The sequence below is a fragment of the Ptychodera flava genome, chromosome 22 (genome assembly GCF_041260155.1).
Source record: "Ptychodera flava strain L36383 chromosome 22, AS_Pfla_20210202, whole genome shotgun sequence".
In the NCBI taxonomy this organism is placed as follows: domain Eukaryota; kingdom Metazoa; phylum Hemichordata; class Enteropneusta; family Ptychoderidae; genus Ptychodera; species Ptychodera flava.
The window spans coordinates 31,423,733-31,567,911 of record NC_091949.1 but is presented as its reverse complement, the minus strand read 5'-3'; the positions used below and the strand labels follow the sequence as shown (position 1 = coordinate 31,567,911).

Below are 144,179 nucleotides of genomic sequence, written 5' to 3'. Positions count from 1 at the left end.
TCTCACTGTGGCTTTTCCTGTGATAGAGAACAGTTAGTAAAGGTGACCTTGCCTTGGTAACCACACTGTCATTGTTTTATAGATTTTGACATGTCACAGGGTACATGTAGTAACCATCTATATAATTGTTGTCTCTGTTATTCTCCTTATTCTTTGAATGCTCATTTTGGAAGAACCACACAGTCACAGATATGCCCACATTGTGGTTGACAGCATAGCAATATGTCTGTTAACCTCTGTAGATCATCGATTGCCTGTGTTAATATCATTTGTGTAACCCTTTTCCTGCCAGACATTATCACTTTCCCATCAGCAGAGTCAGTAAAAAGCGGTATTGAGCCAAACACGACGTATTTTCACCCACTTGACTTGGTCTTGTATTGCATCTTTAGTCCAAAAAAATCAAGTTTACAGTATTTATGTTTTCAACAGCTTTCAAATGCACAGTATTATGTTATAATACCATATGGAATATGTTGTGTTTCATTAATTTTAACCATCTTGACCTGGTAGTGAAATATGGACTTGGCAGGAAAAGGGGTAATACTACAGCATGTAAAGGGCCAGTAATGCTAAATTTTAATGATTTTTTCATTATTTTTATTTTGTATGTAAACTGCAAGTTATTCTACTCCAAAAATCATGTTGAAAAAGCCACTATGTAGCTTTTCAACATATCATCTGTATGGGCAAATTGTACCATTATTGTTTGCATTTCAATTCTAGTCTGGGGAAGAATTCACTTGTCAACAAAAACAATGAACTTTACACACGTAGAGGCTGAGTTGAGAAGCTGAAAACTCTGTATATGAACATATCTTCAGTCAAACGAGAAATTATGGATGACATTAAAAACAAAAAGGGTAAAAAAATCATTAAAATTTAGCATTACTTGCCAATTAATTAAGGAGCTTATGTTTCTTCAACAAGAAGGTACCTTATGTAAAGGTTATTGTAATGTGTTAGTAATGTGTATAGAACACAATACTGGCTTCTTGTAGAGTGTGTACAAGTATACTAAAACTTTGGCTCACGTTGAATAAAGTTTTTTCTACATTCCACACTTGAAGGGACAAAGTCGGCCATTTTTTCATGAATTTTGTTTGATACAATATACTACTTATATTGTTTGACATGTTGAAAGATAGTGAATGGGTGACCATGCATATATTCGACCTCGGTTTTAGACACCATACACGAAACCATTGGGAAAATGAATTAATGGTCATGACCATTAATTCATTGATTCTTCCTGTGCATCAGTCAAAATAAGTGAACCCCCTACCCATTACACCAAAAAGATGATGACCCCCTTTAAGACGACAAAAATTTCATGACCCCCATTGCTTGAGTAAAGCTGCACACACAAACACCTCTGGAGGGGGGTGGGGGCAATAGAATCCAAAAATAAAAGATTATCAGATTTTTTCAAATGACCCCTTACAAACTCACAATGTGTTAATTTGCCCTTCTGACTTGCTATAATTTTGAAATGACCCCTCAAAGGGATTGGACCGAAATTACAGGTGAATCCCAATTTCTTTGCGCAAGCATGTGTACAAAATTTTGATATTTGGATTTAATTGATAGTCAGCTGTTGATAATATTGATTCCCTATGCATTGGACTCTATGAGAAAACTATGAATAATTCTTTTATAATGCAAAAGTAACTTAATGTGTGCTTTTATAGGTTTTTGATAATTGATTTAAATGTACTTGATTCAAACGGTATTTGAAATTCAGAATTTGACAACAATTATGATATTGGAATTTCACCTAAAACTGTAATTTCACTTTTCATGGTACTAGTAGTCTACAGGTAACTTAAATATTTTCCGTGACAAAATTTGCTATATCTCTAATATGTAAGTAATAGGAATTGTTCATTGCCCTCAGTGAGCTCGATTTACAATAAGACAAGCCTCAGAGTTGTCAAGTCAAGATGTTCATGTGACAGAAGATTATACTTTTGTTCAGATTTACAGTGAAAATGACTTCGGAGAATGAAATCATGCAGCGAATAATTTTTATCTCCCAGAATATTTTTGAAAAGTGAAACTGCTTCTGACGGGACGGATACTTATGAAAATTAAGTGATCCCCCTATGTGCTGTTTGAAAAATACATGACCCCTGGATTTTGCCAGCCCACCCACGGTCGTAATAACTGAACACTGCCTTTAAGTTCACTCTCCTGCGGAGTGCTTTGGTTATCCATAGTTCCCAAGCAAATGCAAAAATTCATGTTTAACTTGAGATTAACATGTGAAAGATACGTGATAAGAACCGTTTATACTCTTACGAATGTGTAAAGTGAAGTGAAGAGTTATACACATAGCGTCAGAAAATGTTGGGCCTCAGGAAACATAGGTGAGAACTTGGCCGTGTGAGGGCGTCTTGCGGCACTCCAAAGACAGAGAGCAGACATCATATTTCTACAGGAAACACACTGTGCATCACAGATTGAAGCTGACGCATGGACAAAAGAATGGGGTGGTGAGGGAATATGGAACAACTATAAAAACAATAGCAGAGGAACAGCCATACTCTGGAAGAAAGATCGCGAACTTGACATTAAGGTAATTAAAATGGCTCACGAAGGACGAACTATTATTGCTATGTTAAAATATGACAATGTTAATATTTTACTTCTGAACATCTATGCTCCAAACTCTGTCAAAGAACGAAAAAACTATTTCAATTTACTCAGTGAGGAAATTGAAAAAGCCTCACGAGATCATGAATCAGATTCCATAATATGTGGTGGTGATTTCAACTGCGTTGTAGATACATCCAAAGATAAGATATCCTCAGCTAGGTTGTGTAATGATAGTAGTGTACAGGAGATTAGGGGTGGACCATTTGATATCCTGGGGGGGGGGGGGCTTGGAAGATTGGTGGAGAGCCATTATTTTTTTCCCACGTGCTTCACCATGAATTATTTTTTTTCTACAGGGCATATGCTGGCAACTTTTTTTTTCACTTTCCTTCTTCGAGATATATTTTTTTTTTACCAATTTCGGTGCAATGTTTGTTTGCTTGGTTTTTCACACCCAGTAACAAGATGCTGTTCTATCGCACACAGACTATATTCAAGAAACTAAATGAAGTTATGTAAATACATATACATTTTTGATTCACTTTACGAAAACATATTTGTAAAATTATGTACATTTATGGCATTTACTTATCAGTGTTGTCCTTACATTGAAAGTAGCCGGGTAATTTAAGAAAGTAGATGGGTGGACTGCGAGGGAGCGAAGGGACTGAGTGGTGAGTGAGCGTAGCAAACGAGGGGGGGAGAGCGCGGGTGTCCCCCCTCTCGCAAGGCGAAAAATGAAATTTTGGAGTGGAAATGGTTTTCTCTGGTGGCATCTGAGGTGACATTTACTGACTGAAACAGTACTTTTGTTGTGTGTCTTAGACGTGGCTCACATACAACAAAACAAACAAACATGATTTTGTTTTGTTTGTATTATTTATGACACACTTATGGTTTTATTAGCTCCCATAGCCATATGTATATATGGCAATGGAAGCTATTCTTATAGGCTAGGGAAATGTCTGTATGTATGTATGTCTGTATGTCTGTATGTCTGTATGTCTGTATGTCTGTCCGTCAACATCAAAAACTCCAAAACCGCTGCACATTTCATCTTGATATTTGGTGTGTACATGGATGATGGGCTGTAGATGAGATTTTGTTCAAATGAAGTTGTCATTGCCAAAAATATGCAAATTAAGTGAAAAATGTAAAAACAGTCAAAATTGAAAATCTCAATAACCACTGAGCAGATTACATGAAAAATTAGCATGTAAGTACTTTGGGCTGACCTGAAATAATTGTGCTTTTTTTGATTTTTTGATATTGTTGAAAATATACAAATTAGTGCCAAAAAAGGCGTTTTTGGTAAAAAAATCTCCTTCTTCATAACCGCTGGTCAGACAGCTTTGATATTTGGTATACAGGTCCCTAGGGATAACCCAATTTGGATTTGTTCAAATTGTGATGAAATATGCAAATCTGTATTTTTAAGGAATTTTTTTGTCATTTTTGGTCAAAAATTTATTTCATCAAAACCGCTCGTCTGACAGCTTTGATATTTGGTATACAGGTTCCTACAGATAAACTAAATATGATATATAGAATATATGATGAAATCTGCAATTTTGTATTTTTTGTGCAATTTTTGACATTTTTGGTCAAAAAATGTGTTTCTCAAAAACTACTTGTCTGATGCCTTTGATATTTGGTATACAGGTCCCTAGGGATAACCCAATTTGGATTTGTTCAAATTGTGATGAAATATGCAAATCTGTATTTTTAAGGAATTTTTTTGTCATTTTTGGTCAAAAATTTATTTCATCAAAACCGCTCGTCTGACAGCTTTGATATTTGGTATACAGGTTCCTACAGATAAACTAAATATGATATATAGAATATATGATTAAATCTGCAATTTTGTATTTTTGGTGCAATTTTTGCCATTTTTGGTCAAAAAATGTGTTTCTCAAAAACTACTTGTCTGATGCCTTTGATATTTGGTATACAGGTTCCTGGGGGTTCTCCAAGTGTGATATAGTGAAATTTGATGAAATCTTCAATTTTGTATTTTTGGGTCAATTTTTGCCGTTTTTGGTCAAAATATTTGTTTCTCAAAAGTTACTCATGTGATAGCTTTGATATTTGGTATACATTTTTATACATAATTATGATGAAATCATCAATTTTGTATTTTTGCAGCTAATTTTGCCATTTTAGGTCAGGCCATCCTGAAATGAGCCATCAAAGATCTCAACCATCTTCATCAATACATATGTCACAAAAAGTTGCTCTCTACATAACACAGCAGAGCTCTGTCGACTATTAGGTCGCTTGTTTTTTTCAAAACCGCTGGTCAGACAGCTTTAATATTTGGTTAACAGGTCCCTAGGATGACCTTAGTGAGATGATTTCATACAGTCAGGAAATACTTAATTTTGTATCCATGTCTATAGTAGCTTCAGGGACATTGGCCCTATGTTTAAGATAATGTTGTGATTCAGTAAGCATTTGAAATGGTAAACTGTATTTGGTGTTGAAATGCGGTAAAAAATAATGAGAAAACATAGCTGAGGTGATTTCAGCAGGTTTGGTTTCCAACAAATATATTCAAAGTTTTTTTCAATGTTAAAGAGTGATGGAGGGGGGGGTCCTGGCAGATTTTGAAAAAAATCCAAACAAATGTCAATAGAAAAATCAGCCACAGAAGGTTTGTCAAAAAGAAAAGGTGAGATAGTGGGTAAAAAGAATGTACAGTGTATCAGATAAAAAAGATGTTCCCCATCAATCTTCCGGACAACCCCTTTTATCAAATGGTACACCCCTGATGTATTTTGTGTGCCATTAAACATGCAGTATATTTTAGTTTAAGATGTCAATCAAGTTAGGTAAGGATTTGAAAGGAATAGTCAAGTTCACCACAGTTTAACTTTATCTCTTGTGTCATCATCCTTGTGTAATTGGTTAAGTTTGTAACTTGCTCCAGATGTGGATGTACCAGCTGTTCTGGAAGAAAACAATGTTTACTTTTCCCTATAGGGTTTCTGAGTTAATGATTGTATGTTGAAATCTTTCCATGTATCTGGTGCATGGGCAAAATGTAAATATTGGTTGCATGTTATGTATTTCAGTCTGTGTCAAATATTGTAAACGAAAAATCAAGAACAGTTTGCTGTGTGCTTGTAAAAGATAACATGTATGTCAATACATATTAAAACTGCCTTGCAGTTTGATTGTCTTAAAAATTATCACAGAAGTAGAAAACGAAAAGAAACTAATCAAATTGCTGTAACATATTCACCCTCAGTGTCTGTAGGCCTATACTTAACTATTTTATCATTACATTCAGCTTTTTGTTATATCTTTATCACTCTCCATGGGCCAAGGCACACTTGGGGTCAATGTCATCACTCTGTGCCAGTCTGTGAATGTCAGTCTGTCTGTATTTAGGCCCATGTTTCATACAATTGGTGGTTTGTTTTGATAACTTTATTTGGTATATAGGGATAACCTAGCAATACAAATTTTTGACAAAATGTGACATGACTTCGGTGACCTTTGACCTCAAATATACATATTTGTCCATAACTCAGTAACCACAAGTGCTACACCCTTCATGTATGGTATGATGGGACACCTTATGATGCCACATATTGTACCTCATTAATTATGTGCATATCTAATTTTGAGCAAGCCATAGAGCCAGAGGTCTGATTTTTGATATATAGGGATAACTATAGGAGAGAATTTTTTTTGACAAAATGTAATGTGACCTCGGTGACCTTTGACCTCAAATATACATATTTGTCCATAACTCAGTAACCACAAGTGCTACACCCTTCATATCTGGTATGATTGGACACCTTATGATGCCACATATTGTAGCTCATTAATTATGCACATATCTCATTCAGAGCAAGCCAAGAGAGCTGGATGTCTGATTTTTGGTATAAAGGGATAACTATAGGAGAGAATTTTTTTGACTAAATGTCATGTGACCTTGATGACCTAAAATATATGTTTTATGTCAATAAATAAGTAACCACAAGTGCTATGTCCTTTGTATTTAGTAGGATGGGAGACCTTATGACAACACACGCTTTACCTCATTAATTTTGCACACATCTAATTCTGGGCAAGTGAATAGAGCTAGAGGTCTGATTTTTTGGCATATAGGGATTAATTAGCAATATAATTTTTTTTTCAAAATGTCATGTAACCTCAATGACCTTTGACCTTGATTATATATATATATATATGCATATATCTCAGTAACCACAAGTTCTATACCCTCCAATTTGATAGGATATTAGACCTTAAGATGTCACATCTTGTACCTCATTTATTATGCGCATATGTATTTATTGGCTGTCCAATACTGCTAGAGGTCTGATCTTTTTTCCCGATTTAGAACCATAACTTAGACATGCCTCATTTGTTTCAAATTGGGAACAACGACATAGACCTATTTGCCCATAGATCTCACATATACACTCCAGTGATACTTCTTAATGACCACATTTCCCTGCCCCATCAAGACTAATACTCCTATTACAAGTGGGGACTGTCATTGTCAATGACTTGTTTAGTTAATGGTTGTATCACAGTATTCGATATTTCTAATTCTGTATTTTTTCCATTTATTTTCTGAATAAATACATTGAACATATTTCACTGTCTCCAGTACATTACATTTAAGTATTTTCACTTCATGCACTTTATCCCTTTCACACATGTTCAAATATCTGACAGAGAACAAACACTAAATAGTCCAGGATGGGAGCTACAGTGTCATTGACGCTATTTTTTGCAGTGAAGATGTAACATTTAATCTTAAATCACCTGCTGTCTGCTCATTTCATTGCTCATTTCCCATTCTTCATTACCACTTAGTAGTTTCCCCAAAACCATCAAACTAATTCAATTCTAATCAAAACACATTCGCTTTTGTTAAGAAAAACATTGGTAAGATAATTCACTATAACAGTGTTCGCATTTACGAATAAAAACAAGCGTATATAGAAAACTCATAACAATGAAAAAATGTGTAGAGAGTCGATCCAATGCGTAATAATATTACACATTGGATTGAGTCTCTACGCATTTTTCATTGTTATGAGTTTTCTATACGCAAACGATAATAGTAAAATGTTTGCAGGCTGTCTCTCTTCTTGTGGTATTTTGACAAAATCCTTACATTCAGATTTACACATTTCTGGAAAACACTGGTGAGCAATTTCAATTTCAGCATACTTCCTCTAATCAGAAGGTCATGTATACTGTACAATTGTTCATATTCAGTTATTGTTCTTCAAGCTTGAAAAGATTTATGCTTTATAAAACTCCAGAACTACTGCTTGATTTTTATTGATGCTGCAGTGTGCATCGAACAATTGCCAAGATTTTTTTTTCCGAGTCGCAATGGTCCATAATTTTTTTTCCATCAGCCACTTAAAGCCAGATTTTTTTTTTCGAGCAACTCCACCTGGCATCTTTTTTTCCCCCAAATCTTCCAAGCCCCCCCCCAGGATATCAAATGGTCCACCCTTAAAACTATGATGAATCAGTTCAATTTGACTGATGTGTGGAGAAGATTACACCCACATCTTCTCCAATACACGTGGCACAGACTTTGCAAAGACAAAAAAAAACTATCAGACAAAAGTCAGACTGGACCGGTGGCTCTTCACGAGTGACTTGTTTACTGAGGTTAAAAAGTGTGAAATTTTATCTTGTGTTATTTCAGATCATCAACCAGTTGTAGTTGATATGGAATCTTTAGAAGGTGTAAAACGTGGGAAAGGGACATGGAAATTCAATAACAGTCACCTGTCATGTACTCATTTCAAAAACCAAGTAGAAAACCTCTGGAAATTTTGGCAAGGTCAAAAGCCTCTTTTTGATGACATTTCAATTTGGTGGGACAAAGGCAAGGATAAACTTAGAGAATTGGCCATTAAGTATAGTTTACAGAAAAACAGAAGTAATAAGAAACACCGTAATCTGTTGGAAAAAAGACTGCACAATATGATGACATCAGATCAATCCGCAAGTGATATTGAAGAGGTTAAAAACCAGTTAAAATCATACGAATTAAATCAAATACAAGGGCAGCAAATTCGATCAAGGGCCCAATGGGTTGAACAAGGAGAGAAGTCTTCAAAATATTTTCTCAATCTAGAAAAACAGAGAGGTAAAGAAAAACTATTCAAGGAGGTTAGAGACAAGAGTGGCAAAATAGTCACTGATATTGATTCTATATTAGACATACAAGCAGAATTTTATGAAGATCTTTACAAACAAGAAAATGTTGACACCGTACTACAGAGGGAATTAATAGATAAAACCAACATTGTTTTAAGTAATCAAGATAAACAGAGTTGTGAAGGTCAAATTACACAGGAAGAAGCTCTTAACGCTTTAAAGTCAATGGCCAACAATAAGTCACCAGGTTCTGATGGCCTTTCAGTGGAATTCTATAAATGCTTCTGGCATATTTTAGGGTCTGACCTAATTGAAACATTTAACGCTTGCTTTAATTCAGGGGAATTGACGAACAGCCAGAAACTTGGTTTAGTTTCTTTGCTCTATAAAAAGGGAGATAAGGCAGACTTAAACAATTGGAGACCGATAAGTCTCCTCAATGTAGACTATAAGATTCTTGCAAAAGTAATTGCTAATAGGGTGCGGAAGGTAATAGGCAAAATATGTAGCCCAGATCAATGTGGATACATCCCCGGGCGGGAGATAGGTGATAATATTGTCTTTACTAGAGATATTATTGAATACGCTAATTTTACTGATAAACCTCTTATTGTCATAAGTCTTGACCAAACAAAAGCTTTTGACAGGTTAAACAGAGACTTCCTTTTTCAAGTCCTTGACAAATTTAACTTTGGCACTGACTTTATCAAGTGGATAAAAATTCTTTATAATAATACTACATGCAAAATTAAGTGTAATGGCTTTCTTTCTCGCAGCATTCAACTTCAGAAGGGTGTGAGACAAGGGTGCCCCTTATCACCGTTACTGTATATCATGGCAGCAGAAGTGCTAGCCGAAAATATTCGTAAAGATGACAGCATATCAGGATTCATACTACCGGACAAACAAGAGGAAAAAATTAAGAGTTTTGCAGATGATACGACTCTTTACTTGAGAAATTTGAAAAGCATTACTCAGTCATTGAAAATGTTCAACAAATATGAAAAAGCAACAGGTGCAAAGCTGAACAAAAAGAAATCCAAAGGTTTATGGGCTGGGAGTTTCAAAAACCGCACAGATTCAGTGGAAGGGATCGATTTTTCAAACAAGGTTTTAGAGATCTTGGGAGTTGGGTTTGGAAACAGTAACACATCTAGAGAAAACTGGAAAACAGTGATGGAAAAATTTACGAATTGCCTTAAGATCTGGAATACTAGAAATCTGTCGTTTAAAGGCAGAGCAATAGTAGCTAATATGCTGGCTGCATCAAAATTATGGTACCTGGCATCATTTGATCACGTACCTAAGGAAATTATTAATGAAGCAAATAGTAAATTATGGAAATTTATTTGGAGAGGTAAACGAGAAGTTATAAAAAGGGGTATTTTCATTTAAAGATATGATGACTGTGGCAAAAAAGTTGTCGACATTGAAGAAAAAATTAATGCACTCCAATTAAAGTGGCTTATGAAACTATTTGAGAAAAATTCAGATAAGGGGACCCCTAAATGGACCAGCTCATCAAAATATTTCATAGCGAGTTATGACAATAAACTTAATAGTGATTATCACTACCTCCATCTCAATTTCAAAGTCAACAACAAACGAACCCCAATGGTGTATGGGATATGTTAAATACCTGGAAGTCACTTAGACTTACAAGAGTGAATCTGCCAACATCAAAACAGAATCTTCTTAGAGAAGTTCTGTGGTATAATGACAATATTAAGAATGAAGGAAGTGTCCTCTTTTATGACAAATGGTCAAAGAGTGGAATTTTAAGGCTTAGGGACATCTGGAATGATGACAGAAATGACTGGCTTCAACAATGGGAAATAATTGCAAAAATTAGAGGAGGTACAAATAGACAGGTACAAGAGGAAATCAAAACAGAGTATGAAACACTCCTCAATGCTATTCCAGATTCCTGGAAACAAACCATCTCTTCAAACATCCAAAATGAAGAAAACTATGATATTTTAGACTTAGAGAATTATGGTCTGACAAAAAGTGAGGTCAAAACCAAGTCACTTTATTGGAAATTAGTTGATAAGAAATGGCATGCAGTCAGAGGTCAGATTGGTCAAAAATGGGCTGAGAATCTAAGTCTTACTGACAGTTACAAAGCTACTCTATTCAGCCGTCTTAATTCAACAGAAATTGTCAGCAATTCAGTAAATGATTTAAATTGGAAGATTTTCCATCGAGGCCTAGTCACAGGAAGCTTGGCCAAAACTTTCAATTTAAGTGATGGGAAATGCCATATTTGTGGCCAAGAAGAAACACTGGAACACATCTTATTTGAGTGTAAATATGTTAAAGAAATCTGGCAGAAATGTATTTCTTTCTTTGTCAGAAACCACAACTTTGATAATAACATCAATATCAAAAGATTAGCAATTGCAGGAATCGAAAATGATAATAATGCAACATCTGACATTATTTACTGTATTACTTCCTTTGTAAAATATACAGTTTGGAATATTCGAAATTCGGTTACTCTTGATGGGATTAAAGTTTCCCTTCAATCCTATGTCATGCAATTGAAATGTTATCTCTCCTCATGGATGAATACATTGTATTTCATTTATAAGATGATGAACAAAACTGAAGATTTTATCACAAAGTTTTCAAGCCTTGTAAGACTGGAAGGAGAAGAATGCATCCTGAATGCATTCATATGATGATCTTTGTTATCAAACAGCTAATTATTTGTTTTTTTCAGACGAGACGCATTGTAATTTTAATGCATTCACAGTTATGTAGATTTGTTTTATTTGTGACTATGTTGAAATAAATTTATCTTTTTCAAAAAAAAAAAAAAAAAAAAAAAAAAAAAAGGTCCACCGGAGCGCATGAAAAGTTCCCAAAACAGTCTAATTTTTCCTTTTTTTTTCTTGAAATTCAAATAAATAAACTTCCTTTGCAGATTTTGCTTCAAGCACACATATTGACCTTATTTTCAATATACAACCATATAGCAGGTAATTTTTTTGATGAAAAGCCTTCACATGTAGGTAAATTGTAATAAAGGCAAAAAATTGACAGCGTTACATTCTTTCTCGAAGACATTCAGCTGCAAAACAATCGAGCACCTTCCCCAAATTAACCGGAACCTAACAGACTTAAGCATTGTATGCCTAAAAGTCTTTTGCTTCAGTGTACTTGTAAGGTCAACGACTCTGGTTGACCCGATTTCAATCCAAAGTGCAGAAAACTGTTTGTTTTGTTGTTTTTGTTTTGTGCCCTGCCTGAAGTTTGTCCAATATCGGTGGATCCATTATGAAGTTCACTGTCATGCGGAATGCTTTGGCGACCCATGAAGATAGTCCGTAAAGAAAATAGCACCTGAGTTTGAGTTTTCAAAGATGAGCAATGCTTGCCTAAATTGAGCTTCAGATATGGAAGGTTCGTCAGAAATCAGTTTTAGCCTCCAATATGTGTTTGAATGTCAGTGGAAGCTTTGTGGAGATTAGTTATTTCACTGTCATGCGGAGTACTTTGATTATCTAAAGTCCCCCATCTTCACTTGTCAAGGTCTCTTGTCCAGGCAGCAGAATGCTCCCCGAAATCAGAGTAGTTAGTGGGAATATGACATTAAACTGCTCCAATAATCATTTCCATTCAAGGTAATACATTACAAGGTCAATGGGACATTTGTGACTTACAAATTTAACTAGGACCATCTTGAACCACTGGTAGTGGTGGTACCAGGTGTCAAGAATGGGTAAGCGTATCCTGCTAGCATGCTACACCCGTCAGGATTGGTCCCAAAATTGTCTAATTATTGTATGAAATGATACAGGATATGAATCATTGTAATTAGTCAAGCCGGGAATGCTGTCACTAATCATTTGAGTGACCGAGGTGTCATATTTGGCCACAATGTCGTCATATCGACCGTAGAACTTTTTGAAAGTCCTAACGAGTCTTTTTGTTGTCTATCCCTGATGCCAATGAGCTGTGTCTCATTTGAAAATCAGCGTAGGAATCACAAGCCCTACAATATCTGAGAAGTTGAGACACACACACACCATAAGCAGGTTCAGATCGAATATTACTTTACAAGTGGGGATAATTTATGATATCAAACTCGAAGTTATCCCTTTTGTCATACAGCTTAGTGTAGCCCATTAGTACCCACTTGATAGGAACAGATCAAGATATGAAGCAATGTTCCTACCCTCTGTTGTTTCTTCAGGATCAGGATAAATCAGGATCAGGATAAATATGATCAGGATAAATATGATGTAAGTAATTTGATATGTCTGGATTGTCTAGACTAATCAGATCATCAATATATCTGTGCGTGCTGGGTTTCCTCTGGGTTTTAAAAAATTTTAGTAAATTTATGAATTCCAGTTTAAAATTATTAGTAAATGTGATAAAATATTAGTAAATGCTATTTCGGTGGTTTACCAGTCTTTGGGCAGTGTCAATGAGCTTCTCCAAGACAGTGCAAAAACTGGATGTGTTACTACTGGACATTGCAATACATGTAGATTTTGAGGCAATAATTCTCCTTTGTTTCAGTGAACACCTCACTGCAAATGCCTTCTTCAAGTCAAATTTATCAATATTCCTCAGAGATGGTGCCTCTATTGCAATTGTCATAATGGCACTTACTGTGCTAACTTTTAGTCTAGCCCTGGATTTTGTTTTTATTCTGTTGTACCTGGAAAAGCCCCTTTCACAAGCAGCAGTGTTTGTTGGCAATATCAGACCAATTTTGACTAATGTACACAGCTTTGGATATACTTCATCAACTTTCAGATCCAAAAGTATGCCCCATACATCTTGAAATGAACCCCCCCTGTGATTTTCTCACAGAATTTCTTTGGCTATACTCCACTCATATTTTAGTCTTTCAGAATTCACAATTGGGTCACTATGCTCACCCTTTAGCAGGGTTCTCCCCAGAGTTCCAAGAGTACTGGACGACTCATTGATATTCATGAGTATTAATATTCATGAAAAACTGTAACATTTCATATGCTTATATGTTTACTTTCTTAGGGCTTGATGTACAAATAATAACAGCCATTTCCACTGTGCCTTCAAGGTATTTTTTCAGTTTCAACTGAACAATACAGAAAGAAAAGAACCTTTAAGTAGTATAAAGGAATGTTTTGAAGCTTCTGAAAAATAAGTTACCACTTTGTCATCATTTTCCTGTGCTTATATCATCCCTCGCTACTTTGAAGTTTGGATTATCATTGCACTTAGTCTGGTTCCCTGACCATTTCCCCGGTAGTATAGAGGGCGTGGGGAAATATAGGGTCAGGTACCGGCTAATGTAAACATGGACGCTATTGGGTTAAAATAAAACAAGCTGTGATTGGATGAAAGTAACACTTGTAACTTTTTCTCATCTTTCTTGGGTTTCTCACTTTCAGGCTCACTTGACACCAACTTCTTGTTTGTACCACAAAAGCCGTGGAGGTAGAAAGAAAGACTTCTACCTCCATGATTTAGCCACTGTGATTTAGCACAACCTCTTAATACTTTAAGAACGTCGACATGATGCCTGGCATTTTTCACGAAATTCGGACACCATTCTATCCATCGAAATCAATCGTCGTTCACAGTTCCAACAAAGTTTGCTTTCAATTAGCTGTGATATCGCAGCAGTACTTGTGGCGTGTATCGAACGTGCTCGGGTCATTGGGGTCACGTACCCCGACAATGACGTCACACGATAATCGAACAGAAACTGGGTCGCCCCGGGCCGCCCAAGGGCGCCTCGAGGAAGATAATCGAACGCACCCATGGCTACCCGGTACCTGACCCCATATTTCCCCACGCCCTCTACCGGGGAAATGGGTCAGGGAACCAGACTACCATTTCAGTCACACACTCCAAACAGTGGCGGCGCTCTCACTTCCGTTTCACTTCTGCTCCCGCTTTCACCACTGCCACCGGTGACTTTGCATAATAAAGGCGCATGAATATTAGCAATGCCATTCTTTTGTAATATGTCAGGCGAGGTGAATGATGTCAAGACGTCATTGACCTAGATTTACGGGACCAAGTATAGCGGTAGATTTTAAATCCGCGGTAACACGAGTTTTGGACGCGCGCAACCGAAGTATAAACGTAAAAACCAGGACAGAAGTGCTACAAAGTGTTTGGAACTCATAAGGAGACTGGGAAGGAGACATTGTAGCTACGGGAGAGGCGACAGCGAGAGGATACCGCGTACGCATAAAAAGACGCCGCCGTACTCTAGGCCTACATCTGATTTTAATCAGATTGCGGGAAAACTATCATTTTCCTTCTCTCGACACAGATGATGAAGCGAAAAAATGACTCTGTTAAAGGGATGGCATCGTAGTTGTATGTCCGTTGAATATAATTCAACGTGATCAAATAAGCATTTTAAAATCATGTGGTATTTCAGCATGTAAACTTGACATCGATCAGAGAACGTGGAACACTCTTGGTAGATGAAGGTGGGGACAGCAACTTTGAAATAGCAAGAAAATGTGTATAGGCCTACATAAGTATAAATATTTGTCTTTGAGAATCACAATAAATAAAGTGAAAATGTTATGTTTTAGAATGCGGATTTTCAAAGTAAACAATAAAAATTAGTCCACCGCTGTAGTTTTAAATATATAATTAAGGTCCTTAATTTTGTCAATAACAAAATGCCGAGTAAACCTATTTTTCACATAACTTTTGAAACCTTTCGTGGGGTTTATCTTAATATCTAGCATATTGAAATCTGGTCTGTTTTGACTGGTCAATGTGCCAAGTTTCATGAAAATTACAATGGAAGAATAGAGTTTTTTATCATCTGACGTAATCCTATGGCAGCAGACGTAACTGTTGCTCTCTTTTCTGCATTATTTTCATTTGATTGTCATGAAACTTAACAACAAGGATGGATGAAGTCTATACTAAAGAGGAGAAATACGAATATTCGTGATATTTTGCGGCAATCGATATAGCTAGTTGAAATTGGTAAATCGACATATCGGTATTTCGGCAATAAGCTAATTTCCTATTTGATTTTCACACTTGCATTTTCGGTCAATCCCTGCATATAGGCCTACTGATGTGATATCTCGCATGACGATTTGCATACGGGACAATCTTGATCGCCATAGTTTGCTTCCTTTTTGCAAACTGAACACCGTCAATGTAACGTTTTAGAATCTAAAGCATTTGCGGTAAATTTGGCGGCCATTCAATTTTTGGGAAACCTAATAATTTATATTTGAAGTATTCTGGGAAATGTGATTTTTCTATAACATGTTGCATTGAGGAACATTCGAAGTTTCTCATATATCGCTATTGGACGAATGCCCAATATTGTAATAAAGACTGTGTCCCTTGAAAATAATGATAACAGCGGAACTGAAGGCTCCCAAAAACGTGACTGCAGGCAGTTTTATTTGAAATAGATAAAGATTAATGATGTTGTCATCATTATTTTCATATTGGAAACCCTCCTTTGATACTCAACAAATCGTACACATGTCAACCACATCACATTCCGATGACGACAGCCATACGCCTAAAGTAATTTGAAATTTGCTACTTCCTCTTGTGCAAGTCGTAGTATCTCTGCTACCATGTAATTTGCCTCAATCGACATGATGTCGTTCCCTCGAGACTGGCAATTGCAAAATGGTCAATGTAGGCTCAGAGTTAGAGGGAAGGGAAAAAAGGCAAGCGACATATGGTATATTACTCGGGCAAAAAATAAGTAGCCCTTATTTTATGACTAATGAAATATTATCCTGAGATAGTTTACATCACGAATTTCAAAGTCGTCAAATTTCCTTTTCCAAACTAAGTTTTACATGGTCGACACTTGAAAATAGCTTGAAGTAAAACCATCCACAAAGAAACTGCAAATGACGACCGAATTCAAACGAAATAAGATGCCGCCATCAACAAGGCTCTAGTTACATAAGATTGTATGAAACCTAAACACTTTGACATTTGTCATCATCACAGCTGTAACATTTAAATTATACGATGTAGATTATGACAGATATGTTTTAACTTTCATCAATCACCATTGTATCTTGGATACAGTGTTTACATTGGTCGTACGGGTCCCATACGACCTTTAGGCGCAGCTCCGACGACTATATCCCTTTAAATAACATGTCTGGATAAAATGATAAACGTATTCATCCAGTTAAAACGATAATATTGAAATAATCATTTGTCCGTATTGTGAACGGCGAAAAAAGAATGGCGTGCCACAAGTTTTTGAAAGCGTGTCGTTCAGATGCACTTAAAAGAAAGGAAAGTGATATTTAAGAAATAAATCTATGTCCATAAGCTTATGTCTAATATATTGTTTTGCCGCAAAATGTCACGGATTATTTACCAGTAATTTAAATGATTGTCAGAGACATTGTGAGAGTATCATGTGAAAAAACTTTCATTTTTGCTATTTACTAAAGTAATGATAGAATTTAAATAAAATGAAATAAAATTTAAATACAGTCGTTCAAAATGTATTTACACAAAGACACAAAAGTGTTTTTTCCTCATCAGTGAGTGCTGCTAGTTTTGAAAGCTCATATGAGAATCCTTTTTTATGTTATCACCCGTAAAGTTCATTTCAATGCTGGCCATTACCTGGTAGCAGTGTTCAAGATGTGATCATGTTTCATTGTACTTGCTCACTTTCCACAGTGTGTTATCATGCAATATGTTGAAAAATGAAAGTGCTGTTTCAGTGTTTTCTGCTTCGTGCCACCCTTCACTCAGACACATTCACCCACGAAAAGTAGGTCCAACGATTTACGCAAATATATGACAAAAACCAACATAAAGACATCTTTTATACTTTATTCTTTGACTTTGAAATTAAATATCGCCATACAGAGCATGACATTATTGAAATATGCAATCAAGCGAAGTTCGTAAAAATGTGGTAAATCACCACATTTTTGTCACCGGTGGCAGTGGTGAAAGCGGGAGCAGAAGTGAAACGGAAGTGAGAGCGCCGCCACTGTTTGGAGTGTGTATACTTCGCTGATCACTGCGTCTCACGTGACTAGCTAGACGCAGCACGAAGTAAGACGCATGCACGCAGATACCTTTCGCTGATCACTGCGTCTCACGTGACTAGCTAGACGCAGCACGAAGTCACTGAGGCGGGGACCATGACCAGCCAGGCACTATACCAGTATCCTATGTTTTTCAAATTACCTAGGTGGTCTTGTTACTGCACATGCGCAAACTCTGTAGAGTTTAAACCAGCAACTTAAAGAGTTGACTAAATGTCAATGGCTTGAAAGTTGAGTTTCTCGATGTCTAATTCGCTTCGATCGCTTCTTGATAGTCATTGTAGAATGGGAAAATTCAAAAACAGAGAGGCTTGTTGCCACGGACAAGCAACTTTTGGTCTATTGACCTGAAAAATAAGTGAGTGTTCATTGATAATTCACAGACTGTATTCGTTGACACCAAAGTTTGCTCGTGACTTTCATCGCAGGCAATCTTTAGCTTTCCACAATGCCATCCCGACACTCACCGAGTCTGAACTGAACATTAAACAGTTAAAGATTACGTTTTAGTAAAGTCATTTTTGTGCTGATTTTCGCCACCGTACTTTCTTGTTATAGTGTTATAAACGTTCATGATACAAAGCAAAAACCTTCAGTTTGTCTCCTTCTTTCGATCGTACAGAGATTGTGTGACAGGAAAACCTTGTCTAGTCTAGTTCATCGGGCAATGATCTTTAGCTTTGTGAACGTACGCTCAACCAGCAAAAACAGCTTTATACAACACTTCGAAGGGATTTATTACCTTTTTATTTACATGACAATCCGACAAGAGAAAAAGTTGACGGTATCTTTACTTTCAACAGAGAATCCTAATATTATATTAAAAAACGTGGCTGTGCATTGACAGCGGAAGAATCATGTCTCAGATGATATGATTGGATGATAATGTGAATAGTCCACATTCACGACCAGTCAAAATATTTGTTATAAAGACTCATATTTTGAATGACGTCATTCTCATATGTTAGGCGATCTCAATCGCCTGCTTCGAGAACATCGCTGTACGTTATGACGCGATGCCCCATATGTCCTAAGCCTGTATTTTTTTCTCGTAAAAATACGAATGCGGTGTGAAAATATTTCGTAAACAGCAGATTTTTTTCTAAACTTACTAATTTGCAAGCGGCAGCGGAAGCCCAGGCGTGTTGTTAAAACGCCTTGCAAGTTTTTTAGACCCTGCTTTGTAGAGAGATTGTAGGAACTCTGCTTCATATGAATACAGAAATGAGTCAGCAAGAAGGGGTGCACAATTTGTACCCATTGGTATGCCTATAGATTGTTGAAATGTCATACCGCCAAACTTAACAAATATGTTGTCGATTAAGAAATTAAGCGTTTTAATAATTTTTACATCTGTGTATTTATGCTGGGCATCCATGTTGTTACTGAAATAACCTGTCCTATGTTTGATGATAATGTATTGGTACCTTCTACTGCCATTCTTATGCAGGAAAGCTTGTTTAACAAGAGATGACAGCCTTGTTTTAAGTTTATTGTGGGGAATTGTGATGTATAATGTGGAAAAGTCAAATGTTCGGATTGAGCTGAACTTATTTTTCTTGACTTTTAAATCAAGTAACAATTCCTTGGAATTTTTTAGTATCCACATTTGATTCAACCCATTTGTTTCATACGCTTTGTAACAATATCGAATCATGGTTGTTAAAATTATAGTCAATAATTGTGACAGATGTTTGGTAGTGCAATTGCTTGATCCTGCAATAAAACGTTCAAGGTTCTTGTGCAGTTTACGTATCTAATACAACATAGGCAGTTTTTTGTCATTCTCTTTCAAAGGAATGCTAAATTTATTGAGGACAGATGAATGGTTTGAAAAAATGTCTTCATCTTAACGGACTCCGGATCTGTCGGCAAGTGGATGATGAAAGTCTCCAAGCAAAGAAGCAGCTGAATTTGCGTTTACCGCAGGCAGAAATTCTTTATTAACTTGAGATTATCATATGAAAGCTACGTGATAAAAACCGTTTTATACTGCTAGGGATGTGTAAGTGAACTTAGGAGTTAGCGTCAGAGAATGTTGTCCCTCTGACGTAAACAGAGGCGAGTACTCAGCCGTGTGAGGGCGTTTTCGGGTACTCCAACAGCAAAAAAAGGTCCGCCGGAACGCAAAAAATATTGCCGAATTGCACCGTTTTTTTCTCTCGAAATTTTACATTAATAATATGATTTATTTTATATTTAGTTTACATTAAAGCATGTAACTCAACGTTTTGGACATGCAGCCACCTAGCAGGTCAATTTTTGGATGAAAAACTTCGACAGGTTGGTAAGCCTTAATCCAGTATAAATAACTATAGAGTGTTACATTTTTCTAGAAGACATTTAGCAACGAAACAAACGGACATTTTCCGAAAATTAATCGGGACCAAAAACCGCAAAGCTCTTGCATACCTAAGACTCCTTTACTCCAGTGTACTTGTAAGGTCAGTAATCCTTAGTGGGGACAGCCGACGACAAATAATTTAAAATAAAACATTAATCAAACAAAAATAGATTTTGTTCTTGTGAAAATACATAGGTTCACACTCAGGCCTAGGGCCGCCTTTTAGCCTGTTACAAGATTAGTGATCACATGATGATCACGTGTCGTTAATTTTGGTGCTGAAGTAATAGACTACAATTTGTAATCTTTACGCTTGTAGCACCTGAAACAGCCTTGACCAAAATAAATCCACAGAACATAACAATAGTCACCTGATTTGACGTGTGGTCACATGACTCTAAAATGGTATTGCCGGAGTAAGAAGCTGTATAATTGATGATTATGTCATCGTTTATTTGGATGCTAAAACTGTAGAAGAGAGCCTGCTGCGTAGACCTGCTCCAAGTCTGTGGGTAAATACATATCAAAACAATAAACTGAAGTAATAACTTGCGCAGACTGTCGCGTTAGTAATAGGCCGTTACGTAGATCGCGGGATGATCGCGTTGGCCCAACCAGTAACTAGTGCCTAGGAAAGCCAAGCAACCCAAGTCTAAGTGCTGTGCTACTGCTCAGATTTGGGACATGCCAGTCACCAGTTTAATCGTCTTGTTCAAGAGAATTTATAATCAGTGCAGAAGGGAAAATAATTCCTGATTTTTACAAAACTAAGGTGGCGAAAACTTTATTTTCGCCAAAAGCTTCAAAATGAGCCCCCATAAATGGTAGGCCAAAATAATTTTTGTCAATGCTAGTTTGAGAGCCCTCATATCTGTCCCCAACGCACATTCTAGCTGATGTCATCAAACACAATAGGCATGATACTGGGTCTGTCTAGTGGCACAGAAGGATGGCTCCTTTTATTTGTTAGCTTGGGATAATTTTCTACACGCAACACGATTGGAACTAATTTGGGATAATTGGATGGTGAAGTAATGTCTATTTTATCTGCAAAAGTAAGCTCATCTGCTTTCCTTTTTAAGTCACACACTTGTTTTTATGAGTAATTTGTAATATCGCAACATTCAGCTATAGGCACATAACATTTTTGAGAAATTTGAAAAATATGAAAATCCAATTATCCCAAATCAGTTCCGCTCGTGTTACGCTCAATTTGTGGCTGTAAATGGACAAATAGGGTAGGATAGGGGAAGCATTCGTCTGCATAAAATGCATATTTTAACCCCAGTTCTTCCTTGATTGAGATAGAATTCTTGTGGAAATTCTTTTGGAATTTAAAAACAATATCTTGTTCACTGACAGTAACTAGATAGCTTTAAATTCCTAGGTCTGAAATGCGATATTGTCAGCACTAACTTTGGAAATAACTCAAAGAGTATTTTACCTTACCCGCTGAATGTGTTTTGTATTTGTGAACGCATTTCGAAGCTATAAATAAACACATCCAGTCTTTTGAGCTTTTCAACAGTTTCCCTGTAATTGAATATGCATAGTTAGGTACATCATAGAATAACAGTTAAAGACATAAAGCAATATTTACAAGGCGTGGCAAGTGGATGGCACGAGGAAGACCGAACAGCAAATTCACCCACCCTGCAGACAGATGAATGTCGCTCGAAAGTGCAAAGGGCAACCCAAAACAGAGTACATACTCCAAATGTGATATTACTACACACACACACGCACACACCCCCCACACACACACACACGCACACACCCCCCACACACAAGATATTATTCACAAGATTATTACGCATATTCGGATATTAAGTGCCATGGGGAAGAAAGAAGTAGTCAACCAGACAGATAGAAACTCATTCTGCGGTACAAATATTGCACCCGACCCTCAGCCCAATCCCTACACTGTTGGTAAGGTTGCAAATCATCAAATGGTCAAGTCAACTGAGATAGATCATTAAAATTCGTGGACCATTTTCTCCTAAATGCAACACACTCAAGGTAGTATGCGCCTATAGAAAGTGAGAGACTTACACTGAGTAAACTTTTGCTCAAACTTTCGACAATACAACTTTCAACCATTCTCATACCAAATAAGGAATAAAAGAGACACAAATTCCAAATATTTACAGCTGTTTGAAATTCATAATGGCTGCCATCCCGGTGTTACTACTGTCTATGGTTAATGCTAAGAGGAAAGATAAAATTTTCGATGATCGGAAAACTCAGACGTTGACGATGTTTTCTCATTCAAAGAGTGTTACAATGAGCCTCAACAAGTAGTAGATTAGGAAAGAATTATTAAAATTTGAGAGTCCAAATATCTGTCCCCAAGGCGCATTATATTGTATTGCTGCCTTCAACAGCAGTCCGGTACTTGTGAAATCGTGACATGACAGCAAAATCATGCCACAATTGCACACAGGCGCACACGGAAAGCATTGCAACAAGAGACCAGCTGAGACAAAAAAGCACAGTTTACTCATATCAGCCTACTATTGTAAGAATGATATATTTTGAGAATTGAAATTAGCGATCGCCTAGTCGTTCTCCAAATGCACATTGAGAATATAATTCGCCTAAAGCAAGTTCCGGCATTCATATTCCAACTCTACCAGTAGGATGTGGGTTTTGCTTTATACGCTTCAACAAAAGAATACATTTCATTTGTTGCTTTTGCTGGCAACCAACATAATGGAAATTTCCGCAATCGTCATTTCTGACATATGGACCATTAAAATTATAAAATTTGCATAGTCAAATATAAAGGGGATTTTTTTTCTAATTTGGTCACCAAATTAGGAAAAAGTTCCCGGTCAAAACGTTATTTCTTAAAACATTAGTCCTGTGGGTTTTAAAGTTACTTTTATAGATTTCTCGGGATGATGGCTTTTTGTTTATTTCATAATGATGAAATAGTCAAATGCGCCCATATTCATCATCAAACAAATACAACTCCAGTCTTACGTTTATTTTTTTTTATATTTCAAGTGCCATACGTTCCCTAATTTTTGGATATCACCATGTCATTCTCTCTCTCTCTCTCTCTCTCTCTCTCTCTCTCTCTCTCTCTCTCTCTCTCTCTCTCTCTCTCTCTCTCTCTGTAACTGGGTTTGAAAGCACGTCGCGTTACTTCAGGTGTACTACATTGTAGAATACTGTGCGAGAAGCTTATCTACTGCTTCAGTGGAAAGTGTGCAAGTACGGTTTACATTCAGGTTCAACAGCCACTATTAGTTAAATATAGATGTTTTCATCACGTCCTAGAAAGTAGAAGGCAATTGCGATAGTGTGTTCTAATAGCCACACGCAAATTCAGAATCTCGTAAAACGTCAGTTTGAACAAAACGTTAGTGAGCTCCCTTTCGTGTTCTTCAATGTTTAGCTCGGTCAATCGATGGATCTCGTCATATAAGTCCTTAATGAGACCGTTGTCAAACAGGTTATGTGACCGACACGTGCTCCAGATTTATGCCTGAGAACAGAGACCAGCAATTTCTTCAGTCGTTTCATTGTCGCAAACAAAAAACAGGAAAAAAGAAAAGAGGATTTCAAATCCTGTCATAAATTTTGAAACCACATGGCATTCTCTCCTTTCATATGTACCGGACAATATTGACTGTACCTGCATAATTTTTTAATTCCATTCTATCCATCATAAATCTCTAAAACGGGGGATTCATATGTAGATGTCAGAAGCAAAAGCGGAAAAAATGACCATATTGATCTGCCACGTGATTTGTCACCTGACCAGAAAGTAATAAAAATGGTAATGTGACAACCGCACGAACTCGTACTGTGATTTTTACGGGTACGACAGCAGTTTTTGAAAAGTAATACCCCAAATGCAGCCAATTTTTCCTACGATTTCGGTTCAATATAAATTTCTGGCATCGTCCAAGATGCGTAAAACACAATTCAGATGAGTACGCTAAAGTAAGATGAATTTGCTAAAGATATCGTCTATCTCGTATAGTGTCCTCTTTAATTCTTTCTCGAAAAACTCATGATAATAGATTTGTTTGAAATTGGCTTCTTTTCGTCGATAGCGTATTTGCGTATATCGTTTTCTTGTTTGCAGGGTTCTTTAAAGTCAACATGAAAATATGTATGGCGAATAATGATCTTTTCGACACGGGATGAATATGGCAAATGTTTCATTCCGGAAAATATTGCAATTTTTTTGTTTCTCGTACATGCATGGCCCGCAGAAAATTACGCAAACCTATCAATGGAAAGGGAGGGCAGAGAAGTAGTTGTTTTCGGGTTACCTGTTGACCTGAACGATGTTGTACGTCATAACGTCTACTTAAGACATCAGTCTATCGTTACAGTCGTGAAGTTCCTTTGATTTCTAACAACTCGGAACAATAGAATTCTACACTCCAATGCTATGAGATGTCTCTACCGAGTGGGGGGGGGGGGGGGGGGTAATTCTGTCTCCGGCTCGTGTGAGACAGAAACTTCCCAGTGAGTATGGGCCCCTCCATCTCACCCTGTTTGGGTGTGGCATGATTTGTCTCACGTCCCTTCAATGCTTGATAAAATTCGTATTCAATGTAGAAAACAATATAACTTTCTGTTTATTTTTTTATATCAAAAATGCAGTGAGCAAAATGAACACGATTGGAATTAATTTGGGATAATTGGATTAACATATTTTTTCAAATTTCTCGAAAGTGTTAGATGCCATATAGCTGAATGTTGTAATATTACAAATTACTCACAAAAACAAGTGTGTAACGTAAAAAGAAAAGCAGATAAGCTTAAATTTGCAGGTTAAAATGACCCTGGCCAATTTCGCCATCCAACTATCCCAAATTAGTTCCAATCTTGTTCATGTTAACTTCGATTAAAGAGTCCTTCTCAACACTGTATCTCTACTGGCGTTATGCCGTTATTTTGCTTTACATTCAATAATAACCGAATCAGAACTTCATCTCTTTTTCATATGTATTTGTCATCGACGGGGAAATGCGTGACAGCTGTTCACTTTGAAGTGAATCGTCTGCCCGCGCAACAGTTTCCGTTTTACAGAACGGGCCTCCAGTTCATCAAAAAATACGCCCGCCTCTTACGTGTTGACAGCGAATGACCAATGAGCATTCGTCAATCAAAATACATCTTAAGCGTGAGACCATATTGTGTGTGCGAATAGCTGTTATCACGTCCTCGGTATGGTGGGACTTTGAGAGCACAGTGAGGGATCGATTTTGTCTCATCTGTGTATTATAGTTCGAGCGAAGTGTATTTTCGTTTGACGAAAGCTTATTGTCAGTTATCATCCATCCCAAACGCGCAATTCTTGCGTACTATTTTGCGAACAGGAGGTCGCTTACTGTAAAACCGAAACTATTATAGCCAAGGTAGACTTCAAAGTGAGTTGAGAGGCGTGCGATAATTCCTACAAGACGAATACCTGGCATTGTAAAATCAAAGCTTCTACCTCCAACATAGACAAGAAAAATCTACCGGCAGTCGTTCTCATGGTCCTCGATGACGTAAAACAAAAGAAACTATGATAAAACGAAAATAAGTAAATTAATGAATTAATTGCGACAAAGACTGCAATTTAAGAAATTAATATGCAAAAAATATGTTCATCTTAAAGCATGTATGATAAATTACGGGGATCAGACAATCTGCTTTAGGTTGTTGTCTACTCAATAATAACTGCATATGTCGTACGAAATGGTGAATAGAGAAGAACATGAGTACATTAATTCCGATTTTATGTTTCACCTTTCAAACATATACTGTACCATTTTAGATGTTATGAAGCTCAAATTACTGTATTAAAATTTCAGCCCTACAAATTACAGAGCTGATAACTACCGAGCATCGACATTGCCCAAAATATTCCCTTACAATTGACTTAAACATGGAACATGGCCATGGTTGCAACTAAGTTGGGATAATTGGATCGTGAAATAATGTCAGTTTAATCTGCAAATATAAACTCATCTGAGTTCTTTTTACGTTAAGCCCTTGTTCTTATCAGTAATTTGTAATATTGCCACATTCAGCTACAGAGCACCTAACAATTTTGAGAAATTTGAAAAATGTGAAGATCCAATTATCCCAAATTAGTTCCATTCGTGTTATAGAATAAGATAGAATGTGGTTGCTGACCGAGCAATGAAACCTTTTCAGAAGGCGTGAAAAATACTGATTAGACTGTATTCTGCCGTAGGTGCTCATGTACGAAACAAACAATCTCTCTGATTTATCCAAAAATGTGGAATGGTATGAGAAAACTACTGGTAGGTTTGTTCCTTCTATGCCGAAGTTAAAACAAATCAACATCACATTGCCGTATATTTGTCGTATAAGGATCTTCTAACGAGGCAAGACAACTGGTTGGAGAAGACCCTTAAAAAGTATTAATAGGTGTTAAATATTTGCATAGAGGCATACAAATCAACGTTTCATTACACAAATTTTGTGTACACGCCTGAAGAAACCTACTTGTCTCGCTTGGCAGGGGACGCCCCTGCTATAAAATTTTTCCGTAATGACTTCATATGGAATCTTTTTGTGAACGTTTCAAGAGAATTATTATATTATCATGGCATTTTCCTGCATTTCTACATGCCAGTCAATGAAACTGGCAATCGAGGAACCACTCAGGGGTAGTCCTGTAATGAATGAGTGAACACATTTATTTCTGCAAACCCCTCAACCGTAGGTTTAGGACCTCGAAATGGCTTTAATGCATATGTATGTATGGACTAAATACTGTTCAAATTCATGGTTGGTTGTTGAAAATGTTCCATACAGTCAGAAAGTTTTCTAACACAAGTCAGAGACCCATAAAGAGTACCATTAAAACTTTTTGAATACCCTTTTCAGACTTTAAACAATAAAAGAACAGGTCTCTGATTTTTAATGGCAGAGATAAATCCATATCAAGAGTGTAGAAATAGTAACTGTAATATTCACAAAACATTATATAAAAAGATATTAAATGTGTCAATAGAAAACTGCAGGGTACTAAAAATTGTAGAATAGTTTTATGGGTAATTCCATTATGTGATGAGTCACATTTTGTGATAAGTCAAACTATATAAAAAGGCTGACCGAATAAACCGATACTTAACGCTGCTGTGAGACCAGCAGACCGCCGATCAAGATGCTATTCGCATTCTCAATTTTTGGGCTTCTTGCCCTATCTCAGGTATGCCTAGCGGTTCCAGTGTCAACATCATATAGTGGTGCTACTTGCACATTGGGGATTGTCTCGTTCTATCTTGCGGTTACTATTTTTGCCTTGTTGAAAAACTCCTAAATAATGTTTTTGCTGTGTTTATCGACGATGTTGGCAAACATGCTTCAAACGTAAGGCAGAAATCCGACTTATACGTGTTGATGGCTAGACCAGAATAGGATAGTTCCTCGTTTGAATGCAGGCACACACATCAAATAACCAAATTTTCTATTTAATTTAACAGGCTATGTTCGAAGACGGGGGAGTTTGTGAAACTGAATATGTCCCAGAACTCGACGATGACCGTGTTGGTAAGTATACGATGATTGCGGGATATGTACGGAAATGCATCAAGGAGTTGATTAAATTTTAAAAATGTAGTTTTAGGCCCCTGTCATATGATTGAACGCTTTGCATGAACATTTTTGATGTGAAGGATATAGTGATTTGTTTTAAAGATTTAAAGAGGCATTGAAGAAAACGATAAAGACTTACTTGACGGGAAGTAAGGTATGATTTTAAACATTAAATTATCATCATTTCAAAAACGCAAAGCAAATTTTAACTATTCCTCTGACATAGGGGAGATGATTATGAACCAAATATCCCTTTGCATGTATCAAATATACAGTTTAGAGTAATTTATATTATTATTTGGCACAATAATGATTGTAATGCATCTTCTGAATACCGGTAAATCTGATATCGAGGGTCCTCATGCTTTTTTAATACTTGTTCAATTTGGAAATTATACATGCCGTCACAGTCTCTAATTTAGTTCACTCACACCAAGATTGTCCATTGTTCTAAATTGCCTTTAACAAAACAAACGTTTCACGAACATCCTATAATTATGAATACAATTTAGGAAAAAGAAAACCCTATATTATTCTTTGCAAAGTTAATGGTATGACCGCCCGACCTCACGTCTTTCTCAGACTCTATATAGCGTTAGAGCAATACTTTGGTCCAAACGTAACTCGCATCATAAAACTCCAACTTAACTTTCAGTGTCTTTAACGCATTACATTATGCGTTTTCATTGATAGTTTGTTACTATTTTCGTAGAGCATCATTCACTGAAAAGGTTCTTGACATCGGTACTCATTTCGTTCTTCAGTGTGTAGATACGAGCTCGAAATTGACCATGATTACTGTATGACGTACAATGGCGATACAATTGTAAGTGACTGTGAGGACCAAAATGGCAATACCGTCGAATGTGTCGCTTGCTATGTGAGTGACCCAGACTGTGCTGGCACCGATAGAGCAATACCATTCGGTAAGTATCTTATCCTAGTGTTGTTCAATCAATTCGGACAACGAAAGTGTTCGCTACTACTAACAGCGCACATCGAAGACGCCACGCGCACCACACCTTTTGCATGTCTATAACATGATGTATTTTCTCATAGGTGTGTTTGAAATCAAATGTATAATGTATTTTCTATTCAGCTATAAAGGCTTTTAATTTGCTCACGCTAAGTTAAAAAATGTCAAAGGTTGGTATTAAGCTTTGAATGTGCATGAGATCTTAAAGAATGAAACGCATATACGCAACATTCTGAATAGAATGCAACATGCACGTTCTAACTTTGATGGAATATAAGAGTAGGTTTATCTGTTAAACATGTACCAATACAGGAACAAGGACTAAATAATATGCACAGCCTCCCATACTTTGTTGAATCGTGAAGAACTGAGTCCAAATACTCTTTTGAAATCATAAAAACACGTTTTGTTATTAACCTTCAACATAAACGTAATGAGTAAAGTGAACACCGAAAAAGAAACATACCACAGAAAATCAACGATTTAAGTAAAAGTATGGTATTTTTTGTTAGGTGATGGACCAAATACTATTCTTTTTAGGCAAAAAGGAGCATTTCAGTTGGCAATTCCACTTCTTTCCACACTGCAAGGTACCACTAATCTTTTCCTCACAACCAGTCTCACCATTGTACTTCTTCAGAGGATGTTAAGCTAGCCTGTGACGGTGTACAACGTCGAGTTATTTCTGTCAATGGAGGAGTACCAGGGCCACCGATACGGGTAAGTAGTATACAATCATATGTCAGTGTGCGGCAGAAGATGCATAGGAGTAAACAAAAAAGGCATGATTTCTTGACGTGCATTTTTGCTTGAACGCGCTCTAACACATTTCATATTGTTGTGCAGGTGAAGCATGGAAGTATCGTACGTATTAAATTGCATAACAATATGATGTCAGACTCAACATCGATGCATTGGCATGGTGTCTATCAGATGAGAACTCCCTGGATGGATGGCGTACCATACATCACGCAGTGCCCTATCCCACCAGGTGCCACTTTTGAGTACGCTTTCTCTGCTATACCACCAGGTAAATTATTCGTATTAAGGTGTACAAGATGTGATCTTGTGTTAATATGTATTTGAAAGCATTTGTTTTTCAATATTCCTGGTTCCCACTTCTTGTGATCCAAATATTTCTGTTTTGTCGGCAACAAACATATATTGAATTAATGTTTACAGTAAAATATTCAATCGATATTTTAAATACGACTATAGCAATTAACGTTCGAATGCAATAAATTCACCACTCTCATTCAACAACAGCCTGATATCATACAATTTCTTCGCATATGCAGGGACATTTTGGTATCATTCTCATGCTGGTGTCCAGTTTTCAGAAGGAATGGCTGGGCCATTAATTATTTATGAAGAAGATGAACCAAATCAGAAATATTATGACTACAATCTTATTGATCTCCACGATGAGCGACATTTGCCAGAGTATGATCAATTTATCATTATGGTGTCCGACTGGCAACACGAAGAATCTCACCACATGTTCGAGAAACTCTTCAAAGCTGGTGGTTGGTTCATCAATGGTACCAGATTCGATGGTGCTCGTCAATTCGATGGTGTAGAAATCAGTCCTATCCCGTACGAATCTGGTTTGACCAACGGTCGTGGACGCTATGACCTAAACGACCCACAAAAGCGTACTCCTTATTACGGCTACTCTGTTAAGGCAGGTTACAGATATCGTTTCCGTGTTATTGGTGCTACGATGGTTTACTCATACCGAATCTCAATAGATGATCATAAGCTGAAAGTGATAACATCTGATGGTTTTGATCTCAATGCCCAAGACTTTGATTACATCATTGTATCTGCTGGTGAAAGGTACGACTTTGTATTAGAGACCAAATCCGATCCTGAATTCACCGAATATCAGGTGCGTGCTGACACCATGCGGTTTGATGAGGAGAATAAACGTCCACTGAATGATACAAATGCTTCTGTATTACGTTATGCTGATGAAAGTGGCGTCTTTCTCACTGACAATCTACCACCAGATAGATGGCGTCACTGCAACAAGGAGACGAATCCTTGTCACACACTCAACTGTCCGTTTGGACACTACCCTTCTTGGTCCGGTGCTATATGTACCTCAATCGCTGATATGACCCGTTCTGCGAGGGAACTGGCTTTGGATCCGACACCAAAGCACGTCACCAAGGAAGCCCAAGTTTTTATGAACTTTGTTTTTGGAGGTGTAGGCGGTGTTGCTCTGGGCAAAGCTGAACCAGGACAAAAACCATCACCAGCATGCAATGGTAAATCGTTCGTCTACCCAACGGCTCCGCCATATGACCCAACTGCCGTTCTTACCGAATGCGAACCAGAATGCGATGCCGCTGATCACCATACTGTTTGCCTCTGTACCAACCACGTCACCATGACCGAGCATAACTATCAGTTTGTCTTCTCGAGTGTTGGCTCAGGAGGTTCCAAGAATGGGTCCCTTCACCCAATTCACATCCATGGTCACAGTGTATTGGTGACAAGGATGGGCTTTCCAGAACAAGACGACGAAGGCGATTATATTAGGGCCAACCAGGATGTTTGTTGTCCTTGTCCTGACGATGACACTCAATGCTGCTCTCTGGATAGGTGAGATGATATGCAACAATGTGCTAAATTAGTGTTTTCTTCATCCTTTAGACAAAATTGTGCTGATGAATGAGCAAACTAAGAAAGCAACGTTAGCATGATTATTATTATGATTAATGCAAAGTTGTTTCTCCATGTTTTAACCATAAAGTTTCTACCAGTCACAATGTTATGCTACAATCTCCTCAAGATGTAAACTCCAAGATCTACATGCACTATGTGTATGTGTCCCTATCTCACTACCTCTCTGTCCCCTCTGGTATTCAAAACATGTGAAGACATATACGCATAGTCATTGCAATAATATGTAGACAAAACAGAAAAAGAAAACACGAACTTTTATCTTACAAGGGATACCTTTGCTACATCCTATGCATCATCCGAGGAGTGGAATAACGAAAGACAGCATCAATCTGTTATTTTATATTAACCTTCGCTTCCCTGCCACATTGTTAGCTCTCAAATCTATCAGATTAACACTGACATATTGTCAATAAAAACTGCAGTTGGATGTAATCATGTTGAACCACATGCGATTAAACTTGAGCAACACTTCTAAATGATCTTCTTCTATTGGATGAAATCGTTGAGTCAATTTGATCTACCCATCTGGCTAGTCATGATTAAAAATATTGACTTAGCAAAATTACTGCAACCTCACAAGCATGTAGAGTGGAAATCCCCTGGGTTTTTGTCTATACTAGTCATGGTGCTTACCGTACACGTGTGCAGTCAAGGATCTCACGTCAATCACTGGGACGTTGTGATCGATATCACAAAGGGTGATTGTATCTTTTCGCGATGATTGATATGCTTCGTGAACAAAATGACCCAGAATGTATACGAAAGTAATTGTACGCATGTCTTTACTCTATGCCTAAGAAATGATACACACATCATGATTTCAGTTACCATCATCACGTATATTTTCTGTTTTGTACTGCCATTCTTTAATACAATCATGCAATCATCTCATATTGATGATACAGAACACAATTATAGGAGTAAACTCCCTACTGGCAATACAATATCTGTTGTAGATCTACTTGTGTCGATAATATCAGTTCAGAAAATAGTTCAGGTGTAATTGACAACGCCTTTTACATGTCAAGTAAATGCATTCAATACATTTCAATTTACTGCAACACAATCCACAACTTAATCACAATTACTAAGGTAATGTGCAAGTAGTGTCATGCTCGTTCTAAAAATCGTAAATTGACCTGCATTCATCTTTAAAATTCTGCAGTGTAGCGGTGCCATGTAATAAACCACGTTGGAAGAATGACACTTGGAACGAAGATCCAGACTCAATTCCCATGAACCTCTACAATCCACCTCGAAAAGATACAATTCTGCTACCTTCTGGAGGATATGTTGTCGTACGCCTTGAAGCTAATAACCCAGGTATGTTTCTATTTCCATATGTCTTGTATCAAAGTCTGCTCTTTATAATCCTGTCTATAGGGAGGTCGTAAGCTCAAATAGCATGCTTTTAAAGCTTTTTAAGTTACCGAAAGTGACACTTTCAGAAAAGCCACATTTTCGAGTTGAAAAAAAAACATCATAGAAAAGTAAACAAATAAACAGAAATTGAGATTTTTGCATATCGTGCTCTTACTCTAATCAATTCTACAACGGCTCTTTGCAATTTCAATTAAAAAATACTTCACTTTCATACATAAGGTTGGTGGTTTATACATTGCCATATTGAACACCATTTGCTGGGTGGTATGGGCATAGTACTGAACAGCCAGCCAGACGACCAGCCAGGACCACCAAGAGGATACCGAGGATGTGGTGACACGAGCGTGGATGATGATGAATTATGGGAAGCAATAGGCAATGGTAAGGATTCCCACGCCTATTCGTTTGTTGTTTATTACACGATGTTTAATGAAAATTATTCTTCAAAGACTTTGGAGCAATGGGTCTTACGTCAATGGTTAGTTACATAAAAGAGGCGATTCACTTACGGGTAGACACGAGACAACATTATAGCATATTAGTACATTGATGGCGCAAATATAGCGATCTGATTGATTTAGATTTGAACTGATCGTGCTATATTCGTGAAACACGGATGAGCTCTTACCTAGGAAAAATATCGTTTTTTTTTGACGTTTCATAACAGCATATCAATATACTTCTATGATATACTGTAATAGCAATGAACCACCTCAAGACGGTATACCACTCGGTTTTGACCAGTTCATATATGGCTCGATGGGGTTTACTGCTTGAATAAAGCACGTTGGCGATTTCTTTTGGATGGTTATAGCTTACTTACTGACGATCTACCGTCAATGAATGTTTATGTTCTTCTAGAACCCGATCTGGTAAACGTTGCTGAGGGTGAAGTAGCTACCACTAGTGGTGGTGATAACCCTGAATATGGAAATGACGGTGACACACAAACATGTGCCTTATTGGAAAGTGAAGATAAGACATGGTGGAAAGTTGATCTTGGTGACAGCTTCAATGTATACAGAGTTATATTGAGGAGACCACGTAAGCAAACATATTGAGTTCATCTGTACTTCGCCATTCATGACTCTACACCTCAATATAAATTTCTATTAATTTGTAATTGTAGTCTACTCAAAATATCGTACATTTGTATTTCCAAATACGCAAGATCACACTGTGAACATTAGTCGGATATGGTTCCGTTGTTAAGGTCTCCAGATTGTAACGATAAGTATGAAAAGATATTCATTGTGTGTCAACATACAAACCAAGGTCACTTGTTCTTGATTGCAAATTACATTAATCGTTTTATAGGTAAGAACTGTACTTAAATTATGGTTTGTCCTAACATTAGCGGACAGATGGAGGAGCGATTTACGCTGTGGTTCTGATTATCCCTTGTCTGATGGAAGTCCGGCAGAATGTGATCCTGGTGGAATCTATCCATGCTGCTCCCCCTACGCTTGGTGTGGGAATACTGCGGACCACTGTGACTGCGACACATGCATTGACTACTGTAAGTGTAATATTCAGGATTTGATGGATATCTTTAAGAATAGTTTTTTGAATAACCCGCAAAAGATACAAAGTCAAATTGTCAGTATCACTGAAAGTAAACAAATTATTTACACGATCAAAGGAAAAAATACAAAATGAAATTAACAATAGGGTCATCTTGAATCAGCATGTTGTTTAACCACTTCTTTCTTACAGGTAAAACCATTAGGTAAAACCATTATTGGCTTGGACTGACTGGGGTCTAATACTAGTCAACACAAGAACTCTTTGTGACTGATAACATCAGCTTGTCTGGACGTTTGCTGTAAAAACAATCAACAGGAAACAAGTTAGTTGACACTACACGCAAAGCTGGTTTAAAAAAGTTTAATTTTTGCAAGCAAAAACTGCGGAATCAAAGTGAGAATCGCAACAAATTACACACAAGTCAACTATGGTACTCGGACCTGACATCGCACAATTACTTTGAAAAGAGAAATCGCATGAAAAACTAAAGATGTTTCTTGTTTCTTGTTTCCAACCAGATTTGCGTGTAGCGTCAACTAACTTGTTTCCTGTTGATTATTTTGACAGTAAACAACTAGAGAAGTTAATGTTATCAGTTACAAAGCCAACAATGGTTGTAATATGTGTTTTTATAGGGCTACCCCTTCACGATGCAAAGACTCGATAAACTATGTATAAAATAAAAAATATCTCAGTAGTTTAAGCATTTTCATTCTTTCTCGCAGCAAGCACAGCTAGATGGAGGTCAGATTTACGTTGCGGACCAGACTACCCAGCTGACAACGGAGAGCCCGGCCAGTGTGATCCCAACGGAGAATTCCCCTGCTGCTCACCGTGGGGTTGGTGTGGCAATACCGCTGACCACTGTGACTGTGGCGACTGTGCTGACTACAGAGGTAAGGGGATCTGTAGAATGCTTGTCAGCAACCTTTCGTATGTTCGACAGAATACTGAGTTCAGTTTAAAACTAAACATGGACTGTGTGGGGCAGGTGTGAGGAAGATTCACCTCATATGATCGAAAATGTTCCTTTTTAGTGTGGACAGTTTTTTTTGGCACGCAAAATGAACAAAAGAGTATCTTTTACTGAAGGTTAACATGACGACAATGTCGTCTTGCCACAGTCATGAGAGAATTGTGCATTCAGCTGTGAAGACCGATAACAGTTTGAAAACACATGCTAATTACTTCCTCTTAATGAAAAGCAACATTCTAGAGACCTTTCGAGAATTGTCCTTCTCTCTGTTCAGGTGGTGGCCTAGTGAACACAGTCATAAGAGTTGGTTCAGAGGACAATGTCGAGATTCATCATCAATGTGGTGAGGCCCTGACAGCAAGAAAACTCGCAAGGGAGGTGACAACAGTCGACTGTATTACACCTATCGTAGGTCGCTATGTTAGCATCCAGTCCGACCGTGGCAATCCTGTAAAGCTTTGTGAAGTGTCCGTCATGGCACCTGGTGAGCGATATCTTCATTATCTCTGCCTTTCCTCCACATTTGCTTACTACTGTCCGATCACCAATACAACAAGCGCAATCGACAGTTTCTCTTCCCCTCTTTCTGTCGTTTATTAGGGTACAGCAAATGAATGCCTAGCTGTCATCTCTGTGACTTGGACTACATCCATGTGAAGATTCACAAAAACGTTCATTCGCTTAACTTTAATAAGTCAATTATGTTAAGTTTCAGATATTTTAGTTCTGACCTATTGTTTCTCGTTGTGTGTTTATCAAATTGAAACACACACACACACACACACACACACACATATCTATATTTAAATGAATGAATAAATCAATAAATATTTAATTATTTATTAATTTATTTGTTTGTTTAGTTATCATAATACTTTGCTTAGCATCGAGCACTGTAATTTCCCACGCGGACATTTGTACTTCGATATATATATATATATATATATATATATATATATATATATATATATATATATATATATATATATATATATATATATATTTATATATATATATAAGTATATGAATGATATACTTACAGAAAATATAGTGTGAGGAAAAATGTTCAAAAATATAAATATAAATAATTGTAAGAATGGCTGAAAATACACATAGTGATGTAAAGGAGAAACGCTAATATCGTTCCGGTCTTTTGTAAAAACGTAATATACCAGTTTCTCGCGAGAAGAAATACATTAACCACAGCAACGTGCAAGATTTCTTTTCAATAATTATAACATATTGTTTCCTTAAAAATGACGAATTATCGTATATTGCTACAAAATCAATTCCTGCTTTCATAAACATCGATTTGAAATACGATAACAAGGCAACCATTTCGGAACAGCCCCAGCTTTTGATCAATTACGGCAATGATATCAATGTTCAATTACCTCTTAATTGGTTATTGAACCATACCATCCGCTGATTTGTGCATATATCATCGGAATGAGTAAATGCTTAAAACATATATTTGTGTAATACACAGAATTTCCTGTTGAACAGCCGACATTCGATTCCGGTTGTGGTATACCTCATGATTACGATGGCGAGGAAGGAACTATCATTTCGATGAACTTCGACGGGACAACCCTGTATGACAATGATGCGATGTGCGAGTGGCGCATAACTGCACCAGAAGGCAAAGTGAGTATGGAAAGAAATAAATAAAGTATCAAAGGACAAAGTATATAGACATGTTTAAAATAGCAATGACTGAATAATTTGAAATAACCAAATGCGTGGTCGTTAAGCACTAGACCAAACTTTGTAGACATTACTATTTCCAACACGATTGGAACTAATTTGGGATAATTGGATGGTGAAGGAATGCCGATTTAATCTACAAATGTAATCTCATCTGCTTTTCTTTTTACATTACTCTCTTGTTTTCATGAGTAATTTGCAATATTGCAACATTCAGCTAAATTGCACTTAACACTTTTGAGAAATTTGAAAAATATGAAAATCCAATTATCCCAAATTAGTTCCAATCGTGTTTTCCCTAAAATACACCTATAAATGTGTTTCCGACTTTGTATACATTTTCTTAATTGTGTCCATTAAATTTTAGCTTGAGACATAAATGCATTTAGACAACTGTTATCCAACTTGCCACGGTAAAAAAAGTGAACTTCAAAAGGTATGAGCAGTCTCTCTGTTGTCCACCCCTCTTTTTAGCATTCTTTTTATACAGAAAAGTTATGAAGTTATTTCTTGATTTTCTTCAGAGCATTGTCTTAAACTTTATGGCTTTTGACCTGGAGGAGGATTGTGACTTCTTGTTTGTAAATGGCGTTGGAGGCGATAAAATCGCAGAGTATACCGGTTCAACCATTCCCGAATCACTCAACACGAATGCCAATGAGATCCTTGTACATTTTATAACCAATGACGTTGGTCAGGCCACAGGTTTCCAGATCGACTGGGAAGCTACATAAAACATAGTGATGACGGGTAAGTTCTCAGAGTAACATGTAAATTTTAAATATCTGTAGCACATGTCATTAATATTCCCAGTAAAGTCTAATATGATTACATGAAGCTGCTAACAAACAAGATTACATAAAATTAAAAGTACAGATACCTTGCTATATGATTACAGTAGAAAGTGTGCCACATTAAGTATGGCGAGTAGTTACCACGTGAGTTAGATTACCCAAAAGACAAAGGCGTACTTACAGTATGAACTGCTAGCATCAATTCCATGGAATTTGTCGGTCTCATTTTTACAAATGTCCTATTTCAGACTGTGTGTACCCAGGGATGGCAAGGTCTAGGACAACATAGGATTAAAACTTCCTTTCTACACGTCAAGTTTGGACTTTCGATCGTTTGAATCATTCATTCACCGAAACGAACATTGAAATTCTTCACAATAATTCACTAAAAATCATACTATAGCCATTTGCTTTGATCTGCAACTTATCTTTCCTCTGTGTAACATATGAGAAACATATAGAGATATAATCGCTAGATTCTGACTTTTTCCGTTGACTGTAGCTAAATAATGCTGATAAGCAACTTTTACTATTAGTAACAAAACAAAATGATAGCAGAGTACACGTTAGCCGCGGATATTACATCACAGAACAATGAGAAGGTTGAAATAATTTTGGAAATCGAATATAATTATCTTGTATAATTCGAACTACAGCAGCAATCAACTAAATAGAAGTGTGGGGCGAGTATTTCTGTTGTCTGAAAACAATTTGCTTCAGTTTTTATGGGTCAAATGCCACTGGAAATGTGATTGTTTGCAACCGACTCATAAATTTCATTATGTAGATTTCGCTTCTCCTGGCTGCAAAATAGAGAAGGCGAATTTATTATAGATATTGCAGCAGCGTTTTTTTTTGCGTTTCGACAACCATTACCATTTGTTTTGATCTATAAAATAACTCCCATGGATTCAAACAGCATCAATATTTCTTATAAGAATTTGCGAAAAGTAACCAAAACCAACCAACAAAATACATACATTACTGTTGGTTGTCAGCATTTTCATCTCCAGTGTAATTTATCTTTCCTCTGTGTAGTGTAAATGCAATAACTATGAAGTCTATGGAATAAATATTATTGAGTTGCATCAATAAATGTTTATGGCTTTTTTCTTCACATCCTGCAAATCGTATTTGCAACTCATCAACGGGTCATCAAGAGTGTCAAAGGCCTCGTTACTTTCCAAATAGTGCAGATGTCAGCCCACCAAAACCTATGTGACTGGGTTCTTTTTTACTTTGGGACCCAAGTGAAAGCGTGAAGTCAAGACAAACAGTTTTCCAAGTTTATGAGCGTATTTATTTCTCAAGCTCAAATAAGATAAATATGGTACCTATAAGGTAGAACGCGGCACAGATAGTCGGACTCTAAAATTTATACTGTCCTTTTCTGATCTACCACTTGTAGGGACTCATTTTAAAGCCCTTGGAGAAAGAAAATTTTTCGCCGGCTTAGTTTTTCGAAAATCCAACATTTATTTTCCTCCCGTAGAGTAACACAGAAATAGCGGCCATTTTGAATTTCAAATATCGCAAAATGTTGAATTATTGGTTTCGCAAGTTCCAAACTTAGCAAGGTGACCCCTGATTTTATTGTTGATTTGGTAAGAGGATGGTTGAAAGTGAGTTTGAGCAAAATTTTAAGAATTTCACTTTCGAAGCGAATACTACCATAACACAGAATATCACACAGGAGCAGTATCATGACTGCTAAATAGACAACAGGTTGGACTGTTTATATGAAAGTACTCAGAAAATAGGACGTCGACAACACAATACAACACGAATCCGTAAAGGCAGCACAGGGATATAGAACAAGTAATGACTTACATATAGAACAAGTAATGACTTACATAATCGCAGTCATACCAATCCATAATCCAATGACATTAGGTCAGAATTCGTAAGACAATAGTTGTAAACATAGACACAAAACAGCACAGAACAGACAGTAAATAGACGGTACACAAAGAAAGTCATATTCATAAAAGAAGATATATGGACCTCTGGTCAGAAGACCAAGAAGTGATGTCAGGTGTTTCGAAAATAGTAAGCACATCCTACCCCACATGTGGCACCCGCCATATATCAATCTGTAAGTCAGATAGGTAGTGGTCACTAACTAAGGCCCAATGTCACCGATGCCATCAGCAATCATTTGTCGAAGAGAGATATTGTATTTATCTACCAGCTTGCGATACCTGCCAAAAAAGCGTTTAAATGTAGAGACAAGTCTTGCTCTGGTGTAACCTTGATTTAACAGTTTGTAAGAGAGATGGCCATGTCTCTCTACAAAATCGCATGCTCTAGCATATCGAATAAGCTGGGAAATGTATACTCCATAAGCTGGTGAGAGTGGAATATTACTTATGGGGTGTGGAAAAATGATTATGCTAAAGTTGACATCATCTCTCTTGTCATATAGCCGAGTAGAAAGGTGACCATCAGAGTCAAATTCAAGTAAAATGTCCAGATATGAAGCAGAAGAGGTCGTTTCTGTAGTTTCTTTAATCTCCAATTCTGGAAGGTAAATCATAGCGAGATATTTACTGAATTCAGAGTTATTCATTGAAATAAAATCGTCTATGTATCTATATGTTATATTGAAAGTTCTAGCTACAGAGACCTTTTTCTGTTTGATTAGGTTCTGGATAAATTCTGCCTCATATGAGAACAGAAATAAGTCGGGAAGCAAGGGATCACAGTTAGTGCCCATAGGAATTCCTATGCACTGTTGGAAAATGTGTCCTCCAAATTCTACAAATATGTTGTTAATGAGGAAATCAAGCATACTGATAATGTCTTTCTCGGTATAAAACACTTTGGCGTTAGTAACATTTTAAACAAAATATGTAGAATTATACCCCTGATACTGCATATTTGTAACGGCGTGAACAGTTTTTGTAGAAAAACGCTTGGTTGATGATGTTTTTCAAGCGCTCTTTCAATTTATCATGTGGTATTGTGGTATACAATGTGGAAAAATCGAAAGTTTTAATAGATATTATTTTTGAAACAGATCTTGATTTCAAATTTTCCAAGAGTTCCTTCGAATTTTTTAATATCCACATTTGATTTATACCACTCCGAGAAAAGACAACATCACAGTATGATTGAAGTCCCCGTTTAACAGTACAAAGAACAGAAGTCAGTACCTTCGATAACTCTGTTGTTGAACATTTTGAAGATCCTGCGATAAACCTAGCTTTGTAAGGTGTTTTGTGGAGCTTTGGTATCCAGCATAAGCTATGCAACTTATCATGGTCAGCCTTTGTTGTAATATTAAAATTGTCCACGAATGACTTATGGTTTGCCAAAATTTCAGATTTTTTGAACATTGATTGTCTGTAAGTGGAGTTGGTGGACGTCGATCCTAGTTACACCAAGTTCGTCTATAAGACCACAGGGTACAGGGGTGGGGAGGAAGGTGTCTTTTGTGCAACGGTTTACCTTATTTGATTTTATTAATTTTAAAGTGGCACTCCCACTTGGTAACATTTTTAAAGCACATTTTTTTAATGCCAACGGTCGATATTTGACTAGGCGACTGCGCGCGGATCACGAGATATCAATAAAAATATATCCTCAAAAAAGTAAAAGTTTGAATTCCGGTGGCCCACCTACATTCAGCTTCCGAACATCGAACGTTCGGCACTGGGGCCATTGTCAACTAAGCTATGGAGTACGAGTCTAGGCTTACGCTGCTGTATGCCACAGTACCACTCGCGTAGGTGATCGGTCATGCCCCCTGGAGGAAAGCAAAGTCTTACTGACTCTGAGAAAAAACGGAAAATAAAGTTTGGTTCCACCAGAATTCGCATTGGTGACTAGCACAGTTACGTGCGGTTGATACATAGCGGCCGCCTAGTGGTATGCATAGACGCATACCACGCGCGCGGCGTACTGTGTGGCAGGCGACAAAATGTAGTCATCGGAGGCGGCTAACATTTGACACGTAGAAACTTATGTTTATGTGGTATTGGTTGAAAATATAACACAACTGATTTAGGATAATGAAAACGACAAAAACTATGGAGAAGTTTTACAAAACTTACCTGAGGTAATGGCATAATGCTGTATATAAAGTCTTTGCAGTGAAGTAAATTAATTGCGTCGTTCAAACTTATTGTAGACTCCCTAGAATATCGTCAATCAGCACAACAACAAACCTTCGGGGGATTTCGGTTCAAAATCAGAAACGATCGTAAAACTTCGGAATGTGAAAAATACGCTCGGGAAATGACATGTTTTAATGGATATCTCGCGATCCGCGCGCAGTTGCCACGTCAAATATGGACCGTTGGCATTAAAAAAATGTGTTTTAAAAATGTTACCAAGTGGGAGTGCCTCTTTAACTGTGATATTTCAAATAAAGAGTTCAACTCTACACCGTCTGACTGCTTTATTATTACCGACAAGTCCTTATCTCCTCTCCAACTTGTGTATGCACCACTGTAATTGCTCCGAAAACATTGCCAACTTGCTAATCTGCTGTCCGTATTAGCGTGTGGGACGGCTGTGGTGTTGACTAAATCACTTAATCCGCTGATACGGACAGCGGATTAGCAAGTTGGCAATCTTTTCGGAGCAATTACAGTGGTGCATACGCAAGTTGGAGAGGAGATAAGGACTTGTCGGTAATAATAAAGCAGTCAGACGGTGTAGAATTGAACTCTTTATTTGAAATATCACAGTCAAAATTAATAAAATCAAATCAGGTAAACCGGTGCACAAAAACACCTTCCTCCCCACCCCAGGGGACTTTCCCCTGTACCCTGTGATAAGACATTCAAAATAATACTTCTTACAGACAAATACAATGTTATTGGCAGCTTTATCAGCAGGGACGACCACATATTTGTCATGGATATCATTCAAACACTTGACAGCGTCAGGATCTTTAAATACAGAATAGGTTTGTACTGCGGCATTTTATAATACGACGCATTTTGTAACAACTTACGCAAAATGTAATAAGGGTATCAGCATTTTGTAATAAAATGGTCTACGCATTTTGTAATAAGGGTATCAACATTTTGTAATAAAATATTGTTTACGCGATTTGTAATAAAGGTATCAGCGTTTTGTAATAAAACGCGTTTTGTAACATTAGTTAACGCATTTTGTAATAATTATAAACATCCGCTGATATTGCATGTATTTCAAAATGCTTTGTGGTTTCTCAATAACAAAAATGTAATAGCATATAATGATGTCGATATTATATCTCACTACCGAGGCTAGGTTATCATATTAACGCAATATATGGGGTCTGAGTTGATAGTCAAAATGCAATTGAAGACAGAATGAGATTTATTGTATGCGGTTTATAATTGAGAAAACAAACCGAGAAAGTTTTAGTAGGTTTTACATACAGTACTGAACTTTGAAAAGACAATATACTGCAAACCGTTCTGCATTTTTTTTTCTCTTCAATGTTACTGTTGGTGGATGGAAAGAGAAAGGCTTGGAGATGACATGCAGAGCTCAGAATATAATAAAAGACAGCGACATCATCAGCATTGACAGTGTTGTGTTCTAAGACCAAATTTTATTATACTAATGATGTACATGCCACAAAACCCACCTTATCCAGAAATGGTTTCCTTGTGACATTTTGAGAGTTTTGGTCTGATTTTTAGGGCGTTGCTACATTACTTTTACTTTTTTTACCAGAGATAAACAATAAATATTGTTTTTTGGTTACAATAAAATTGTGTATTCTTATGTTTTTGCATGTATATTGGATGAAGTTTGCAAAACTCGAATAATCAAATTCTGAGTTTTGCAAATGATTGTAATGTTAGTGTACACTGTGATTCGAACGAAGCTTTTATTGACTTCATAAAAATGATGTTACAAACATTTTCCTGGAACCATCAGTTGTAGACAACAGAATCTAGTATACATTTAGACATAATTGAGAAATGGGAAGTGATAAATTCTTTAGAATGTCGTCAGAAAGAGATGCAATATGTGAAATCAATGTAAATTTAGAATACTGGTGGCCATTCTGATATTTAATGAGGTCATGTGACCAGTATTCGCATTTTTTTTGGGGGGGGGCAATTGTAATACTACATTTCAAAAATATCTTGTAATTGTGGACAAAGTTTGATAAATTCAATAGTCAGAAGATATAAAATAGGATACCTTGACCTGTCTGACCCCTATTCAAGGGCGCTGTGTGTAATTCTTGACTTATGAGTGAAGACAAGAAAATCTGTGTAAGGTTTATCAAATATGTGTAAAGTTTATCATAATGTATAAAGTTTACATCAAAGTCCATGGTAATGGGACTACAAAATGTGATTTAGCATTGGGATATGATAAAATCGATTATCTTTAACTGGAAAACTGGAAAACATGTAAAGATAATGATAAATTTATATTGTTCGCGGCCATTTTGAATTCCTAATTAGGTCACATGACCAATATTAGCATATTTTGGGACAAGTGTGTCATTGTCATTCAAAATATACATACTTACTGTGGAAATATTTCATAATATTAGGTGCTGGATGTTATGTTACATTATGCTTTGACAGACCTATAATTTGCATATTTTTGGGACAAAGTATTTTATGGTGATTCCAAAATATAATGGTATGGGGACAGTCTTTGTTAATTAAGAAGTCAGACGTCATGCTAGATGGTACTTCCAGTTGTCAACTCCACCCCAGGGCCTTAGGGTGCAAAGGGTTAAAGTGGAAAATAAATGTACGAAAAGTTGCAGTATTCTAAGCAACTTCTATACGTATGATATGTGTTTCTCTAAAGTTGATTGTCGATAAGTTACTGTAATAAAAGGGAGGGCCACGTTAATATGTCAATGCTGACAGCTGATATTTATCAAAATATACTGATAAACACTGACGTGAAGCAGTCAATTAAAATACTGAATGATAATTTATTTTAATCATCCCATAGACAGGACAAAATAAAGCTCTATCGACAGACCAACCACTTTCCTTGTATGTAAAAGGTGACAATTCATATCTACTGAGCCATGGTTTTGTTTTCTCAGATCTATTTCTTTCCTGTTGTGTTCCTCCTTTGAATCTACGCTATCGCCCAATGGTGAAATTTGTCTAGCCAACGAGCTAGGATTAGCTGCCCTGCAATACTATGATTAAGCTACATTTGATTCGCTATCCTACTGGTTATACCTGCCAAATATCTGCCATTATCATTAAATGATAACAGCCATAGAAAGATAGATAGACAGACAGACAGACAGACAGACAGACAGACAGACAGACAGATAGATAGATAGATAGATAGATAAATAGACTCAGGCACTCTTTCCTCCCTTCCTCCCTTCCCCCTCCCTACCCACATAGATGCAGACATACATAGAATCCATGCATAGATACATACATAGATCCATACATAGATACATAGATACATAGATACATACATACATACATACATACATACATACATACATACATACATACATACATACATACATACATACTCAACAGGTCAGATATACTTCCGCTTTAGTAGCTAAACAAGTCAAATCACTAAAACATCAGATTATTCTGACTATTTTAGTTTCGTTTAGTTTATTTAGTTTAGTGTTAGTTTTGTTTACGTTAGATTACTTCAGTATAGTTAAGGTTATTACGAAAATAACGCAGAGAATGTATAAAGACACATACATGTAGTCATTAGCGCGCGTTAGCGCGTCGGGCGATGCGTTGCACTAATGTCTGAGTGCTTACTTTGCGGTATTTTCGTAATAATTATTATCATACATCTCCTTTTTTATCAAGAATATATGCACCCGTCGTTTCCGATGCATTATTCCATACACTTTAGAGGCATATTCTGCATCGCCCTCTTAACTGCGAGCGGGTTAAGGGTAAGCGTCATCTTTGTTTACATCGCGCGCTCATCCAACATTCGATGTACGAGCCGAGCAGCGATGTCGTGCCATATTTGTACAGTGCGGTCTTGGTGAACTTTCGTTATTACCTCATGATATTTTTCACCTTCAAACAGTCGTAATATATTTACTTCTGTTTCTTTTATCAGAAGTTATTTTCAAAGTACAGTATGGAGTTTCAGTATGAAGCCATTCAATGACGCACTGTTTATCATCAAATATGAAAGTAAAGGGGTTATTGCATGCCCGTTACGTGCCCGTTTTTACGGAAGCTCGATTGTATTGTTTGCGAAGGCAGATGTATAATAATTTATTTTATGTTATTATATTTTATTCTATCTGTGTATCTACCTGTTGATTGCTGGTTGTTTGCAATACATCAGAAAGAATGTCGTTATCCTCTATTTAATAAATCAACTGACTGTGTATATCAATGATTCTCTCAAATATATAATAATAAACTAGTCAAAATCTAGTAGTTACCTGCCTCAGATGATCAGTTGGTAAAAATACTGATTGACAGCTATCTAAAATTAAGTCTTTCTAATTTGAAATGGAAGTCAGGGAGCGATCAATTTTTGTACTTACTTAACGAGTAAACACACACTTTGTAATACCATTCCAAAGTCAATAAAATATCTGTTAATGCTTTAAAACTGGGAAAGTTTATTACAAAATGCGTTAACTGTTATTACAAAGTGCGAATTATTACAAAATTCTGATACCCTTGTTACATTTTGCGTAGACAATTTTTATTACAAAATGCTGATACCCTTGTTACAAACGCGTAGACTGGTTTATTACAAAATACTGCAGACGTTATTACAAAATGCGTCAGTTATTACAAAATGCTGATACCCCTTATTACATTTTGCGTAAGTTATTACAAAACACGTCAGTATTACAAAATGCCGCAGCACTAGGTTCTTCTGCAAAAATGTGATGTTAGTCGACCAATTCGGCCACGCACTGTTTTCCTCACAGATTTGACCCATTCTGACAGTGTGTCCAACTCTATATCCAAGTTCATAGAACTTGCACTATATTTGCTAACGGCTTGTTTGTTGATTCCTCACAGTTCTGTATCACAATTTTGCACACAGTGTCTCAGTTTCCGAGTACAGCGGAGTTTAGTGTAGTCAGTAGTGTGGTTTCACTCGTCTTGAAGGCTTATTTTACAGGTTAATGATTGCACACAGGAATGCATACAATCTGCCAATTATTCCACACAATTTATCCACTGAAGATGAACTTGAGGCAACTGATGAAGAAAGTCTGACAAATTTTCGAAACATGGCGTTAAACGATCGTAGTGTCCTGCACAGTCCTCCACTCTAGAGTACAGACTGCACTGACAAGCAGATTGCAGCCGTGTCTCACCGTGCCTAATCGGATCTTTGCACAAAAGAGTGAAACAACATACTAGTATATTAAACGCAAACAACCTATATATGAACGGTGTATGGAGTAGCTTTCCCTTTGCTAACATTGACTCTTACTTATTCCTGCTCCGCAGGTTTACGTCGAAAGCTTACTTACACGAGAATACTTTTAAGGTATCCATCGTTATATACATGCAAGCGTTACACCAGCTGTCCCAACAATCATTCACGGATTACGTAATACACAGCTCGGTCCATAGAAAATACAAACATCAATGTCTGAAGAACATAAAACTCATCATCTACGGCTCATCAACGCTAACGCAAACAACAAGCTTCTAAAATAACAAAAATATACTTATCAGAATACAGAAATAAGAGCCAAATACTGTGGTAAGGGAGCGTTCAGTTATTATGGCCGGGGTGGGCCGGAAAATTCTTCCTTTGCATCAGTCAAAATAAGTGAACCCCCTACCCATTACACCAAAAAATTGATGACACCCCTTTTTCAGATGACAAAAATTTAATGACAACCCCACCCATTGCTTGAGTAAAGCTGCACACATAAACACCTCGGGGGGGGGGGATAGAATAAAAAAAGATTCTCCGATTATTTCAAATGACCCCTCACAAGCTCACAATGTGTGAACATTCAAATTTCTCCTTCTAACTTGCTTTAATTTTGAAATTTCCCCCGAAGAGATTCGGCAGAAATTACAAGTGGATCGCAATTTTTTTTGTGTGCAAGTTTCTGTGCACAAAAAATGTGATATTTGGATTTAATTGATAATCAGTTGTTGATAATGTTGATTCACCATACATGGTAGTCTATTAGAAAGCTATGTAATACTTTTTCAATACAAAACTAGCAATATGTATGCATTTATAGACCTTTGATAATTGACATAAATTAACTTAATTGGAATAGGGTTGTTACAACTGGTATTTGTACAAAAAAAACTGACTTTGGAATTTCACCGAAAATTTTCACCCACTATACATGGTAGTCTATGATAATACTGTGAATAAAATTTTCCGATGAAAAACTTGCTATACTTGTGCATATACAGACGTTGGATAATTAACATAATTGTACGTGATTAGAATATGATGGTTGCAGGTTCATATTATATAAAGAATAAATTCGACTTTGGAATTTCAATGAAAATGTTCATCCGCTATACACGGGAGTCTATGAGGAAACTATGAATAATTTTTCCCTTCACAAAACAAGCTAATTTCTGTGTATTTATACACGTTTGATAATCCATTTTAATGTATTTGAGTAGACTAGGGTAGCTGTATATGGATGTGGGTGCAAGAAATTGGATTTGGGAATTTGACCAAAATGTTGATTCATATACAATGGAGTTTATGAAAAAACTATGAATGATTTGTTTACATTGCTTAACTTAACCTGTGCTTTTATTTCACCTAAAAGTATAATTTCACTTTTCATGGTACTAGTAGTCTACAGGTAACTGCTAAATATTTTCTCTGACAAACCTTAGGAATTGTCCATTAGTGAGCTTGATTTTACAATAAGATAAGCCTCGGAGTTGCTAAGGCAAGATGTTCATGTGACACATAATTATTCTTTTGTTCAGATTTAAAGTCAAATGACTTCAGAGAATTAACCAGCGAATCATTTTTATCTCTAAGAATATTTTTGAACACTGAAACTGCTTTTTGACGGGACGTATACTTATGAAAATTAAGTGACCCCCTGTGTGCTGTTTGAAAAATACATGACCCCTGGCAGTTTTCAAATTTAAGATGACTCCCTGGATTTCGCCGGCCCACCCCCGGCCGTAATAACTGAACGCTCCCTAAGTTAACAGCCAATAAAATGCGACTAGAAAACTAACCAATCAACATGAAGGCGGGAACAGGACCCAACACCACCCTCGATACAAACAAGATAACAAGAACGTAATATTGGTGATATCATGATAAGCAATACAACGATAACCCCACTCTCTCCGAGAACGAAAAGAACACAGGTTTGCACAAGAGAAACATTAAGAGACCTGCACTAGAGATAGAAGATGTCCTTAACAAAGGTGAGTGAAAAATAGCACGACAAGGTTCCAGCCCATGCAATACAATGACAAGTTAAGAAATACACAACATTCCAGCAACAGGAAACGTTGTGAACAACGTACATAACTGGATACAGTATTGGCCAATCAAGACTCACCGTACCAAACGACCTTTTTAAAGGCAAACACATACTCAAAGGGAGAGTTACCGTATCAACACTGTGTTAAGCCTCAACACCAAAAAAGTACACTAAAATTACAAACATAAAATCACTCAATAAGATATAGGAGGTCAACATCATAAGACGACACAGGAACACAGAACATAATGTATATATGTAGGTCATTTCCCCCACACTCATCATGACCTGAGTTCAATTAGTCTAGAACATTCTCAAGGTCACTGCCCTTGATGACCTCACAACCTTGAATTCAATTAGTCATGTTTGGAATGTTCTGGAAAGTTGATTAGTTGTGTAAGAGAGATAATTTTAGAACAGTAATTAGCATGTCAATAAAAGTTCTAGGTTGTTCTTATATGCCTTTATAAAAGGGACGTGCTCAGCTTCCAGTCAGACTTTTGGGATCGTGTCTCTTGTGTGTTACTAAACTCCAGCAGTAGTCATTCTCAAGACTTTTCAAGACCTTCACTGCCAACGCTGGATTTATACTGTGGACTTTGTGCAGCTTCAAGCCTGCAAGCCAAAGGACTGTTCATTCATCCAACTGACTGTTACAACTCTGAGACTGGAGCTTTGCCGTCCCAGCTGAGATAAGTAGTCTGTACACTTTAAAGCTTGTACTCTGTCCCTGACTTAGCAATTAGTTTTGTTTTCGTAATAAATTTTGTTTAACACGTAAACTGCTGAGTTCACCCTTTTTTTCGTTTTCTCTGCACGTAACAAAATTGGGGGCTTGTCCGAGAGACGAACAATTTGAGCCGTTCGACAACATTTTGCCTACCTTTTCAAAACTACGGTATACTGTGAACTCAGCGAAATTCAATCATGGCGGAATTCAAGCCAGACGAATTTATGGATGACCTTGATCAGGACACATTTAATTCCCTCAGAAAAGACAACCTCATAGCACTGGCCAATTTCCTTAAAGTAGATGTCAAAAGATCTATGCGCAAGCGAGAAATACAGTTCAAGATTGCAAAACATTTAGTTAATTCTGGCCATTTTGAGGAGTCTGCCTTAAAAGATTATGAGCCTGAGTCTTCCTTCGAACTCAAAAAATTGGAATTAGAAATACAGGCAGATTTCGAGCTAAAAAAATTGGCATTAGAAAAAGAAAAAGAATTACAAATGAAAGAAAAAGAATTACAAATGGAAAGGAGAGACAGGCATTAGAAAAAGAAAAAATACAAATGCAGTTAGAAATGGAAGAAAGACAGAAAGAGAGGGAATTGGAAATGAAAGAAAAAGAATTGCAAATGGAAGAAAGACAAAGGGAGAAAGAAAGAGAGGAAAAAGAAAAGGAAAGAGAATTAGCAGAACACCGACTGCAGTTAGAAATAAAACGTTTAGAGCTTGGACAGTCAGGAAAATTCTCCCTTCAGACAAGTTTGACATCACTAAGCATTTCAGGTTAGTTCCCCCTTTCCAAGAAAAGGATGTTGATAAATATTTCCTTCATTTTGAGAAAATTGCTCAGAGTTTGAATTGGCCTAAGGAGTCCTGGTCTATGCTTTTGCAGAGTGCTTTGGTGGGTAAAGCCAGAGAAATTTACATTCAGTTGTCAGTAGAGCAGGCTTCAAATTATGATTCTGTAAAGGAATTAATTCTCAAGGCTATGAATTGGTGCCTGAAGCTTATCGTCAGAAATTTAGGGATTGTGAGAAGGTGAAGGATCAAACTTATGTTGAATTTGCTCGAACAAAAGAACAACTGTTTGATCGTTGGTGTTCTTCGGAAAAGGTCAGTCAGAATTATGACAAATTACGACAACTTGTTTTGATTGAGGAATTTAAAAGGTGCATCCGGAGTGACATCAAGACGTTTATCAATGAACAAAAGGCAGATACATTAGAGGTTGCTGCACGTTTGGCCGATGATTATTCATTGACCCACAAATCTTCATTTCTCAGCAAACCATCCCAGTCCTTTTCATACAGAAACAATGCAGGTAAATTTAACTCCTCCTTTTCATCCAAGAATTTCTCAAAGGAGAGTAGGAAATCAAATGACAACAGTTCACAGAGTTCAAGTAACACTCCCACATCATCAGATCCCAAGTCTCAATCTCCTTCTGACAAACAGTTTGGTACACTTTCTTGTAATTATTGTAAGAAAGACGGCCATTTAATGTCAGATTGTTTCAAATTGAAAAGAAAACGTGAAGGTCAAAGTAGTCAAGTGGATCTAAGCCAACCGGCTTTATTTCTTCATCAACTCAATTAGAGTCTAATAATGTGTGCAACACATTTTCTGAGGTTAAACCCTCTTATCCCCAATTAATGAGGTCAAGGTCAATTCTTCTCAAGATAGCATTATGGGTATTTTCGAGCCATTTATTCATAATGGTTTTATATCACTTTCTAGTGATTTCTCTTCCGCTACCCCTGTCAAAATTTTAAGAGATACCGGGGCTTCCCAGTCTCTTTTGTTGGCAGATACCCTGCCGTTTTCTGAAAAGTCATTTTCAGGTTCTAGTGCTCTTATTAAGGGGGTAGATTGTAATGACTACATTCCTGTTCCTCTCCATAATGTCTATTTGTCTTCGGACTTTGTTTCTGGACCTGTGGCTTTAGGTATTAGGCCTTTTTTGCCTTTTGAAGGGATTCACCTTCTTCTTGGAAACGACCTTGCTGGGGACAAGGTCATTACTAATCCACTTGTGACTGATAATCCTAGTTTAGATCAGGATCCAGAGCCAATTAAACAAGAGATACCCGATTTATTTCCTTCATGTGCTATTACTCGAGCCATGTCAAAGAAAACTTCTGAGAATCAAAATACTCTCAAAAATAATGTCACAGATGTTGACTTAAATGACACCTTTCTCAGTCAGGTGTTTGACACGGATCATTCCGTTATCCCTCGTGGATTTGAAACTTCCAGTAAAACTTCTGCTGACCAAAGTCAGACATTTTCTAGATCAAATCTCATTGCAGAACAACACAAAGACTCAGATATTTTGTCTTTGTTTGACAGGGTAGATGATGAAGGTAAAACTTCAGATAGCTCTGTTTCCTATTATACAAAATCTGGTATTCTCATGCGTAAATGGAGACCTCCAGATGTTTTGGTTGATGACGATTGGGCTATAAAACATCAAATTGTGGTTCCAAAGCCCTATCGTGCTGAAATATTGCGCCTGGCCCATGAAACGCCCTGGGCTGGTCATTTGGGAGTAAGGAAAACTTATCATAAAATTCTCAGTCACTTTTATTGGCCTAATCTCAGGCAGGATGTAACACATTTCTGTAAAACTTGTCACACATGTCAGATGGTAGGAAAGCCAAATCAGACCATTCCAAAGGCCCCTTTACAGCCAATTCCTGCATTTCAAGAACCATTTAGTAGGATACTAATAGACTGTGTTGGGCCCCTACCAAAAACAAGATCAGGAAATGAGTACATGCTGACAATAATGTGTACATCAACTCGGTTCCAGAAGCCATACCACTGAGAAATATAAAGACAAAGACTATAGTGAGAGCTTTAGTCAGATTTTTCACTTTATTTGGCCTCCCTAAATGTGTCCAGTCCGATCAAGGCTCCAACTTTATGTCTGGAATTTTTCAACAAGTAATGGATCAGCTAGGCATTAAACAGTACAGGTCATCCGCCTATCATCCAGAAAGTCAGGGTGCTCTTGAGAGATTTCATCAAACTTTGAAAAACATGATTAGGACCTACTGTTTTGACACAGAGAAGCAGTGGGATGAAGGAATTCATTTTCTGCTCTTTGCTGTTAGAGAGTCAATTCAGGAGTCTCTTGGTTTTAGCCCATTTGAGCTTGTATTTGGACATACAGTCCGTGGCCCACTTAAGCTCGTTAAAGAGAAATTCCTATCAGACGATGATGATTGTCTGAATATTTTGCAATATGTGTCAGATTTTCGTACAAAACTCTCTAAAGCATGTGAATTAGCCAGAGAAAATCTTGAGTCATCTCAGCAGTCAATGAAAACCAAATATGATAAAACACCTCAAAACGGAAGTTTGAACCAGGTCAAAAGGTTCTTGTTCTACTTCCAATTCCTGGCAAACCACTCCATGCTCGTTACTTTGGGCCATATCTAATTGATAAGAAATTGAGTGATTTAAATTACATCATAACAACACCTGACAGGCGAAAACAAAAACAGCTATGTCACATAAATATGCTTAAGCCATATTTGGATAGGGATAATCCTACTATAACTCAGCCTGTCAGTGCAGTCAGTTCAAACCATTATGAAGATAGTGATACTGAAACTGACTTGAGTGAAAATACTCTAAACTCAAAGCTGGGCTCGGTCAAGCTTCAGAACTCAGAAATCCTGGAGAAGCTGGAGTCTACAAAGTTGGCACACCTCCAGCCAGAACACCAACAACAGCTGAAAGAACCAATCCATGAACATTTGTTCCAAGATGTTCCAACGAGGACAAACATCATCTACCACAACGAAGATGTCTGCGACAGTAATCCAGTGGAACAACATCCAGACGGACTGAATCCTGCGAAAGCGGAATATCTCCAGGAGGAAGCCAAGTATTTGCCGAACAATGACTTTATCGAACTCAGTAAAAATAACCGGACTTTGCCGTGCATACTTTATGCCAAATTCAGTGCCATTTCAAGTTTTCCAACAACAAATTGCAAGAAGATAGTCATGGGACATCCTGTTTGCTACTTTTCACACAAATTTAACAAATCTCAGAGAAACTACTCTACAATTGAAAAAGAGTGTTTATCTTTGATATTAGCTTTACAGCATTTTGAAGTTTATGTTACTTCTTCAAATCAGCCAATAGTGGTTTATATTGATCACAACCCTCTTGTTTTTCTGCAGAAATTTAAAGGCAAAAATCAGAGATTGCTAAGATGGAGTTTAATGTTACAGGAGTTTAATCTTGACATTAGACATATCAAAGGCAGAGACAATTTAATTGCAGACTGTCTCTCTCGTATTTAGAGTTTATTGTTGTTCACTTTCAAGAAATTTTACTTTAGAGTACAACAAAATTTGAGCACTTAAATCCTTTTCAAGATTACATTTGCAAAAGAAAGATTTTTCTTTGAAAAATTTTCTTTTTTTTGAAGAGGGGGTGTGTTATGTAGGTCATTTCCCCCACACTCATCATGACCTGAGTTCAATTAGTCTAGAACATTCTCAAGGTCACTGCCCTTGATGACCTCACAACCTTGAATTCAATTAGTCATGTTTGGAATGTTCTGGAAAGTTGATTAGTTGTGTAAGAGAGATAATTTTAGAACAGTAATTAGCATGTCAATAAAAGTTCTAGGTTGTTCTTATATGCCTTTATAAAAGGGACGTGCTCAGCTTCCAGTCAGACTTTTGGGATCGTGTCTCTTGTGTGTTACTAAACTCCAGCAGTAGTCATTCTCAAGACTTTTCAAGACCTTCACTGCCAACGCTGGATTTATACTGTGGACTTTGTGCAGCTTCAAGCCTGCAAGCCAAAGGACTGTTCATTCATCCAACTGACTGTTACAACTCTGAGACTGGAGCTTTGCCGTCCCAGCTGAGATAAGTAGTCTGTACACTTTTAAAGCTTGTACTCTGTCCCTGACTTAGCAATTAGTTTTGTTTTCGTAATAAATTTTGTTTAAACGTAAACTGCTGAGTTCACCCTTTTGTTCGTTTTCTCTGCACGTAACAATGTATATATCGCGTCAACAAAAGTGTCGCGGCAATACACGAGAACAAATCAAAACAAACATCGATACTCCTAGCAGCCTCGAATTCATCTCCTCTTCTAAAACACAGAATACAATACATCTCATGCAGAAGGCATGTCATCAAGAACACTACCAGAAAACGGTGAGATACCAATCAAAGCGTTAGATAAAGTAAGCGGAACGACATTCTATACACCAGTGGTTACATCGTTTAAACAGAAACGCACAACATAAAACATATTGACGACCACATATAGCTATCTCTAAACAAGAAAACGCAATACTGTACGAATACGACCTTGAACATAATAGATCAAAATTAGACATCCTAGCTTCCAGAATGAAAAAACAAACTTCCAGTGGAACAACATAGGAATACAGATAATCTACCGAAATACCACACAACTTATCCACGGAAGTTGAACATTAGGCGACTGATGAAGAAAGTCTGGCAAACTTTCGAAACATAGCGTTAAAGAATCATAGTGTCGTATGCAGTCTCTCCACTCTGGAGTACAGACTGCACTGACACGCAGCTTTTCGCCGGTATCTAACATCATGGTTAGTCTGGTCCTCTGCCCCATTTCTACCGATGGCTGCGCTGCTCATGAAAGTAAGGTCCCTATTTTCGTTGACAGCTCAGTCAGTGGTAGAAATAGGCCAGGGGACCAGGCTAAGTCCAGGTGTTATCAATCCCTCACTGTAATTCATTTTCCTCCATGCTTGTGGCTGGTAGCTTTTTATGTGTTAACCCGGGTGCACAGTTCCACATACTGTAGTATTCATCATCTAGGATATTTATCTCAGTCATTGTTCCCATTGTTCTATTGTCTATTGTTCTGGCCGGTACCCCAAATATTCTTGAGTTGCCTCAGAGCTCTCATCAGTAAGGCTGCGTTCACAATTAACGACTACGGGGGAGGCTAGGGAATCGTGATTGAAATCTTATTTTTTTCAGATCCCCCCTCAATACCCGAATAAAATTTGTCAAATGACCCCGCCTCTATATGATCAAAAATTTTGAAGTCCCCCAACTATCACAAGCCCACATATTTGTAAAGAATGTGCGCGCAGAAAAAAATAAACACGTATTGTGCCGTTCCGCTCACAGGTGTTCAAGACTACCTGTTATTAGCACTTTGTAAAGTCATATTCCTAAGGCAAGTTCATAAATTGATTCATTTTTAAACGCATCAGTGAACGTTTTTGATTTATCAATTCAATCCAAGCCAACTTGAGTTAATCCAACTCTGGCCAGATCAATTGCTCCTGCCGAAGAGCACATAAAATGACGATCATGAGAGAGTAGGCAAATTGCGAATTCTGGCTAATTGCCATATTGTAAAAACCTGAGCACAGTGACCTACCATAAATTTGTTTCAAAAGTACAAGACATATATGAATTAGATGCTACTCAAAATTGGCGATACTGGAAAGTTTCAATATTCCATCAAATAAATGTTTTAATCTCGGAAATGTTAGGTGTAATAATGGCAAATTTGGTTAAAAAATAAATAATTCCATTCAGTCACATACTCTTTCATTTAGTCTTTACCGTTCAAAGTTTTACTTTTGTATTATTTTATGACGAGAATTTGAAAATTTAGAAAACAAACATGGTGACCCTATCGTTTTTCTTTAATATTTGATTATTCTCATATGCCAGAATACAAAAATCCACGATAACTTCTCAAGTCTCCTGGTCTTCCATGTGGTGCTCTCTTGCCTGATCTTGGGTACAAGTATGTTTCACTGGCATGTGAGCGTCATTTGACCCAAATTCTTCTTCAACTACCATGTACATCAGATTCAGAGCTATCTCTATCACTGCTCAAGTATGCAGTGACAGTGACAGTGCAGCTCTATTAACTTTGATAATTTTGACAATGTTTTTGTTCAGTTTATACAACTGCATTCTTGTTCCAATCCCCACAGCATGTTGAACTGTCGAGTATTCAGCTTGCTATCACAGCCTGTGTATGTGTACCACGCATTTGTATCACTGACAACTGACTGTCAGTCTGGACTCTAATTAAATTATCAACACATTTTAAACGTTTGTATAACAAGTATTTTGCTTTCCTCCCAATAAAATGTTTCAAACCAGATTGGCACGCATGTCAGTGCAATGTGTAACTGGGCAGTTTCCGTTAGTTTATTTTGACTGCCCAAATGCAGAGCAGAAGTCGTTCTTGTGTCATCTGACTCTGCTAAAAATGTTGTCGACTTTGCCAGCCAGCTACAGTTGAAACTAATTAGAGTAAAAAGTTTTATTGCAGTTCACAGCAGTAACTTCGCTGTCGAATTCCGAAAACGGTTGTAAAAAGACAAAAGTTCACGTAGCAAAAGGTAATCATAGTAGCGACATCGAGAAATCCTTTTGCTACATAAGCTTTTGTGTTTTTACCTTTATTGAATACCTATAGTGGATTCGTCTGTGAACTCTTTGTCAGAAGTATCAACAGTGTGTGGTTTTGTCTGTGTTATATGTGCATACATACATACATACATACATACATACATACATACATACATACATACATACATACATGCATGCATACATACATGCATGCATGCATGCATGCATGCATGCATACATACATACATACATACATACATACATACATACATACATACATACATACATACATACATACATACATACATACATACATACATACAAGGACCATGTGATTGAAACTTAATTTTTTTCCTCTTCATTAAATTGCAACCCGAAAATTCAAGTGATGTTTAGACAGAATTATAACGCCACCCTCATCAGATAACAAAAAATAACAATTTAGTCAGGTTCCACAGTATACCGTTTACAATGTGACTTCAAATGCACAGATGTATCATGTAATCAACGATTATATACAGAATTTGCAGTATATATATAATAGTGGACCAGTGTGTACATACAGCACGTATGAAATTGTGAATAAGATAGATCCTTTGGAACAAAAAACATAAATAAGATTTTATATTAAAATATCAGTGTTGTTAAGGTTAGGTAAGACATAATTCTTTATGGTACACCAAAACTTCCATTCATTTAATTATATATCGAAATATATAATGGAATAAATAAATTAACAAGTTGAATGACTCTTGGATTAAATAAAGTTTGACATGTTGAATTTTGGCAGACTTTTGTTGAAAAATGACAATACTTTTTGTCCCTATATCAAATATCAGTGTACAGCATGTTCTGTGCAAGAAAGAAATCGATTTGATGGTCATAGTCATTTAAATCAGGAAACAATACAACTTTATGGCATAAATACTGTACATATTCAAAATTCATCAAAATTAGGGAGCAGACTTGGCATTTTAGGGGGCAGTATTGATGTACACTTTTCTTCGTATGAAGGACTTCCCCAATACCGTTATGATCGTCACCCAGTGCAGTTGCGTTCGTCTATGTCGCATGCAGCATCCGTACTATCATCGACATCATGATGTTTGTCAGCTTGTGATGTGCTTGGCTGCTCTCCCTCTTCTGTCAATTTTCTACGAACATGTTTCCCCGACTCAGAATTGGTCCCTCGGACAAGATTTGGTCCGGATTTGGTCCGAATTTGGGTTTTAAAACCATGAAAATATGCGGTGATCAAATGATTGCGTTTCATTGCGATCGAAATCGATCGTCACTGCAAGCTTGCCTTCACACAATGCTAAAGCTGGAATTTCCATAATACCGTCACTGATACTATATTTCAAGTTCTGCTTTCAAACTCTACTCTACAAACATGAACATACAATTGCACTAGTATCCACTGAGCCTGAACTGCAACCATGCATATCGTTGGCTGTGATTTTCGATGCGTAGACTCCATGTCATACAAGTCACAAAAGCTGAATGACAGGCGATATTTTGTCTTTTCAGAGGGAGTATTATGACTAGAAACAAAAGCAAATTCACAGGTCACCCCATTATGCATTATGGACGTCTTTGCTTGCAGTGTTTTATGCATGATTCCGCGCTGTCAATAACTTCTTCAGGGCAGACAAAAGCTCACTATGTGTAATTTACATAATGGAACAGTCGAGAGAAAACACCTATATTACATTTATGGAGATTATTGCATTTATGGAGGTTACATGCCCCATAGATGAGATACTATCACTGGCAGTGATACTTATAATGACTAACGTTAAGTTTTTAACGTTGATGGTAATAAAATACCATGGGGGTTGCAGTATTGAATAGATCTCCGCATTTTCAGTTTGGGCCACCAATGCCTAAATTTCAATTTCTAGCCCTGAAAGGTTACAGTGATGTGCGAGTAATGCATATTCAACATAATATCAACTTCTTTAAAGAGTGTAGAAGTAGACTAATCGTTGGGTCCACATTGAATAGAGTTTTAGCTAGATTCCACAGTCATTTCATATATTTGACATAAAGTTTTCAAACGTAGAACTGCTTGTGGAAATAATAGTTTAATACTAATTAATCACAAACAAATCGAAGTAAAGACGGATAGGCCACAGGATTAATTGGCGGCAAGGGCAAAAGGTGTCCATTTCTTGCATGACGGGAACCTCGCTTATTTAACATGGCTTAAAAAGTTACAAAACTTGAAAGTCAACTGTGGAAATAACAACTGAGTGTGACTTAAGTGAACTGAGGGACGGTGGGAGAGTTGCCAAGAACTCCCAGCTAAGCAACGTGAAAAACACTAATGAGGATAAATAATTACAACGCATGCGCGTGGAACGGTATGGTATAGTAAGGTATGGATATTTATTGTAGTGACATTTGCACTCGCAGCTAAACTGTGCAAATGTGACAAAATACAATGTACATTACTGTATAATATAATACGTGTAACCAGCCCACACGGGCTTCAACAATGTGAGCTATCTGTCTACAACAATTTGTAAATAAGAGTTGTAACTTTTCACGTCTGGTAAGTTACTGAAATTATCAATGTCCCTGTCTTTTTGTCATATAATATTTTACGATGATGGCCGTATGCCTTGTGATATAACAAAAACTGTGCTTCCGTTTCTGGGGTGCGCAAATAACAAAATTCACAAATTCTATCTTCAACATCTAGGTCTCGCCTAGCCGTTCTTCAAATAAGCATTGAAATATGTGCCTAAAGCCGCTTCTTGGCATTCGTACTTGAGCTCTAGCATAAGGATGTATGTTGCGCTTTATATGATACAACTAAAAAGCATATGATATTTCTAGTGTTTCGTTTGCCAGGAACCCATATAATGGAAATTTCCCCCATCGCAGGTTTTGACATATGAACTATTAAAAATTAGGAACTTTGCTTACGTAAATCTAGGCGGGATTTATTAAAAATTTGGCAAAAACATTTCTTGTTGAAACACTAGTCCCATGGTTTTCAAATCTAGTTTATAATTTCTAGGGATGTCTGCTTTCTGTTTTACAGTGATGAAATTTCATCATGAAACATTTTGTCATCAAACGATAAATAAAACACCAGTCTCACGCATTTTTTATATATTCCAAGGACCATACACTTCCTCATTTTTGATAGCACCCTAATCTTTTTGTCTACCTGCCTGTCTGTCGGTCTGTCTTTATCTGTCCCTCTGTCTGCCTGTCTGTCTCTGTCTGTCTGTCTGTCTGTCTGTCTGTCTCACTGGGTTTGAAAGCATGTCGCGTTAAATTTGATTTTGTCTGCTGTTGGTTGCGCCGTTTCCCTTTTTAAAACGAAAGTGGTGTATAAAACTTTGGGAATACTACATATTAACACGATTGGAACTAATTTGGGATAATTGGTTGGTCAAGTAATGTCGATTTATTCTATAAGTGTAATCTCATCTGCTTTTCTTTTAATATTACACACTTGTTTTTATGAGTAATTTGCGATATTGCAACATTCAGCTGTACGGCACCTAACACTTTTGAGAAATTTGAAAAATATGAAAATCCAATTATCCAAAATTAGTTCCAATCGTGTTTATTGTAGAATACTCCGCAAGAAGTTTAAGCGCTGCGTCAGCGGAAACGCGTGCATCTACGATTTGAAATTAGTAACAACAGCCTCTACGGATTAAATATTTGATGTTTTCATCACCTCCTCATAATTACGAGGCAATCTCAAAAGTGTCATTTAATAGCCATGTTCAGGCATATTCAGAATCTCGTAAACGTCAGTGGCAGATCTAGACTGAGCTATCTCCAGTGTTCTTCAATGTTTTGCTCGGATGGCTCTCGGTCGATCGATCGATCTCGTGATAACATTCCTAAATGAGACCGTTGTGAACCATAAAACGTGTTCCAGGTAGATGCCTGAGAATAGAGACCAGCGTTTTTCTTCAGTCGTTTCATTGTCCCACACAAAAAACCAGGAAAAAAAGAAAGAGTGATTTCGAAACAACACGGCATTTTCTTTTCTCACGTGTACCAGAAAATATTAACTGTACCTGTATAATTTTTAATTCCATTCTGTCTATCATAAATCTCTAAAATGGGGGATTCATATGTAGATATTAGAAGCAAAATTGGAAAAGTGACCATATTGATCTGCCACGTGATTTGTCACCTGACCAGAAAGTAATACAAATTGTAATGTGGCAACTGAATATCCTCGTCCTGTGATTTTTACGGGTACGACAACAGTTTCTGAAAGGTAGGACCGCCAAATGCGCCTAAATGTTCCTACGATTTTGGTTTGACAGAAATTTCTACCATCGTAAAGATGCGTAAAACACAAGTCAGATGAGTACGCCAAAGTAAGCTGAATTTACTAAAGATACTGTCCATCTTGTATAGCGTCCTGTTTAATTCTTCCTGGAAAAACTCACGATAAAATTGTTAAGCTTCCTTTTGTCGATAGTCTATCTGTGTATTTCCTTTTCTTCTTTGCATAGTTCTTATAAAGTCAACATGAAAAATAAGTATGGCGAATAATAATCTTTATGGTACGGGATGAATATGGCAAATGTTTACAGAACGGAAAACAAGGGCAGAAGTAGTTGTTTCCGGGTTACCTGTTGACGTGAACGATGCTTGTTGAAATAGAAAATGCTGTACGTCAAAGCGTCTACTAAAGATACCAAGTCTACCGTTTCTTTCCTAAAGTTCCTTTGATAGGGGCCTAAGCCCTATACGGGCTGGGCCCCTATTGTATTTACTCTTGATCTTTTCTACTCCTTCTTCTCCTCCTCCTCCTCTTTCTTTTTCATCACCATCACCATCACCATCATCATCATCATCATCATCATCATCATATTCTTCTTCTTCTTCTTCTTTTTCTTCTTTTTTCAGATTTAATTGGTTTCCTTCCCCATGTTGCAAGTGATATAGCTACCTGTTTGCCTTTTCACCGTTTCTCTCCGTCTCGCTCAAGCATCAGTGTCATAGCCATTTCGCAGTTTTTGCTGATTTTTATAGTCCAGCTTTGCCTAGTATTTTCAGTATTTGAACATCATTTGCCATTTCGCATTTGTCTGATTTCATTTTCGCTTTTCGTCTCAAAATTTAAATTGTTTTGATATGTACTTGTCTGTACAGGAGACTAATTTTAGTAATAAACGTTCATTTGAAAAATCAAAATCTTCTTCTCCTTCCTCCGTCAATGTTTTGTCGTCCAAAAACTCAAAAACCGTCGAAGGGTTTATTGGCCCAACTGGTTAGTGGTGAAACTGACCCTTTATATTTTGATTGGTCACGTGACCTGGCTGCCATCTTGTGTTCAAATTTTATATTCCACCATAGTTGCATGAAACTTGCCAAATCGAAAATCTGGTGAGAAATGTTTTGGCCATACTAGACATCATATACCAAATTTCAAGGTCATTTATTCTGTCGTTTTGGAGAAGAAGATTTTCAAGTTATTAAATTGGCATTTTTGCATATCTAGAAAATCACTATATCTCAGGAACTAAAGGAGCTATATGTCCCACACTTGTTGGATAGTGGTGAGTATGGTACCAAATGTTTTCTAAAACGTTTGGGTGACCTTAAATAACCTTTGACCAACTTTAATATACTTTTGCTCCAATTCGAGCCCATTGCACCAAACGACTTGCAATTGGGCACATGGGTGAACTCAAAGACCATATCGTTTGTTACTTTACCATGCCATCTATTTACATGACCTTGCGGTAAGAGTAGACATCAAATCAGGTCCAATAATCATTATCATTCAAGGTAACTATGAAATTTACAAGGTCCAAGGAATATATTGAAAATGACAAAGGCAATGGGGTCATCTTGAACCACGAAATAGTGGTGGTACCAGGTGTCAAGAATGGGTAAGCGTATCCTGCCAGCTAGCTGCACCCGTCAAGATAGACCCAAAGCGACAAATCTATTGTTATTTGGTGAATTCACCAAATTACTTTTGTGAGTCAAAGTTTGATATGCTGTCACTCGTCATCAGAGAAACACACGGGTCATATTTTGATACAACATCTCCTTATCTACCGTAGAACTTCTTAAATTATTTCACTAATCTACTTACTGAGAATCCTTGCCGCACTAACTTTTGAGCTAATAGGCTGTGTCTAACTCGAAAGTCTTCATATGAATTGCATGCTCTACTGTATCTCAGGAGTTGTGAGATATACACACCAACAAATTTGAATTTCCCAAAAAATTTGAAGGCAGTAGCACTTGTGGTTACCAATTTATAGGAATATTTGTGAAATCAAGGTCAAAATCATCTTGATTACGTTACGTTTTTTCACAAAACTTCGCTGCTATATAAGTCCTATAGGTCTCCTCGAGAATTAGATATATGCATAATTAAAGAAGTACAGGCTGTGGTACCCTTTGGTGATCATTCCACCAAATATGAAGTCAGTATCACTTGTGGTGAGTGATCGTTAGGCATATTTGTAAAACCAAGGTCAAAGGTCATCATGGTCACATGACATTACATCAAAAACTTGCTCCTATACTTATTCCTGTCACTGTCAACCGAAAACCAGATCTCTACCTCTTTTTGTCACCTAGAATTAGACATGTGCATAATAAATAAAGCACATCATGCTATGAAGGTCAAAAGTTAATGGTGATCCTGTAATGCAGGTGACAGTTTTGGACCAATACTGGCTATTGTTCAATAGACACCTGCAGTTTTGGACTCTCATACAGGTCAAAAAAAGATGTGCCCATAGCTTAACTAAAGAGGTTCAGCAGTATACTAGACCTTCTTTACTTATTACTGATATTTAAACGATATATTGGGCTCCCTTCATGCGAAGCGTGTCCACAAGCACTGTCCAGCCTCATACGAAAATAGTATTGTGAAGGGTTTGTTTGCGTGACGTTATGCAATTATATCAAACCCTTCAATACCTTTAGAGACACTTGCGAATACCTGACATTGAAATTTAGTGTTCCTACCTCTAGCATAATCAAGAACAAATTCTTCACGCAGCAACGTGTTGCTTATGTTCCATGATGACTTTTAACAAGATAAATATTACAATAACAAGTAAATTTCTGAATTGATGGCGACAAAGACAGCAATTTTAGAAATGAATAAGCAAAAAGTTAATCTTAAAGCTAGTATAACAAATTACATGGGATATGGGATGTGACAATCTATCTTAGGTTGTTGGCAATTCAATAATAATTGGATATATCGTAAGAAATGGTGAGTGGGGAAGTGTGAAACTTTTACGTTAATACATTTTCCAGAAATATATTGTTCCGTTTCGAAGTTATGCAGCTCAAATTGCTGTATTACAAATTTCAGCCCAAAAAAGGTACAGAGATGATAATATCGAAGCATTGGCATTGCCTCTCACTATAGATATCCAAAAATATTCACATACAATTGACTTTAACATAGAGTAAGATAGAAAGGGGTTGCCGACCAAGCAATGAAGCAGCCGTATCATTAGAAATGAAAAATATTACCAAACCAAACCAATATTCAACCGTTGGAAAATATATACGAACACCCATTGAAAGTTACCTTGGATGCAAAACTGAGAAATTTTCAGTAGAAGTTGACACATAATATTCTCATGACAAATTAATATAAGATGACGCCTGTTGATGTTCCATCTGCAATGTGTACTTTTTGTAAAACAATGGATGAAACCATTTTACACTATTTTACAACTGTGAAGTTGCAATTAGTTTCTGACGAACTTTTTTGATACTTGTGGAAGATATTTGTACATGCCATATTTCCATATGGTAACTGCAGAACAAGTTCTGTTCTGAGATAGCACTTTAGCAGGTCACTGTAATTTTCTCATATTGACTGCTGGGAAATTGATCTTATTCTGTAGAGGTGATAAAAATCCCAAAATTCATACATTTTAAATCCTTTCTTTATGGCATTTATGAAGTAGAGTTATGTATAGCCAAACCTAGAGGCAAGCTTGACAAACACATGAAAAGTGGAAGGACTTTTTACCAGTTTTTGACACAGAGTAAATTGTATTGTAATAGTTAACTAAATATGCATAGCTTCCATAAATTTGCATCTTTGTCGTGTAAACATTTTGTTGACAACATTTTCCGTAGGTGCTCATGTAAAGGGACAAATCATCTCTCCAATTAATGCGGTATGGTATTCGAAAAAATGCCGATAGGTTTGTTCCTTCTGTGCCCAACGGAAAACATATCAACATTACAATACCATATATTTGTCGTGTAACGATCTTCTCACGATGCAAGACTACTGGTTGGAGAAGATCCTAATAAACGTGTAAATAGGTGTAAAATGTTTGCATAGTGGCATACAAATTAACTTTTCTGACAAATTTGTGTGCAGGTTGGACGCAACATATAGACCACGCTTGGCAGGAGGAATAGATTTTATGTAATTATTTCTGTCGAAGTCTTTTTATTAAGGTTCTAAGAGAACTGCAGTATTATCATGACATTTTCCTGCATTTCTACACGAAAGTCAATGAAACTGGCAATCAATAGACCATTCAGGGGTAGTCGTTTTGATGAATGTTCGAACACAGTTATTTCTGCAAAACCTTTAATCGTAGGTTTAGGAGCTCGAGATGACTTTTTGCACACGAAATCATGCATATGTATGGTATGGAACAAATAATAGTCAAATTCCTAGTTGGTTGCTAAAAATGTTCAAAACAGTCGGAAAGGTTTCTAATAAAAGTCAGCGACTCATGAATAGTACCATTAAAACTTCTTGAATTCCCTTTGCAGACTTTAAAGATAAAAGAACAGAGATAAATCCATGTAGAAATAGATGTAGAAACTAAAACGTTCACAATAAATTACATAAAACAGGTGTGTCAATTTAAAACTGCAGGGTACTAGAAACTATAAAATAGTTTTATGGGTAACTCCATTATGCGATATGTCACGTAACAACATAAGTCAAACTGTATAAAAAGGCTCACCGTATACACCGATACTTAACGCTGCTGTGTAACCAGCAGACCGCCGATCAAGATGTTATTCGCATTCTCAATTTTTGGGCTTCTTGCCCTGTCTCAGGTATGCCTTTCTCTTCCAGTGTCGACATCATGTAGTCGTGTTACTGGCACACTAGAGATTATCTTGCGGTTTCTGTTAGTGCTTTGATAAAGAACTTCCAAATAATGTCTTGTCTTAGTTTGTCAGCGATGTTGGTAAATTCCTTTCTTTCGAACTTCAGGCAGAACTTGACAGCTAACTCCGACTTCAAAATGTGGATGACTCTACCAGAGTACGATGGTTCTTCGATTGAATGCATGCGCACATCAAATAACAAAACTTTCCATTTGCATTAACAGGGTATATTCGAAGACGGGGGAGTTTGTGAAACTGAATATGTCCCAGAACTCGACGATGACCGTGTTGGTAAGTTTACAATAATTATTGGTCATGAACAGAAATTCATCAAGAAGTTGATTTTTGAGAATGTAGTTTTAGGCCCCTGTCATATGATTGAACACTTTGCGTGAACTGGAACATAATTTCTAATGTGAAGGAGATTGTAATGTGTTTCAAAGTTTGAAGCGGCAGTAAAGACAACGATAAAGTCTTACTTGGAAGAAAAATAAGGTAACCAGATGCATTTTTCTTTGCAATTTACAAGTAAACACATTTTATAAGTCAATGCAACAATGCAAAACAGTTAAAATATTTAAATGACATTTCCTCATATAGTTGTTCCCCACAGTGGATCATGACCAACTTGTTAAAACGTGTAATATTTTCCTAGTTCTTTTTATCAATGAAATTCTTTTTAATTTTAAACGTAAAATTATCATCTTTTAAAAAGCGCAATTTTGTGAAGCGTCTGATTATAGCTTTTCAAGCACAATTTAGCTGTTCCTCTAACATAGGAGAAGTGACTATAAGTATCAAGTAAAGTTTTGAGTAATTTATTATATTATTTAGCAAAATACTGTTATACTGAATCTTGTCAACATCGGTAAATCTTATATCGAGTGTCCATGTGCATTAACAATTCTTCAATGTGGAAATTTTAGATGCCGTCACAATCTCTGACTTAGTACACTCACACCAAGGTTGCACTTTTGTTCTAAATTGCCTTTAACAAAACAAACTTTAGTACTATCGTAACTCGCATCATAAAAACTGAAAATAGACTTCACTTTCAGTGTCTTGAACGCATTATATTATGTGTTTTCATTGATATTTCGTTAATAGTTTTCGTACAGCACATTCACTGTAAAGGTTCTTGACATCGGTAATCATTATGTCCTTCAGTGTGTAGATACGAGCTCGACATTGACCATGATTACTGTATGACGTACAATGGCGACACAATTGTGAGTGACTGTGAGGACCCAGATGGCAATACCGTCGAATGTGTCGCTTGCTATATGAGTGACCCAGACTGTGCTGGCACCGATAGAGCAATAGCATTTGGTAAGTATCTTATCGAACAACGAAAGGTTATGCTACTACTAACAGCACAAACCAAAGACGCCACACACACACCATACATTTTGCATGTCTATGACACGATTTATTTTCTCATAGGTGTCTTTCAACTCAAATGTATGATGTAGATTCTACTAAGCTATATAGGCGTTTAGTTTGGCAATAATCTTTATTTGTTCAGGAGATCTTAAATAATGAAACGCATGTACTAAACGTACTGAATAGAATGCAACATTCTTTTTCTATCTTTTATGAAACTACGAGTATTCTTATCTGTTAAAAACAGATACAGGAAAGGGACTAAATTATTTGCACAGCCTGTCAGTACTCTGTTCAATTGTGAAGAAATGAGTCGAAATACTCTGTTGAAATTATAAAAGCACACTTTTTGTTATTAATCGTCAACATAGATGAAAAGAATAAAGTCAACACCGAAAAAGGAACATACCACAAATAAGCAACAAATCAAGTAAAAATTTGATATTTTTAATACGCTTTTGACTGAATACATTTTTTTCAAATATAAAAGGAGCAAACCATTAGGAAATTTCACTTCTTTACACACTGCAAGGTACCACTAATCTTTCCCTCACAACCAGTCTCATCATTGTACTTCAGAGGATGCTACCCTAGCTTGTGATGGTGTACAACGTCGAGTAATTTCTGTCAATGGAGGGATACCCGGGCCACCGATTCGGGTAAGTAGTATACAAAATATATGCCCAGTGTAAGCGATGTATGTATTCATTGCTTCGATGAAATAAGTGTGCGATGTGTGATAGTTGAGTGCGAGTGTGAGTGCTTCATGAACTCACAACATGTGGAGAAGTCGCAGTCAGAAAAATGTAACAACTTAGTCCGGTTATAGAACCACTCTTTTTGAGACTTGGGTATTGGCCGAGCGGTTCTGTCTGGTGCCTCTCCGCTAGATGACTGGATGCCGTATGTTTCCGTTGGAACCCCGATTGAAGACACCATATTTTGTACCCTTGGTTGATAGCTTTGCTGGTGGACAGAATTGTCCCCAACAGAATGGACAAGTGGATAGAATTGGCCCAGTGTAAGCGATGTATGTATTCATTGCTTCTACAAAATTTGTGTGCGATGTGCGATAGTTGAGTGCAAGCGTCCAGTTATTGAACCACTCTTTTTGAGAGTGGGGATTGAGCCAAACGGTTCTGTCTGTTGCTTCGCCCTTAGGTGACTGGGTGCCGTATGTTGTAGGTTCGAACCCCGATTGAAAACACCGTCTATGTCAGTGTGCAGGACAAGATTCATATGAGTAAACGAAAAAGGCATGATTTCTTGACATGCCTCTTTGCTTGAACGCGCTCTAACACATTTCATATCGTTCTGCAGGTAAAGTATGGAAGTATCGTACGTATTCAATTGCATAACAATATGATGGAAGACTCAACATCGATGCATTGGCATGGTGTCTATCAGATGAGAACTCCCTGGATGGATGGCGTACCATACATCACGCAGTGCCCTATCCCACCAGGTGCCAGTTTTGAGTACGCTTTCTCTGCTATTCCACCAGGTAAATTATTCGTATTCAGGTGTATAAGGTGTGACCTTGTGTTAATATGTATTTGAAAGCATTTCTTTCTCAATATTTCTAGTTGAATGACTGTTCCCACTTGTTGTGTTATATACATTTCTTTTTTGTCGGCAACAAATATATCTTTAATTAATGTTTACAGTAAAATATTCAGTCGATATTTTAAATACAAACAATAGAAATCAATAAATTCACCACTCTAATTCAACAATAGCTTGATATCATTCCATTTCTTCTCATATGCAGGGACATTTTGGTATCATTCTCATGCTGGTGTCCAGTTTTCAGAAGGAATGGCTGGGCCATTAATTATCTATGAAGAAGATGAACCAAATCAGAAATATTATGACTACAATCTTATTGATCTTGACGATGAGCGACATTTGCCAGAATATGATCAGTTTATCATGATGGTGTCCGACTGGCAACATGAAGAATCTCACCACATGTTCGAGAAACTCTTCAAAGCTGGTGGTTGGTACATCAATGGTACCAGATTCGATGGTGCTCGTCAATTTGATGGCGTAGAAATCAGTCCTATCCCCTACGCATCCGGTTTGACCAACGGTCGTGGACGCTATGACCTAAACGACCCACAAAAGCGTACTCCTTATTACGGCTACTCTGTTAAGGCAGGTCACAGATATCGTTTCCGTGTTATTGGTGCTACGATGGTTTACTCATACCGAATCTCAATCGACGATCATAAGCTGAAAGTGATCACGTCTGATGGTTTTGATCTCAATCCTCAAGACTTTGATTACATCATTGTATCTGCAGGTGAAAGATACGACTTTGTATTAGAGACCAAATCCGATCCCGAATTCACCGAATATCAGGTGCGTGCTGACACAATGCGGTTTGATGAAGAGAATCGTCGTCCACTGAATGATACAAATGCTTCTGTATTACGTTATGCTGATGAAAGTGGCGTCTTTCTCACTGACAATCTACCACCAGATAGATGGCGTCACTGCAACAAGGAGACGAATCCTTGTTACACACTCAACTGTCCGTTTGGACACTATCCTTCTTGGTCCGGTGCTATATGTACCGCAATCGCTGATATGACCCGTTCTCCTAGGGAACTTGCCTTGGACCCGACACCAAAGCATGTCATCAAGGAAGCCCAAGTTTTCATGAACTTTGTTTTTGGAGGTGTAGGCGGTGTGGCTCTGGGCAAAGCTGAACCAGGACAAAAACCATCACCAGCATGCAATGGTAAATCGTTCGTCTACCCAACGGCTCCCCCCTATGACCCAACATCAACTCTTACCGAATGCGAACCAGAATGCGATGCCGCTGATCACCATACTGTTTGCCTCTGTACCAACTATGTCACCATGACTGTACATAACTATCAGTTTGTCTTCACGAGCGTTGGATCAGGCGGTTCCAAGAATGGGTCCCTTCACCCAATTCACATCCATGGTCACAGTGTATTGGTGACAAGGATGGGATTTCCAGAACAGGACGACGAAGGCGAATATATTAGGGCCAACCAGGATGTTTGTTGCCCTTGTCCTGACGATGACACTCAATGCTGCTCTCTGGATAGGTGAGATGATATGCAACTATGAGCTAAATTAGTGTTTTCTTCATCCTTTAGACAAAATTGTGCTGATGAATAAGCAATTTGAGAAAGCAGCCTAAGCATGATTATGAATGTTATTAAGCAAAGTTGATTCTCCGTGTTTTACCCATTAAGTTTCCATCTGTCACAATGTTATGCTACAATGTCTCAATGTTATGCTACAATGTCTTCAAGGTGCACCTGTAAACTCCGATATCTATATGCAAATCGTTTATGGTTCCCTATTTTACTGTCTGTCTGTCCCGTGCAGTATGTTAAACATGTCAAAACATACGCACATGGCTATAATATTAATACAAAACGGGAAAGAAAACACGAACTTAGGAAAACATACTTTAGCTTTCAATACATACCTTCACTGTATGATATGCATCATCTGAGGAGTTAGATTAAGGAAGACAGTGTCAATCTATTATTTTATATTTCCTTTCATTTCCCTTCCCACATTAATAGCTCTCAAATCTTCTAGATTAACATCGGTTGATTGTCAATAAAAACTAGGTTGAACGTGATCATATGGCATATGCAGTTAAACTTGAACAAATTTCTTAACGATCTTCTCCTAATGGATGAAATCGTTAGTCAATTGGGTCTACCCATCTAACTCGTTGTGATTTAAAATATTGACAAAAATACTGCAACCTTACAAGCATGTGAAGTGGAAATCTCAGAGTTACTGGCTATACTTATCATGCCGCTTACAATACACATGCCAAGAGACAGATCGCAGGTCAATCATTTTGACGTTTGATCACTATCGTAAAGGTGTTTGTCTCTTTCTATAGTGATTGATGTGCTGTATGAATATAATAACCCTGAATGTAGACGAAAATAATTATTCGCATGTCTTTACTCTGTGCCGTCTAAGAACTGATACAAACATCATTGTTTCAGTTACCATCATCATATCTTTTCCTCACATTTTGCCGCTTGTATTGCCATTCTTTAACAAAATCGTGTAATCATCTCTTGCATATTGATCATATAGAACATGGATGCAGGATGCACTCTATACTCCTTACTGGCCATACAATATCTATTGTAGATCATATAGAACATGTGTCGACACTGTCAGTCCAGAACATTGTACATGTTAAAAAAACAACGCCATTTACATGTCAAGTAAATGCGCTCAATACATTTCAATAATACTGAACTCGTCCCACAACTTAATTACAAATATGAAAGTACTGTGCAAGTAGATTCGTGCCCGTTCTTAAATCATAAATTCTGCTATAAACATCTTAAAAAATCCGACCGGCAGTGTAGCGGTGCCATGTAATAAACCACGTTGGAAGAATGACACCTGGAACGAAGATCCGGACTCCATTCCCATGAACCTCTACGATCCACCTCGAAAAGATACAATTCTGCTACCTTCTGGAGGATATGTTATCGTACGCCTTGAAGCCGATAACCCAGGTATGTTTCTATTTCCATATGTCTTGTATCAAAGTCTGCTCTTCATACTCCTGTCTAGGTTAGGTCTTAAGCTCAAACATCAGGCTTTTAAAGATTTTAAGGTACTACAAGTGACATATTCACAAAAGCTACATCGTCGACTTGAAAAAAATCATCATAGAAAAGCAATCAAATAAACAGAAATTGTATTTTAGAATTTATGCATATCACGCTCTTATTTAATCAATTCTACAACGGCTCTTTGCCATTTCATTTAAAAATACTTTCCTTTCATACATAAGGTTGGTGGTTTATACATTGTCATATTGAACACCACTTGCTTGGTGGTATGGGCATAGTACTAAACAGCCAGCCAGACGACCAGCCAGGACCACCAAGAGGATACCGAGGATGTGGTGACCAGAGCGTGGATGATGATGAATTATGGGAAGCAATAGGCAATGGTAAGGATTCCCACGCCTATACGTTTGTTGTTAATAATACGATGTTTCAAGAAAAACCTTCATAGAATTTGGAGCAACAAGTCGTGTTTGTAAAGGTGAATTACACAAAAGTGGCGATTCACTTACGGGCAGACATGAGGCAATATCATAGCATTGTGTTCTGATGTTCTAGTGTTCTGATGGCGCAAATATAGCAATCTGATTGATTTAGACTTGACACTAACTGTGCTATATTTGTGATATAGCAGGGTTGGAACACGCACGAGCTCTCACCTAGAGAACATAGCGTTTTTTGACGTTTCACATAAGCATTTCAATAAAATACTCTTATAATACAATAGCAATGAACCACCTCAGCGGCGGTATACCACTCGGTTTTGCCCAGTTCACTCCATATATGCGCTTGCTATCGCTCGTGTACACAGATTGTGACTTTGTCACAATCTAGTGGTATACTGTGGCTTGGTCGGGTTTAAATAAAGCACGTTGGCGATTTCTTTTTAATGGCTACAGCGCACTTACTGATGATCTACCGTCAATGGATGTTTATGTTCTTCTAGAACCCGATCTGACAAACGTTGCTGTAGGCGGAGTAGCTACCACTAGTGGTGGTGATAACCCTGAATATGGAAATGACGGCGACACACAAACCTGTGCCTTTTTGGAAAGTGAAGATCAGACATGGTGGAAAGTTGATCTTGGTGACAGCTTCAAAATATACAGAGTTATTTTGAGAAGACCACGTAAGCAAACATCTCTTGCGTTCACCTGTACTTAGCCATTGAGGACTCGATACCTCAATATAAATTTCTGTTAATTTGTAATTGTAGTCCACTCTCAGTATCGTACATTTGTATTTCAATATACGCAAACTCACACTGTGAAAATTAGTCGACGTCAAATTTGGTTCAGTTTTCTAAGGTCTTCAGATTGTGATTATATGTACGAAACGATGTTAATTATGTGTGTCAACACACCAACGAACGTCACTCATGCTTGATTGCAAAGTACGAAATAATTTTTCTAATTTTACTTCATGGTCATTTGTCGTTACTTCAGCGGACAAATGGAGAAGCGATTTACGCTGTGGTTCTGATTATCCCTTATCTGATGGAAGTCCGGCAGAATGTGATCCTGGTGGAATCTATCCATGCTGCTCCTCCTATGGATGGTGTGGGAATACTCCGACCCACTGTGACTGCGACACATGCACAGACTATTGTAAGTGCAACATTCATGATTTAATGGATACCTTCAAGAATAACGTTTTGAATAACCCTCAAAAGAAACAAGTCCAATTATCACTATCACTTCAAAATAAACAGATTATTTACAGGATCAAAGTGACAAATACTAAATAGGGTCATCTTGAATCAGCGTACTGTTTAAGCACTTAGCTTGTTTCTTACGGCTGATATGTGTCTTAGGGTTGCCAATTGACAATGCAAAATCTTGAGAAACTGTATTGATAAGAATGAACAAATATCTAACTAGTGTAGCCCTTTCATTCTTTCTTGCAGCAAGCACCGCCACCTGGAGGTCGACAGATGTATACTGCGGACCAGGCTACCCGGCCGCCAACGGAGAGCCCGCCGAGTGTGATCCCAACGGAGAATTCCCGTGCTGCTCACCTTTTGGCTGGTGTGGCAATACCCCAGACCATTGTGACTGTGACGACTGTTCTGACTACAGAGGTAAGGGGATCTGTAGAATGCTTGTCAGCAACCTTTCGTATGTTAAATAGAATACAGAGTTCAGTTGAAAACAAAACATGCACTGTGCGGAGGAGGTGTGAGGAATATTCACCTCATATGATCGATATTGTTACGTTTTAGTATGAAGAGTTTTTCTGGTACACAAATTCCATAAAAAGTATTCCTGACGAAAGCTAAATATGACGGTATTGTCGTCTTGTCACTGTCCTGAAAGAAGTGTTCGAGGGAGTAACCTGACATTGCAATCAGCTATCAAGACCAATAACTGTTTCGAAGATACACAAATTAATTGCATGAAGAAGCAACTTTCTAGAGGCCCTTTCGGGCATTGTTTTCCTCTCTGTTTAGGTGGTGGCCTCGTGAACACCGTCATAAGAGTTGGTTCAGAGGACAATGTCGAGATTCATCATCAATGTGGTGAGGCCCTGACAGCAAGAAAACTCGCAAGGGAGGTGACAACAGTCGACTGTATTACACCTATCATAGGTCGCTATGTTAGCATCCAGTCCGACCGTGGCAATTCTGTAAAGCTTTGTGAAGTGTCCGTCATGGCGCTTGGTGAGCGATATATACATTATGTCTGCTTTTGCTCAACATTTGCATAAGACTCTGTGATCACCGTTACAACAAGCGCAAGCGGCAGTTTTTCTACCAGTCTCTGTCGTTTATTAGCGTACAGCAAAGAATGTAGTGTGACTATATCCATTTGAAGAGTCACAAATACGTTCTTTTTCATAGCGTGAAATATAACATAGGAGTTAAATTTCTGGTGTTTGTAGTTCTGACCGACCGTTTCCTGTTGCATATTCATCAAAATGGAGAATGCATTAGACAAAATATGTATGTACATGTACAATGCTTGCAGAAAACATGCTGTTATACATAGAAAAGATGTTAAAAAATAAAAATAAAATAATACTAAGAATGCAAGAAAGTATAAAAAAAGAATTTAAAGAACAAACGCAATTGTCGTTACAGTAATTTGCAGAACGAAATATACCAGTTTCTCGCGAAAAGAAAGACATTAACCACAGTGATGAACATCTTTTCTCTTTATAAATGATATCATATTGTTTCCTACTTACAAATAACGAAACATCGTAGACTACAACCAAATTAATTCAGGCAAACATTCCTGCAAAATGTCAGATTGACAAGCTTTCATAAACAGCGATTTGAAATACGATAACAAGGTAAACATTTCAAAGCTGGCCCAACTTTTGATCACTTAAGACATGATATCAATGTTCAATTACCTCTGTAATGGTTATTGAAACATGCCATCCGCTGATTTGTGCACAGATCATCACAGTTAGTCAATGCTTAAAACGTGTATTTCTGTGATACACAGAATATCCTGTTGAGCAGCCGACATTCGATTCTGGTTGTGGTATACCACATGATTACGATGGCGAGGAAGGAACTATCATCTCGATGAACTTCGATGGGACTACTCTGTATGATAATAATGCGTTTTGCGAGTGGCGCCTAACTGCACCTGAAGGCAAAGTGAGTAATATGTAAAGAACGAAATAAAGTATCAAAGGACAAAGTATATAGACAATTTTAAAATGGCAATGACTGAATAACTTTAAATAACCAAATATGCCAACTTCCATCTCTGATATGACGTCCTAATCCGATTTCGTAGATATTAGTATTTCCCTTCAGCACACCATAACGACATGTCTCTAGTCATAATATGTAATAGTTCTTCCGATTTTACGTTTTCTTTACATTATTTCCACTAACTTTTAGCTTTAGACATAAATGTATCAGACAACTGTTATTATCTAATTTGCAAGATTAAGACAGTGAACTTGAAAGGCATGAGCAGTATCGCTGTTATCCACATTCCTTTTGAAAGTGTTGACATCATACAGAGAACGTTATGGATTTATGTTTTGATTTTCTTCAGAGCATTGTCTTGAACTTTGTGGCTTTTGACTTGGAGGAGGATCATGACTGGCTGTTTGTAGGTGACGTTGGAGACGATCCATTTGCAGACTATACCGGTTCAACTATTCCCGAATCACTCGACACGGCTACCAATGAGATAATTGTACAATTTGTAACCAATGGCGATGTTCAGGCCACAGGTTTCCAGATCGACTGGGTGGCGGTATAAGACATAGTGATGACGGGTAAGTTCTTTAGAGTGACAAGTACATTTTATAAACTACCTCTAACAGCTACTAACATATATGATTACATGAAATCAAATTATATATACCTTGCTATATGATTATAATAAAAAGTATGTCACATTATAGATTATTGCCTAAATATATGGTTTATGTGCCAAAGTTCAGGTGACAATTAACCCGACGCTAGGATGGCAAATTGTCTCCTGTTGCGAGGGCACATAAGCCGATGTATTCAGGCAATAACATTTTTATTTATAGGATAAAGCCCGGGTACGAGGACCTTCTGGTATATAAAGTCCAACCCAACGATAAAATGTCGAGGCCGCAGGCCGAGACATTTTATCGTAGGGTTGGACTTTATATACCAGAAGAGCCCGATATGAGGGTTTTATCCGACTTAAAAACAATCACCCTAACTGATATATTTTCGTTTTCAATGTGTTTACGTCAACCGTCCCCTTTGTCAATATAACATGTTTAGGATATGAATTAAAACTTTTATTTGTGAAATAGCCTTCCAATGTAATTGAACATCCTATAAATGCCCTAGGGCACATTATATAAATGCCCTAGGCACATTAGTTGAAATGCCCTAGGGCACATTAGTTTATGTTTGTACCACAGCAGATTTTGCGTTGCAGCTGGTTTCCGCTGTGTTACCAAATTTGAATATTAAAACGTACCAGATGTCTTCAGATTATGACATGTTCACTTTTGATCGGACAGTACTTTACTCTGGCGCTGTCATTCGTTTCTGGAATTTGGTGACCAAGGCTTTACGAGTAGATAAAACACCCTAAATTGAGCAGTCTGATTGGTCAATCAACAGTAGATAGTTTTTATTAAATGTCTAATCACAGTTAACCCTTCATAACACTAAGTTTCCAAGACAAGAAATTCACCTTTTGAAGCTGACGATTTTCTTGTGGTTAGTAAGCTGAGATCCCCTTAAATTATCTATTTTCGGAAAGCCTAGATATAGGGAAACATTTGGGTTGCCATAGTTTTACCGTTGTTTACACATCTATCACGTGACAGGTGAGTTGCATAATCTTTTAACAATCGGTTTTCCCTGTGGTTTGTTTCAATGCTTTGAGATATTTTGCTGAAGTTTGTAAGAGTGCAAGCTGTCCTAAAGATCTTCCGAAACATGTCTCAGGATTTTTTAAAACGTTCTAAAACAGTTTTTGTGCAAGAAAACTTCCAGAGTGGTGAATTTAACCCTAGATGATTTCTTTAAAATTGTGCTCTAAAAAACTAAGCAAGATATAAAAATTAAGAGACACACTTTGAAAGAGCGTCTGGACAGCTTGCATTCCAGAAAGTTTCGGTCAGATATTTTCAGGTATCGAGACAAAACATAAGGGAAACCCGATTTTTAATAAGGTTATGCAAATTGACTTTCACGTGATAGTTATGTAAACAATGGTGGTACTGTGGTTACCAAAGTATTCCCTATATCTAGGGTTTCCGGGGTTTCGGGGTTCTGAGCTCATTAATCACCAGAGAATTGTTAGATTAAAAGGTCAATTTCTTGTCTTGGAACCTTAAGTTACGTGCTGGGCATTCTCAAACAATTTTATAATTATCGACCAGCATCGAACAGTTTTTAACTAAGGTCAAAATAGCAGTGCGGGCATGAATACTTTACATCTACCTTGACGTTGAAAATGTCGGAGGGCTTTATCGGGCCTGGTACTATAAAACCGGTCCGTACATCGTTCACGCGGTACGTTAACTCCCACGATGTCGGTGCACTTATTTGCACTCACACGAAGGCATGTAATAATAACAGTTAACGTACATTTATCACATACATTAGATTGTGCTTGCTATGTAAAAAGACGACGACATACTTAAAATCTGAATCGCTTGCCTCCATTCCTACATTTTTACAAATGTTCTATTTCAGACTGTGTGTACCCAGGGATGGCAAGGCCTAGGAGAACTTAGGATTCAACCTTCCCTTTCTACACGTCCAGTTTTTCGCTAGTTTGATTTTCGATTGTTGGACTCATTCATTCACCGAAACGAACATTGAAATATAAATTAGATGTCTCTTACCAAAATACAACAATACTCTTACAAGTCGCTATAGAAGGAAAAGCAAGTAATTATTTCAGAAGGATGAGCAACATACGCAGATATTACACTAGATTCTAATTTTTTTTCTTTGACTTTCGATAAATAACTCTGATAGGCACATTTAATTATTAGTAACGAAACAAAATGATAGCAGAATATACGTCAGTCGCGGATTTTGCACCATAGAACAATGGGAATGTTGAAAAAATGTTTGCAAAGGGATGTAATTATCTTTTATAAATAATAACTACAGCAGTAGTCAATCAAATACAACGTTACGGCGACCATTGCTGTTGTCTGAAAGCAATATGCTTCAGTTTATGTGAATCAGATGCTACTGGAAATGTGATTGTTTGCAACCAACTCGAATATGTCATTATGTAAATTTCGCTTATGTTGGCTGCAAAACAGAGAAGGCGAATTCATCGTTGATATTGCTGCAGCGTGTTCCGAAAATCATTGCTGTTTGCTTTGATCTATGAAATAACTCCCATTGGTTCAACTTAATGTTACCAGAATTTAAGGGAAAAAGTGGAAAAACAACAAACAAAATACATACATTAATGTAGCTTGTCATCAATTTTCGGCTAAAGTGTAACTTATCTTTCCTCTACGTAGCAAAAATACAATAACTTTGAAGACTATGAAATAAATATCATTTAGTTGCATCAATGAATGTTTATAGCTTTTTTATCAACTTCCTACAATATGTATTTGCAACTCTCAAAGGTTCATCAAGAATTCACAGAGGGATCCTGCTCTATGGATATTCAATAAAGATGAAATGTAAAAAAGGACAAAAGCTCACGAGGCAAAAGATTATCTTGAACATAGCGACATCAGCCGGATGTACTTAAGTGTCGAGGTATTCGGATTCTTCAGAAAAATTCCCTGAGTTTTACAATCAGACTGGTACTAATAACCCTTACGGTACCTACTCATTTACAAAAGAAATAACTTAATAAGCGATCAAAACCCTACACCCCTCTTTGAAGAAGTGGTGCCATAGACTAAACAAGTTGCTATAATTTTTAACGACTCTCCGTGCGTACAATATGTATGTATGTATGTATGTATGTATGTATGTATGTATGTATGTATGTATGTATGTATGTATGTATGTGTGGATGGATGGATGGATGGATGGATGGATGGATGGATGCGGATGTATGTATGTATGTATGTATGTATGTATGTATGTATGTATGTATGTATGTATGTATGTATGTATGTATGTATGTATGTATGTATGTATGTATGTATGTATGTATGTATGTATGTATGTATGTATGTATGTATGTATGTATGTATATGTGTATGTATGTATGTATGTATGTATGTATGTATGTATGTATGTATGTATGTATGTATGTATGTATGTATGTATGTATGTATGTATGTATGTATGTATGTATGTATGTGTGTATCCTTTATGTATGTATGAAACGCTTGTGGCCCGTTGTGTACGGAGGACTGGAGATGGTATATCACACCCTCCACGTCTGTGTGGAATCTTGGTGTCGGACCAAATCAACCAAATATGCAAGAACGGGTATCATTTTTTATACCATATCAGCAAGATCCGCAAATTACTTGACAGAAGTACCACCGAGACATTGATCCATGCCTTCGTCACATCCTAACTGGACTACTGCTATAGTCTATTGTACGGAGTATCAAAGGAACAGCTTTCTCGATTGCAGTCAGTTCAAAATGCTGCTGCACGTCTCGTCACTCAATCACACAAATTTGACCATATTACACCCGTATTGATCGACTTGCATTGGCTTCCAATCGAAGCTCGAATAAGATCCAAGGTTCTCTTTATCACTTATAAAATTATTAATGGTAAAGCACCCATGTACTTGAGCGACTTAATTGAATTGTATGTTCCGTCAAGAAATCTCTGGTCCATGGAAAAGTAAGTCCCGCCAAAAGGGAAGTATAATAAGTCCTATGGCCATAGGACTTATCATTACACATGTACCACAGTTTATTCGCATCGAAGCGCGCGCGTTCCGGTATTTGCACTGCAGTGCAATACCAAAAACATTATGCCATTCCTTATATGTTAATAAGTATTTACCAATTTGACCCGGAACTATTTTGTTTGTAAAGACAAAAAAGTCTTCTACAAGATTTCATTTCACTTTGGTTCGATGCTAGTTATAGTAAAATGCATGACATTACCGATAAATACTATGACAAAGAAAATTGCATGTACTTATTGTAGTGTGAGGATGATTTTTATTATCCGGAAGAGCAGTTTGTTTGTCAGGGAAGGAAAAACATTGACAACTGGCGACGTCCGTTTCTACATGTAGTTCCATGGATACACGGTGGCCGCAGTACCACGGCGGTCATCATACATTGGAACACACGTAACTGCGGATGCAGCGGAGCCTGTTTTTCAATTAAACAGATAACATTTTCAGAGACGTTTTTGCCAGTAGTTTTCTCACCGGACATTCCCTGTTTACAATAGAAAGTCACTTTTGCATGCAGTTTACTCTTTGCTTGTGTGTCCTACTCGCTATTGATAACAGTGAGTGCTTGTGTGCCACGGTAAACACTGAAATTTGATCGTTCGACAAGTTACGTTTGCCGTATCTTACTCTTAAATTTCCCGTAAAATCTTCGAACTGTTATTTGTATCGATCATTTGGAAGAATTTCAAGTTCAAAATGTGAAAAAATCAAAAGCGTTCCATGTTCAAAGTTCTCTTCGTTTTGCTATCTGTTGCTACGTATGCGTGAGCGATCGCAAGCAGAGTTCGAGCCCTCCAACGTTCCTCTTACGTCATCCTTGATAAACAAGTAAACAATAGTTTAGCCAATCAAAATAGAGGGTGTGGCGGCGTAGACCAATGAAAAGTGAAATCTGATTCGATGCCTCATTACAGTGATATGTCAATGTTATATAACTCCGCAGGGTCGCCCTGAAGCTTTGACGGACAAGAAGTACGCACGATTAATCGTCGATTATCTCGATAAATGATGCAAATAACAGACAGAACATATGTAATAATAATAGAACCCCATGGCCTGTGAGTGCAAGCGCGCCGTACTAGTGGTATTTGCACGAGTGCTGCGGTGTATTCGGCTGTCCTTTCACTCGCGACTGCCGCCGAATACACCGCAGCACTCGTGCAAATACCGCTAGTACGGCACGCTTGCACTCACCGGCCATGGGATTCTGTCATATTATAATTCCCTTTTGGCTGGACCGGACTGATTTTCGTTGAGAATATCTGTACGACACAAACGGTATTTAACTATTGATTTAATTTAATTTAGTGTTACAGATTTAAAAAAAATATCTGAGTTAAAATATCATCGTTGTTAAAGGCTGGTAAAACGCTTATGGTACACCAAAACTCCCTATCCTTTATTCATAGACTTAAGAAAAACCAATTAACAAGGTAAATTACTCACGGATTACATGGAAGTGTCCTTTGAAATTTGTTTAGTTTGGACAGATATTTTTTAAACGAATATGTTGAATATTGACAATTTTTTGTCATTATATCGAGAGTCATTGTACTTCATGTCCTGGGGAAGGAAGAAATCGATTTAATGGCCATAGTCATTTGTAATAATACAGCGACATAGCATAAGAACTGCACATGGCCACATTCAGGGTGAGATTACATCTGGCTTCTTTTTATTGGTAGTTGCATGCCAAAATACAGTGAGATAATGACCTTTGTGCCATACGTATAGTTTCAGTGAAAATAACACGGATTCAATCAGATAGCGTGTACTATGCCTGTAGAAGTGCGCATCTCCATTATATTAACGATTTATTGAAAGACCATTATTTTCTCGCTAAATCTGTCGGGCAAAATCATGTGCCTATGCCATTCGTATGTAAATATTACAACGTAAAGAGGGAAAGTCAAACCATATTGACTTCTCACGTGACTCATCACCTGATTGGAATGGTAGTGAATACACTATGCCATGGAAGAGACCATAATACCTCAGTCATAGTGTACTTGTGACACAATAGTGGACAGAGTCAATAACCACGCCCACTACATTCCACTCTATGCCACGTACACGGTTACACCTTCCCGTACGAAGCATATAGATATCTTTCCAGGGATAAAAGCACTATGTCCTCCCAATTACATGCGAGACTTAACAGGTGCTTGAAATATTACAGCATGGAAGCCACTCCTGAGCAACTCAAGTGCTATATATGTTAACAGCGTGTTTATCGCAACTTTTTTATAATTGCGAAATTTTAACAAGTTTATGATCAGCTACTCTATACAAATATTAAGGGTTACACGGAAGGCAAATTCGTACCCAAGGCAGATTTGTTTTCTCTTTCAAGCCGGGTGTCAGCCTTAATTCTTATAGTATGCTGTTCATATATGTTTAAGTTGCTAAATGATATCATCGACTGTCTATTAAGTTATCGACTGTGGCCTTTCACCTACGTTAAAGTTTGCACTTTTTTCTTTTTGACATATATCCTGCCGACTGAGGAGGACTATCATTGTCTGTAAAAATACTTTTTGTTGCCAGAAATTGTGATCTTGTTTGTATGTGCTTTAGCTTTTACTTCTGTATGGCGCTTCATTTTACATTCATGCTTTTACAAGGCTCATGAATAGAACATATTAGAATCATAACACACTACAAGATTTGTCAAACATTACATACGCTATGGTAAATATGAAGAATGGTAGAACAATACATACTGTATAGTAATTCAAACCGCTTTGACGTGATAGCCAGTCAACGTTACGTTATCTAACAATACTCATATTTTACGGGCAGCAAAGGCGTTGCGAAACCAATCTTCACATAAAAATGTTTCGTTGTATTACAAAGATAAAATTTGTTTCCACGTAAGCCACTGTCAAATTAAATATAGTTTTTTGTTAACTTCTGGCGAATGTTTCAATAAACTTCCCTTTTACTGCCCAAATTAGTGATTATCAGAAGAAACTGCAAATGAAAACCTTACACTGACGCTTAGATGACCCATTTCCGTAAACCGAAAAAACACTTAAAGGAATTTGATTCCGTTAAATAAAATGAATTTGCAATGATCAGTTTGCTTTTTTTGCATCAAAATATTGAACATGACTCTGATTGTTATTCACGGTGTAGTAGACGTTTTCAATACGGTTAGATGTTACAGTAGCTGCTGTAAACCAAGTCCTCATCAACTCCGACCAATAATGCATACTATTCCCTTAGTATTTGCAGTTTGATTACTTCAGAAACACCGAACAATACTTGTTAGCGAGAAGAAATAGTATGTCCTTTCCCTAAATAATGTACTGCAGCCAGTGTGACTATATTTCCTGATGGGTAACCAGAGTAAAAATGTTTGACGAATAGTGGTGAATGGATTCATCAGCTTTCGGAGTACCCTGATGACAATTATAATTCCGTGACTAATAATATATCTTCCACTTCTTAAACGTTACAGCAATGCTCAATGTCTATAGAGTGTAATTGATCGTCATCGATAGAAACATATTTCCGGCCGGGCACAGGCATCTAATCACCACCACAATATTTGGTCTAATTGAAAAAGCAAGTCAAATTTAAGGTGATACAAGTTTAAGTTTTTTAAAACAACAAACGTCAGAACTTCAAAGATGATACTTCTAAAATCAGCTTTGGACTATGAGTTGGGTTAATCAGTGTAGATGGACATTGATACCATACCTTCGTCGTAGGATTACTGTCAGTATAGATGTATTCATTGTTACTTTTACATGTCAATATTTTTCCATAAAGAGTTATACCCTATGTATGTTACCTTGGCCACTATCGTCGGGATAACTTGCGAAAGCGGGAAAGCTCTGAAGCAAATGACAACAAATTAAGGAAAATCGTGACAGACAGCTGCAAATCGATCCTTGATCAGTCATGGATTTCGGACATCGAAATGAGTTTAGTGCACAGTGAAATGACTGTTGAATCATTCATGAGTTCCTTGTGAATAATACTTGCACATTGTTGTAAAATGATGTTTACTACAATAGCAGCCGTTTACTGTATAAGTCACGTTCACATTGAAAATAATGCCAGTAAATCTTATAAAATGTCCATTTCTGATAGCCACCAAAACAACTACCGGTGTTGATTTCTAATGGCAGTGATTAAATGCACGTCAAATATCGAAAATAGTAACGATGGTATTGCGTGGTATTTTACATAAAGAAAAAAATGGCAATGAGCAAGTTTAAGTGATTTTTAACGGTATGAAATACTTTGAAAATAGTGTTTTGGCAACTTGATCATGTGATGGGTCACGTTACTGGAAAAGTGAAAGTGTATAAAGAGCAGCCTGTGTATCGGTACTCCACTCTGCTGTATGATCAGCAGGACGCCTACCATGTTGTTATTTTCGGTCTTGATGTTAGGGCTTCTTGCTCTGTCCCAGGTATGTATGTGTCTCTTTACATTTATATTTGAGTACTACAGTAAAACTAGCAATCTTCTACCTGTCTTGTGATGTCGAACAAGTTACAAACTATGACTTTCCTCCGAATATATAGCAACTCGGAACCTGCGGTATCATGCACAGTGACGTAAATCTATGGACTTGACAGCAGTTTCTACATTTGACTGCAAGTTGCATCGAAGAAAAACACTTTCTTTTGACTTTTGCAGGCGAATTACGACGATGGAGGGGAATGCAAAACAGAATACATCCCGGAACTCGACGATGATCGTACAGGTAGGTTTCTCACTTCCCATTTGTTCGTCCAACGAGACATTAAGAGAATTAAGCCTTGAAAAATATTCCCTTGGTGTAAATTTGCGAGTAAGTTGTTTGTTACATTTTGGTCACATGAACAACACACGTTAAATAACACAAAGCAGGAATATGAGGGTATTATTTCTCTTTATTTTGTACAATGGCAGCCAGACCATTTTAATGGAAAGTAAACCATGAATACACATTTCCTTGTGTGTAAACTTGCATGTAAGTTGCACGAAGGTTTTTTGTAACATAATCATGGAATGTGATCGCATCGCAATAGGTAATCTGACAAAGTGGTTAATACAGTTAAAATGGAAAACCAGCCATATTATGACATTAATACTTAAAAACAAATGTCATCGTGTTAAACAGTATTCAGAGAAATTTTACATTGTTAGTGGAATTACTATATAAAAAGACATATGCTCTTGTCTCTATTATTTCCCGAGTTTATTCGAAAAGTTACAAATCTGCAGAAGCCTTCCCGACAAATGATATGTTAGGTCAATAGTTTAAGAAGATCATCTAATTATAAGATCACAAATCATTTAATCATAAAATCATAAATCTCCTAGCTACTTGGACACGCAAGATTTAATTGACTTAAAGGGGGCGCTGCACCAAACACAGCATATTTTGCACAAATCACATTTTTGAAAATATTCATTCAATTTGAAGTAATTTGTTGACCCACGATTAAAATATTGGTTGTGTTCATCTTTTAGCTTGTAACGCAGTCATAAGTTGCCGGATAAAAAGTGTTTATTTATGCAATTGTATGTGAATCATCAGATTTCCTGGCTTCTCTTTCTCCCAATATCAAGATTTCCAAAGAATTTTACTCCACTCTGGCTGGGTCCAAATTTCTACAATTTTCACATTATGTTTTTTTTAAATTGTATATAACAAAACGACTAATTCATTCGGCGATAAAGTTATTACATTTTGAATAACAGGCATTTAATTTTGCTTATCATGTTTTTAAACACTTTTTTGAGTATCAGTCTTTCAACCCCTGCCATTTCAGAATGAGGATAGATAATGCAAAATAAAAGTAGTTTTTTCCTAAATATACTCTTGTTTCAAGTTAAATATTACATTTTAGAAAACAGTATCAAGGTTTTGACTTAAATAAATTTGTATCATTAATATCAAAATTGAGGTTTTCACCCAAAATATACAATAATCCTTCCATTAAACTATTGCTATCATACTAAACTTAAGAGTCTCTTCAGCTCCACCTTAATGCATAACATCTGTGACATCATGCTGTGTAGTGATTGTCTTAATAAATGTCGCTCAATGAAAAGTGTATTGACTTCGATGCACACCCTCTGCTTAAGTGTGTAGATACAACATGGAAATTGACCATGATTACAGTATGACGTACAATGGCGATACAATTGTGAGTGACTGTGAAGATCCAGACGGCAACACTGTTGAATGTGTCGCTTGCTATATGAGTGACCCAGACTGTGCAGGCACTGATAGGGCGATACCGTTCGGTAAGTATGTAATCCTGACTTGTTTTTTGATTATCAGACAACAAAAATGATCTTGTGCTTGTGCTTGTGCTTACGAACACAAAAGTTGTTTTCCGGTATCCGTGCATGCCTATGCCATGATATGTTAACTTTTCTATTTATGGCATCAAATCAACCACTCATTTAATACTCTCTGATTCAATGAATTTCGACGAGTGGAATCCTAATAACGATTGCAAGTAAAGTGATCAAACTGTCTTTTGATCGATAATCGATGAATGAAAAACGACATATATGGAACACCGAACATTGTATGTTGTGGGTTCGAACCCGATTGAAAACTAGCCGTATTCATGTGCCATGTTTCATGAAAGAGGCTAATCATCACGTGAAATGATTTATTCAAAGGCAAAAAACTGGAACTTATATGAGCGGCCGCTCATCAAATCAATTGATGAAATTCTTTGTTTTTTTTCCCATTTATTAGAGGACGTAAAATTAGCTTGTGATGGTATACAACGTCGTGTTATTTCTGTCAACGGAGGGGTACCCGGACCAGCGATCCGAGTAAGTGTAATGCAATTATATGTCAATGTCTCCAGTGTGTTGAATAAGATCGTGAGGCATGAATAAAGAAATGATTTTTTGAAGTTTCTTTTCTTTGAAAGCAAGCTAATGCATTATATTATCGTGCAGGTCAAGTACGGAAGTATCGTACGTATAACTTTGCACAACGCCATGATGCAAGACTCAACATCGATGCATTGGCATGGTGTCTATCAGATGAGAACTCCCTGGATGGATGGCGTACCATACATCACGCAGTGCCCTATTCCACCAGGTGGCACATTTGAGTACGCTTTCTCTGCGATTCCCCCAGGTACGTTGTTCTTAGCAAAGCACCAAACTCTTGTTTTGACGTTTCTTTGATAAACTTTCATAACTCGTAGTCAATCTCCAAATATTTTACCCAATGGAACGTGTACTAACATCAGCAAGGACACCCCCTTAATTCATGTTCACAATAAAAATACTATTAACAATTAATGATCTGGACACTAGGATAGCATTTAACTTTCAAATACAGTAATTAACGACGTCTTTTAATTTGCGGCGGCATAATATCATTCTCCTACTGTTCGCACACAGGGACATTTTGGTATCATTCTCATGCTGGTGTCCAGTTTTCAGAAGGAATGGCTGGGCCATTAATTATCTATGAAGAAGATGAACCAAATCAGAAATATTACGACTTTAATCTCATTGATCTCCACGATGAGCGACATTTGCCAGAGTATGATCAGTTTATCATGATGGTGTCCGACTGGCAACATGAAGAATCTCACCACATGTTCGAGAAACTCTTCAAAGCTGGTGGTTGGTACATCAATGGTACCAGATTCGATGGTGCTCGTCAATTCGATGGTGTAGAAATCAGTCCTATCCCCTACGCATCCGGTTTGAACATGGGTCGTGGACGCTATGACCTAAACGACCCACAAAAGCGTACTCCTTATTACGGCTACTCTGTTAAGGCAGGTCACAGATATCGTTTCCGTGTTATTGGTGCTACGATGGTTTACTCATACCGAATCTCAATTGATGATCATAAGCTGAAGGTAATCACATCCGATGGCTTTGATCTCAACCCTCAAGACTTTGATTACATCATCGTATCTGCTGGAGAGAGATATGACTTTGTATTGGAAACCAAATCCGATCCCGAATTCACCGAATATCAGGTGCGTGCTGACACAATGCGGTTTGATGAAGAGAATCGTCGTCCACTGAATGATACAAATGCTTCTGTATTACGTTATGCTGATGAAAGTGGCGTCTTTCTCACCGACACTCTACCACCAGATAGATGGCGTCACTGCAACAAGGAGACAAATCCTTGTCACACACTCAACTGTCCGTTTGGACACTATCCTTCTTGGTCCGGTGCTATATGTACCGCAATTGCTGATATGACCCGATCTCCTAGGGAACTGGCTTTGGACCCGACACCAAAGCATGTCACCAAAGAAGCCCAAGTTTTTATGAACTTTGTTTTCGGAGGTATAGGCGGTATGGCTCTAGGCAAAGCTGCACCAGGACAAAAACCAAAACCGGCTTGCAATGGTAAAGCGTTCATCTACCCAACAGCACCGCCATATGACCCAACTGCCGTTCTTACCGAATGTGACCCAGAATGCGATGCCGCTGATCACCATACTGTTTGCCTCTGTACTAACCATGTTACCCTAACCGAGCATAACAACCAGTTCGTCTTCTCGAGTGTTGGCTCAGGAGGTTCCAAGAATGGGTCCCTTCACCCAATTCACATCCATGGGCATAGTGCATTGGTGACAAGGATGGGCTTTCCAGAACAGGATGAAGATGGTGAATATGTGAGAGCCAACCAGGATCTCTGTTGCCCTTGTCCTGACGATGACACTCAATGTTGCAGTCTTGACAGGTAAGATGATATCCTCGCACTTTGTAAGGGTAATGTTATATCAAGCCAGAGACAAATTTCGTTTAATAATGTTTAATTTAAGATAGGCACGTGCACATGCTTGACATGCTGGCCATGCAATTATTGTTTATCCGGTGCTTCAGCAATATCCTTTCCTCTTGTAAGTATCTTAAGCCATGATCTCTCTGAGCTGTACACGCGAATATTTCCATACAATTTTGGTCTCTGCCTCTGTTTTGCTTTCTTTTGCGCTTTGTGTAATTTGATATCTAGAATTTTAAACGACCAACATTTTGGTTCTTAACTGAAGAGACGAAATCGATACACGGAAACTGATGAAACGAGAAAAAGTTCTTATTGATTTGGTGCAGATGTTCACCGTATCAGATGCATAACATCTGCCACCAAAGTATTTGAATAACGAAAAAGATTTCAACTGCCTTTTAATTTCATGTATCTTCTTAGTCCCTAATCTACCTGAAATACATCGATCGATTGTCGACGAAACCTGTACATGATATACTCTTAACAATTATGCTCTCTGAGCTAATGATAAATGTGATTAATATAAGCTCTGTCTCTGTCTGTTTGTCTGTCTGTCTGTCTTTTTCAGTTTCTCCGTCTGTCTATCTATCAGTCTGTGTGTAACTCACTCACTCACTTTCTCCCTCTCCTTCCCCCTCTCTCTCCATGTAAATGATGGTGTCAACACTCTCTCTCTTCATGTAAATGATGGTGTTAACAACAATGTAGCACTCCTTTGGAATACGTATCTTCTGGTAATTGATTGTTTAGGCATGGAGTTTTGTGACTCATCTGATGTCAACCATTCATGCATTATGAACACGATGCTTGTGATGCGTGCATTTTTTCATGGAAAGTTGTTGATGAACGGTGCAGCAAAATATGTCAGAAAAGCAACAAACAGTTATATACACGTCTCGACTCTCTACATACGAAGTGTAAATCTTACAATTGTAGTGATGGTCATTCCAACTTTCTGTCTTGCTATCTTGCCACTTATTTGTCATTCTTCGAAACAATCTTAGTGTTATCTCTGAATGACGTTCAAGAAGAAAGTTGCATGAGTAAAATTCTCGACTACAAACACGAACTAACATTCGTTCTAGACCAACTTGTATTGATATCGTAGATTTTGAGATCCGTTCACCTGTATAATGATACCACAATGTAAATGGTTTCGAAAGAATATGCGTTGAATACAGACTATGCTTACACCATGTCATCATAAAGGATCCGTGCAGGTTAGTGTCTTGTCCGTTCTAAATCATAATTCGTGCTATTTAAATATTCAAAATTTCTGCAGTATGTTTGTGCCATGTAACAAACCACGTTGGAGGAACGATACCTGGAACCAAGATCCAGACTCCATTCCCATGAACCTTTACAACCCACCGAGAAAAGATACAATACTGCTGCCCTCAGGAGGCTATGTCATCGTACGTCTAGAAGCTGATAACCCAGGTATGTGTGTATGACGTGCAATGGGCTCTATAAGCCATACAATACAGTTTATTTGTCAAATTACAAAGTCGTGAGTTCATAGGTAAAGCACTAACTCATTAGATTTGAACGGTCTAACAAGTGACATTTTGACCATAACTCAAATTTATAGTTTTCAAAGATATCCCACAAAAAGTAAATCACAGAAAAGAAAGTGTATTTGAAATTGCTTTTATAATATATTTTTTTTTCAAATTTATTCGTCGCAAGACTTGTGATACGTTAGATTAATAAATGTACTTTCCTTTACGTAAGGTTGGTGGTTTATACATTGCCATATTGAACACCATTTGCTGGGTGGTATGGCCATAGTACTGAACAGCAAGCCAGACGAGCAGCCTGGACCACCAAGAGGATACCGAGGATGTGGTGACCAGAGCGTGGATGATGATGAATTATACGAAGGAATAGGCAATGGTAAGGATTCCCACGACTGTTCGTTCGTTGTTTATTACACTATACACTTGTAAGTCTACTTGCATACTTTTGTTGCAATTCAGAAATTCAAATCCAAAATGTGCATGTGATAAAAGCACACTAGTATTTACTGTAGGCTCAAGAAAAGATTCCCTGATAACATTAGGGCAATAGGTCGTATATGTAAAGGTTAATTTGGTTGTAATTTACATGTAGTGGTATATATGATACATTAGTAGAAGTCGTTGTCCTTTTCCTTTGAATGGCCTCAGCAGATATACCAATGCTCTATCTCGATAAATGTTTTACGTTCTTCTAGAACCCGAGCTGACAAACGTTGCTGTAGATGGAGTAGCTTCTACTAGTGGTGGTGATAACCCTGAATATGGAAATGACGATGACACACAAACATGTGCCATATTGCAAAGTGAAGATAAGACATGGTGGAAAGTTGATCTCGGTGACAGCTACAGGATATACAGGGTTATCTTGAAGAGACCACGTAAGCCTTAATATGACCTCTTTCATTTCAAGTTACCATAAAGACTTATCTCTGTTTACATTTATTTTTCGTGTTTTCCGGGTCTAATTATTGCAGAGCTTCAAACATGCGGCTTTACACAAATATGGGACTGCAATAAACATTTGAATTTGATAAGATTTTTTCCAACTTTGAAATTTCTTGCAACTCAGGAAGAACGTATCATGCCGTGTCATCACCGTTGACGTATCATTAATATATTCTGTGAAATGAAAATATCAATGTACAAAAATTATATGATGGTTTTTATGTATCTTCGACAACTTTTACTTCAGCGGACAGATGGAGGACCGATCTGCGCTGTGGTTCTGATTATCCCCTATCCGATGGTAGTCCAGCTGAATGTGATCCTGGTGGAATCTATCCATGCTGCTCCCCCTACGCTTGGTGTGGTAATACTGAGGCTCACTGCGACTGCGACTCGTGCATAGACTACTGTAAGTTCAACAACACAATCACAAAGGATATTTATCGATTTAGTTTTCATAATCTGACAAATAGCTATCGGTCATTCAGTCGGACTTGCGAATCTCATTGATACTGTAAATGTATGTCTTAAGTGCGTCCTTCACAACGCAGAGTCTTGATAAACTATGCACTCTCCATAATCAACAACATATCTAAACGGTGTAATCTTTTTCATTCTTGTTTACAGCAAGCACCGCTAGATGGAGGTCAGATTTACGCTGTGGACCTGACTACCCTTCTGCTGACGGAGAGCCCGCCATGTGTGATCCCAACGGAGAATTCCCCTGCTGCTCACCGTGGGGTTGGTGTGGCAATACCGCTGACCACTGTGACTGTGGTGACTGTGCTGACTACAGAGGTAAGCGCACCTCAAAACCTATCAACAACCTACATCCTCACTTACATGGGAATTTCGTATACATTCGGAAAATTACGGGTGGCATGAGTGTAGTGAGAGATAGGTTCACCTCATTTGGCATTTTATTAATGAGAATTTTTCTGGCATACAAAACAGAAAGAGAGAGTATATTCGAAGGACAGTTAACTTGACAATCTGTTTCACCTTCTTTAGAATCTCATGAAAAAGTTAATGAGCTAAAAATCGTATGTTGAACGACATGAGACATGAGGGATTAAGGATATTTGAAATATAAACCCTTCAATTTAATCAAATCCGTGGATTTTTCTTTTAATACTTTTCGAAACAACTTTTCTACAAAAATTATGTTATTTATCTCTGTCACTGTCTAGGTGGTGGCCTCGTGAACACCGTGATAAGAGTTGGTTCAGAGGACAACATTGAGATCCACCATCAATGTGGCGAAGTCCTGACACCAAGGAAACTGGCAAGAGATGTGACTTCAGTCGATTGCATCACACCCATCATAGGTCGTTATGTTAGCATCCAGTCAGACCGTGGCAATCCTGTTAGGCTTTGTGAAGTATTAGTAATGGCACCTAGTAAGTTTCATCTTCACTTTCCTAGTTTTTCTTCGATATTATTATAAAAACTGAGTGTCCAAACTATACAATGCTTCTGACTAATTCTATACTGATTTGATTAAAGTTTTTGCCTTTAGCATATAAAAATCAGCTATAAGAAATGGCCGTAAACGTTTTGCTGGCAGAAATGATGAAAATGAAGAAGTGGAAAAAAGGCATAGTAGTGCATTCACTCACAACTTACCGTTCCAAGTCACCTAGCGAAGACATCACTGTCAAACCAGGTCAAAAACAACGGGTCAATAAGCGAGCTATAGTTGTTACAATTTTTTGGACTTCGACCCCTCCACACGCTGTAGAGTTTACATACACTAGCCTATCACGCATCGCTCATAAACTTTATCAAACTAATGTATACATCGCCCAATTGGGCGAAAAACATCGTAGGGATAGCTGTGTTTTACCATTAATACACAAATTCGTTTTTATATTTTTGCATACAGACATGCGTACGTGCATGCATGCATGCATGCATCAAACATACATACATACATACATACATACATACATACATACATACATACATACATACATACATACATACATACATACAGACAGACAGACAGACAGACATAAAAACATACAAATATACACACATACATACATACAGACATACAGACATACAGACAGACAGACATACATACATACATACATACATACATACATACATACATTCGTAAGTACGTATGTACCTACTGACGTACGTACATACATACGTGTAAACGTACATGCATGAGTTTGCCCAAGACTTTACCTGAACAGACGGCAGGTATATATTTAATATCAACTTTCTAGTCCAAAACACTGATTAACTGGGTACAACTTTCAAAACCGAATACGGAGAAATGACAGTCTTACTTAATATTCAACAAAATTAATTAATTAATGACAATAATCGTTAAACGTGCGATTGGTTGATATGCTACGTAAACATTTTAGCGAACGCTTGAGACAGTCATGTTGTCATTCTGTATTTTCATGATACAGTTACGCCTGTTGAACAGCCGACATTCGATTCTGGTTGTGGTATACCGCACGATTACGCTGGTGACGAAGGAACTATCATATCGATGAACTACGATGGAACTACTCTGTATGATAATGATGCAGCATGCGAGTGGCGCATCACTGCACCCGACGGCAAAGTGAGTATCAAAGACATAATCGACCTACCTGGTGAACGATTGACCGAGATGGGCATACATCGACGTAATGTTCAACGTTACGAAGGCTAAATAAAAGAAATCACAAACACTATAGATCACATGATATATTAAGAACGAACGCGCTCAATTGATACACTCAGAAAGACATTTTGTCACTCCAAATATGTCAGGACGACACCTTTGAAACCTTACTTTGTTTAATGTTTAGAAAACACTCAGCTATGTTTGTGAGACGTCGTCGTGACACCAAATATAGTATGCATTTCGTATGTTGCGAAACAGCAAATCTGAAAGGAATCCTAATTTCGCGTTGTTTCCATTCATATGTTTAAAAAGCTGCTACTTCCTATTTAAAAAAAGTTGTTTCTTCGATTTTCCACAGAGTATCGTCTTGAACTTCATGGCATTTGACTTGGAGGATGGATGTGATTTCCTGTTTGTCAATGGCGTTGGAGGGGAGAAAATTGCAGAGTATACCGGGACCACAATTCCCGACCCACTTGATACGAACGCCCAAGAGATCATTGTTCATTTCATAACCGACGACAATGGTCAGGCAACAGGTTTCCAGATCGACTGGGAGGCGGCATAAAACTGACCCGTAAGTTTCTAATACTACCTTTAACAAAATTAATAATCTTGTCAGGTTCAGCCATTGAAAATACACGACATAAGTTTCGAAAACACAGAGCTAATATAGTTAAAAAAGCAAAACGATTGGAGCTAATTTGGGATAATTGGATAGTGAACTAATGTTGGTTTTATCTGTAATGTAAGCTACTCTTCTTTTCTCTTTGAGCAATGCACTTGTTTTAATGAGTAGTTTGTGAAATTGCAACATTCAGCTATAGGGCCCCCAACACATTTGAGATATTTTAAAATTGTAAAGATTCAATTATCCTATTCCATATTAGTTCTAATCGTGTCAAATGTTGATTCTGGCGGATATTTGTACTATTCTACGTCAGCATTTACCAAAAGTACTTTCTTCGAGAAACTATTGTTTGCATGTACAATGCCCTTCGGCAAAAGTTTTTTACATTCAAGTTATTGCAATAGTTTCCCGCCCTGCTGTGCGTGTAGACCGACTTTGAAAACTATAGATAATACAAGGTAAGGTAATTGTTAGAAATATGTTCCTTTCATGTCAAACTTAGCACAAGTGCCCTTGATATTTTCTTCATTATGAAAGGGATTAGTTTAATAGTTGCCCCCCCCCAAAAAAAAAAATTCAAGCAAATGTTTAAAAAGTCCAGTTCGATGGGCATACTACCTGTCAAACAAAATATTTGTTATCTGCCAGTCAATATTCAGTTGAAAGCGTCGTTCTCATTGTTTCTACAAACGTTCTCTTTCAGATTGTGTTCACTTCGCTGAAGACGAGGATCGACGACATAATTTCAACATTCTCTTCTCAACCTCAAACTTTCGCTTGTTCAATTCGGACAGTTATTCATTTACTTGGTGAAATGTACGATATAGACTAGTTAAAGTAATTGCATGTCAACCAAGTGCAAATACAATATTACCACAAAACTTTACACCAAAGGGATAATCTAAGAGTTACTGAAAAAATTTATGTGTAAACTTATCGGTCTAGACAAGTTCGTTTGTTGATGTCAATAATCATACAATATGTTTTAGAAGGCGGTGTTATAATAATTTGCATGTAATATGACGTACACGGTCTGATACATTTACCAGTGTGTCGAATAAAACCAACAAGACTGATTTATATTGCAATTTAGTTAAATCATTCAAAATAGCATCCTTGATGACCGATTGTGTTTTGATTTTGATTTGAATTTCTCAGAAACTGTGAACAAATGATTGTAACCTCGTTAAGAACGATTTAAGCAGCTAGATAGGTTACCAAGAAGTTTCAGTCAATGCCTCTAATATTATTGCAAACGCAACTGATTCAGCGTGATCTCCCAAAATCGATCAACAATTTCAATTCTAGTGAGAGAAATCGTTAAAGCAAAAAGCAAAGTTATTTCCCTATTAAGTAAGAATAACTTGCCGTAAGTGTTATCTATGCAACACACTTTTCCATTTGTAGAAATAACAGACAGTTATGTAATTGTAACCTTGAGTACAAAATTAATATCCTTAAATCAAATGAAGTTGTTTTATCTTCTATAAAGGTATGCGTCTTTCACAACTGTGTTATTGTAATCTTTTTAATCTTTGAGGAGCATTAAAGCGCCTAAGATTGCATAATTACTGTGTTTTTTCTTTGCTTTTATTATACAGCCTTTATTCTTTTAAATTTTGTGCCAGTGTTTCCTTCTAAATTGCGTGTTCAGAAAGTGGTGTATTTATGTATGCATGCATGTATGTATGTATGTATGTATGTATGTATGTATGTATGTATGTATGTATGTATGTATGCATGCATGCATGCATGCATGCATGCATGTATGTACATCAAAACATCTATTTCCAAAATCAAACAAAAATTTAAATTTCCTGGCATGTGTGTCGAAGACATCATCCGTTGAAATAAAATATCTTAATGCAAAGGTATGCAGGTGAATAGTACCACGAAAACAATACAAGATACAAAACCATACAAAAAACTTAGGCGATGCTAGACAGCTGTAGAAAACAAATCTTGTATTGCACCTAGTTTGATCGGATGTCTAGGGTACATTTTTACTTCGTTTAGAACACAGAAGTTTTAATGCATTTTAGATTTATTATTTTGTATTTGTACATGTAAAGAATTTTAATAATTGGACCAAATATATCACAAGTGAATGAACCTACATTTAATAGACTTTTGAGGTAAATTGGTCATTACTTGGATTACATAATGCTGAAAGTTCGATGTGTATGGCAAACGTGCTATGAGATTATATATCAAAACTGACTAATATGCTTAATCTATTTTGGCTTAAATGTTCATGCTGAAAACTCCGTGGCATTATTAGGCCAACCATATTTCGATGTGGAAATCAGAGAAAGACATGATAAATTATGTCTAAATTGCATTTTGTCAAAGATTTTATGACCCAAAGAAATGACGTTTACAAGCTAATTTTACATTAACCGCTGCGATTTTGTGAACGAATTCGAAAATTTAAATTGCGCGAGGTGCGCGATACATATGGCGGCCAGGCATCGTTCTAGTTTTGAAAGAGAAAAACATTTTTGTGGAATCGGCTTTAAATTGATATTTACGAGTGTTGACTAGCAATATTGCGCATTAAGTAGTTGCTCTTGTGCGACGTGTTCTGTCTTATGCGTGAAACAAAATCGAATATTGCAATTTGATACACTGCCCCTTATTTCGGATATGCGATTTTCGATATTGGTTTGGACCCGACAATGTTACGTTTTTAGTGATAATCCCGTCTCACTGACACTGATACATTTTAGACAAAACATCCATCTGCGCCTATACTGTCGACGGTTTCCTCAATAGCTGGTGTCTACATGTAAAAAGGGTGCTCCTTCCTGCCCTTGTGATACTTTCTGATAAAACTGCAGGCTGATCTGAAAGTCTGGCACAAGGACAGCTAGAACGGCTGTCAGTCGATGATAGTTACATAAAGCCACTCCTTCAAGTTGATCCCGGGAAAAGTGAAAAAAGAAAGTAAGAAAAGATATCGAGCTGTAGATAACTGCAAATTAATTTATAATTAGTTTATAAACCCCCATCAATTATTTTATGCTGAATAAGGAACGCATCTAGCCGAAAAGTAGGTACCCGAAACTTTGTACACTCTGGCAAAAGCAACTCAAAAACAGCTCTATTGGGATGGGGGCGGAGCATGGTGACCATATGCCGTCTGTTTCGGAAACAAAGCAGAGTAACTCGTTTGTTATTAAATATGCCTGACTGAAACTTTCATTTCATGTGAAACTTATTATGTTTGGCATAGCCGTCCGACTTGCGACGCCAGGTCAAGGTCAACATTAAAGCCGCAATTTTCAATCCCAGGTTCTCGCATAAGGGAAGTTCTCCTCCCAGTCAAACACTTGGCCAGTATGATGTTTGATTTCTATACCATTAATTACACAAACTGATCTCAACCTTTTGGCTTCTTTTGCTAATCCTGCAAACAGAGTTTATACAAGGTTAGCGTTTGATTGACAGTCCGTTCAAACCGCCAATGGTCATTGATTCCCAACGCTCGAATTTCCTCAAAATCATCATCCAGTCACGTTTGAATTTGATTATAACCACAGAGTTCGATCGGCAGCAGCTTCGCGCTGACTGCTTGGCAGTTTTCTGCCCTGTTGTGGCCGGAAAAAAAAACTAATAAGTGGCAGTTTCTGGAGCGTGTACCCGCGTGTTGCCAATCCACTTACACAGTGAACGCAACCACGGCAGCGCGCCCTTTTAAAAGGAGGCTCCGCCTTTACAAATGAAACATTGACAAACGAATTAACTTCCTGTTCTACACCAAATTTCGATATTCGATTTATTCCTAGCATATTGCAAAGCGATGGTCTTTACATCTTCTCACATGTTTCGTGCGAACATTGCATATGTGCTGGATTTCGAGCTAATACGCGTTTCGTTCTCTAATATCATCATCAAATATAAGCTGGCCGCGTAATGCACGGCGTTACATGTAAAATCCAATGTTGGAAATACCAACTCTAAAACGACGATCACAGAAAGAAATATGACGATATTTCAGAATTCCTTCTTCGATTTCGACATTCAAATTCGGTTGGCCTAATAATGCCACGGATGCTGAAATCTTTACAGATGTGAGATACATATTTAAAACTGGTTTGCAAAAGCATTAATTTTATCCATTTAACGTTATATTTTCATTGGTTATAGTCATATTCGGTGGTTCATGGTATACGATCATAAGCATATTTCCCTATCTCGCTAATTATTATCATTAGCAAAAATGTTGTAACATGCGGCAGTGAAGTTTTCCGTACTTAAGAGATACGGAGTTTACGGTTATGTTTGGATGTGCTGAAATTTTAAGAGACGTAAAGTCAATTACAAATTGAAGGAATTATTGTAACGAAGTCAATAAACAAGTTTAAAAGTGGCAACACAGAATTTCACTTAAGAGGTAGATCGATCATCATAACCGTAAGTTCGCTGATTGATTCATAGCCATCGTGCATTCATTGGCATTCTGAACACCATTGTAATTAATTGTAATTAGCTACATAGCTAGATGAAATCATTTTACGGCATTCGAATATTATTCAGCACTCCGAGAACAGTGGTGCAGTGAAATGGCCGGGTATTATGACATTGTTTCTCGCGCACTTAGATAGAAACAATAGATGAAATACCGAATAATTCGACAATATATCTGTTTTAAAAAGTCGGACAGGCGCAATTTTTTTCGTGTCAAGACTGCCTAAATTTCATTGGCGGCAATCATGATAGAGATTTTCTGTAAAAAATTGACGCAATGGACTCACTACCTACCGAGCCGCCATATTAGTTTCTGTACTTGCATTTGGTCACCCTTATTGTGTTTATTATCATTATTATGAACTTTGCATACACGGTCGATGTATCGTTATGTTATCTTTAATTATCGATTAATACTAGCTGTTACATTCTTTAACAATGCGGATCGTACAAGCAGAGGTGCGTGACTGATTCACTTTAGCCATCTTTTGAATTAGTACCATACCTAAAGTAAATCTGCCCTTCCCATCCCCATCCCCCAAATATACATTGATCCACAGGTCAGAAGAAAAAATAACAATGTCAAGTTGCTGCGGATGTCATGGAGAATTATCGTTGTTACAAGCTGACGCTTTCCATCAGTCAGTAGCGGCATGGACCGTGGTAGCGGACATATAACAAGTTTAAATTCTGCAGTAATCTTTCATAAGGTATGAATCCTTTGGCTTGTCCCCGCAAGAGGGATAATACTGTAATGCCCTCCCTTGTCGAGATTTTATCTATGCTCCTTCACTTGCTTTGACTAGCAAGGACGCTGGTTATTAAAAAGGTGGGAGAGTGTAATGCCCTCCCTTGTAGAGGTATGATTTCGAAGGTTCCTCACGTGGCCAAAACGTGTAGAGGTTGGTTCAAGAATATACGAGAAGAAGATAGGAGATAGCGTCATACTGTTAATTATTTGTAAAAGTTAAATGAGAAGAATCAAGAACGGTATATTCCATAGTGTGATCTTATTTAATCTTGAGAAACAATCAAAGACTGGCGGGAAATTTCCACGTGATAAAAATTGTATAATGATGACAATTTTGTAGTTATGTAAGTTTAGAAACGCATACAACTTTTTAGCGAATGTACACTGATGACTTAGACGTGCGACACTGAACGTTACGTTTGACATCTCATAATGAGGTTTCAAAACTGTGCTACAATCTATATCTTTGTGTGTCGGCTTAAGGTAGTGAAAGAATTACGATCCACTGACTACGAGCGCAGCAATGCCAAGAAATTATCACTAAATGCGTACATTAATTGCCATTCTCTAGTGTCTTTCGAGATGAATATGTAAAACTAGCATAACCATGTCATTGAACCACCGAGTCCTACGCAATAAAATATAAAAAATGGTGACTAACCTTCCATGAATAGTGATCAAATTCTGCATTGTTCCTGAAAGCCTGTACCATACAGAGCAATACTACCAGTAAAAGTTTATCTTAATGCATAACCATACCAATTCAGAAAAAACAAACAGACAATTTTTCTTATATGCATGTATAGTTAACCTTTTAAAGTATTCATATGCAGAGTAGGAGATTCAGAAACAGAATTGCAGTAAATCGCTCATTTGTATTATGACATGCTAGATCACAATACAGGGTGCATTTTTGAGAACAAGTGTGCCGAAAATTTCTATCGCCAAAACTTTAAACGTCCTCAGTAAGATTTCATACACATGCAAGCTAATCAAGGTCTTTTAACAAGCAGGCATTTCAACTGATGCAATTTTTTTCACACGATTCAAACTTTGAGGTTTGAAGGGATCTTAGTTCAGGAAACAGCGACAACTTGGTGACAGTGTATGGTAGTAAAATTAAATTTAAGTAAAAAAATACGGCAGTCACTTCTGCATTTCAGTCAGTACGTACGTAGTGACAATTTGTTAATGATACTGCAAGCTTGTTGTTTGCGTTTTAGTGTTTAAAGCTGTAATATGGGGTCAACATTATCGATTGTTTTGGTAAATTTAACCACAGCAAATAGACCATAATAGTAAGTACTTTTCCTAGATAAGCCTCTCACCACTCTCAACACATAAATACGTTAATTTTAATGCATTGCGGCCACCTAGAAAAGTTGTCCTACAAACAAGCTTTCAAATCAAAAGCATTAGGATTTTCTGCTTTTCACGTTACAAACAAGGTTGATGGCGTCTCCCATCGCGCACGCCGTAAGAGACTCGAAGGCGAAGTTGACATAATAACTGAACTTGACGCGAATACTGAATTATTCATAGTAAAGTTTGCGATTGTCTAATTTTGGTCACTTAAATACATGTTCATCGAAATGATGAAGTATAGCTCTGCAAATGATTGTGCGATTCATTTTTATGACCGATACATCAGCACTGTGCGTTCAAGTGTCAAGACCATATAATTGGACGAGGAATTCTGGTTGTGCTCTCTGCGCCGCATGACAGAGTTTCGGCAATAGCGATCTCGTGCTTCCCTTCTCACGAAACCCCCGTCCCGTTGCAGCTTTTATTTCTATTATATTTTTCACATTAAAAGGCGAGGTGTATGCACGCTTTACTTATTTGACAGCTGTGTCCAGTTCAGTATCACCCGCCACTACGGAAGATCGAACTGTCACGGTGATATCAGCGCGTCGTAAATGAGACCATTGATGATACAGGTAAATAAAGCTGAACATGCAATTTTCACATACAGTTTTTCTGTCTCCGAAAAAAAAGTCCATTTTACGTGAAGGATTCCACATTATCAAGAATGCTTACGGATTTCAGTGATTTTTTTGCTCAATTGAATAATCGATTACCTCCCGCTTCACATCACACATCGTTTGGTCCGCACAGGTTGCTTAGGTCAACATTGCATATTATATTGCTCCAAGGGAAGGACCCTGCCCGAGTAAACATCCCTTTGCTAATAACATGGAACTATCGGTGTTGGCCTATACGTCACTTTGTAATACGTCTGAACTTGCCACACACCGAGTTTTCGGCCTTCTAACTACGATCAGAAACAGACACAAAACTTTTCATTGAGTAGTCATCTAAATTGCATTTAAAGCGCAAAATACTTTATCCTGATACCAATGAGGCTAAACTGAGACGAGACGATATGACTGATGTAGCAACCAAGCCATGCTCGTGTCATGGTACAAACAATACCGAAAGATTCAATAGACCCCTTGTACCTTGAGAGCCTGAGATAAACTTGCCCATACCAAGTGATTAAACAACTCGCTGTGTCCCATATCGCCGTGGACTGTCTCCAGTCGCTTCAGCCATTGCTAGTGCACTGAGAATGTTTAGCCTAATGCCTTCGCACTCACCCTCGAGCATTCGACTGGCGGATGAAGCATAAAACAGTACTTGCCAGAGTTGTTACGTCGGTGTTTTCATGAGGAACTGTAGACATTCTACATCAACGTGGTGTAGTAGTAGCTTGTCACTCTTCTTGCTGGTCCCATTTATCAATCTGACAAAAAATATTTATTTTCCCAACATTTTTTGTTGTTTTTTTTCGTTTTTACGCTACATCGGTCAAAACAAACTTGATCTTCCCGACTCGTTGGCCATCATGGAATTCAAATCAACAATACGTTGCGGTTCCACCAACTTTACCGTGTATGACGTTTCAAGTTCTTTGCCCCCTCAACAGTATACTGTGATGTGAAGTATGTACTAAAACAGCAATTAATAAGAGTCATACCCTTGTTCCTGAAAGTAGTCGAATCTGCAAATGAAATGGCTAAGGATTTGTCTGAAATGTCAAATCGTCGAAATATGAAGGTCAATTCTTCTCCATATTACAACTGTTGGTTACCAAAAAATGACAAATCCAAATTAACTTGTCACAGGATTTGTTATTTGTAAAAAATGCATGTACCTGTAAAAACTATGCATTGTTCCAAACGTGCCTTCCACCCACAAATCCATTGTAAGTGAATTTTAATGGTAAAAGATTTTCACGAAATATTAATATCTGAATAAAGTAAATACGAAAAACATGGTACTAATGTAAATAAAAGTTCGTAAAAATTAGAAATGATTCGCCAACGCAGCCGGATATTAAGAATAAAAAAAATACTGATTAACTATATGATGTGACATTCACGATACATGTCAAAGTGTATAAAAGATCTTCGTAAACGAGAACGACGCGACATAAAGCTTTTTGCAATAGGACAGCTGACTCTGGATCATGGCATTACTGGTGTTCTCGATCCTAGGACTTCTTTCCTTATCTCAGGTACGTAAATCGCTTATTTTAGTTGGAACATTGGCAGCCGGAGAAACTACCATGCTTCCAGAGGGTGGGCATGATATCAAGACAAAATTTGGCGATAAAATCATGAACTTCAAGTCGAAGTAGCTGTTCTTTAGCTGTTTCTGTTTCTTTGATTTCCCAGTGTTCCACTTGTCATCGCTGCCTGCTTTAGTGTAATGTTCAACATTATTGTAGACAAGTGAATTCTAGTTCGGACATTAATCCATGTACTCTTATTCAATATAACTACATACTGTACCTGCCGTGTTATGTGGACAAGGCTAACATTTTGTTTAAACGTAGGAATGGGAAATGGAAGAAAGAACTGTATAAGCTTTATAAAAGGAAAACGATGAATTGTTTCTGCAAAGTTATAGCGATATGCTTTCCTTTAATTTGCCGTTAAGAGAGAAATGCCTCACTCCTGGAAAATATTTGACGTTTGTTCTGTCTTGCATAGAAATATCAGTGCCGCGAATTTTCTTTAAATTTACAGGCGATCTTCGAAGATGAGGGATATTGTGAAACTGAGTATGTTCCTGAACTCGACGACAGTCGTATAGGCAAGTGTCTGCTCTATTAAGAACTCTCGAAATTACAATGAATCTTTTCGTCATGATGATTAAATACGGGGCATCCATATACGATCGGTGTGCAAAATTTTCTGTTCCTAATCTTAACTTGAAGTCATATGGCACGTACTCTTCAGAGAATAGGTCTTCGTAATTTGTGCGTTTGTAAAATGCAACATTACAAAATGGCCGTTTAGTTGACGAAGACAACATTTCGGTATGCCCTGAATATAGCTGTACGTGTCTTTAAACACTGAAATATGTCAGGCAAATACTACTGTATAAGGTGCTAATACATTTAAATAGGCTATTAAAGTATCAACTTTATATAACTAATGGTGGCCCGTATAGGTTGTAACATACATTTACATTATATGTAAATATGACAATAGTTGCAAGTAATACAGACTTTTAGTATATACGTCTGTTTTGACTTTTTTTCATAAAAGCTATTGATATAATTTTAAAAACCAGCAAAATAATTACACACAAAAAGTACTTGTGACGGCATTCAAAAAGATCTATGGTAGATATAACAACATTGTGATCAAATACAACACCTCGGTCACTCAAATGATTAACGACAGCATTCCCGGCTTTAACTTATTACAGTGATTCATATACATTATCACTTCATGCAATTTAGACAAATTTTGGAACCCCTTCGGACGGGTGTAGCATGCTAGCAGGGTACGCTCACCCATTCCGGACACCTGGTACCACCACTAACTATCAGTGGTTCAGGATGGTCCTACCTAACGTTGTAAATTACAAACGTCTCATGGACTTGCTAATGTATTACCATGAATGAAAATGTTTATTGGACCAGTTTAATGTTATATTACATGGTCAAAAGTTCAGATGATTTATACCACTCTAAACGTCTCAATGTTATTCGTTAAAAGGGACAAAGAAAAAGCTAAAGATTACTACTTTATCATGGAATGAAAACAAATTTGAATGACCATCTATAGTCCTCAAACTCCGCTACTGTTTCTCTTTCCTAAGTTTGTCGGTACCATTTCGAAATCGCCCATGATTACTGTATGACGTATAACGGCGATACGATTGTGAGTGACTGTGAGGACCCAGATGGCAATACCGTCGAATGTGTCGCTTGCTATATAGACGACCCTGACTGTGCTGGCACGGATAAAGCGATATCATTTCGTAAGTACCACACCCGAAAGGGCAGACAAGATGAATAAATACTCCGCTTAGGGTCAACATGTCAACTTAAAGAAAAGAATTTACCTGTGAAGTTTGCACATAAACTACGTTTTCAGTAAAGCTTGTAATCCTTACCTTAAGATTCAATAGTGACTTTGGATTTTTCTACCGGAACGCAAGGTGTGATACAAAGTTTATATCATTGTATGTCATGCAGTTGCCAATTTCTCTGAATTCGTTCCAAAATGACCAGTGCAATTACGATAAATGATGAGCGCAAACGTTTGAGCATTATTCGTGATTTTCCCCAGCGAAAAATTGATCATTAAATTTATCTTTACAAATCAGGTGACGTTAAACTTTCATGTGATGGCGTACAGCGTCGTATAATTTCCGTAAATGGAGCTGTACCCGGGCCAGCAATTAGAGTGAGTATTGAGATATAAATTTTTACTACAACCTAAACGGGATTGATATAAATTTTTACTACAACCTAAACGGGATTAGAACCCCCACACTCAAGGCAACATCGCCTAGCTGCTAGGCCTCACACAAAACCAGTCGGCCACCGCTTTCAGCCCAAAAGAGTTGGTCATAGTAACCGACTTAGATGTTACAATTCTGTGCGCGAGCGAGCAACACAGTGTGCGTTGAGCAGACAACACACAGACACAGTTCACACACATATAGTAATCGGAAAAGCACGAAGCTTTTTACTGAGCTAACAGACAGACTCGGGGACAAGTAAATATCCACCAGCAGAACTGTCCACTCAGGTTAAAGAAAATTGATGTTTGAACAGAAGCTTAAAGTCTTTAGCAGATTTTAACCAGATTAAAGCGCAAAATTTGTAGCTCGGAGTTCCTTGTTACCACCACTGTCCTGGAGAGAGAGAGAGAGAGAGAGAGAGAGAGAGAGAGAGAGAGAGAGAGAGAGAGAGAGAGAGAGAGAAAGAGAGAGAGAGAGAAATTGAAGTACTTAGCACGTATGTATATTATTAATAGGTTGATTTCAAATGATCTTCAACAATACATATAATCCAAACTGAAACCTGAGCAAAATGATACTTGTGACTGGAAGTTTTAAAGTTTATATAGGCACGAGGAAAAAGACACTCCCTAATTCCAACTAGCTGTACTAACATTTGTACATGCAATACAGTCACTAAAATATGTAAGCGTCACCGGAAACAAACTGATCACTTATGGACTTATACTCATTCAATGACTCTTTCACCAACTGATATCACTGTGTAGGTGAAGTATGGAAGTATCGTACGTATAACATTACATAATGCTATGATGCAAGACTCAACAACGATGCATTGGCATGGTGTATATCAGACCAAAACTCCATGGATGGATGGCGTACCATACATCACGCAGTGCCCTATTCCACCAGGTGGCACTTTTGTATATACTTTCTCTGCAATTCCTCCAGGTACGCATATTTTTATATAGAAGAGACCAATTCGAGCATAAGTATTTCCTTTAAGCAACTTTACAAATCGTCTAATCGTTACAACAGCCGTTTCGTATTAAAAAAGAATACCAATTTAAGGTACGAGTTAAAGAGCATTCGGCACTGAAACTTCAATTTGAAATATTATGATATATTTGTTCGCAAACAAAGACTAAACAAAACAAAAAAGATGTGAAAGAGTTTGGATGGGTAGTGATGTACGTTTGAGAACTATATTGTCGTGGCTGCAATCAGTATGAACTCTACTTTGAAATGATTTTTGTATCTTTTAATTATAGGAACATTTTGGTATCATTCTCATACTGGTGTCCAATATACGGAAGGAATGGCTGGGCCATTAATTATTTATGAAGAAGATGAACCAAATCAGAAATATTACGACTTCAATCTCATTGATCTCCACGATGAGCGACATTTGCCAGAGTATGATCAGTTTATCATTATGGTGTCCGACTGGCAACATGAAGAATCTCACCACATGTTCGAGAAACTCTTCAAAGCTGGTGGTTGGTTCATCAATGGTACCAGATTCGATGGTGCTCGTCAATTCGATGGTGTAGAAATCAGTCCTATGCCCTACACATCTGGTTTGGTCAACGGTCATGGACGCTATGACCTAAAAGACCCCCTAAAGCGCACTCCATATTATGGCTATGCTATTAAGCCAGGTTACAGATACCGTTTCCGTGTAATAGGTGCTCAGATGGTTTACTCATACAGAATTTCGATCGATGATCACAAGTTGAAAGTGATCACATCCGATGGTTTTGATCTCAATCCTAAAGATTTTGATTACATTATTGTATCTGCTGGTGAAAGATATGACTTTGTATTAGAGGCCAAATGCGATCCCGAATATACAGAATACCAGGTGCGTGCTGACACCATGCGGTTTGATGAAGAGAATTGTCGTCCATTTAACGACACCAATGCTTCTGTATTACGTTATGGTGACGTAAGTGGCGTCTTTCTTACCGACACTTTGCCACCAGATAGATGGCGTCATTGCAACAAGGAGACAAACCCTTGTCAAACACTCAACTGTCCGTTTGGACACTATCCTTCTTGGTCCGGTGCTGTATGTACTGCAATTGCTGATATGACCCGATCTGCGAGGGAACTGGCTTTAGATCCGACACCCAGCCACGTGTCAAAAGAAGCCCAAATTTTTATGAACTTTGTTTTTGGGGGTGTAGGTGGTATGGCTCTGGGCAAAGCAAAGCCGGGACAAAAACCAAAACCAGCATGCAATGGCAAATCGTTCGTCTTCCCGACAGCACCGCCATATGACCCAACTTCCACTTTTACCGAATGCGAACCAGAATGTGATGCTGCTGATCACCACACCGTGTGTCTCTGTACAAACTATGTCACCCTAACCGAGCATAACTATCAGTTTGTCTTCTCAAGCGTTGGGTCTGGAGGTTCTAAGAATGGCTCACTTCATCCGATCCACATCCATGGACACAGTGCATTGGTGACAAAAATGGGATTTCCAGAACAAGACGAAGATGGTGAATATGTAAGAGCTAACCAGGATCTGTGTTGCCCTTGCCCTGAAAATGAAAATGAATGCTGTTCACTCGACAGGTTGGTTTATTTTCAAGACACATCCAAATAAAAGGAGTTTCGCACGAAAAACATCGAAATATCATACATATAAGAACGCTAGTCGTATTGCATATAATTAAGTATAAATTTTGAAATTACCATTTCCTATTTGTGATGACGAACTGTAAACTTTCTAAGGCACGCACTCTATCTACAGTCATATTTTGAAATACTAAATGTCAGTGAATAAGTTGTGATTACTAATATAGAGGGCGCATTGCTTATGTGATGTCTTGCAACGTGTTTCCCTTTGCAGTATAATGGATTTGTACAAAATAAGTTTCAATCACATTAAGCAGGGATCGTTGAGTGCATATGAAACACATCTTTGATATCATTATAAGTTTTAGGCTTTATATGTATTGGTATGTGCCTGTATGTTACTGAGTGGCCGGCAAGATGTATAAGATATTTAGCAGGCCAGACGAACCCGTAAATCATAACTAGGCCTATTCATCACAACCAACAATAATAAGAAACACGAACATCAGATCGCAAAGCTCTTATTCCACATGTTTGCTTCGGCTCAAGGTCGATAGAGGACTGTCAAAAAGATATAATGTGCTATATATAGTTACACCCAGCTGAGTTATTATTATGAAAGAAAGCTTTCTTGAACAGGTAAGAGACAGCAAATCAAACAGAATTCGTCTGGCACTATCTATTGCGACTAGATATTGGAGTATGAAAGCGTCGCACTGTCTGGCAATGAAGATCTACTCAACTTTAGAATTCGGCCTTCTATTTTATATATGTGTGTAAATAAGTATCAAGCCCTGGCATGTATTGAATGTGTCTCAATGAAATGTATTGGAATTTCCTACAGCGTATTAGTGCCATGTAATAAACCTCGATGGAGAAATGATACCTGGAACGAGGATCCTGATTCCATTCCCATGAACCTCTACAACCCTCCAAGAAAAGATACTATTTTGCTGCCCTCTGGAGGATATGTCATCGTGCGTCTAGAGGCTGATAACCCAGGTATTTTACTTTCTTATAAATGAATACTCTACTAAACGTGGCACACTACAGTACTTGACATCAGCATGTATCGCATATTTGTGATAGAGCATAATTCATTTCTACAGCAATTTATTGACGTTCCTGTATTGTAACTTTTCACAAAGACGTCAAATATGCACTTTAAAAAAGGCAAGTGAAAATCTGTTGAATCTTTCAATGTTTACTTCAACAATCGAATTTCTCTCATTATTTATAGTCGTGGATGTATTTATTGAATTGCCCAGTACATGGAATTCTTTCATGAAATTATTTCCTCACATGTGTTGTGTATTTCAGTTATTTTCCTCTCCAATAGGAATTTGCAATCTGCGGTACCTAACGATGGAGAAGTTAATGACTTCAACTGGACTGTAATGAAGGATGGATATATGCATGTATACATCCATCCATCCATCCATCCATACATACATACACCAATCCATCCACACACACACACACACACACACATACATGCACGCACGCACGCACGCACACACACACATACATACATACATACATATACATACATACATACACATACACACACATACATACATACCTACATACATACATACATACATACATACATACATACATACATACATACATACATACATACATACATACACACACACACATACATACATACATACATACATACATACATACATACATACATACATACATACATACATACATACATACATACATACATACATACATACATACATACATACATACATACATACATATTGTACATACATACATACATACATACATACATACATACATACATACATACATACATACATACATACATACATACACACACACACACACACACACACACATACATACATACATACATACATACATACATACATACATACATACATACATACATACATACATACATACATACATACATACATACATACATACATACATACATACATATTGTACATACATACATACATACATACATACATACATACATACATACATACATACATACATACATACATACATACATACATACATACATACACATTGTACATACATACACACAAGGACGCAACGCATAAGCTTAATCAATAAGGTGAATACATCTCTAAGCTTGGTTTCAGATAACCTCTGGGACAATCCTGTCCTCCAGCAGATCTATCCCCGTGGTAAAAATATATAAGTATTTTTCTATTTGATTTGAAGTCTCAATTTAATCAGTCAAACAATATTACTTGTGTTATTCAAGGTTGGTGGTTCATACACTGTCATATTGAACATCACTTGATGGGTGGTATGGCCATCGTTCTAAACAGCAAGCCAAATGAACAGCCTAGACCACCCGTTGGTGGATGTGGAGGATGTGGCAGTTACGACCAAGACGAACACGATTTCTACGAACAAATAAAGGAACAAGGTGAAAATCATCGCTATCCTTACTCCCTGTTTCGTGTCAATTGTATCATTGTTCGTTTTTAGTTCGCCTAAGTGAATTTTGACAGTTTTGTCATTGTGTTTCAATAATTGTTTCTTTTAGCGGAGTGACATTTGTAAATCAAAGTTCGCATAAATCAGATTTATATAATAGAATTGGTATACACGATCACCTCATGTTGAAAATACTTGAGGCGGTAGCATGGATGGCCGTATAGTGACGAATTCCCAATGTCTTTGCAGAACCCGAGCTGACAAATGTTGCCTTGGGTGGCGTTGCGTCTCTCAGTGCCGGTAGTGATCCTGCCTATGGAAACGATGGAAATACGCAGACCTGCGCCATGTTGGATAGCGAAGACAAGACGTGGTGGAAAGTTGATCTTGGTAACGCCTATAAAGTGTACAGAGTTATCTTGAAGAGACCACGTAAGCTAATCTGTTTTACATATATTGTATTTGTTTCGCAGGCCTCATTATTTTATCTTGAATTTACCTCATTTCACTTGCCTTGACGTATATGTAACGCGTCATTAGCATATAAAACTTTCCATGCACATGCAGGATATTGAAGTCAAAATTGCGCATAAGAGCTCTGCAATGTTTGTGCCCTAAAATATTATCAAAAGTGGGAAAAGAATGATACATGTCCACTTTCGTACCCCTAATTCCATAATATTTAAAATAATTTAATTTGCCAATGCCCACCTTACATGTTATGGAACGCAATGGATATAAACTCTAAGCCTTGATATCGCAGGATTATAGAAAAATTAGATGTAATAATACAGAGATTAAAGATTCTTTGTGTCTTTCATAATTTTGTCATCCAGCCAATAAGTGGAGAGATGATTTGCGTTGCGGTCCCGATTATCCACTCGACGATGGAAGCCCGGCTGAATGTGATCCTGGTGGAATCTTCCCATGTTGCTCCCCCCAAGGCTGGTGTGGTAATACGGATGACCACTGCAATTGTGGCACGTGCATTGACTACAGTAAGTTCAGAAACACCACAGAACATCGATCGATTCCTAAACGTGCAGTAATTTCACTTGGCATATCCACCACACTCCTTTGCGCACAAATTATAACTTACAGAATGTAACATACAGTTACTGAAAATATAATATGATTTTTCCACATAAGCTGTAACTTGTGGCGACTTTTTCAGTATTCTGCTTCTGTATATCACTACTATGTCTAGCCCTATTCTGTTTGTCATGCTGAAATTTCAAGTATGTTTTTGTCAACACAGCTTGTATGTCTGTAGTGATCATTATTTATTATTGTTTGAAATGAATTCTAGTCCGGACTTGAATACAATTTTCCTAATAACAATGGAGATTATACTCATATAGGCTGTTTTAATATGCTAAATACTTGGCATTCAATTACAGTTTAGGGATTCAATGCAGAAAGTGTAGGGAAGACACAAAACAAAGTTCTGAAAAAATAGCCCAAATATACAGCTTATGGAGCTCACATTAAAATTTGTTGTGAAAGTAAACATTTGGGGAGCATGCGGGTATTCTGGAAAATATGACATATTCTATCGTATTATCACAAGAGATAGACGGGGCTTAATCTTTTTCGTTTGCAAACAGCAAGCAAAGCAAAGTGGAGAACGGATTTACGTTGTGGAGCCGATTACCCAGACTTTAGTGGTGAGCCCGGCCAGTGCGATCCTAACGGTGAATTCCCATGCTGCTCGTCGATTGGTTGGTGTGGCAATACTGCTGACCATTGTAACTGTGACGACTGTGCTGACTATAGAGGTAACAAAATTTGGCTAATACTGGGTGAAGATCGATCAATCAACCTCTCCTCTCAGAATTCCAAAAGACAAGCGTTTGTATAGGGATCTGTGTGAGGAGCAATCAGAGTTCAGGGATCCAGTATATAAGACTTTATCACGCTTTCATTATACACCAGTTAGTTAGAAATGCGTAACCGTACATAATTCTATGTTTAGGGTACCGTAACAACTTGCTATAGGGAAGGTTGTATAACTGTCTATGCAGTCATAACATCGTAACATTACTCATTAATCCTGTAGCCTACATGTAGCAAATTTCCCTTGGCCTCCTCACCGATATTCTCTCTTTGTACAGCCGGTGGACTCGTCAATACAGCAGTAAGAGTTGGTTCAGAGGAAAACATCGAAATTCACCATCAATGTGGCGAAGTCTTGACCCCACGAAGACTCATGCAGACGATCACTCCGGTCGATTGTATCTCGCCAATCGTCGGTCGATACGTGAGCATCCAGTCCGGTCGTGGCAACCCTGTCACGCTTTGTGAAGTCTCAGTGATGGCACCTGGTGAGTGCCCTTCACTTTCTAAGGGTTAAAAGAGAAAATTATAACTAATGAAGAATGCGCCTTGGGGAAAGCCCTTCACTTTCTCAAAGCGTTACCAAACGTTGGTTTGCTGTTGCTTTCCTTGACCCAGTCTGTGGTTCACTGTTTCCGTCTTCTTCTTTTCATGAAAATAGGAAATGTAATTTTTCTCCCGGACAGTAAATCGATGACATACCTGCCTTTTTGAACTCTATGTATCCATCCGGATTTTGGATAATTTGTTTCACGCACCCAAAACAATAACAATGATCCCTGTGTTGTTTATCTTTTGTTAAATGAAAAAAAACTTTAAATATTTAATATACACTCAGTACTATTTGTTACCGTTAAACTTCCGAAGTATATACCTGGTTTTAACACAATTTGAACTATTTTGCGATAGTTAAAATAGGACAAGACATTTCAAAAGAAATAAACTTTGATTGTTTAATTTGATCTCTATGTTCGTCACATCAATTATTTTGTAAATTTGAGGAAATTTCGTTTAGTTTTCACGTGCTGTCCTAAGAAACGGTGCCTATCCACTAAGCTAAGCTAAGCTAAACATAAACGTAAAGACGGTATCGTTTCCAAAAATATGAACCAACGGCGATTCATTTATCTATGTTCATGCTATACCGACGAAGCTTAAATGAGAATTACTCATTTAATAAAAATATAGGGTTGGGAGAATAATTTATTATTTTCGGCAATCAATTGACATGAAGCATGTGATATGAATTCAATGCAGAAACTCCTGTTGAACAACCAACATTCGATTCTGGATGTGGCAGTGCACACGATTTGTCCGGCAGACATGGAAGTTTCTCATCAATGGATTACGACGGAGCAACTCTCTATGAAAACAATGTACACTGTGAGTTTACGATCACCACTGGACCGAGAAGGGTAAGTATAGAGATAGAAGTGTACGATACGCTTTGCAGTGTAAGGAATTAAAATATCAAGAAACGATAATAATTTGAATGTCGACCAACGATTTCTACGTAAGTGGGAATAAAAAACCCAAATAATCGTGTGTCCACTGACGGAAAAGCTGATAAAAACGCGACACAAAGTCAACTATGACTTGTTTGTTTATATTATAGACTCACAAGTGTATGTACCATGTCCATCATTCGTCAAGTTAGCTCAAGTAACTTTACGTGAATGGTAAACATTTTGATACGCAAATAGTGACGATTATATTCAGAAGCCCTCATTATAGCTACATGTTGAAGTTTAAAAACAGCGAAAACTGTAAACTTTCACGGTCAATTTTTCCGACAACAAAAAGAACATGTAATAGTTTTATGTTAGGCTGTGTTCACAAAACAACGGTGGGTAGGGGAGCCTGGAGGAATCGGGATTGAAATCTTATCATTTTCAGACCCTCCTCAATAGCCTCAATAGATTTTCAAGCCCCCCCATCAAAATGATTAATATGATTTTCACGCCTCCCCAATTATCACCAAGCTAAATATTTTGGGGACAGTTCTGCTTGCATATGTTTTACACTACCTGTAATTAGTAGTTTGTAGATCCATATTCCTACAGCAAGTTTTAAATGCATCAATGGACTGTTCGGATTTTTCAGTCTACGCCGACTTGAGTTATTAATCCAACTGTGGTCGGAGCACATAAAATAACGATCATGATAGAATATGCAAATTGTTTATTGATGCCAAATTATGAAAAATTGAGCACAGTAACCTGCCAAAAAGTACTTTTTTCAAACCTATTAGATTATATGACTTAGACGCTACTTATGAGAGTTTTACAAAATTGACAACAAAGGAAGGCTAAAATATTTCATCATACAAACATTTTAATCTCTGAAATTTTGGGTGTAATAATGGCAAATTTATTTAAAATAAATAATTCAATTTAGTCACACTGTTTTTCCATTTTAATTAGAGTCTTTACTGTTCAAAGTTTGCTTTTGTGTTATTTTACGATGAGAATGAAAATTTAGAAAATGAAGCATGATGACCCATTTTTCTTTAATATTTGATAATTCTCATATGCAAGAATTCAAAAGTCCCTAGTAAATGTCAAGTCTGCTGGTCATCCATGTGTTGGACCCCTGACCTGATATTGTGTACCAGTATGTTTCACTGTCATAAGCGTCATATGACCAAAACTCTTCTTCAACTACTTTAGTCAGAGCTATCTCTTTATCTGCCGGTATGCCGTGACACTGCATGTAGGCAGTAGCAGTGCAGTAGCTGTATTTACTTTGATAATTTTGACAATATTTTGTTTCATTTTATACAACTGCGTTCTTGTCCTACTCTCTACAGCATGTTGAACTGTCCAGTATTCAGTTATTACCCAATATTTAAGCATATATACATACATAAATATAAATATATTAATAAATAAATAAATATTTATATATATATATATATATATATATATATATATATATGTATATATATATATATATATATATATATATATATATATATATATATATAATATATATATATATATATATATTATATATATATATATATATATATATATATATATACAAAATGTATACAATGTGCCCTCCCGGTTATCACCATAATGGCTTTATGGCAACCTCTGAACTTGGGCACAGAGTGTACGGTTATAAATATATATATATATATATATATATATATATATATATATATATATATATATATATATATATATATATATATATATATATATATATATATATATATATATATATATATATATATATATATATATATATATATATATATATATATATATACATACACCACACATATATCGATCACAGCCACCCGATGAGTGTAGGCGGCTCTGCAGCCTATACGAAACAAATTTGTAGTGGAAATGTAATATTTTAGATTATCCTGATCAACTCAGTTGTATATATATATATATATATATATATATATATATATATATATATATATATATATATATATATATATATATATATATATATATATATATATATAATTAATATATATATATAATTAATATATATATATATATATATATATATATATATATATATATATATATATATATATATATATATATATATATATATATATGCACGCTTTTGTCGACAAACTGAATATTGCTGTAGGGGACAGCAAGAAAGTATTTGATATATATATATATATATATAAGAGGCTTACTTGTTTTTTTACGAAAATTAATAAATTTTTTTTTGTTTTCAAGGTAAAAGTAATAAAATGTAATAAACGTGATGAAATGCGACAAAATTGTTCTAGATCTTGACATAGTTAAATTTTATTCAATTTTCATTGAGTTATCTACCAAACCTTGGAATCTTGAAAAGTAAAAGGGAACCAAAATTTTTAAAGCCCCCTATAGGCAGAGCAAAACGTTCAAGTTCCCCTCTACTACCTCCGAAGTTTCCGAATCCCTCTGAATTCCTCCAGCGCCCTTGCCGTTATTTATGAACGCAACCTTAAAACTTTGTTCGATTTCCACAAATCATGTAATATACGTTTAATTTCTGTGGCAATGCTGAATAGTGGCGGACACACGTCTTGCATTGCCAACAAAAGTAATAAATGTATCAGTTCATAATAACAAAGTCTGAAACCAAGTAGTGAAAATAATACGCAATAGTAATTGACAGCGCTTTAGCTTTTCTGAATAGGTTATTTCGGGATCATAAACTTGTAAGGTTATATTTGACATTGAGTACTTTCGTTGTTTCAATATCAGCTACATGAACCCAATAACAACGAGGAAACATTGCAAAATATATTCGACTGACATTAATTCCATACAATACGCAGCAAATCGATTGTTATTGACGTTTTGCTTATTTATTGCTTACACTTTAACCGATTGATTTATTTTGAATTTAGAGAATTGAGCTTGACTTTGAGGCATTGGACTTGGAACATGGATCTGACTTTCTTTATGTAGTTGGGCCAGAAGGCGAAGAGATCAGCACTTTCACGGGTTCCACTGTTCCTGACACACTGCAGACCGACTTCAGAAAGGTCACTGTAATCTTCACTACAAACGGAAGTGGACAACGTACCGGCTTTAAGATCAACTGGAAAGGGCACAAGAACTAATCGTTAAGGAATGTGAGTTATTGTTCCATTTTGTGTTAAAGGCAGATAACTAAATCGAATGGCTCAGTAATGGCATTTTATGACAGAATCATTTTAATTCGGAGCGAATAAATATCGACATTTTTTTAAATGTTTCAAATGTAACTTTTTTTGTTCATCCAAGTGTTTGACGTGTTTCATAATGAATGGACTGTCACGTTAACTCAGGAGATCATCACCAAGTTTTCGGAAGAATGTAAGCAATGCTGTATCTATAAGTTGGACATTGCTGTTATCAAAACAACTGAATTTTGTCCTTTTGAAAATATTCGTTCGCAGATTTACCAAGAAGAAGATGAGTATTGCAGAACACATCGGAACCGTTCCTTATCCAACAATTTTCAATGTTTAAAGCTAATGTTTCACAAAGAGTAATTATTACATGGTAATAAATTAATGAAACAATCATGCCATTTCAATTCAGAAGGCAATAGAAAATGTTAGTATAAATTGTTTGGGCAAGAAAAAAATAATCACACTTGTACGTTAGGTTTTGTTATGTTTTTTCCTTATTCTTTGTCCCATTCTATCAACCGGGTTTCTCAGATTGATGAAATAGCTTTGGGTGCGGCGTAAGACATTGCAAACATACATGAGAATACATGCACCTACTACCAAATGTAAAATTGCCTTTGTTAGACCAAATGGATATTGGTCTCCCGGAACTTACATCTACTGGTGCAGGCACAATTGCTTTTTCCTTACTATTTGCATTTGTATTAATTGTATTAATTTCATTTAATGGCAATTTTATAGTGAGATGGTTTAACTTCTCACAGCTATGAGTCATCTGATGAGTCCGTGCATCAAGACGGCAAAGTTACCACTGGTTATTTATTTATCTATTTATTTATTATTGCAAATATTACCTACTCTTTTTACGATTTCCTAGTTACCTCTTTACGCAGTCAAGTTAGCAGGTTATGATGATATTTATATTTTTGATGGGTGCCTGTGAGTGTCTGTAAAGATGATACGATCTGTCAAATTTGTCAAAGTTGAGTAAATGAATACAGTGAAGACCAAAAAAAGCCGACTTATTGGTAACCTTAAATAACAAATATTGAGCACTGGTCAATCTTTTTTTGCATGCCTCGTCCTTCAGCGTATGTGTGTTCACAAATTAAATCAACAAAAAGAAATTAAAGAGATGTCTACAACATTGAACTGAATGTCTTGTTGTTGTGTTATGAAATCGTAGATGTTGTGATATTTGAAAATACTGTGAGAAGGCCGTATGATAATATTTCTCAAAGACACGTTGATGTTACCATGTTTTGATGGTTAGTGTTCTGTATGTGTATGTTTTGCTTTCTTTCGTTCAAATTGATATCCGATTTGGCGTACCGAGGGTGGTGATCATAGAGCTGGTGAAAACGAACTGACAAAATGGTCAAAATCGGCATCGTCGCATAAGAATCGCATCAATACATCAAAAGATACTTTTTTGAAAGTTGAAGTAGTCATTACAGTCTAGAGGAGCTTAAACGAAAAACATATCCCAGTATGCTCCGGATCCAAAGCCAGGTTCCTTGTAAACCGAGTCATATCAGCAATTGTAGTATATATAGCATCAGGCTAAGAAGGGCTGTGTCCAAATGGACAGTGAGTGAGTGGCATTGATTTGCCTTTTCTAAAAAGTGAAAGAAACAGTGAATGTCGGGGTAAAGCGCCACTGACGGTAAGATAAGGCAATGCTGATCGGTCTCATCCAATGGACGACGATTCTGCTCTTCAAACCATAAACCAGTGCGTAGCATGTATTATGCAAATTAAGGATCGCGTTTGATCTCTAACACTTGGTCGTATGATTGTGGCGAATGCAATCGAAGTATTTATGACTGGATGAGCATTATCCGACAGCACTACCTCTGATCAGTCTTCGTCGATCAAAATTCTCAGGAAATATAGGCCTATTGCCTATCTTTACACTGCTGCCTTGATGAAGAATTTGCTTTTATCCTAATAGTATCAAACGTTGGACTAGCCGTGCGCTGAATTAGACACGGTCGCATAATATTTAACAATCCGAAGGACGACTACCATGAGATGCCATGTATTAACCAGCTACGATTACCAAACCCATTTGCTTTAAGATTCTCATCCCTCTTTGATATCAGCTGAAACCTAAATTGGTACAGCGGACAGACTGTATGCGACAACATTAAACATACAAACAAAATGTTTGAAGGGAGATGTACATCCTTGCATCCTTGACGATATTCAGGATTTGACTTCAATGACAGAGTTAAAAAAAGGGAACTGAACATATACCTGATGGAATCACATCGAATGCATACATAAACATGGCTCTTCAGGTAGTATGAGCCTAGAAAGTGAAAGACATACGTTTGCTCAAACTTTTCTCAATGAATCTTTCAATCACACTCTTTAAAATAAAGAATAAAAATCGGGGTTCACCGTGCAAATCTGGTACTACAGAAACAAGTTACTCAAGGTTTACTGAAATTTAAAATTCAAAATGGACGCCATCCGTGTTTTAACCGTATGTTTATAAATAAAATTTTCGATTTCGAGCTTTAAATGCCTACAGTAATTTAACCATTCTACCGCGTGAGGCGCACTATCGTCGCGTATTTTTGCACTTATTTTGTTCATTTTATTTTATTTAGAAAAAAAGGGTTAACGCGGCGGGTCTGAATTGACACACGCGAGGATGAGAAATAAACTTTTTGTTTTTCTTAGCCTCAGGTAAAGGCACTTGAATTGTGATCACAAATTTTGAACACTTTGTCAACATTGTCATGATATTCCTAATGTCAGTCACTAGATTATGCAATGGTCATCACAGTGTAGCAATTTCTTTCAATACGTATTCCATGGAAAACAACTCAAGAAAACACTGATATCACACACCAATTTTCTCGGTATAATGTTTTATTGTTTGATTTGAAAATAGAAAATTGATAATAATTAGCAGACATGGGTAATATCGTTACTGAACTAGTGAACTAAATACCTAATTTTTATAGCATCCCTAGCTTCGATGATAATCGGTAATTTCAAGTTATTATTTAACACATTGATGCATGCAATCAAGCCAGGAAAAATGACATTGAGCTTCCTTGGTTGAACACTTTAAGTCAGATACATGCTCATGTTGGGTCTTTCGTGAAATAATGCAGCAGCATTTTTCGTCCCTTCTTTGACAAAGAATTAAATATCGACAACATCAAGATAGGATCGCTGACTACCTAGTCACACGATTGTATTGCGTGCCACATAAAGACTTGTTAAGCTTCTGCTGCAGACCATACTGTTCCGAAATGTGTAGACACACTCTCGAAGGTTGTTCTACACGGTTAATATTTCAGCAGTATAGTACGTCACATTACTGATGAGTTGCACACAGATTATATCACAACATCGTTCCTTTTTATGCCTTCTTAAATGATTTCCATCGGTAATCTTTTTGAAATGCATTGTTTCATCTACTTTGCGATTACCATTTCATCATACATTACACAATTTTAGTTACTGCCACTAAAAATTACGGCTGGCCGTTTTATGAATTAAAATCTGCAAATACAGAACTATGCAGCTTTAATGGCATTACATTTTAATAAATTACTGCTGTTAGAATATTGTTAAAAAACCTACCGGCAATCATATTTTTTCATATATAAGGAAGAATAATCAAAGATTGTACGTGCGCATCAAACGACATTAAAACGCCCAAAAGCGTGTCCTCGTATTCGCTTTGCGTTGATGACACATCCAGGTCACTTGTATTGGATCATACAATAGCGCATCACTGTTCTAATTTGCTATTGTATTTCAAACAGGACTTTAGCGGGTAACAATCAGCGGATAATAAAATAAGGATACACAGCACCAAATATATCATCACTATGTGTAGAGCCTTTGAAGCTGATTGCTTACTAGTTGCCTGAATATATGCCAAATATTCTAATCTTGAGATGGAAGAAAGATGTCATATCGTTGGTATTGATATTGTATATATTTGTCAATGAATAAATTTGTTTTAACATATGAACAGATTGCACAACTCTTCGAAAAAATGCCTAGCTAACGGATATTTTACAGTTAGTAAGCCATAGCCTAAAGTTGTTGTCCTGGCCATGACAGTTTTCAGGAAAATGTGATGCTCTTTTAAGTGGCTAGCAAAATGCGTGTTTTGCTTAAGAGAAACCGAATTTAAATACATGAACAATGTGCTAGCAAAAATCGCAATTCTTTAGAAGAGTATAAAACATAACCCTGTCTGCGTGATTTGAGATAATAAAGACTTACAGTTTATTGCTAGTTAAAATTGTTTATTTTCTCGGTCTCGTCTGGGTTTTCAATTGATCAAGAAACTATACGATATTACGATTAGAATTGTTGAGACTTCTCAGAGACTTCATCTAAGATTTTTCCTCTCGATCATTTCATTTTGTCAAATTCTTTGGCCCGATGGGTGTCTGGGAATAGTTCTGCTTTGTATATTCAGTTAGTTACCGCCATCAAACAAAACGAGAAAAATAACGGTGACGCGACTTTGAAAACGCGAAAAACGTTTCCAAAGAAAATCCTAGCACATAAATTTCGCCAAATATGTTGGTCAATTTCTAAGTTCACTTGCACGCATGCAGACAATTGTATCTGGCGTCTATTTTGGCTCTTCGAGAAAGAGCAATTGGCATACCCAAAGAATACTTATAGTAATCAATTATTCTCTTAGGGCGCCTTTCATGATTACTTTTAATATAAATGTACCCTTGGAATGATGCTGAATTGTTTTAAAGCTTAACATTGACCCTTGTTTCTTCATCTAGCCTGTAAACTTGACGACGAATTGTAAAACCGACTATAAAATTCTCAACTTGTGTCCCGGATGACAGTTTCATTTAGAATTGATTTTTTAGTGATATGAGACAGTAGTAATAAGTATGTCCTGAAAATTCACAAATGTAGTTATAGCATTTGAGTGTTGATAAATAAGAGCTGTGATGTATAAATGTTTGCAATTAACAATATTCATAATTTTCAATTATAGGTTTCAGCATTTTGTTCAACATCTATACCTTTGAATATTTTAATTTGTAAATATTCCATGTGTATGGAAAATATTATCACGTGCTTGCATCGTTGGTTGTAGCACATGCGAATCACAATGAAAATATTCTTATTAATAATAATAATGATTAATATAAGTATCATATAGAAATAATAACGCGAATAATAATAGGTTCAATTTCCGTGAAAATTTCACCATGAGGGTATTTTTGGTCGAAAAGACCAAATGTGATATCGATTCACTGCCCCTGTTTCCATGGTAACCATTTTAGGGGTTTAAATTTCAGTTTTTCTAATATCCCATGAAAAGTTACTTTGATTGATATGAAAATTATCTGGTGGGGGAGTTCGGATCAGAGAACACAAAAACCAGACTTATTTTAATGTTTCGAGTTCCCATGGTAACTATATTGGGATTGAAAATGTTACATTTTCCATAATTCCTATTAAAGAACTATTGATTGATGTAAAAATTGATAATAAGGGTTTTTCTGGTTAGCACACCAAAAAAATCACACTCATTGTAATGTGAGATGTTTTCATGGCAACCATTCAGGAGTACAAATTACCAGTTTTTCAAAGATTCCACCTAAAATCCAGTAATCAACAGAATGTGTTATATCAAAGAGATATTTTGGGTGAGAAAGACAAAATATCCAGTGTAAAGATCGAGTAATCAACAGAAGTATTATATTAAAGGGATATTTTGGGGTAGACAGACAAAATATGATATCCATTTTTACTACCCTGTGTTTCCCTAGTAATCTATTTGCATTTTAAAATGTCATTTTTTTTCCAAAGTCCATTAAAAGTAATCCCAGTTACTATGCAAATGTTCTCCTAAGTGTATTTCTCACAGCATGAACTCCATGTTCATTTTTGTTTTACGTCGCCATGGTAACCATTTTGGTAACCACAGTTTTTTTTTTATTTAAAACCATAGACCCTTGAGAAAATCTATGTTAAAACATAATTTACTGTTCTTTATTTATTTTATTGATTTCTGAGTAACAACTTTTAACGTTTGTTCTATAATAACAATAATTGTAATGTCTTTGCCTTCATTCTAGGAAGCATAATAAAGATAATATATATTGGGGCCATTCTGGTCAAAATTGTTTTCCATTAATTTTAGTGTGTTGAATTAATTTTATATAGACCAGAAATAATTTTCCTTGCATTTCTATTTTTGTTTCATGCAGTCATTCCAAATGAGTGTTATATAGTATAGTACTAACTTATTATGCATTCATCAAATCAAGTTTATGCTTTCAAATTAATTTTATGTGCTAAAATTAATTCTACTAGTATCCAAACCCGATTCCCCGTATCACCCAATGTACCATTATTTATCACAAGCAGGAACAGTAGCGCACAGTTTTTTCGTTTTATTTAAAACATAATTCACTGGTACTTATTTATTTTATAGATTTATAATTAACGACGTATTAATGTTCATTTATAATGATTTATTTTGATTTCTTTGCCTCATTCCAGGAAGAATAATGAAGACAAAGTATTTCTGATTATTTAACTTAAGTAAAATTATGGCCATGTAGTGGTACATTACTTTTTGTGTGACCTGGCGTGAACCCATAAACTCTATGATTTGCTAGATCTCCCCTTCCCATGGTAGCAATGGCCGAATTTGAACACGGTCCCTGTATACCTTTAAACATTTTGTTAAACCCAGCAGGCCAAGACAAGGGGGAAATATTACAAGTTAAATGTTTCATGTTTAATACTGCCCAGGGCTCAAAATTAACTTTTTTTCCCTGGTAGTCCACTTGGGCTACCATTTTCTGAAGTTGGTTGCCCAGCGGCTGGTATTCCATGCATATTCTAGATCAGGGGTATCTTCTTTCGTTAACCAGACAAGAGAGGGCTATTTTACAAGATCTGCCCATGAAGTGAATTTTCTAGTCTTTTGATGTGTATACTTGCACACCTTCATACCCAAGGAAACAGGTATAATGAACGACAGTGGGAGTTTTGCGACCTATGAACACGTTTCACTATCAGAGTTGTATGCAAATTTTAAAAGTCGCCATGACAACATGAAAACAATATGGCCTTTTATCAGCACTAAGACATACTGTAGCAGGGCTAAAAATATACCATGGCCCTGCTGTTGGGAGGAGGCGTAATTTCCGTGTCATTGTGATTGATACATTATTATCAAAATGCAACGAGAATGCGTTTTTATTGCCCATCGTTTCCCTTGCCTGTCATTCAAGTACGTCAGTTCAGATATTGAAACTTTGTTGCAAAGTTCCACGGCATGGCCGGTCGTCTCCAGAACAAAGTCATACTATGGCAAATTTCTATGCCCAGCTGGGTTTGACTGCATTTATCTAGCTCGTCCCAAAGTGACAGACGCATCTTTCAACCTTTCAGCTTGGTGAAAAACGCATTTATTGATTCACCTAAGGCCACTGGATTCGCTTGTTTTTGCACAAGTGCTACATGGACATAGGAAAAAGTTGTTGAATACTCACTGTTTCAGTGAATCCGACATGATGAGAGTTCTCAAATCAAAAACTGTTGCCATGCTCGAATACAAATGTCTTCTCATTAAATTTCGTCATTGTTATACAAGAGTTAGCATTCCAAAGTCTGTCACCCTAATTTTTCAAAGTTTGGAGAAGGGCGGCATTTCCATCTGAATGATTGAACGACGTGAAACGCAAAATTCCATCGCATACAATCCGGCAATAATATAGGGTTATTCACAAAATACGGCCCTGTATGGACGAGGGCTCAGTGAGTGACGTATTGGACGAGCTGAAGGCAAGTCTGCAAGTCTTTGCAAATGTCTGCAGCTTGTTACAAATACAACAAAGAAAATTTAAATATTCATTAAGTTAACATCTATATTTACGATAATGATAATTGACGACACACGGGATACACTGCCAAATCGTACACATACCTTCAAAGAGTAGCTTAACTCTACCATAGCCACTCAATAAAGCGTACGACGTTCTTGTGACTATTATCTGAAGTTGTAAACAACTCTACGAGAATACTTGGGCCGTTGCTCACCGGCGTTTTTCATTTGGTATCTTTCAGCACTACGTATTACCATTTAGTTTGAAGCAGTGTTTATAAGGACATTCAGAACTGAAAGGCTGGTACGTGTATTAATTGAAATCTGAAATGTCCGACCCGCTAATTGAAAATATAGTTCGTAACACGATTCAATGACTAATGTTAACATATTCTTTCAACCTACCAGCAATCTTTCGCTGTTTTACATACCTAGAAGAATCACCAAACAATGGTGCCTCAAACGATTTTAAAAACCAAAATCTTATATTGCTTTGTATTAAACACTCAAACGACCAGATGGCTCAAATGTTCTGTGAATCGATCATCATACAAATCTCAGAATTAGGCGATACTGCCATCAAAAGTAGCGCAGCCGGCTATTGGAGTTTTTTAAAGAGGTTTTTAACCATCGGGTTCGATACAATATTTCTTTTGATATTGTTCTCCTGTTTTCAAAGCGATCGTAAAAAATTAGAAAAAAACAGATATGAACTGAATGTGCTCTCGTGTTTTAAAACAGATTCATTAATAGTCAGTAAACAGACTCGAAATGTTTAGCATTTACTCATCTTTACCTACTAATGTGACAACTGAATGGATGACTTTGAGTTTGACAAAATTACAAAATTAGTTATCAGGCATTGAAATTGACTGCTGATGACTCGACATATATTGACATTTATCAGACACTACTGGACGCATAAAATAATACAGTATGACATGAATTACTGCATACTTTTTGACTGTTTTGACGTTGTGTAAAAAAACTGTACCTTTGACCTGTCTCATATTAAAAGGTACAAATCAACGAGCATGGACATGTTACGCAACATAAGTTTGCAGACCTCCTCAGGATAATCGCTAACCAAGCAAACGACGCGGAGTGGAAGACAGACTTCTGATAAGACTAGACGTGCATACGGTCTACTGCCAGAGTAACTATCTCTGACGAGGATTTACTGTATTATGTTTTTCAATATTCCTGTCAATAAACCAAATTCATACCAATATAACAGACACCCGTGTGAGGCGTGTAATAAGAACGATCAGATATCTGTTATATCATTATATGTAGCAGGTTTCCTCAACTTTCGCGCGGTACTCTTAGAGTTAAATCACTAATTACAGAACTTTATTTAACAATATGTAAATGAGCTAATTATTAACTGGACACGCCCAATGCTTCTCAGTACAATTAAATATTTATCAGATCAATATCCGTAGCAAGTTTCATCAAATGTAATGCTGAAATTTTGGAGTAATATCACTAATTACAAAGTTCATTAAATATGCAAATGAACCCTTACTTAACTCCACACAACTAAATGATTTACACCACAATTAGCTATCTGTCAGATCAGTATCTGCAGCCGGTTTCATCACAGTTTCGGAGTTATATGACTAGTTACGAAACTTCATAAAATATGCAAATGAGCTATTTGTTAACTTGACACTGCCAAAAGATTTATCAGATCAATATCTGTACCAGATTTCACAGACTTGGGTGCTGTAATTTCAGAGTTATATACCTAATTACAAAGTTCATTAAATATGCAAGTGAACCCTTAATTAACTTGACACTATTAAGTGCTTTATACTACAGTTAGATATCTGTCAGATCAGTATCTGCAGCAGAATTCATCAAATTTTGTCCAGTTATATCCGAGTTATTTGACTAATTATAAAACTTCGTAAATATGCAAATGAGCTATTTATTAACTTGACACCACCCAATGCTCCTAAGTATAATTAGATATATCAGATCAATATTTGTTGCATGTATCCTCAAGGTGCAGGAATTTCAGAGTTATCTCACTAATAACAAAAGTTCATTAAATATGCAAATGAGCAGATAATTGACATGACAGTCATAGCATCATCATAATGTTCTGAGATCGTCATCTGTGCACGTGTAAACTTTCATGAAATTTTGTGCAGTATTTCTTGATATATGTCTACTCTGTCATTACCGTCTCCATAGGGAAACCATTGTACGGAAAAAAATGATATTGCATAACTTCATTAATAGGCAAGCCACACTAACCAAAATCAAATCAGTCCTTGCAAGTAGCATATGGTACCTGTGTACCAAATCTGATTTGAATCTGTTCAGGCGGTTTTGTGTTATCGTGTAAACAGACAGACAGACAGACAGACAGACAGACAGACAGACAGACAGACAGACAGACAGACAGACAGACACACATACTAACATACACACACACACACACACGGACAGACAGACAGACATCGCTATGACATTAGCCCACGTGTAAACATGTGAGCTAAAAACGGTTTCCAGCGGCCGGTGACTCGCCTAAATAATTTAGAGATGCAGAGTTGACCCTTTTCAAAGATATGTTATCCGTTATACATGTACAAATCTAGACCAGGCTTAACCCTCACCTCCATTTGATGTTGTCAGCCTTGTGCGCAAAACATTCTGATTTGGAGCTGGAAGGCGAATTTTGACATCAGCAGCATCGACATTTATTTCTGCATCAAGTTTAATACTTATCCAATATAGCCGATAGAATATGTGCTTTGTGTAACAGAACTAGATAACTTTGATGATACATACACCAAATGATGTGAAGAGTCGGGTCAATCTTTTGGGTTATAAAGCTTAATACTTATGGGAAGCTACTTCATTTGATATAAACCGACATGGACACAGTTTTCTTCATCATTGTTTTGCTAGATAAAGCTATCTTTTCATCTTCATCTGCGCAAAGCTCTTTGAAGGTTCAAAGAACATTCATCCTTCAGTTGTGGCATGTGCTTTGTGCAGTAGTTAAATACCTGCAAAAAACAAAACAAGAAAAACTGGCACATCATTTTGCAAACACGAAGACCGTTTCTCAATCCAGGCAAAATATCGATGTTTCTACACAATTGGCAGTACATCCATTAAACGCATAATAGGATGATGAAAATAACAATAGCCATTGGTAAAATGATATGCAATTAAACCTTAGGTATTCAATTCATTTCAGATTTCTATACTTACACAATAAATTCCGATAATTTTCTTACTAAATTCACATGTAATGTTAAACAAAGTAGCAGTTTTTTGCATGGTACTTTACATTGAATAGAAGATAATAAATCTGAGATCAAAAGTGTTAGAAGATACTGAACAAAATAAAGTATATAAAAAGCTGCCTGATAACTAGATACTTTACTCAGATTTGTGTACATGGTAGACCATGGTATTATCTGTGCTCTTAATGTTTTGGCTTCTTGCCCTATCACAGGTACAAACAAAATAGTACGGGGTAAAACGGTCCCATCGAATTCCGGAGATTTTCCAAATAATCTGCTTCTCTCTTAGGGGTGGTAAAACGCTATGCAAAACAAGATAAAAAGCGGTCTATCATTTTTAATGGCATACTACAGTCAATTTTCATGTAACGACAAGAGAAACTAACGATGAGCGCTGCGCTTAGAATCGTGTGTAGTGAGAATAGGACGATCCATTCTCTAACAACGCTTATAAAATGGGTATCAAATGACAAATTCTCTTCTTAATTTACAGGGTGGCTTCGTTCACTGGGGAGATTGTGAACTTGAATATATTCCAGAGCTAAACGATCATCGTACAGGTAAGTTAATACAGTGTGGTGTTTTCGTGATTAAACTCATTTCTTGAAGTATGTATGTTAAAACATAATGGGAGAAGGCCAAGAAAATATTCCAGGGTCTTTTCAGGGTACAATGAACACAATTTGAACTAATTTGGGATAATCGGGTCAAGATATTTTTCAAATTTCTATAAAGTGTTAGGTACCCTATAGCTGAATGTTGCAATATTACAATTTACTCACAAAAACAAGTGTGTAACGTAAAAAGAAAAGCAGATGAGCTTACATTTACAGACTAAACCGTCATTAATTCACCATCCAATTATCCCAAATTAGTTCCAATCGTGTTAATAATGTTGTTCACTACTTTGTCATTTTCGATGACATAGGCAATGTGTATACAGAAATGATGAAATTCGGGTATTGTCTGTATACCCATGAATTGCCTGTAAGTTTTTATCTCGTATCACTCTTAGCGCACGCTAACCTATTCTGGCCACGGTAGACTTTATTTCGCATGTTCGTTTTCTTGGAAAAAGATCTAAATGTCAGTGAAGTTAAAGTAGTTCTTTAAAGTGAAACCATTGTTGTTATCCTTCTGACTGTCAGAATTACGTTTGCGCGTAAACTAAAACGCATCTTGGGCATTTATTTTCTGGTTGGTAAGCGTGTCATGTAAGGAGTCAAAATAAATGAAATAGCATATCACACAATAATACCATGCAGTCACATGATTTAATTGAAAGAGATCTGATATGGTACATAATTATATACATTGTTCTGACCTTAAGTAAATCTTAGCGCCTATATTGAAGTTAGCTGTTACGTGAAATGCGTATTTGATTGAATATTAACTAACATATAAAACATGCGAGAAAGCTTGACGCGAAATTATCCTATCACATGATATCCGTGATAACCCTTATCAGTCAGTTTTTTAAAATTTCTTGTGCATAAAGATGTTGAAATTATTTTCGTTTTATCAAAAGTTGATATAGCCATGAGCACCGAGAAGTGTCATCGTATTTCATAAAGCACATTTCAATGTTGGGCAACATTATGATAACTTTGTTTCCTTAACAACAATTGAGTTTAAAGTTACATTACCGCGACGCTTAGTTTCTTCTGAAGTTTGTGCGTACCATATGGAAGTAAAAGATGACTATTGTATGACGTTCAATGGCAAGGACATCGTAAGCGATTGCGAAGACCCGGATGGCAACACTGTGGAATGTGTTGCCTGTTACATTGATGATCCAAACTGTGCCGGGACTGATACAGCCATACCATTCAGTAAGTATACAACGCTTATGTTCCCGAAAAGCTGAAAATGCTAAAATAGGTCGTAAATTCATACCAAATGGAAACTGGTATATCAAGTCAGCAGCTACTTCACATATGGTGGTTTCACTGGGGTTCGTACTCACAACGTACGGTACATAGTCACCTAGCAGAGAAGCAACAGACAAAACCGTTTGGCCAAATCCCCTATCACATGTTTACATGTTGACACTGTCTTTTACTCATGTTGGCATGTTTTGTTCTTCGCTTAATAACAAAATGTTCACTTGAGACATGATAGAAATATGACATTTGACATCGTTTACCAAGATAACAGATTTTATTGCTTACAATTATCAAAGAGGGCGAAGTGTAGAGAAATACAACATCAACTTAGATGTGAAATCCTCTATACAAAAAGTGCTGGCATGTCTGAAATGATAAGGGCTGGTAGAATTTCTCTGTACAACATGTTAGGACTCTATTCTACAGCCATTTCATGAGTTTCTATGCTCTGTTACATATTGAAGTGACAATTTAGAATCCGGTTGCTAATCTAAGGCAAGAAAAGGGCCATTATTATTACTAAATCACAGAATGCAAAATCGTCACCGAAATGATTCTAGTAACTACTCTACTATAGTTTGAGTAAAAAAGACGAAATTTTTAAGCAGCCAAGTTGAAATTATCGCTTCTGGTCATATTTTGAACTATTCTCCAAGAACTGTTTATCATATTTTTCAAGACAATGTCACCCTGTCGTGTGATGGAGTAAAGCGTCCTGTTATTGCTGTCAATGGAGGAGAACCAGGACCACCAATCAGAGTGAGTATATTTCGCAAGCAAGCCAGTTTTTGTGTTACAGAACACTTTTGGGTGTTAATTATATAACCAAGTTTAAATGTTGATTTTCTGTTGTTTTCGGGGTTATGTTTTTGTATTGTAACGAAACATTGAAAAGATTTGTTATGCTTGCTTCAATTTTAACGCTTTAGTATACAACTGATATTGCTTTACAGGTTAAGTATGGTACAATTGTCAATTTGACATTATATAACCACATGACTGAGGACTTCACAACGATGGCATTGGCACGGAATCTATCAGATAAGAACTCCCTGGTCAGATGGTGTACCATATATTACAGAATGTCCAATCCCGCCGGGTGGAGTGTATGTCTATATATTTGCTGCAATTCCAGCTGGTAAGTTGTTTGCCAAAATTGTCCCAAGTAAAGATATTATTTGAATATTTTTCTTTATAAAAGGCGTCATTCGTTTCTTATTATTATTCAATTGATTATAGCCCTTCCTTCGACTTCTTTTCGTTATTGACAGATGAGAGCATTAAAAATCAAATCAGTATTATATCAAATTTTATCAAGGGGAATAGAACTCGCAATTTCAGTAAAGCATTAAAATATTTAAACAGGTGACATTCGAATTTTCTCTGAAATTCATTGATGAATGACCAAATGATCACAACCTTCTGAGACTCGGAACAAACAAGGTTTACCTTTCAACTATTATCTTGCTACTGTACTGTGTAGCCTTTTCGTGGCAAATCCCGCAAGGAAGTAAAATCTGACATCAAAGTACTCCTCACTGCCTCAGGCCATCAATTCACCCGTTCAACATAAGAATACCGGTCTTGCTAGCACTGACACATAACCAAGTGTTCGAAAAAAAACGTTATGATGAAGATCATGTTATATACCTGATTCTGGAACTGCCATGGCTCATCATCGTGATTCATTTCAACAATAACTCTATAAAGCTAATTCCAATTCTTTTACAATTTGAACAGGAACATTTTGGTATCACTCCCACGCTAGTGACCAAATATCAGGTGGTATGATTGGACCGTTAATTGTGTATGAGGAAGATGAGCCAAACAAAAAATATTATGACTTCAATTTGCATAATATCCGTAATGAGCCACCTCTACCTGAATATGATCAGTTCATCATGCTATTGGCCGATTGGAGACATGAAGAAGCTATATTCAAAGATATTTCAAAGTTCCAAGGTCCACGCCCATTGGTTAGCCAAACTCCTCCACCTCTGGGTTGGTTAATGGCCGTGGGCGATATAACCAAGACGACCCACAAAAGCGTACTCCATATTATGGCTATGCCGTAAAGCAAGGTCATCGATATCGTTTCCGTGTCATCGGAGCTATGAGGGTTAACTCATACCGCATTTCAATTGACGATCACAAGTTGAAGGTAATAACTTCGGATGGTTTTGACCTCAACCCTGAAGTCTTTGATTACGTCATCATATCTGCTGGCGAAAGATATGACTTTATACTTAAGACTCAAGATGATCCTGAATATACAACGTATAAGATTCGTGCTGATGTCGTAAGTTTTGATGGTAAGGAAGATGGCCCACTGGATGAAACCAATGCCTCTGTGTTGCGCTATGGTGGCACCAGTGGTGTCTTTCTCAGTGATACCCTTCCACCAGATAGATGGCGTCAATGCAACGAGAGTAACCCTTGCCTTGCACTGAATTGTCCATTCGGCCAATATTCCCCTCCATCTTACACTGTATGCACATCTATTGCCGATATGACCCGCTCTACGAGAGACTGGCCTTGGACCCGACACTGGACCATGTCACAAAAGAAGCCCAAGTTTTTATGAACTTCGTTATTGCAGGCCGAGGTGGTAATGAACCGGGTAATAGCCCAAAGCCTGCCATAAATGGCAAGTCGTTTGTCTACCCTACAGCACCACCTTTTGATCCTACCTCTGAACACACTACTTGTGAACCAGAATGTGCTGACGCTGATCATCACACTGTTTGCTTATGCACATATAATGTCACTCTTGTAGAGAATAATTACCAGTTTGTCTTCACAAGTGTCGGTTCAGGAGGCTCGAACAATGGCTCACATCACCCAATCCACATCCACGGACACAGTGTCTTCTTAACGAAGATGGGGTTTCCAGAGAAAGATGCAGATGGTGATTACTTACAAGCCAACCAGGATCTTTGCTGCCCATGCCCAGATGATGACACGCAATGTTGCTCTCTGGATGAGTAAGTTGATATCAATTGCAGATTTCTTTCTTTTTTTATATTTCACACACCAAGGCATTTTATACGGTACCTCAGTACCATTACGTTTTATACTTCAATACAACTTTTGCTTTTAACTTGTAAACTATCAACCTGCACTGAGTAACTTTTACAACCTTGTTCAATAGATTCTGCTACAATACTCTTATCATACAAATACTCCACCATATCCAGCATCAGTTACTATGCTATCATTTGCTATGATTATAAAAATAGTTCCAGATACCACTTATTTCGTCTCTTGGGAAGCCAATTTCCGTCTTTGAGGAGAAATTTAGCTTATGTTTAGACTCTTTGATTTTAACATCGCCTATGAATCCCACCTCCACAACCCTTTGCATACATTGTAAATTGGTTTTGGCTACCTTACAAAAGCCATACAGGCATGTTGATACTGGGAAACTTTTCTAAGCCATTTTTTGTAAATCTATCGGAACAGATTTGTACTGTTTTGTGTAAGACACTTACTATATGCATGTTAAGATGTACATATGTCAAGAATTCACAAATATATATGCTATACGTGTTTAATGTAAAATGCCAGTCTATCTTTATATCTGTATGTCATGTGTACTACCAGATCACAATGTCCAATGCAGCAAATGCGCACATAATTCACGCCCAAAGTAATTTTTTCTGTTAATATTCACTTTTTTTGACAACTCAAATGGCAATTTTAGTATGGCATAAGACCACTAATTAATTCCCATAGGCCACCACAGTAGCGTTGAGCTCCACTTTCCTATTTTAAAATATTCAGCGGCAAGAATCCTCTTAACAGGTGATGGGTCAATGTCGGCTTGACTACTGATGAATTTTTCGTGAGGGCAAGTCCACGGAAATTTTGAGATAGCGATGAAAATAGCGCCCTCAGTGGTGTTTTTGACGAAATTCAGGCTTATTGTTATGATTTCTATGACCCCTAGAACTCCTCATATTACCACTGAATGCTTCAGTCATTATTCACAACAGTCTGCATTTCAATTCCGGCAGAAAAATATCTTTACAAAAATTCTTGACATTAAAGTTCAAACTAAACACGCATCCATGCAGATATCAAAACTTCATGGTCTGCACTATCTTTCTTCCGAACTAGGAAGTGAATTAGTGGTCTTGTGCCATATAATCATCACCCTATGATGCAGTGAAATTGTGGGATTTGCTTTTGATATATATTAACTTTGTACAGTGTGATAGTGCCCTGTAATATGCCACGTTGGAAAAATGATACCTGGAATGACAATCCTGACTCCATTCCCATGAACCTCTACAATCCGCCTCGAAAAGATACCATTCTTCTCCCTGCTGGAGGATACGCCATTGTACGGCTAGAAGCTGACAATCCTGGTAAGTTATGTAATTGACTTTTGCCGTACAATGCAATGAAATATAAGGTAAAAAAGGTTAACGAAATTGATTATAAGCACTTGAAGCAAAAATGTTGGAGGGCGTATGATGATACTAGTACTCATAGACACTTTTTGAGTAAGTTACCAGATGTTCATGATGAACAAGTCGTACCTTGTCTTTGCAAGCCAAGTCTTAATTCACAAAAAAGTCAGTTGCTGACCCATTGGAAGATTTAATGAGAATTGGGGAATATTCCGCCGTTGCATGGTTTATCGCGAAGACAACTGTGATATTATATATAGCAATCATTTAGAAATGCTGGGTTCCGTCTTTGTATCCTATCACACATTTAGTGTTTAGAGATTGGTTGTGAATTAAGTGATATGAGCAAACCACAGAAACAAATTAAACTATGTAAAACGCAGTTTGATAAATTACTCCTATAGTCTTCAAACATTGCCTTTGTAATTTTAGGTTGGTGGTTCTTACATTGTCATATTGAACCTCACTTGGATGGAGGTATGGTCCTCTACTTGAACAGCAAGCCTGATGAGCAGCCTGAACCACCAGAGGGATACCAAGGATGCGATCAATACTTCAGGGATGTTAAAGATTTCTACGAAAAAGTCAGCGAACAGGGTGAGACTAACTGTAATCGCTCCCTAAGTTTCTCGAACTTTGTTTCTTGTTCTCTTATGTTTGCTTTTCTGTTCTTGCTTTTAATTTAATTCATGAATTTAAATGTTCTTTGAAACGGCTATTCAAACTAGTAATAAACTTTCAGTCTAAGGGAGAATGATCTACGATGTGGTTTTGAGGATCAGTGAAAGTTAACTAAAATTTGTGTAGAACTGATCCATACAGTAGAAATACAAATGTTGGTGTTACGAACCATAAATGTCTTTGTAGAACCGGACTTGACAAATGTTGCCGTGGCTGGAATGGCTTCTCTCAGTGTTGGTAGAGATGCCGGATATGGTAATGATGGTGCTACTCAAACCTGTGCCTTCTTGGCCGGTGAAGGCAAGACCTGGTGGAAAGTTGACCTTGGGGACACCTATAAAGTATACAGGATTATTATAGACAATCCCGGTAAGCCACATGAGTGTATTCAGTGTGCAGTCCCTCTTAAGATAGTGTGCGCATTTGAATTGAAATTTTTTAACTTCCATTCAAACTTACTTCGAGTAAATTTTCGACCATTCACTTTCAAAATCAATCAAGATTAAAATCGGGGGTCTCCGCGACTATTTCGGTACTATTGAAACGGATTACCTTAAATTTACTAATGTTTGAAATTCAAAAAGGCGCTATCTCCATGTTTACTCTAAAGGAAAAGAATATGTTTTTATTTTTACAAAATGTAACAATAAAAGTGTTTTCTATTTAAAGAGTTTCAAAATGATTCTAAATTAGTGTTAGATCAGACGAGTCTTGTAATCATTTTAGAGTCCAACTACTCTCACCAAAACGTATTTTACCTTTGATCTCAGCTCCTATTCTTGGTGAACAAGGATTTCATGGTAGCTTTCAGGTATTGACAAAACTGCTAATTGACTCAAATCACGCACAATTGAAGAATGTTCTGCAAGCAAATACTGACTCATTTTCTGTCTGTGTAGATGTTGGCTTTGTAAATTCGGTTATAAGAGTCGGTTCAGAAGAGAATATTGAATTTCACCATCAATGCGGCGAGGTCCTCGGAATCAGAAAGCTCGAGAGCGACTCCACAACAGTCGACTGCATAACACCAATTGTGGGTCGTTTTGTCAGCATCCAATCTGACCAACGCAATGCCGTTTCTCTTTGTGAAGTTCTTGTCATGGCAAATGGTGAGAAATGTCTACATTGCCTATTTTTCCTCAAGCATTGCATAAAACTAAGCATACACACTGACATAGCCATCAGCTTTGGCGTCTTATCTCTTCGATTTTTCTTCATTTCTTGTCCGACTTTGACCACATTGAAATCAGAATTAGCTTACAGCCGTGCCATTTTTTGCGTATTCACTTAATTGTCATATTGATGAGATGAAAAATTCACATGCATTGTTTGAATGCATTTTTTCGATGCATTGTTTGAACATGACACTTGTATTCAGACACCAGGGGTACCTAGGTACTGGTAAATACCAGTAGAGAGACTATTTCCTCACAAATACTACAGACACTCATTAGTAGGGGTGTGTAATGGCTCAATAGGGAATAGTAGTCTGTTTGAAGTATGATGATCAGAAGGGATTTCTTTTTTTACAAAATGCAATCTGAACGCGAAAACTGAATTGTGTAAGTTGCGTTACATATTATTTCCAACTCCACGTAAATGTTTGTGACTCGTTGTTAAAAAAGAACACCGGAAAGATGCTTTAAGAAGCAATCGTTGTTTTACATTAATAATAATATAACTTGATTATAAAGAGGATGTTTTCAACGTTTGTACCAAATCATTTGGGATCCCTAATTTTTATTAATAAAAGTGAGGATGTGACAGTTCAATGGATGTAAAGGAAGAATGTCCATTAATAAAAAATGATTAGGAGCAAACAATTTGCAAACGATCTCCAACCTCTTTTCATTAATTATTACAGTGATCATTATGTATTTCTATGATTTACATATAACTTCAGGTTGTCCAAGTGCGAGTTATGTGTTTCATCCTTCATTCAAAGCAGCTACCAGACATTGAATCATATTCTTTGTGCAACTGCCATTTGCAACGATATTTTTCCTTTCCATTAGAGGCATCACGAGTTTGTAAGATTATAAAACATTGTGATAACCTGAGAACAACATTGCATTTCTCTATCACAGAAAAACCTGTCGACCAGCCAACCTTTGATTCCGGCTGTGGTACATCATATGACTTGTACGGCGAGAGTGGAACTATCACGTCAATGGGCTATGATGGGACAACTCTGTATGAGAATAATGCAGAGTGCGAGTTCCGGATCACTGCCAGCGAGGGAAAGGTAAGCACGGAAAAATGATATTTTTAACATTTAACATTTAATACTTATTAAATTTCTAATGGCGCAAATTCTACAGTGAAATACTCAAAAGCACTGTACACAACAGTTAAAAGTTATAGCGAATACAATAAAATCGGAGCGACATAAAAATTTTACGAAGTAAAAACATACGGAAATAAGAAGTTATTAAAATCGATAATATTCGTAAAAAAGACATGTTTTCAGTTTTCGTTTGAATTGCTAAAAATCATGTACAGATTTCAATTCTACCGGCATAGAATTCCAAAGTCTAGGATCAAAGATAGCAAATGCCCTGTCCATCGTCTTACTGAAATATCGTGATACTATAAGGTTCTGGCTATTGTTTGTTTTTAAATTGTAACTGGTAGAGTGGGTTTTCTCAATATGTCTGTGATATAAAATGGAGCTTCGCCATGAAGTACCTTAAAAACCATAATTCAAGCTCATCTTACTTTTACAGAGAGCCATGCAACATTAACATTGATTGGGACATACTGTCAATTTTTTGCCAAACCCTTAAAGATACATATTTTGTAGACGAACAATTCATAAAAATATAAAATAAAATAAAATAAAATAGTTTACAGTACGTACTTTTATAATGAAGAGAGGTGCGCCATAAAAAGAAATAGACGTTGAAATAACGGTGATATTATCGTTCAAAACAACAAATAAACCCTAGACATCATGGAATATATGGCTAGTTTTCAATCGGATTCGAACCCACAACATACGACATCAGTCGCCTAGCTTAGAGTCCACAGACAGAACCGCTCGGCTAATTCTCCACTCCCAAAAAAAGTGGTTCAATAGCCGGCTAAGTTGTTACATTTTTCTGACTGAGACCGCTCAACATGTTGTAGAGTTCGTGAAGCACTCACGCACGCATGCTCACTATCATACATCGCACATACACACTTTATCGAAGCGAAGAAACGAATTTCACCGCTTTAACTGGGCGAACGCCAAGCATTATGACGTCACAGTGCGCCATACAACACTAACCACCTTAAATGTGTTCTTAGTGCCCTTAACATTGGTTATCTAATAGAACTTTTGGCCAGACATCCGGTGAAATAACCTAATTCCTACCAGTCTAAGTAATGCCCTTTAAACAAATAAATCTACACTTTTGTGTTATATAATCGATCTGTTTTTCCTGTTTCAAAAATGAAATTATAATTTGTCGTTCCCATTGTTTTCTGCAGAAAATAGTTCTGAACTTTGTTGCATTTGACTTGGAAGATGGAAGTGACTTTCTCTCCGTAAATGGTATTGGAGGAGACAGCATTGCTGAATACACCGGTTCCAACATTCCTGAACCACTTGCTACGGGCAGCAATCAGGTTATTGTGAATTTTAACACAAATGAAGGTGGCCAGGCCACAGGTTTTCATGTCGACTGGGAGGCGGTATAAAAGAAGAGGTTAACTAGTAAGTTTTCATTTGTAATTTTCACAGAATCAGTTATTCCCTTCTCACTAATCTAATCGGAAAGGTTTGTTAAATTGGGTTTTGTTATTGAATATCCACCCCTAGATCACAAATGACTATGCAAAACGGTAGTGTCGACATATAGACGCTTGTTGTCCAACACGTCCTATTAAGTCTTGGCACAATAATGATGATCTTGGTATCAACTACGATTTAAAGTAGACATTTTAATAACTGAAAAATTGATGACTGAGAGATTAGAATGCCAATCTTTGCAAAATAACATAATATTTGTTTGAACATTTTTCTTAAAGCCTTACACAAAGTTACAGGTTTGCCTTTTGTGAGTTTTCATTGTGTGATCGGTTATTTCTTTCAACCAATTTTGATGTTAAACTAAGAGGAAAACACTCCACAAATTGTTATCGAAAATTCTCAAATAATACACAGAGTCACAAACAAGTATCAAGTACAAATTGATTAGATCTTTTACTTACGTTTCATGCATCAAGCAATCTTCATAGTAACTTTTGTTTAGGATTTCACTCTCATTTCTATTGTACAATTATACTGAAGTTCTATAGGCGGTGTTTACATTCGCTAAATAATATTTCCTTTGCTAGCGGCACTTTGAAACATCTTAGAGCGTTTGTTTAACAATGTAAATTTATCAGCACTGATCATGTGTGAATTGTCTGGTAGAGACAGATTACACCAAATTCTTATATATATATATATATATATATTATATATATATATATATATATATATATATATATATATTGAGTAACATTAAATATTGAATGTTGTAGTTGAAAATATATAACTATATATAACTAGATATATAACTTTATCATACATGCTATGCCTGTATTGCCATTCTTCTATTGTTCAGACGGTACGGGTATGAGCCCATATTTTAACTAGTGAAAATACGAATTATATTTTCACTGTAACCGAACTACTTACAGCGACGCGGACGCGTGACCTTCGCTGTATGCATGACCTTCGTTGGTATGTACATATGACACAGCTGAGCGAATAGGACAAATGACAATCCGAAACGTCATTATGATTATGGTCAAAATTCTGTTGTTTGCAGTCACTTCATGGGCATTGCCCTTAGGCACAAGTACAGTTGTACCAAAATCATACAAACAAACGTATTGGAAATTTGTATAATTTGCCGACACCTGTAAATTCACGGCCGGTCCCGTGGCGGTGCACGGTGCAGTGTTTTCGTGTCGTCTACGCTGCTGAATATTTACACCATGGAAGTATCATTACACGTAAAGATATCGGTTGACAGAGCATCATGATAGAATTGGTTTAAGACAAGTTCCTGTTGATGAGCTTAAAGTATCTGGGCGGTGAATTACATCGTTTACAGTCGTAAATGAACCACGAAAATCCAACCGCACTGAAAATACTCGCGACAGACAAGTTGAAGGTGCACATGATATTTCCGATTTGTACCTGTCAGTTCACAGGTCATGATCGTGTCTGGTGGCACCGATGCGGTGCGGGTTTCAGATACAATGTGCCATTTAGGGAAAGTCAAACTTTCGCTTCGGTTGTCAAAGGAAGTTTAGTTCTATTTAGGCAAGCCAGGAAGGAAAATATTCGAGCAGACGACGGAAATACCTTTGAAATGTACTTTTATTCGTACAGCAACAAAATCAAGAACGAGTTTACGACACTACAGCTTACAGTGTACTCACTTCATGTTTTCACTAATCCGCTTACTGAGATGGTAAATTCGGCATATTTGACGTCTGGGAACATGTATAATTCTTCGAGATAAACTGACTGGTACGGGTTTTATATCCACTGTATATGCATTCATAGATGTCGCAGAGCTGCTTGCTCTGTGCTCTCAGCTGTTCATACACGATAAGAGTTTGAGCGTGGCGCGAGTATTTTGACCCGATTTTGGCGGCTTCATAACTTTCACGCAGGGATGAGGTTATGTATTAAAACACAAAAACACACCCATTTTGTGGACTCCGCCTATGTTTTACATCCACCGTCATTTTAAACTAAAAATAAATCTTCTTCAAATTGTGAAAACCTGTGTCGACATCGTAATATTTAAATTGTTTGCTGTAAAAGTGCTCCATAAATCCTCCTTTGCAGTGGAATGGCCCAATAGCGGAATAATATCAAGAAGTGATACGGTTGTCATCACTCCTTAGCAACCAACTTTTTGTAAGTACAGCCTGGAGGAAGCAAGGTCGATTTCAAGTTGATTTCGTTGCTAATTTCGGAGCGTCTGTAGGAAAACAGTCATAACCAAAGCATGCATGTATGATAAAGGGGTTATTACACGAAGTTAGGGCGATACCACGTCGTATTCTCGTGATGTGTCCGTATTTTGACTCGTTGCTGCGCAACTCGTCAAAATACGGACACATCACTCGAATACGACGCGGTATCGCCCAAACTTCGTGTAATAACCCCTAAATATATAACTATATATATAATATTATAGGGTTATTCACAAAATACGGCCCTGTATGGACGAGGGCTCAGTGAGTGACGTATTGGACTCGCCTTCGGCTCGTTTTATACACCCCCTTTAATCGTCCGTATAAACTATAAACTAGTTCTATGGTAAATTTTGAGGGATGCGGCACGCGCGATATGAGTGGAACGCACGCGATTACTGCTCCGTTGGCACGAAGCCAATTAATTTTCAGTGCAGCACAAGCAAACTTCGCTGAATGTTTTCAATTTAATTAGTCTTTTAAAACAAAAATCAATTGCATTTAGACTCAGTTTTGTGTTTAGCGTGTTTTAAACCTTATACTACGAATACATTTTGGTGGAAGTTGTTATTATGTCTATAACTCACCGTAAAATAGTTTGTTTACATCCGATAATCGCTAGGTCAAAGGTCAAACAGGCGCGTCGCGCGTCTCCCGTATTCGGGACTCCGCGTACTATACAAAATACGGAAAGTTATTGGACGGTCAAACTCCCATAGGTTACGGCAGTAGGTGTATAATATATATATATATATATATATATATATATATATATATATATATATATATATATATATATATATTATATATATATATATATATATATATATGTGTGTGTGTGTGTGTGTGTGTGTGTGTGTGTGTGTGTGTGTGTGTGTGTATTGGGTAACATTAAACATTGAATATTGCTGTTGAAACTATTGTTACTCCCGAATAAAACGCTCTAAATATCTTTCAATACAAATAGTAAGACATATCGGTTTTCCCTTTTGTTCCAGATTATGATTATAACGAAGATGACAAGGACATGGTCAACGACATTATTAACGTTTGTCTGAAACATTTTCTCGATTTTTCGATTTCATTCTATGGATATAATTCAGTTTAAAGTATAAGTATATTGTAGTTATGTTGGTTCACTCTGGAAATATTATGTTGATCTTGTAAGAACACAGCTTTCAAAGAATAACTAATATGTATTTCAGATAGTAGCCAGAAAGATAATTGATGGTAAGGATTCTTTTATTTAAAATGATAAATACATAACGTTTGCTTTCTTAGAGTGTTACAATTGTATTTTTATCCGTAAAATTTGACAAGTTTTACCGATTTGCATGTTCGGTAGTTTCAGAGTGTGTTAAATCAGGCCAGCATTTTAAGGGAATTAAATATGTGATAATTTTAGAAAATCTCAAAAAAGAATTGCATATTGAAAAGTTAGCGGAAGTGATACCATGGCGTAGGGGAATGAAAGGACCATCATTTTCAAAATCATTTGATATTATGGTCTTTAGCGCACAAAATGTGAGAAAAATTCCCTTGTGTAGCCGTTTGCATAAATTGAATTTAGGAAACATTTATTCATTACTGTTACTGTCTAAAAACTTTTTCATGAACAAATAAATATTATTGAATGGCATGAATCAATAGTTTAGTCATCGTTAATTGTTTTGCATTTGATATGTCATAAGCCAACAAAGCCTACGTTCTATATAACGTTTTCAGTCTTTCAGTGTCGTGTCTACTAAGTAATTTGCCCCATGCTGTATCATGTCACTAAATGTATTTTGTAGTGACAATGGCCGGTGCCAATCAACAACTGTATAACATCTGCATTTTGTGTACTCAAAATAAGTGACGTTATCACATCTTACACTTCCCCGGTACGGCTCGCTGCATGTATTATGTTTAGTGACACTTTAGGTTGAAATTCATTGCCTTACAAGCGTTAGTGTACCTTCTTGTCCTCAGAGAATGTTTTCCGTAGTTTCGATCTATAAATTTCGATAGCCCTGCGATGAACGAATAGATTGTATGCAGCCGATCATTGGCCATGAGCCAACGTTTCTGCCAGACAAAAATGCTTAACAATGTACTAGTTCTAGGTCGGACATGGAAAAATTCCATGAATGCTAATGTTACCCTGATCGAGCCTCTATTTATAACTGGAAGAACTTTACCAACCAGGTAATTTAAAGGATATCTCGTAACATCATTCAGTGATTATTGTTAACATATTCTTTCAACCTACCATAAATCTTCCGATGTTTTACATAAATAGGAGATTCACCAAAGAATTGTGCTTCAAATGATATTCAAAAACCGAAACCTTATATTGCTTTGTATTAAAACTCAAAAGACCAGATGGCTCTATCGTTCTGTGAATCGATCATCATATAAATCTCGG

General features: G+C 37.0%; 6 protein-coding genes across 6 annotated transcripts in view; all 6 read left to right on the top strand.

Moving 5' to 3' along the window:
- The window catches only part of LOC139123194 (centromere protein U-like), a 21,840-nt gene extending 20,763 nt beyond the window's left edge, over positions 1–1,077 (top strand). The window contains exon 9 of the mRNA XM_070689293.1: positions 1–1,077. This exon is cut by the window's left edge and continues 1,288 nt beyond it. The gene's annotated coding sequence lies outside the window, so the exon portion shown is untranslated.
- A 25,961-nt stretch (positions 1,078–27,038) lies between these two features.
- LOC139123193 (uncharacterized) lies at positions 27,039–38,861 on the top strand. Its single transcript, XM_070689291.1, has 15 exons — positions 27,039–27,322; positions 27,597–27,663; positions 28,473–28,634; positions 29,325–29,404; positions 29,531–29,714; positions 29,983–31,294; positions 32,544–32,701; positions 32,981–33,142; positions 33,623–33,805; positions 34,119–34,280; positions 35,014–35,184; positions 35,539–35,748; positions 36,754–36,911; positions 37,496–37,721; positions 38,014–38,861. The coding sequence occupies exons 1-14, from the start codon at positions 27,278–27,280 to the stop codon at positions 37,703–37,705; spliced, it is 3,264 nt and encodes a 1,087-aa protein (XP_070545392.1). The 5' UTR covers positions 27,039–27,277; the 3' UTR covers positions 37,706–37,721; positions 38,014–38,861.
- A 27,392-nt stretch (positions 38,862–66,253) lies between these two features.
- LOC139123192 (uncharacterized) lies at positions 66,254–79,402 on the top strand. The gene is made up of 15 exons (XM_070689290.1): positions 66,254–66,364; positions 66,643–66,709; positions 67,586–67,747; positions 68,381–68,460; positions 69,122–69,305; positions 69,573–70,884; positions 72,185–72,342; positions 72,624–72,785; positions 73,346–73,528; positions 73,845–74,006; positions 74,306–74,479; positions 74,849–75,058; positions 75,852–76,009; positions 76,419–76,644; positions 78,560–79,402. The coding sequence occupies exons 1-14, from the start codon at positions 66,320–66,322 to the stop codon at positions 76,626–76,628; spliced, it is 3,267 nt and encodes a 1,088-aa protein (XP_070545391.1). The 5' UTR covers positions 66,254–66,319; the 3' UTR covers positions 76,629–76,644; positions 78,560–79,402.
- Positions 79,403–85,008: 5,606 nt separating this feature from the next.
- On the top strand, positions 85,009–96,756 carry LOC139123191 (uncharacterized). The gene is made up of 15 exons (XM_070689289.1): positions 85,009–85,146; positions 85,377–85,443; positions 86,814–86,975; positions 87,442–87,521; positions 87,651–87,834; positions 88,104–89,415; positions 90,743–90,900; positions 91,195–91,356; positions 91,676–91,858; positions 92,173–92,334; positions 92,553–92,723; positions 93,116–93,325; positions 94,355–94,512; positions 94,916–95,134; positions 95,892–96,756. Exons 1-14 carry the CDS (start codon positions 85,078–85,080, stop codon positions 95,123–95,125), a joined length of 3,288 nt encoding a protein of 1,095 aa, XP_070545390.1. The 5' UTR covers positions 85,009–85,077; the 3' UTR covers positions 95,126–95,134; positions 95,892–96,756.
- Positions 96,757–103,843: 7,087 nt separating this feature from the next.
- Positions 103,844–118,854, top strand: LOC139123190 (uncharacterized). The gene is made up of 15 exons (XM_070689288.1): positions 103,844–103,929; positions 104,444–104,510; positions 105,528–105,689; positions 106,038–106,117; positions 106,946–107,129; positions 107,450–108,761; positions 109,609–109,766; positions 111,040–111,207; positions 111,468–111,650; positions 112,055–112,216; positions 112,826–112,996; positions 113,333–113,542; positions 114,312–114,469; positions 117,433–117,660; positions 117,967–118,854. The coding sequence occupies exons 1-14, from the start codon at positions 103,882–103,884 to the stop codon at positions 117,646–117,648; spliced, it is 3,279 nt and encodes a 1,092-aa protein (XP_070545389.1). The 5' UTR covers positions 103,844–103,881; the 3' UTR covers positions 117,649–117,660; positions 117,967–118,854.
- A 10,102-nt stretch (positions 118,855–128,956) lies between these two features.
- Positions 128,957–143,411, top strand: LOC139123189 (uncharacterized). Its single transcript, XM_070689287.1, has 13 exons — positions 128,957–129,035; positions 129,317–129,383; positions 130,494–130,655; positions 131,389–131,468; positions 131,663–131,847; positions 132,450–133,693; positions 134,922–135,079; positions 135,557–135,721; positions 135,992–136,174; positions 136,705–136,914; positions 137,893–138,050; positions 139,280–139,505; positions 142,771–143,411. The coding sequence occupies exons 6-12, from the start codon at positions 133,200–133,202 to the stop codon at positions 139,487–139,489; spliced, it is 1,578 nt and encodes a 525-aa protein (XP_070545388.1). The 5' UTR covers positions 128,957–129,035; positions 129,317–129,383; positions 130,494–130,655; positions 131,389–131,468; positions 131,663–131,847; positions 132,450–133,199; the 3' UTR covers positions 139,490–139,505; positions 142,771–143,411.
- Positions 143,412–144,179: the final 768 nt, after the last annotated feature.

Bases quoted from the DNA above. Each gene is read 5' to 3' on its own strand.
- LOC139123189 (XM_070689287.1), top strand. From the start codon at position 133,200: ATGCACATCTATTGCCGATATGACCCGCTCTACGAGAGACTGGCCTTG. The intron at 133,694-134,921 runs GTAAGTTGATAT...AACTTTGTACAG, and splicing joins CAATGTTGCTCTCTGGATGA to TGTGATAGTGCCCTGTAATA. The intron at 135,080-135,556 runs GTAAGTTATGTA...TTGTAATTTTAG, and splicing joins GCTAGAAGCTGACAATCCTG to GTTGGTGGTTCTTACATTGT.
- LOC139123193 (XM_070689291.1), top strand. From the start codon at position 27,278: ATGCTATTCGCATTCTCAATTTTTGGGCTTCTTGCCCTATCTCAG. The intron at 27,664-28,472 runs GTAAGTATACGA...TTCGTTCTTCAG, and splicing joins ACTCGACGATGACCGTGTTG to TGTGTAGATACGAGCTCGAA. The intron at 29,405-29,530 runs GTAAGTAGTATA...ATTGTTGTGCAG, and splicing joins TACCAGGGCCACCGATACGG to GTGAAGCATGGAAGTATCGT.
- LOC139123191 (XM_070689289.1), top strand. From the start codon at position 85,078: ATGATCAGCAGGACGCCTACCATGTTGTTATTTTCGGTCTTGATGTTA. The intron at 85,444-86,813 runs GTAGGTTTCTCA...CCTCTGCTTAAG, and splicing joins ACTCGACGATGATCGTACAG to TGTGTAGATACAACATGGAA. The intron at 89,416-90,742 runs GTAAGATGATAT...AAATTTCTGCAG, and splicing joins CAATGTTGCAGTCTTGACAG to TATGTTTGTGCCATGTAACA.
- LOC139123192 (XM_070689290.1), top strand. From the start codon at position 66,320: ATGTTATTCGCATTCTCAATTTTTGGGCTTCTTGCCCTGTCTCAG. The intron at 66,365-66,642 runs GTATGCCTTTCT...TTGCATTAACAG, and splicing joins GGCTTCTTGCCCTGTCTCAG to GGTATATTCGAAGACGGGGG. The intron at 76,010-76,418 runs GTGAGTAATATG...GATTTTCTTCAG, and splicing joins TAACTGCACCTGAAGGCAAA to AGCATTGTCTTGAACTTTGT.
- LOC139123190 (XM_070689288.1), top strand. From the start codon at position 103,882: ATGGCATTACTGGTGTTCTCGATCCTAGGACTTCTTTCCTTATCTCAG. The intron at 108,762-109,608 runs GTTGGTTTATTT...AATTTCCTACAG, and splicing joins GAATGCTGTTCACTCGACAG to CGTATTAGTGCCATGTAATA. The intron at 112,997-113,332 runs GTAACAAAATTT...CTCTTTGTACAG, and splicing joins CGACTGTGCTGACTATAGAG to CCGGTGGACTCGTCAATACA.